The sequence below is a fragment of the Thalassophryne amazonica genome, chromosome 11, assembly GCF_902500255.1.
Source record: "Thalassophryne amazonica chromosome 11, fThaAma1.1, whole genome shotgun sequence".
Taxonomy (NCBI): domain Eukaryota; kingdom Metazoa; phylum Chordata; class Actinopteri; order Batrachoidiformes; family Batrachoididae; genus Thalassophryne; species Thalassophryne amazonica.
The window spans coordinates 39,647,034-39,791,212 of NC_047113.1; the positions used below are offsets into that span (position 1 = coordinate 39,647,034).

General features: G+C 41.6%; 4 protein-coding genes across 4 annotated transcripts in view; 2 read left to right on the forward strand and 2 right to left on the reverse strand.

Moving 5' to 3' along the window:
• Positions 1–25,499, forward strand: part of atrx (ATRX chromatin remodeler) — a 124,401-nt gene extending 98,902 nt beyond the window's left edge. Inside the window, exons 30-34 of the mRNA XM_034181272.1 lie at positions 13,227–13,376; positions 15,311–15,424; positions 19,981–20,076; positions 20,322–20,450; positions 23,972–25,499. Coding sequence (XP_034037163.1) covers positions 13,227–13,376; positions 15,311–15,424; positions 19,981–20,076; positions 20,322–20,450; positions 23,972–24,196 — 714 coding nt within the window. The 3' untranslated portion in view covers positions 24,197–25,499. The remainder of the gene's footprint in view (positions 1–13,226; positions 13,377–15,310; positions 15,425–19,980; positions 20,077–20,321; positions 20,451–23,971) is intronic.
• A 12,609-nt stretch (positions 25,500–38,108) lies between these two features.
• Positions 38,109–56,780, reverse strand: fgf16 (fibroblast growth factor 16). The gene is made up of 3 exons (XM_034182202.1): positions 55,927–56,780; positions 50,068–50,171; positions 38,109–40,132 (listed from the first exon to the last, which is right to left on the reverse strand). The coding sequence occupies exons 1-3, from the start codon at positions 56,228–56,230 to the stop codon at positions 39,887–39,889; spliced, it is 654 nt and encodes a 217-aa protein (XP_034038093.1). The 5' UTR covers positions 56,231–56,780; the 3' UTR covers positions 38,109–39,886.
• LOC117519661 (torsin-1A-interacting protein 2-like) lies at positions 56,517–76,833 on the reverse strand. Its single transcript, XM_034180932.1, has 7 exons — positions 76,693–76,833; positions 72,808–73,057; positions 70,858–70,920; positions 66,667–66,747; positions 64,403–64,498; positions 56,934–57,059; positions 56,517–56,704 (listed from the first exon to the last, which is right to left on the reverse strand). The coding sequence occupies exons 1-7, from the start codon at positions 76,831–76,833 to the stop codon at positions 56,517–56,519; spliced, it is 945 nt and encodes a 314-aa protein (XP_034036823.1).
• A 50,315-nt stretch (positions 76,834–127,148) lies between these two features.
• Positions 127,149–129,218, forward strand: LOC117519662 (retrovirus-related Pol polyprotein from transposon 17.6). The gene has a single exon (XM_034180933.1). It carries the CDS (start codon positions 127,149–127,151, stop codon positions 129,216–129,218), a length of 2,070 nt encoding a protein of 689 aa, XP_034036824.1.
• Positions 129,219–144,179: the final 14,961 nt, after the last annotated feature.

The following is a 144,179-nucleotide window of genomic DNA, read 5'->3' on the forward strand; positions in this document are numbered from 1 at the left end:
GCCGTTAAACTTTTCACCGAAAACCAGCTTCATTTCTCGAATAGTGTCCACTCGGATATTCCTCACAGGTCCAGAAAAAATTTTGATAAAGCAGCGCGCACCGTCTCGAGCAGCGTGTGAAACAAAGGAATTCAGCCGAGAGGGCGGGACCACATCTCACTCAAGGCCTGCCCACAGGGAAATGACGTCACCGACACGCGTGAAAAAACTCACGCATGCGCACGAGGGCTCAAGCATGATTGGTGTAATCGCACGTCATTCAAATCCATATAGTTAAAAAAAAATAAATAAAAGGGTTGGTTTATTATCTAATAGACCTTATATATATACACACACACACACACACTTTCTCCTGCTCATATTCCTCAACACAAAGGTAAACACTACCTTGAAGGCAAGCACTATTTCTGATGTCTGACAGTGTGCCTTATGTTAGGGCCCCTTTAATACATTACACAATTGAAGCCGAGTAGCGCACGAAGGAGGACTTGCATGCCATTTGTGAAAAATCAGAGCTGCCTCCAACGCCTCGTACACCTGTCGCTACGACCATTCGCGCACACAAGCGGCAGAAAGGAGAGTGCCCTGTGAGAGCCCATTCAATCCTTTTCGTGGCAGGTCTCAGCCAAATTCCAGGTGACACACACGAACTTCTAATACTGCTCGTGGAGCACTTGGAAATGTGTGGCCATTCGCAGAGTTACCACAAAAATAGTAAGCAGCAAACCACTTTTGAGCTGGTTGTGAAATTGTCTACAGTCTAAAGTACACGAGACATGCCAGAGTATCTGCTCCCCCCCACAACACGTGTGTGTGTTTCTCCCGTTCTCTCCCCAACACGTGGCGTGCGTGTGGTCCCCCCCCCCCTTTGCTTTGTGAGGCGCCTCATTTAATTCCAAATTGACACCTTGGTCTGTGCGCTGAACTGAGAGGGGACGTGGCTGGCTGCCAACAACAGCAGCTGTTGACATCTCTGGTCCTGGACATCACAGCTGCAGAGCACGTACCGTGTTTTGACGGACAGGACCATACAACTGTCCACCGTGACAACGTGTGTGTGTGTGCTTGCTGTTCTCATGTGGAAATTCATAAAAAGAAATATCGCTATCGCTATGGGCTGGAGAGCGCGCACATCGACAGGCTGTCCCAGCTGAAACAGACCGTCAGTTAGTGTGGACACGCAGCAGGTGATCTGAATGTCAAGTCTGTGTGACAGGACACGCGTGTCCTGTGAGTGGCACACCGCAGGACTATATGACAAGCCAACAGTGCCACTTTCAGTCACTTATCAGCAGAAATACGCCATAACAAATGTTGTTTGGTCAGTTATCACGCTTTTTTTTTATTTTTTTTTTATATATATATATATATATATATATATATATATATATAGAAATACTTTTATCTCCTTGATGATTTTAGCGATTTTATGCTCCTGTTATAAGACAGTGATTGTAACATTTCCATCTGGTAATTGGAGCTTTTATAAATTGTAGGTTCGAATCCCGTGAGTGGCATTTATTTTTATTTAACCAGGGTTATTTACCTGTGGGGTTCTGTACTGCATCCCCTTTTATTGGTTATTTATATCAACCCACTGATTTTCACTAATTATCCAGCTAGTTTTTTATTTTATTTTTCTCCACATCAGAGGCGCGATGTAGTGCAACATGTCCCAGCTGCTCGCACTGTGTTCGTGCATGCGCGCGATGGTTCCCCATTTCATGTTTGGTTTGTGGATTTTCTTCCAGTTTCTGCGTCTTTGGTGTTATGTGTGAAGGGGCCCTTAGGCATGTTCCCGTGTCACAGACCGAACGGTCCCGTCTAAAAAATGTTTCTGCCTGTTTCTCCCTTCACTGCACATGCTTAAATACGCCTCGGTCACGGATTATCACCTCATTTCTGCTTAAAACTGCACTCCAGTCATCACCTATACCAGCGACAGATATCTGAAGCTTTTGTGCAACACTCATTTCCACATAAATTCAGCATAATTTCATCACAAAAGATGGAGGAAGCCATCAGAGCTCTGCCGCTACACGAGCTGCTAGCTGATGCATTCACTGCGCGTCGGTCATTTCAGAGCATCACCCATTATCGCCTCGTTTCTGCTTAAAACTGACTTTAGATTGATTTATGAGGTTTTACCTTGTCATCTGATGGTTAATCAGAGAATCAGAATCAGAATTGCCTTTGTCATTGTAATTTGCATTGCAACGAGATTTGAGTGCAACTCCAAAAAGGTGCTTTCCATGGTGCAAATAATTTTTAGCAAAATAAAAGATAATAAAATTTAACAATAAATTATTCAGAGTATATGTACAACTAAATAAACATAAAATAAAATAAAATGTGGACCAAGTAAAATGTAAAACGAGAATTGTATATAATATACAACTGTGGAATCATATTGCACATGGTTTACAGATATTGCACAAGAAACTTGAAAAGTGCAGATTAGAGTGATTTGTTATTGTTCAGTGCAGTGATCGGTCTGGGGAGAAAGCTGCCCCTGAGTCTGTTTTTCTAGTTTTGATTGACCTATACCATTGGCTGGTATGAAGGGTCAAAGTGATCAAAATTAATTGAAATATTGAATGTGGTAAATATGAATGCAGTAAAACATAGATTGTGGTGAAAATGAAAGCAGTAAAACTTTGAATGTGGTGAAAATGAAAGCAGTAAAACAATTAATGTGGTTAAAAGTCAAAGCAGTAAATATTGAATGTGGTTAAAAAAATCAAAAGGGTAAAACTGGACCTGATAAAAATGGAAGGTGTGAAGTACTAAACATGAAAATGAGTGACGTAAAAAACATCTGATTAATATTACCCCTTTGAAAATTAGAATCAAATTTGGATGCCATTAAAATCACATTATGGTAAATATTAATCTTATAAATATTATGTCTTAAAATTATAACATTGGCTAATTTAATTCACTGCCTCAATTTTAGTACCTCTACTTTACCCACTTCAATTGTATCATTTGCTGTACTCGATTTAATGTTGAATGTTTTCATTCACTGCCTCAATTTTCGCAGGTCCGCTTTACCGACTTCAGTTTTATCATTCACCACGTCAACTGTGCAATTTTGCTCACTTCCGCTGGATCGGAATACAGCAGCAGCAGCCACTGTTGCAACAGCGGAAATTTGTAGTCCACAGCCACTGCGCATGTCACTGACCACAGGGTGGCACCATTGGGAGTCGCAGGCGAATAGCGCCCAAATCTAAAAGCGCTTTTCTACTTCACAAAAGTAGTACTACTCGGCTCGACTCTACTCGGTTTTTTGCTTTTCTATTAGGATTAGTACCTGGTACCGAGCGCTTTTTTTTAGTACCTGCTCAGGAACGGTTCCAAGCGAGCCGAGCCGATACTAAAATGTGACGTCAACAGGCTGCCGGCCACTGACTGGTCAGAGAATGTCGTCACTGGACGAGTCATCAGCGCGCCGTCCGAGATGAGAATCAAACCCGCCATTTTTAAATAGTCACAGCGGCGTCACAGAAACCGGGTTTTCTTTCGTTTCACGGCGAGGTTTTTTTTTTTTGTTGTTTTTTTTTTTTTTTACTTGCACTGGTCCGTGGATGAGTTGTGGACGTTTGTGTTTGGTGGCGGAGGAGAGAGTACAGAGAGGTGGATGAAGCGACCCGAAATGAGAAAATCTCCCGGTCTTTGGCAACACCCGGCTCACCGGACATTACAGCAACACAGAGAGCAGCTGAAAAAGCTTAAAATTGATTACAGAACCTCAACGACTGGAGTAGGTTGGACTGTAAGGGCTGGAAACAGTTCGACCGAAGGAACGCTGTTTACGGACACCGACCGACGAGCACCCGGAGGCAGGATGACCGAGACTCGGCCACAGCTTTGTTGGAAGCGACGGATGGTAAAATTGAGTACAGCAAATGATACATCTGAAGTGGGTAAAGTAACGGTACTAAAATCGAGGCAGTGAATTAAATTAGCCAATGTTATATTTTTAAGACATAATATTTATAAGATTAATATTTACCATAATGTGATTTTAATGGCATCCAAATTTAACTATTCTAATTTTCAAAGGGGCAATATTAATCAGATGTTTTTTACGTCACTCAATATTTACTGCTTTCACTTTTAACCACATTAATTGTTTTACTGCTTTCATTTTTACCACAATCTATGTTTTACTGCATTCATATTTACCACATTCATTATTTCAATTAATTTTGATCACTTTGAGCCTTCATAGGCTGGAGGGTAGTAGGTCAAACGGGTGGTTGCTGGGGTGGGATGGGTCTTTACTGATGCTGGCAGTAATAATAATCCCATTAATCCATTTGATCGCTTTGGGTGAAGACAGTCTGTCTCAGATGAGCGGCTGAGCTCCAAAATGATGCGTGCGCAGTGGAAGCAGGGCAGAGCGTCTTTTTTTTTTTTTTTTTTTTTTTTTAAGGGCAGACTGTTTGGTCTGCGACGCCCGCTAAGAAACAGCTTCCAGTTCAGCTATATGCATATATTCTAGTATTACAAATATCTGAGCTTCTGACATTCATGCTGGATAATCTCTGTGAGTCTGTTTTATTCCCATGGCAGTCACTGTCGATCAAAAAAAGTTTAGTAAACAGAACCACTTTGAACCTAGAGTGACAACACACACACAGCAGTGTAGTTGTGTAGAAACACAATTACTGCCGCTTTAAAAAGTCTGTACATCCTTTTGGTTGTTTCTGTCAGGGATGTGAAATTTTTGCAGTTCAAATGAAAATTTGAACATTGAGGGACTTGACCAGGACACCTGTGATGGCTCCAGAGATGTTATTGACTTCTGCTATTAGGTATTGTACAGGCTCTGAGGTCCATCGGGCTGGTGCTTGTCCCTGGATACAGTAAAGTGAAGTGGATGAGATTGTATGACTCCCCCTGGATGTCACCCCAGTCCATCACAGGTTACATTTGCAGCCACTGCTGGTACCCCTTTACAGTTTGATACTGGGATAACGGATAAAGTGTCTTGTACAAGGATGCAGATGGGAAGTCTGAAGCACAGGCCTCGTTAAAATTACATTGTTAAAAAAAAACACGCAGAAGCCTGTTTTTTTTTTTTTATTAAAGGCATTTGAGAAATACTGTAAATGTTTTGTTTTTTTGTGTGTGTGTGTGCATCTCAAGATCTCCACCACTGTTGCCTCTTTAATGTGCATTATCCTTTTTATTCATGTTTTTTGAACTTACTCATCATTTCATCACTTGTCTATTGCAAGTTGATGAAGTCTGTGTTAAGTGGTAAATGGACTGCATTTCAAGCCCCCCCCCCCCCCCCCCACACACACACACACACACACAAAAAGTGCGCACCAGAGGGTACCTGCCTCTGAGCGTGCGTAATAAATTGGGTGCGCTCCTAGAAAGCTCCTGTATTTAGGCTACACCATTGTAAAAGACTAAGAGTAAATAGTGATGACAGTATTTTTTTAATTATTATTTGAACGTATAGACCCTCGGTCAAGTGATCTCCTGCATACCACAAAACCAAACCAACAACTGATCTGAGAAACGACACGAGACAGTAGATTAACCCCACATAAACCTTTCATGTAGATGTACAGTGGTCCCTCGTTTATCGCGGGAGTTACGTTCTTAAAAAAAAAGCCCGCAATAGGCGAAATCCGTGAAGTAGTCAGCGTTATTTTTTACAATTACAACCCCTGGCAAAATTTATGGAATCACCGGCCTCGGAGGATGTTCATTCAGTCGTTTAATTTTGTAGAAAAAAGCAGATCACAGACATGACACAAAACTAAAGTCATTTCAAATGGCAACTTTCTGGCTTTAAGAAACACTATAAGAAATCAGGAAAAAAAATTGTGGCAGTCAGTAACGGTTACTTTTTTAGACCAAGCAGAGGGGAAAAAATATGGAATCACTCAATTCTGAGGAAAAAATTATGGAATCATGAAAAACAAAAGAACGCTCCAACACATCACTAGTATTTTGTTGCACCACCTCTGGCTTTTATAACAGCTTGCAGTCTCTGAGGCATGGACTTAATGAGTGACAAACAGTACTCTTCATCAGTCTGGCTCCAACTTTCTCTGATTGCTGTTGCCAGATCAGCTTTGCAGGTTGGAGCCTTGTCATGGACCATTTTCTTCAACTTCCACCAAAGATTTTCAATTGGATTAAGATCCGGACTATTTGCAGGCCATGACATTGACCCTATGTGTCTTTTTGCAAGGAATGTTTTCACAGTTTTTGCTCTATAGCAAAGCTATAGCAAGCTGCATTATCATCTTGAAAAATGATTTCATCATCCCCAAACATCCTTTCAATTGATGGGATAAGAAAAGTGTCCAAAATATCAACGTAAACCTGTGCATTTATTGATGATGTAATGACAGCCATCTCCCCAGTCCTTTACCTGACATGCAGCCCCATATTATCAATGACTGTGGAAATTTACATGTTCTCTTCAGGCAGTCATCTTTATAAATCTCATTGGAACGGCACCAAACAAAAGTTCCAGCATCATCACCTTGCCCAATGCAGATTCGAGATTCATCACTGAATATGACTTTCATCCAGTCATCCACAGTCCACGATTGCTTTTCCTTAGCCCATTGTAGCCCTTTGTTTTTTTTCTGTTTAGGTGTTAATGATGGCTTTCGTTTAGCTTTTCTGTATGTAAATCCCATTTCCTTTAGGCGGTTTCTTACAGTTCGGTCACAGACGTTGACTCCAGTTTCCTCCCATTCTTTCCTTATTTGTTGTGCATTTTCGATTTTTGAGTCATATTGCTTTAAGTTTTCTGTCTTGACGCTTTGATGTCTTCCTTGGTCTACCAGTATGTTTGCCTTTAACAACCTTCCCATGTTGTTTGTATTTGGTCCAGAGTTTAACACACAGCTGACTGTGAACAACCAACATCTTTTATATAGCACTTTTCCATCTGAATCAGAAGCTCAAAGTGTTTTACAATGATGCCTCGCATTCACACAGACACACTTACACACCAGTGTTAGGGTGCTGCCATGCAAGATGCTCATTACACACCGGGAGCAACTTTGGGATTAAGGAAATGCCCTAGGGCCCATAGTGATTTTCCAGTCAGGGTGGGATTTGGTGTCAAGCCCAAAGTTTAACCACTAGACTATCACCTCCACAGAGCACTTCAGAGTATCTCTTTAAATAGGATTTAAGATTCCAACAAATGGTGTTACACTTATAAAATCTTCTGAATGTGTAATTCTAATTTGTCAAACTTTGAGTATAAATGTCTGCTTGTAGAACCAGTGCCTTATCTATATTATAATAGCCAAGTGGCGTGTGTGTGTGTGTGTGTGTGTGTGTGTGTGTGTGTGTGTGTGGCTTCGATCACACAGAAACTGGGGAGAGCTGACATTTGCCGCTTGGTAGGCTTATGTATTTTGGGTCGAGGATGAATGCTGTGAAAATGGAAAGTTGTTAGGGCAAATAACTTGGGAGAAATTAGCAATTTTATCTAACCAGTAAACATTGGGTGTTGTGCTGCAATGCGTCATGGGACTTTGGGGTTTGAAATGTTATTGTGGTTCATGTTAGTTTAACAGTGGTGTCAGTGTTGTTGCTATATTGTGTTTTTATAGTTAAGTTGATTTGGTTCGTTAATGTAGTTTTGTTGCTGGTATCATAAGTGAGAAGTGTATTGCGTTTGTCTTCCACCACCGTCTCTGTTTGTCTAAAATTAGAAGCACTTGCTTGCGGCAGAATGCGGAAAAGTCAAAAAGCTCTGTGTGCGTGGGTGTGTAACTTTGATCATGGAGAAACAGAGCACAGCTGACATTTGCCGTTTGGTATGCTTATGTATTTTGGGTCAAGGATGAACCCCGCCAAAACGGAACATTGATGGGACGATTTTTTTTTTTCAGAAGCTACGAATATTAGCTAACGTTGTTAACTACATTCTGGACTCTCATACCATTTCAGAATGGGGCGGTAAATCATCTTTGTATTAAAAGCATGAGTGCATGCATGCTTTTGTTTAGTAAGTACATAATATAATTATAAAGACATTAAAAATGCATGGATGATACAAGGTGAAAACACTTATTTCCATTGTGGTCCATTTAAAAATCAAATGACAAAATGGAAGTTAAAATAATAATAGTACAGTTAATAATAGTGTGTATATGATAACAAGAACCTAAACAATTTATAAATTCATTAGCACAGTGAATTAACATTAAAAATGACATGATTAACAGGAAATAAAAGGGTTCTTCTAAAAATTGCTGAGGTCTAAGGTTCTAAAAACATTCTGGAATGGCACACCATTTCAGCTCATTATAGAAACTTTGCATAATTTATTACCAACCTTGGAAAAATGTCAGCTACCTATTTGACAAACACTACCCAATCTAGAGCCTGTGGATCCCCACGCTAGTTGTGTTTAAAAGCAAGAGGAGAAAAATTTAAAGAATGAAACCAAGGCTTCTGGTGCACAAATTTGTCTGTCCTCAAGTCTGGTTCCTTCTTAAGAATCATCCCAGAAAGATTCATGTTACCACAAGCAATCTTATATGAAAATATAGGAACATTGAACTGTATAGACTTCACATCATTGTGGAAGGAGGCCCCAATTAATGCCCAACAATTAAAGTTTTGTTGTCCAGAACCTTACAAGGCATCAGCTAGGAACGTGATATTGTCCACTTTTAAGAAAGCACGTCCTCTCCATGACCGTAAGACTCATTCAAGGACAAAGCCATGATTTGAAAATCGTCAATAAAAGGCTGAACAAGAGTTTACAGTTGATCCCCTGATAAAGATTGAGCTTTTTGATGTCAATTTGATTGTTTGAAAGTGCACTTGACAAAATTTTCAGCCTTGAGTAATTGCAGTTTTGGTAATGGCCCAGTCACACGGCACACGATGATTCCTCAACGAAGGGAAAAAGTAAAAAAAAAAAGTTACAATTCGTTGAGAAAAGGTGGACTAAAGAGGTTTTATCACCGAACAGTCTTGCGAAGCAAGAGCGCAAAAGGGACGAAAGAGGAAATTAACAAAACCGAAGCTCACGATCTCGACGAAACACGCCTGGAGCCACAGCTGGAGCAGTGTGTGTCTGCATCTCTGCATTCCAGGACTCAGCGCTGGGACGGAGCTCATAGCGCCTGAGTCCTGGAGAAACTGCAAACAGAAGCTGTGAAGATCAGTGCGCACGTCAGTGGACCACCTGCTCTGGTTCCTTATCCAGAACAAAAGAGGGATCATCTCCATCATTATCAGAATCCACACTATCTGTCGACACGCTGTGGCGCTCCGTCTTCCTCCAATTTAAAAAAAACAAAACAAAAAGTGTGCTGTGGTCACTGCTGTATCACTGTATTATGTTCTAAGCCATATTTATTTATAACAGAAAACTGTCAAAATGGAGAATAAATGTAAGTGTAAAGCTTATCGAATATATCAGAGCAATAAATTAATCAGTGCATGTGAACGCGCGCATTGACTCACGTGCGGTTATTCCACCAGCTGATCACTGATCCGCAACGTGAATTCTGTCTTCCAGAACAGCTCTTTATATCATTTTGATTCATCTACCCATTGCCACATGTACAGGACTGGATTATCATTCCTACACTCAGATTGTTATATTTAATACAAAATAAGTGCACACAGCAGCTCCTGCTGCCGCTGATGCTGCATTCAAGTACCGTCGGAAATTACACATTTTTTGTTGTTTCAAATTCAACAGTTGCTTGTGGCAAAATAATTAATTATATCCACGCAAATGATTAATTCTGGCATATGTAAGGTGCCTGAGCCCATTGAAGCTGCCCCCCACACAGATAAAAAAAAAAATTCAAGCAAGCAGGCTGAGTTTGCCCTGTAATTTCTGACGGTACATGAAGCAGCAGCAGCCTCCGCGCTCACAAATCGGCTTCTGCACTGTGTGAAAATGTTCAGCTGCTCCAACGAAGTCAAATTAAACAATAACGTGAGAAAAACTAAAATGATTAAAAAATGTCAAGAACGACAGCAAAACGAGACAGGCGAATGAGGTTTTCGTTGCCCTTCGTTCAAATTTTTCAACAGTTTAAAAATCTGACGTAGCGCCAGCTGCAGGAACGAGGCTGCGCGAAGGTTAAACGATGTCAACAAAAGTCCAGATTTCTTGTTTCATCATCAGGGCTTCGTCACCCTTCATTAAGTGCCGTGTGACTGGGCCTTAAGGAGAAAACCTGAAAGCTATACTTTTTTTTTTTTTTTTTTACTTTCCAAAATGGACTGATTAGACAAATCAAATTCCCTGGCTTATTTCTCTGGAGATGTTAATCCGTAACATCCCACAGATCATTTATGATGCACTTTATATACGGTCAACATTAGCTCATGTGCTGCTAAGTGTGATCATGGTTTGATTTTTGTTTTTTTGTTTGTTTGTTTTTTCATCAAAAGAAGAAACTGAGGAATCCTTTTTTCCATGTTAGGCCAACAAGCTGTTGTGCTTTTTTTCCCCCTCTTCTAATTAAAGAGCAAACACTGCAGTTGAGTTGCTGCATCTGCTCTAAAATGACTGGCTGTTCAGAGTGACATGAGTTTGCCCTGATTCAGCGTCAGCATGTGTCTGTGATGAATACTTTCAGCTCCAGCTGCTTGAGTGCTAGAGGGATGATCATTTTGCAGGTGTGGCGAATTGTCTTCACATGGAACGGTCGCTGCTCATCTGGAACAGATTGCGCTGCAGTGGCACATTTAACCAAGGCCTCTACAGAATGTATCTAATTATAGTAGAGTTGTGGATTTAATATAGAATGGGGTTGATTTTGTTTTTTATCATTTATTTATTTTACTATACAAAAATCCCAGGTCATAAATATTTGTTTGTTTATTTATTTATTAGGTTTGTTTCATTTATTTGCATATTATTATATGATTAAGAATGCTTTATGATTACACTTTGGTTTCATAATGCTCAAACATTGTAATGGCATAAATAGGATAGCGTAAGCAGCTTTGCTGCTAAATAGTGATAATTTAAATATTCCAGCAGCCAGAATGCATGCAAAGAGACTTCATATTTCCCAACATACATATTGTTGACACTGATGTGATAACATAGATAAATATTGAAATTAAGGTGCTGATGTTCAAAGACATTTTCCATTGTCTGCCTTTGCAGTCAAATCATAACCAATTTTGGTTGTTGAGTTATTAAAAAAAATCATCTTAAACAAGTATATACAACTACAGAAGCCGACAGAGGGCTTCATATAATCTTTTTTTAATTCACCTTGTTATCCTGAGATAACGACATAATTAAAGATCTCGAGAAAACTACACTTTTATTCCGAGATCTCGAGAAAACATAATTATTCCGTGATCTCGAAAAAACAAAACAATTATTTCATGATCTCGAGGAAACTGAGATTTCTAGCAGAGCTCTTCTACGGAGGTGCCGCGGACTAATTTTGAAATTATCCCTTATTAAAAGACTTAATGCAATCTCTGCCTGTGTCAACCCCTGATCATAATATTGCCTTATTAGGTGATCGATTATTCCAGACATTCTAAAGACCAGCTTGCATCTATACAGAATGAGATATAGCCCTGAAGTCATTATACAAGCCTCTTGGCGTAGCCTACCTGAATGACCCATTTGTCAGCTGTTTACTCGAGATCATGAAATAATTGTTTTGTTTTCTCAAGATCACGGCATAATTGTTGTGTTTTCTCGAGATCTTGAATTGTTGTTTTCTCGAGATCCTGAATTAATTGTCGTTATCTCGGGATAACAGGGTGAATTAAAGTATTACAAAAAGGGCCTCTGTCGGCTTCCGTATACAACAACATCCCACTAAAATACATAAATACCAAAATTTATGCTATGCAAAATTTAAAATTAGTACAGACGTTAGGTTGATGTGTCTAATTTTTTTTCTTCTCAAATCTTTATTTCAGCAAGTACAATAACAAGCAGTAAATAAACAAAAATGGAAATCAATACAAAAGTGTAAAAAGGGTCCTATATATATATGTGTATATGTGTGTGTGCATATAATGTGGCAAGTGATGCTTACACCTCGTCTAAATGTGTGCACAGTGGGACACACCTGTCCAAATAAAAAGGTAAGAGCAAAACAGAAGTTGTCAGGTTCTGTTGACTGGGTGTCTTTGGTACTAGAGCTTTTTGGAAAATTCATGGGTGCTTCTGGAATGACGTTGTACCAAATGAGCAATGACTTAAAGGAGACTCAGATGAGAGATACAGTGCTACTGCTTGAGATGCTTCTAGAAAGAACAGCCATTAAGGACTATCTTATAATGCACGCCGATAAAGTGTACTCACCCACAGCCGGATCCAAGCGTGTCCTCATTCTATCAGACTGTGTGTGTGTGTGTGTGTGTGTGTGTGTGTGTGTGTGTGTGTGTGTGTGTGTGTGTGTGTGTGTGTGTGTGTGTGTGTGTGTGTGTGTGTGTGTGTGTGTGTGTGTGTGTGTGTGTGTGTGTGTGTGTGTGTGTGTGTGTGTGTGTTGTGAGAGATTTTGAATGACAAATCAGCAAAAAACAAAATGCTTGTTTGCCTCAGTGTTGCAGTGGTGTTCTGCCATAGGCAGACACCATCTCTGTATATTCGGTTGCGTGACTAAGAAAGTTTGTCCACACTATGGAAATCTCTGCTGTTCAGTAGAGCTTTACAGTTTAAGAAGTGGTGGTCATTTGTCATTGTTTTGAGCCACTTGGCTTTTATCATGCTTTGTCACATTTGATAAAATCTATTGGGCATGCAATTTTACTCAATGACTTCCTGAAAAGAAAATTAATATTTAAGTGTCTTTAGGAAAACTGTAGTTTGCTCAGACCCATTAGAGTATTGCCCAGCATTGAAACTGAATTCACATCAAAGCTCTGCTCTTACTGTGCAACTTCTGCTATTTCAGGATTAAAATGCTTCTATTGTGAAGCACATTTTGGGAAAAACTGATCTCTGTAATTGCATTACAAATGAATTTTCTCATGGCCAGCCGTAATGGGAACAAAAAAACAAAAATCTGAAAGGTTTCACAACAACTCCTATTTTGCTTCCATTATTTTTCCAGTTTGAAGGTGTATTTCTTGAACATTTCATGCCTGACAGCCTCCAGGTTTTATCCAATGGCCTGCTGGATGTAAACAATGATAGGGAAACCCTGTATTCAAGCAATCTGTTTCTAATTTTTACCCATCCATGACCCTTTTTGTCACTCTACCCACCCCAGGATCCATTCCTTGCAGAGATGCTGCAGAACAACAAGGATCAGATTGTGTGTTACCATGAACATGATTCTCTACTGGACCACAAAGAGGAGGAAGCCCTGAGTGAGGAGGACCGCAAGGCTGCCTGGGCTGAGTATGAGGCAGAGAAAAAGGTAAGCGACGTTTAAACGTGGGGGTGACATGATATTCACCACTCCATCTCAATTGGCTGTCCTCTCAGTAAAGATATCACATACTTATTTTTCATCAGGTTAGACATGCTGTTCATATCAAAAGTACTCTACTTCACAAACTCAGGGAAGCTACATACTTGCTCTGTTCCCATCAGTGTTTCTTCCTTTATTCTGCTTTTATGGCTTCCATGAATTCCATCCCCACCAGTTTTATCTCCTGTTCCTTTCTTTTTTGTAGGAGAACTCTATATAAAATAGTGGAATTTATTTGGAGGGGTGTATGGGTGGGTAAGAGCAGGAGTAGGTCCCCCCCCCCCCCCCTCCTGTGTAATCCCAAATGCTAATTCACTCTGATTATTTTTCCAACACACTCTCCCTTGTATGCCCTCTGAGTTCATTAAGCAACGTTTTCCTTCAGCCCCTCTGTGGTTAAGAAAACAGAGGGTTCTAATCACAGTAGCAGTATAATTGGTTGGGAGAATTTGAAGATTACTGTTGGATTTTTCATTACAATTCTTACAATCTTTGAAATTTATATGTATTAGAAAAAGTTGTGCTCATCCAAGTAATTGTTTACTTGAGTTTCCTCTCTTAGGCTGTGTTCATGTCACAAGACATGGGTGATTTCTGAGTTGGCCAGCTCTGCTTTTATTTGGTTTGACAGTGCCACTCAACCAAACATGGAATACATGGAAAGTGCTGGTAGTAATGCTAGCTAACCTCACATATGAAGTAGTTTTATATGTTTCAAATTGGAAAGCACTGTTGCTCTGTTGTTCATTTACTGGTAGGTTTTTAGGGTTTATGCTACATGATTCGTGGAATTGTCAAACAGAGTTGTCTCATGGGTGTTAGGAGTAGGAAAGGTTATTGGCATAGAGGTCACAGTTGAATTTGGTTGAACTTTGAGCACAAAGGAAAAATGGAAAATCTGATGGTTGTGTTCAGTGGGCTTTCTCTGAGGTTGGGAAACAGTGCTCTAGTCTCACTTAATGGAAGACGCAGCGCACCACTCAGCTCGTACCATGTGAAAGCAGTCTTAACATCTTCACGACTGAAGGTTTTCGTCATTGGAAAAGCTGTGTGTGCGTATCAGATTTGCAACTCAGGAAATGGTGAGAAATGGTGAGAACTTGATCAGCCTTCCAATATGAAACTGGACCCAGGTGCCTTTCGTCTAGCTGAACTCACTTCAGCTCAAGACAGAACTTAACAGTTTTTCTCATAAATGCACATTCCAGACGATAAGGCATTCACTTCTGGAACAAAGATGTCTTTCAGATCCTTGTTTGTCTCTGTACAAATATATTGAGATTGCAGAGCATCTCTGGATGCAAATCCAAGCATGGCTGCTTGATTAATATACTGTGCCCAGAGGTGAAGTGTGTGTCCATGTGTGCGTGTGCATTTGTGGTTGTTTTGAGATTTTTAACTTCTAAGGCCTGCACACCTGTCTGACGAGGTCCACACATCCTGACAGCCCACTCCCACCAGCATGCAGACACACAAGTTACTCCGAAATGCTGGATGGTTAGATTATAGGGCATGTGAAAACCATCTGCAGCAGAGGCTTAATTACGCACAAATATTAGCATCCCGCTGTCCTTTACTGGAACAGCACTGTTAACTTCAGGCCACTACTCAAACATGTTTTGTTCCAGATGACCGGCTCAGTAATGGGCCCGTAATGTGCTGCTTCTACAGAATGAAACCCATTAGTTTTGTCACGATTGTGCCCTGAGCATGAATTACATTACAAAAATCTGCCATTGTGAATAAAAAGTGACCTGTTGATTGTTATAGCTTCATATCCATTGTGGCTCTTAACACCCACTTAACTGATGCTTACTAATCTTGTTGGCTGCTGGTTGCTCTCTGCCCCTTTGTTGCTCACTCTGTCTTTCATCTTTCAGGGTCTGTCAGTAAGATCCAATTTACCATCCGCGTACTCCCATATGGACATGAGTGGAGCAACCTACTCCTTCAACATGGCAGCTTTGGCTTCCATGACCAACCAGCAGCTGGAGGTGAGTAATGAGCTCCACATGCCCCTCTCCTGCCTTCCACTCTTCATCCACCTCCCCCCATGGCATGGAGCCCCACATTCCACAAACCCCACTGCTAATTGTGACAACAGTCTGGTAGCAAGCAAGCCCAGTCCTGCCCCACTCCTCTGTCCCCTGTATTATTTGAACTCCATGTCTGGCTTGTAGCTATTTACAAGTGCATCCGGAAACTATTCACAGCGCTTCACTGTTTACACATTTTGTTATGTTACAGCCTTATTCCAAAATGGAGTAAATTATTTTTTTTTTTCCCCTCAAAATGTTACTGGCAACACCCCATAATGACAACATGAAAGGTGTTTTGGAAGAAATTTTTGCACACACCCTCAATACTTTGTTGGTGCACCTTTCCCAGCAGTCACAGCCTCAAGTCTTCTTGAATATGATGCCACAAGCTTGGTGCCCCCATCTTTGGGCAGTATTGCCCATTCCTCTTCATAGCACCTCTCAAACTCTATTAGGTTGGATGGGGAGTGTCGACCACAGCCATTTTCAGATTTCTCCAGAGATGTTCAGTCAGATTCAGGTCTAGGCTCTGGCTGGGCCACTCCTTTGATATCTTGGCTCTGTGCTCAGGGTCATTTTCTGCTGAAAGATGAACCGTCACCCCAGTCTGAGGTCAAGAGCGCTCTGGAGCAGGTTTTCATCCAGGATGTCTCTGTACATTGCTGCATTCATCTTTCCCTCAATCCTGACTCGTCTCCCAGTTCTTGTCGCTGAAAAACATCCCCAAACATGACGCCTGGCATTCATGCCAAAGAGTTTAATCTTTATCTCATCAGACCAGAGAATTTTGTTTCTCATGGTCTGAGAGTCCTTCAGATGCCTTTTACTCCAGGTGGGCTGCCATGTACCTTTTTTACTGAAGAGTGGGTTCCACCTGGCCACTCTACCATACAGGCCTGATTGGTGGATTGCTGCAGAGATGGTTGTCCTTCTGGAAGGTTCTCCTCTCTCCACAGAGGAATGTTGGAGATCTGGCAGAGTGACCATCGGGTTCTTGGTCACCTCCCTGACTAAGGCCCCTTTCCCTCGATTGCTCAGTTTAGATGGGTGGCCAGCTCTTGCGAGTGTCCTGGTGGATCCAAATGTCTATTTATGGATGATGGAGGCCACTGTGCTCATTGGGACAGGTGTGTGCCTTTACATATCTCATCCAATCAACTGAATTTACCCCAGGCATACTCCAGTTAAGCTATAGAAACATCTGAGGATGATCAGCGGAAACAGAATGCACCTAAGCTCAATTTTGAGCGATGGTCTAGTGGTTAAACTATTGGGCTTGAGACCAGAGGATCTTTGGTTCAAATCCCAGCCTGACCGGAAAATCACTAAGGGCTCTTGGGCATGGTCCTTAATCCCCCTAGTTGCTCCCGGTGTGTAGAGAGCACCTTGTGTGGCAGCACCCTGACATCGGGGTGAATGTGAGGCAATATTGTAAAGCGCTTTGACCGTCTGATGCAGATGGAAAAGCGCTATATAAATGCAGTCCATTTACCAAAAATCTCTTTTTTTCCTCACTGCCATTATGGAGTATTGTGTGTAGAATTTTGAGGGAAAATTAATTTAATTCATTTAGGAATAGGGCTCTAACATAACAAAATGTGTAAAAAGTGAAGTGCTGTACTTTCCTGTTGCACTATATGTATGTACAGTGCTAAATCTGATGATTGGTGGAGAAAAGCCCCTCCCACAAAACATTTTCTTCGTCATTGCCATCTTCATCTTCCTTTTAAAGACTGGGGAAAATGGGTTAAGGACAAAAGCCACTCTGTAGCCTTTCAAGCATCAAATTTTTAGTTTAGTTGTTCATCCTCCTTGAAAACATTATTGGTTGAATGTAATGGGCCTTTCACACTGAATGTGTTGGAAGCGTCAAAGGTGTCAAGAATCGCTCTGAAAAGCATTATTTTCAATGAGATGCATTGCTTTTTAGAGGCGTCAGAAGCGTTGCGTCAAAAGCCAAGTTAAAGCGACGCTTGTGACGGGAGTGCGCATTGCCGCTTGTCGGCAGGCTGACGCAGTCAAAGTTCAACCCAATCCAACTTTCGTCCCTCTGAGCTGTGACGCAGCTTCGCGGTGTCCAATAGGAACGACGCATCGGGCCAAAACACGGAAGACTAGTGGCAGAAACCACTGATCTGTACAAAACAGAAACTTGTGACAGGACTGCTCATTTATAGAGCAGTTTTCTGAAGAAAAATCCTTGGAAATGTTTTTTGTTGTTGTTGTTTACCTCAAAATTTCTAATTACTGTTAAAAAAAAGTTTAGAACACTTTTTTATATAGTCATTTCAACTTCTAATTACATCAAAATATGTAATTGCCTTTAATGTTATCAGGACAGAGTCATTTCTATAATATGAATTTGAGGACAATAAGTGCAGAGCTTCTACCTGTGCAAATGTCTTTTGACTTTGATTCGTGGACATTTTTAATGATCCGTTCATTTATTGTTAAAATAGAAAATGAAACCGCTTTTTAAAAAATAATAAAATAGTTGCTGCTGAAAGAGCCTTTTATTTAGAAGCAGGTGATGTTATGCTGGATTCTTGGGACCAGATGAAGGTCTCTTCTGCAGCTTTGAACTCTGGTGGTGTTGACGACACTTTTCTCCTATTTTGAAGAGCAGAGATGTTTTCTTTTGGTTGGACGTCATGGTGTTCAGCTCATCAGTGGAAGTTTTTGAAGTGCATCTGTGTTTAGGTTGTCTGCACAGCAAATGTTCCTGATTGGGACAAATAAAAAATGTCTTAAAATATAAAGAAACACTAAACAGTTTATATATATATATATATATATATATATATATATATATATATATATATATATAGATATATAAAAAAAAAAGGGAAACAAATCGATGGGGGAAAAAAAATGCCCGAAAAAAAAAAGTTATTGAGTTGAGCTTTTGTAGTCTCCGAAAAAGCTGTAACTTTATTTGATAAAGATAAAAGACAGAACCATTTACAAATTAAAGCGTTCACTCAGATCAACTGTGCTAAAAGGCAAGCTAACATTAGCCGATCATTAAACCTTCACAGCAGTGCAGTAAACATTTTTTATTTTTACATTATTCTCACCTCAATAAAGCTGCAGAACTAAACTCTTTTGGGCAAACTGGGACTTCGCATATATCCAAAAAGTGGGAGATTTTAGACTGAGTAGGTTTGCTCCACCCCCCCAGCTGCCTGCCTCGGTCTGCCCAGGAATGATGCCTGAAGGCCGGCTTCTCCGTGCGGGTCGGCCCGCTGTCGCGGTTCAGTCGAAGTCGTCGGTCCTCTCTCGGTTGGCGTCACTCCAAAAAGTAGCTGAAAAAAGCTTCTCCCAGCAGGATGATGGGAGAATCGTTCTACTGCTGTTTTTTAAAGCTTTTTTTTTGTGGTTCAGGCGACGCAAATTCAGGATGGCGATTGCTGAACTTTTTTCAGGTTGTGGTAACAGCCAGAGTGTTATGTAGCAATCTCCACCCCCCTTGCTGCTTCCAAAGCGAAGCGTCTGATGTCATGACGCGTTGGGAAGCTTTGACGTATCGCGCTGAAGCGTTCAGTGTGAAAGGCCCATAACTATTATAGAGACTGCATGTTGAAGCAGACAACAATCATGTTTCATTTTATAGTTGATCTAACTCCTGGAGTTGCCCTCGTGTGCATTATTGTTTCAAATGAAACATAGCACTTTTTACATATTGCTAGTATCTTATTGATGTTGAATTATTTTGTCAGTAGTGTGGCCTAAGCAGTGGGTCACCCCTTTGAGTCTAGTCTGCTAGAGCAGGGGTGGCCAAGTTCGGTCCTCGAGAGCCACATTCCTGACACTCTTAGTTGTCTCCCTGCTCCAACACACCTGAATCCAATGAAAGGCTCATTAAAAGTCTGCTAACGAGTCTTTCATTGGATTCAGGTGTGTTGGAGCAGGGAGACAACTAAGAGTGTCAGGAATGTGGCTCTCGAGGACCGAACTTGGCCACCCCTGTGCTAGAGGTTTCTTCCTCAAATCATCAGAGGGAGTTTTTCTTTACCACTGTCACCTTTGTGCTTGCTCTGGGGGTTGGTAAAGTTAGACCTTACTTATGTGAAGTGCCTTGAGGCAACTTTGTTGTGATTTGGCGCTATATAAATGAAAATCAATTGAGAATTGAATTGAAATTATTCCTTTCATTAGTTCAGAATTGTGCTCCTTTAAAACACATTCTGATTTTAAAAGGATTATTGCGAAGTCTTACTGGAAATACAGAATTTGAGTTCTCAGTGTTATTGTTGGATGCAGTAAATCTGGGATTCAAAAGAGCACACAATTGTCCAAAACAATTTGAAGGATGTGGTCGCAGCCATATCCTGATCTTATGAAATAACAGCCAAATCATTTGCAAGCTTTTGCCAGTGTCATGTCCAGCTGACTCTGAGCAACATTATCACTCCTTTGGAGTCATATCTCTGTAGTGAATGTGTGAAATAAAATAAGTGACTCACTTACTTTCATCTTGTCACAAAATGTACACTTTCATTTGTGGTCAGGATCTTATAAACCAAGGACGGCAGAAAGTTCTGGAAGCCACAAATGCACTGAAGACTTTACCACGGGACTCGCTGGAAGATATTATTGCCAAAGTGGTGAGTGCAAACACAGTTTATGGAAAAAGGTGATTCAGTTAGCCTCCTGCAGTGAGCTGTGCACAGAAACTAATTTGGGTGCTCATTGTAGAGCGTTCTTTTTCCATAGTGTGTGGCATGTTGATTTTGGAAAAGGATTTAGTTCAGGTGGTTCACTCCTCTGTTACTGGAGTGGACCAGGATGGGATGTGAGTGAAGGTGGATGTGTTGTGGTGAGCATGTCCAATTGTGTCTTCTCTCTGCAGTGGGTGGAGAATCCGTCACTGACAGAGAACCAGGTGCAGTCGATGGCTTTGGGACGTCAGGCCGGTTTGGAACTGGAGCTGAAGCGCAGGGAAGCAGTTTATCGAGATGTTCTCACCCGGCAGCAAACGGTAAATATTTTGCTTTGTGCAGTTTCCACTGACAAAATCATACATTTTTAAGTGGCAAGAGTACAGAGTTGACTTATAGATCTTGATTGGTTCCTAAAAACCCTAAAGTCCAAGAATATCTCTTATCCAAATCCTTAAAGTGTAGGTGACACCAAAAAATGGGCACAAGTAATCACTAAAAATGATGAAATGTTGCTGTTTTAAAAAATACTGAACAATAGAAGTCAATAAGTGTGCAGGTGACTGATAAACAGCAGCTGTCTGAAGCCTGCGCTCTATTTCAGCTCTCAGCTGCAGCCCTATTGTTGCTACATCATCACCAGAACAGGACCTGCTGATTCAGGCCCAAATCAATTGTAAATACAGCGAAGGTCGAGCTGTTTTCAAACTTTTTTTTTTTTTTTTTTAAGTCCAGTCTGAAGGTAATTTTGAAGAAGCTGTGGGGAACACAGCCTTATGGTTTTGAGCCGTATTTAGACCACAATGAGGGAGACGAAACCTCTGAGGAGAACCTGCAGTCTCACAACAGTGACGATATTGGCAGAGTTCAAAACACAAAATGGTGATTATAAAATAAATAAATAGCCTGATGCAGACAATTTCAGCATATGGGTGGACATGATAAACTGTTTTTTTCTTTCCAGCTCTTTGGTCTAATCAACTAATTAAAAAATAGTTTTACTATCTGTGACATCAGGAAAAAAAAGTGATGAAGTGTGGATTTTTTTTTTTTTTTTTTTTTTTTTACTGAGAAACAGGTACATTAAAATCTGAAAAATGTTGAGGGACTGAAAATATTAGCTATTTTTAAAATAAATGTTTCCTTCTTGAATACCGTGTGTGTACTGTACGTTAGTAGCATAACACGTTATTATTAAATATTAAAGTCATTCACACAAGGAGTAAATAATATAGTCTTACCTGTCCGTTTCGCTGAGATCGTCTTTAGTCTGGTGAAAACGTCTGAAAATAATTTAATTCGTTGTCCTGGCTGAAGAAAAGTCCATGATGGGTCGAGTCTCTGCTGTATTGATTTGGGAGCAGCACGGTCAGCTACAGGTGTAATCCGTTAATTGTGTCTGGCTGATGGATCGAGTCTCTGCTGTGAATGGATCCTCTTGTTCTTCCGCGGGCACTGCCTTTGTGCCGCAAGTTGAAAGACTCCCAGTCCCTCATCTGCTCATAACGTCGCAGTCTGCACACAACAAAATTATCCCATGATCCACAAAACAATAAAATAAAATGTGTAAATGCTCAGTTTTGCCTCCGTGTCAAGTGGAGAAGCTGCAGACACCGTGCGTGTGTGCTCATCAATATAAGTGTTCCACCTACCAATCAAAAGGATTCTGCTGGTGAGAATTATCCGTTCTGACGCGTCTAAAAAAAAAAGCGTGCATCACCGACCCGAACCACTCGGTGGAAACGGGGTTGTCAGTAGCCTGTAAAAATCCATAAATTAATGGGACTATTAAGATAATAGCTCCAGCACTGATGTCACTTCCTCTTTCTTTTCCAATGTTGGGACTCGCTGGGAAGTTCCTGGTTTTTAGTGGTGCGCAGTTCAAAATCCAAATATTTATCTCTTCAGTAACTGCGCACCAGGAAAGGATAAATTTCGGACTGTTTAGTTTTAGTCTTAAATACTCACAAAAAAAAAAAAAACTAATTACATATCGTGTCACCTGCACTTTAAATATTGGCACATTCTTCTCAGTGCATTGTGTCCCTCAGCTTATGATGCACAAACGTGCACTAGCTACTGTTCATGCTTTAACCTCCCAAAGTTGCACACGATCATTGCAGTGGTGTACACTGAGTCGCTTCAATGCACCAAGATCTGTGCCCCTAGACGCCAGAGCTGGCCTGTCCCGCTTACACGATTTTGGCCTGATCCAGGTCAGATCTCCAACTGGGTTGTGGATAATCAGTACTGGTAACTCCTTCTGTGTACTACCGCCTCCAGTCAGCAGGTGGCGATTGAGAGTGGTTTCTGTAGCCCATCAGTGCATGAGCAAAATGTAGACTACAAGCTAACAAAGGATTAAAGTAAGAATGAATTGCAGCAGTAAGGTGACATATTCTGCCAACGCAACCAGACCGATGACCAAATTGAGACATGTTAGCAGCATCAGTGAGGAAAAATTATTTTTTCTCCCTAAATTGATGTATGAATGTCCAACACAGCAAGTCACTCAGAATTTTTTTTCTTCTTCTTGCACAAATCAACTCAGATTGACACAGACCAGCTGTGTTTGCCTTTTATGTTAACAAAATGCCAAAGCAACAGTTTTTGGTGTGATTAAAGCCCCTTTCACACTGGGCCCACTTCAAGTTGCGTTGTGCGGGGTCATGATGACGCCACGTGGATGCAACCTAGTGCTGAGACGATGTAGCTCAACGCCACAACACCGTGAAGGATGCAAAGGACGGAGTGAATCGCACGCCAAAAATTAAACAGGTTTAATTTTTTTCTGTGTCATGCACAGGACACAGAAAGGAAGTGATTTCAACGCAAGTCAGGGCAAAGCAACGGTACTCAACGTAACTGGAAGCCACACCCTCACAATACAATGTTACCCGATGCCAATTCATGATTCCTGCTGTGTTCCATTGTTCCTGAAGTACAAATCACGCAGGATTGTTTTTATACTGTGTACACAATGCTGTAAAAACTACATGCTCAGAGAGCACAGCAAAAAAAATGCTCAGCCTGGCTGCTGCTGCAGCTCCTCACTCTTAAATTCTCTCACAACTGTGTTTAAATAAAGTCCTGCTCAGAGACTGATTGCCAGAGACAGGACATGTCTACATCCAGTAAAAGGTCCGGACATCTCCAGTCCACTCAGACGATTCGTTCATGCATGCACATGTGAACACTTAAAAGGAAAAAACTGGCTGGCTGCAGGCAGTTCCTCGCTCTCCCCTCAAACTCTCTCTCATAATTGTGTTAAATAAAGGACAAAAAAAGGGCATAAGTCCTGCTCACAGACTGATTGCCTGAGACTGGACATGTCCACATCAATTATGACTCCGGACATGTCCACATCAAGTATAACTCCAGACATCTCCAGACGGTTCATTCGCGCACGCACAGTCAAATGAAGAAAGATAAACTATAACAGAAATCAGAGCGCAGCCCTGCACAATAACAAATATAAACTAGAGAGAAATCAGAGTGCACAGTCTGGCTGCAGCCATACTGCCTGTAGATCCTCCTCTGCGTTCTCACCTCCTCTCCACCCCCGTGCTGCGCGCACCTGACGCAGACATTCCTGCATCGTCATAATGCCACATGAAGCAACTCGAAGCAGGCCCGGTTTGAAAGGGGCTGAAAAGAAATCAGCCCTGGTACAGTTTGGACAACAGAAAAGTGAACTGACAGACTGGTGAATGACAGCAGTTGCTACACAGAATAGAGATACTTGGCTGCGTTGTTTAATTGGCTGTGAGAAGTAAAAAGACTATTTTTATGTAATGGATTAAGAAGTTTTCTCTAACTCTGCTCGTCTTTCTCTGCACAGCTGATGATGTATGTGCAAAAGCTGATCACCAACAGGAAGGTCCAGGAGCAGCAGCTGGCTCTGGCAAACCAGGCCGGTTATCTTAACCAGCTAGCCATGCAGAACGGCATGTTGGGAAGCTCTGGACTCAGCCAAATGGACCTGCTGGGGCTTTACCAGCAGCTCCATGGTCTGGCTCCCCATCAAATCATGGGCAAGAACCCCGGGCCCTCCAAGAGCCTGTAGGTCAGGAGGACTCTTCTCCGCACCCCAATCAGGTAGTCTGCTCCAGTGGTCCGGTCCAAGGAAGGCCCCTTTTCTCTGCAACAAGTACACCATGTAGAACCAGAGTCTGCTCTAAGCAAACTGGTTCAGATGTTCCTGGTTGGACTTGGTGCACCAGTCAGAGATGGGGGGAGTTCTAGGCTGCTGTCCAGTGGGATCGACTCAGTCCTTTATTCTTTAGTTCACTGACAGAAAGTGGAATATAAAGTATAGATGACTGTGTGACTGGGGTTTAAAAACTATTTCAACAGGAAAAATGTATATACCGCCTTAATGTTATTCAAGTTCTATATCTTCATTTTACATGTAATTAAATAGTCAACTTTTACCCCCAGTGCTTCAAAGCATTGTGTTGTTTTCCCTTAAGGAGGATTATTTAAATTCAGTTTGTATACAATTTCAAAAGCCTAACTAGAATAAAGTGAGTGGGACCAGTGATATTGAGAAAAGGATTCTTTGACGTAGGAACGTCTTGATTTTGGCATCTATAGATTCTTACACCAATGTCTAGCAAGTGGATAGCTGTTGGTGCTGCAACACCCTGTTTGTTTTTTTTTTGTTTGTTTTTTTGAGATAGAAAAATGGCTGTCAGCAAAAACATTTAACAAAAAAAAGGCCTTATATGCATTTCCTAAAAAAAAGTAAATCTCTGTAAAGTTATTAAATTCGAGGTTTGTTGAATCTTTTTGTATTATGCTTTTAAGTGTTTACAGTAGTTGTCGCAAAACATTGTAATGCGTGTGAGGTTTAAATCTGCCTGCTGGTTCCTATGACCTTTTTGTAATATTCTCATTGTCATGTGTTGTCTAGAAAATAGCACTGCACATCCTGTTCATTGGTTCTTTTTAACTTGTGTTGCACCTGGATGAAAGACTCACACAAAGCTCATCAAGTCAACCAGGGATCAGTGGACCCAAATAACTTCCCTGTACTTGTCTTTCAGAAATGCAGAATACTGTTTGGACAAAAGTAAAAAGTCATGATTGTAGTCCTCTTGTAGCTGGTTGACTTGTGGTGGCTTTGTGACCCTGCAGTCTCACCAGGTGAGACCCAAACTGACTGTAATTCTACTTTGGCACATTCACGCTTCTAGATACTGAAACTGATGTTGTTGTTTTCATGAGGAAAACATATATGTTTCTCATTAAGAGACTCCGCTTGTCTCTAGTTGGCTCCTGTGTTTGCACAATATGTATTTCATAAATGTAGATTTTTTTTTTCTTTTGCCCTTCTACAAATGTTAATAAATACAACATCACGATTTGCCATGACTCTTATCTGATATTATCTTGATAAGTATTTAATAAAACATTTAAAGAAGTGACCAAAAGGATGACAAACTTCTTTTTGTATCATTAAAGTTTTGCCTTTGAAGGTGGGGTACATAAGATCCCCTTGGTTTGTAAAAGTGGGTGGCACTTAATATTATTGTTAAACCTTTATTCATTCAGATTGTGTACTTGGAGCAATGGTTTTGTTTCATTTACAACCCCAATTCCAGTGAAGCTGGGACATTGTGTAAAATGTAAATAAAAACAGAATACAATGGATGCTTGCAACACATCAAAAAAAACTTGGACAGCGGTATGTTTACCACTGTGTTACATCACCTTTCCTTCTAACAACACTCAATAAGCGTTTGGGAACTGAGGACACTAATTGTTGAAGCTTTGTAGGTGGAATTCTTTCCCATTCTTGCTTGATGTACGACTTCAGTTGTTCAACAGTCCGAGGTCTCCGTTCTCATATTTTGCTCCATAATGCACCACACATTTTCAATGGGCAACAGGTCTGGACTGCAGGCAGGGCAGTCTAGTAACTGCACTCTTTTACTACGAAGCCACGCTGTTGTAACACGTGCAGAATGTGGCTTGGCATTATCTTGCTGAAATAAGCAGGAACGTCCCTGAAAAAGACGTCGCTTGGATGGCAGCATGTGTTGCTCCAAAACCTGGATGTACCTTTCAGCATTGATGGTGCCATCACAGATGTGTAAGTTGCCCATGCTATGGGCACTAACACTCCCATACCATCACAGATGCTGGCTTTTGAACTTTGCGCTGGTAACAATCTAGATGGTATTTTCCCTCTTTTGTCGGGAGGACACGACGCCCATGATTTCCAAAAAACAATTTGAAGAGCTTCACTCGTTCATGTATTTGACATACATATTATGTAATGAGGCTAGAATGTTAAAAAAAAAATCTACTTTCTGAAATAACACAAAAATATTGAACTTTTTAAATTACTATTTTTTTAATGATATTTTTTTGACGTGCCTGCATTGCTTCATAGTAACCGCAGGTGTATTTTAACCAATGCTTCAGAATAGCTAGTCTAAATATCCCTGATATATAAGCACTGGGCCTAACAGCATAGGTGTGGTGGTTGAGTGGTTAGTTTGCTTGCTTCCAAAACAAGGTTCCTGGTTCAAAACCACCCATATCCATTCTACATGTAATGTGAAATTGTCAGAAAGGGCATCTGACACCAAATCAGCATGCAGATCCATACTGAACTGGGTGTGGCAACTCAAATTTTGAGTGCCCCCCCATACCCATAAAATCAGTTTGGCCACCATCATTCATTCCACCAAGTTTTGCTTAAATTGAATCAAAATTGAGTTTTCTTTACACACAGTTGGATGGACACACAGGGCCAAAAACAATTTTTGATAGCGTGCAACAATAAATATGACTTGATAACACCCCTGTTTAAGTGTTTTCTGTAAGGAAGGACAGCTGGTTTTAGCTCCATGTGTTTGCACCCTACACATTCCCAGATTCATAGGTGGTCTGTTAGAGAAGCAGGCAAATCTGTGTCCTTTTGAATTAAAATCAAGGAGCAGAAAGAACTGATTCCAGTGGTATTCCTGAAAGATTCAAATTCCAAATGTATTCTTTCACTCTGAGACATTTTTGAAATGCTGTTTTTGTTTTTCTTTAAATCCAGGTTGTAACAGTTTAAAGTCAAATTTCAAAGCAGCGAGGTGTTTGTGTGGGTGTGCATGACTGAATTTATAACAATGATTTGAAGGTATTATGCAATAATGATCCTTTCATTTCACAGCACTCATTTTTTTCAGACTTGATCTATTTAACATTATCAACACTATAATTCAGATTCTATTGCTCGTGGATTTCACACCCGCAGCACTAAGTTGCCTTCTTGTTCCACTCCCTTTTCCTTTCAATCTTTCATCTCTTTTTTTCTCCTCTGCCCGTATTGTTTTCTTTTCTGTGTGCCAGGGTTTTCCCCTGCATATCTTTGACTTTTCCATTCCCTTCCTCCCCCCAGGGGGGGAGCTTGCTCTCACATCTTGCAGATATCTGCCAATGGAGAAACACTACAACGCCTGCAGATGTTGAAACGTTGATCCTGTCCCCTTTTAGCCTCAGATTAGCACACCTCCAGGTTTGCAGCACATCCATGCTGGTTCACTGTGCAGCCGGCAGCTGTTACTGTCCATTGAAGCAGGCGCAGTTCAGACTGCTCTATAGTGGGATAACCAGCCACTGCCCGAAATCCATGCTGAAGTGTAAAGCCAATTAGGAGTCGGGATCCAGTTGCATAAGGAATCTGATTTTGTACGGTGGATGTAAGCTGGCTAAGACCTCATGGAGACACAGAGGGCCTGTGTGTATTACTGAACAAAAGGGTTAGGAGGGCAAGTTACTGTGAGATTGTTTAGATGTTCAGTAGGAAAGTATCTCTTTACCCAATTTGGTGTCTGGTTAAATCATTTGGATATAGCCAAATGTTAAGGCACTTTATAGGGCAGGCCTATATGATGTCTATTTTCCCCAACAGCAAATGTGATGATTGTGAGGACAAAATTTGCTTTTAACAGGAAGGAACTTCAAGCAGAAGCAGAATGTCGAGGGGGCCATCAGCTGAAACCTGTTTGGGCTTGCTTTTAGACAGCAGACTTTTATTCTTTGTAGGACTTTGAGGTGGGTAGGTGAGATAAGATAATTTATCCTCAGCTTTACCCTCTAAAATGCAATGAGTGAAAACATAAATGAAAGAATAAATGAGTACTTCCCTTTCAGTTTAACGCAGTAACTAAACTAATTCTATCATCGTATACCTCACAAGATAAAAAAAAAAACTTTAATGCTGCAGATCAATTTAGAAAAAAAAACCTGACGACAACCAAAAAACAAAAAATCAACTTTGCATATGCACTATCCCATAGACGTTTCTGCCACCTGCTGGATGATTGTGAGTGCAGGATTGATGATAGATTGGAAACAGGAGTGGCTGTCAACGGGATGGTTTCCATTACCCTCCAAATCACACAATTTGAAGTAGCAAATTAAGAATACACTTAATGGAAATGTGTATTAAACAACACCACAAATACATTTTTGTGCTCACATTAGGTTGTTTTTCAGGAAAAACAAACTGCAAAGGAAACAGGTTTCCCACTATTACAGGTCACATGACATACAGAAGGAGACATTCTAAAATACATGGCACTACATGTGGATGGATTAAGAGACATAGAGCTTGATGAACGTTCTAACAGATGATGTCATGGCAATATTGGGTTTAGAAAAATACCAATATTCATCTAAACACGTTCGTCGCTGTGACTTATGGAATTAAAGTTCTCCTGAGAGCCTCGCTAGAATGACAGTTATCACAAGATGACAAAACCCAGCAGTGGGTCAGTCATGAATGGAAAGGCTGTCATTCCACAATATTTTATTTTTTGCTGATGTTATTTTCATGTCATTATGGGGTGTTGTGAGTAGAATTTTGAGTGGGAAAAAAAAAATTACTCCATTTTGGAATAACATGATAAAATGTGGAAAAAGTGAAGTGCTATGAATACTTACCGGATGCATGGTATTTGTATTCAAGATGGCGGGATCGGCGGAAATTACGTTAATCCAAGACTGCAGTAGACCGGAAATGGTAACTCATTGATACGACCACACGCCAACCCTTACACACACACACACAAAAGCGCTGCTCCTGGCATGTACTACAAAATCATTTCACTCTGCTGGAAACGCTTGATTTCTTTCAAAATCTTCACATATCATTTCTTCGTTATTCCTTCCACCTTGAGATTTCCAGTTCCAGATGTGCTGAAGCATCCCCACTGCATAATACTCCCACTGCCATGTTTCACTGTGATGATGGTGGTTTCTGGGTTCTTCGCCTTTTCCTTCTTTCTCCAAATACATATAAGCAAAATCTTTAGAGCCAAAGAGCTCTAGTTATGTCTCATCTGACCAAAGGACATACTTCCAGCATACGTAATCTTTCTCCAGGTTGTCCTTAGCATACTACAGTCTGACTTTAAGGTGTCTCTTCTGCAGAAGTGGAGTTTTTCTTGGCCTGCAACTTCAGAGTCCATTCCTGTCCAGGGCTCTAGTGACTGTCTTCTTTGAGATGACAATTCCTGACTTGGCCAAGTCATTCACGAGTGTCTTAGCAGTTGTTCTGGGGTCTTTACACACATCTCTCATTAGTTTTCTTTCCAGAATCTCTGAATTATTTGCTTCTTACCTCTGCCAGGCTTGTTCTTACTCCAGTTCTTAACACTTGTAAACTCTGTGATACTTTGAATGTCCTTTTCCTCTTTTGTGAGCATCAACAATTCTTATTCTCAAGTCTGAACTAATTTCTTTTGATGCTTTCTGAAGTGACATCTCAAACGCTTACTGAAGTTTTTATACTGTGTGTACATTGGATGATAACCCTCAGTTTTAACTTGATTTTACAAGCTTTGGACATTACAAACTTAAAGCACATCATTGCACAACAGTGATTTGTGCTATGGTTCAACAAAATGATCAGCTCTGAAGAAGCTAATAATTTTGACCCTCACAATTTTTGTTTTTTGTGAAAAATAAAAATTGTGTGCAAAATAAAATAATGTAAACTTCCAAATTAGAAGTAGAATGTTTAGAAATGCTGTCTTGAAAATTCCTTGATATGTTTTTTAAAAAAAGCACTGAAAATGTTTGAAGAAATCATTCAATTTCATCGAGGGCTAACAATTTTGTCCTCATCTGTATATTTTGTTTGAATCAGTATAAATCAGAAATATGCTGTTCAAGCATTTTTTTTTTTTGTTGTTGTTGCATCTGTCCCACCCTCTTATGCACCTGTTAGGTCTCCTGCTGTTGTGAATCTGCAGTAACTGAATAACACACTGCACATTTAATTACATTGTTTTCTTTTTTGTTTGTGTGTGTGATATATTGACAAAGAATTTGTGTATTAATGTGAAAGTTGTTACATAAGATCATCTCATAACAAGCTCTCAGAGAGTTTTGGCGTTGGGTGCATATACAGTGAGGAAATAAGTATTTGAACACCCTGCAATTTTGCAAGTACTCCCACTTAGAAATCATGGAGGGGTCTGAAATTTTCATCTTAGGTGCATGTCCACTGTGAGAGACATAATCTTAAAAAAAAAAAAAATCCAGAAATCACAATGTATGATTTTTTAATAATTTATTTGAATGTTACTGCTGCAAATAAGTATTTGAACACCTGTGAAAATAAATGTTAATATTTGGTACAGTAGCCTTTGTTTGCAATTACAGAGGTCAAACGTTTCCTGTAGTTTTTCACCAGATTTGCACACACTGCAGCAGGGATTTTGGTCCACTCCTCCATACAGATCTCTAGATCTTTCAGGTTTGGAGATTCAGCTCCCGCCAAAGATTTTCTATTGAGTTCAGGGCTGGAGACTGGCCAGGCCACTCCAGGACCTTGAAATGCTTCTTATGGAGCCCCTCCTTAGTTGCCCTGGCTGTGTGTTTGGGGTCATTGTCATGCTGGAAGACCCAGCCATGACCCATCTTCAATGCTCTTACTGAGGGAAGGAGGTTGTTTGCCAAAATCTTGCAATACATGACCCCATCCATCCTCCCTTCAATACGGTGCAGTCGTCCTGTCCCCTTTGCAGAAGAGCACCCCCAGAATATGATGTTTCCACCCCCATGTTTCACGGTTGGGATGGTTTTCTTGGGGTTGTTCTCATCCTCTAAACATGATAAGTGGAGTTGATTCCAAAAAGCTCTATTCTGGTCTCATCTGACCACATGACCTTCTCCCATGCCTCCTCTGGATCATCCAGATGGTCACTGGTGAACTTCAAACGGGCCTGGACATGTGCTGGCTTGAGCAGGGGGACCTTGCTGCCCTGCAGGATTTTAAACCATGACAGCATCATGTGTTACTAATGTAATCTTTGTGACTGTGGTCCCAGCTCTCTTCAGGTCATTGACCAGGTCCTCCTGTGTAATAAATAATCATAACAGTTGTTGTCTTCTACCAAGCTGCTTGCCTGTTGTTCTGTAGTCCATCCCAGCCTTGTGCAGGTCTACAGTTTTGTCCCTGGTGTCCTTAGACAGCTCTTTGGTCTTGGCTATGGTGGACAGGTTGGAGTGTGATTGATTGAGTGTGTGAACAGGTGTCTTTTATACAGGTAACAAGTTCAAACAGGTGCAATTAATACAGGTAAAGAGTGCAGAATAATAGGGCTTCTTAAAGAAAAATGAACAGGTCTGTGTGAGCCAGAATTCTTGCTGGTTGTTCAAATATTTATTTGCAGCAGTAGCATACAAATAAATTCTTAAAAAAAAAAAATCATACATTGTGATTTCCGGAATTTTTTTTTATTTTTTTTTAGATTATGTCTCTCACAGTGGACATACACCTAAGACGAAAATTTCAGACCCCTCCATGATTTCTAAGTGGGAGAACTTGCAAATCCGCAGGGTGTTCAAATACTTATTTTCCTCACTGTAGATTGTAATTTTAGAGAGAGCAGAGTCACTGAAACCTCATATATGCGAGAACTCTACAAGATCTTCATGTATTGCGATCAAACTTACAACTGTAGATTATACCTTTCTTCAATCTTACACACGCTTGAGGTTGTCCTTGGGGGTGCAGATTAGGGTCTATATCACCCTTACAGGTGCATATCAGAAAATTACTGTATCTTGAAAAAGCTCAATATATTTTATCAGGTATTTCAGACTGAAAATTTTATATATACTAGATTCATTACATAGAAACTAAAATGTTTCAACATTTTTTTTATTTTAGTTTTGATAATTATACCCTACAGCCCCCCCCCCCCCAAAAAAAAATGTTTACCTAAAAACATTAGAATATTTCATAAGATCAGTTTAAAAAAGTATAATACAGAACTGCCCAAATTCAAAAGTATGTTCATTTATGCACTCAGTCTTTTGAATGAATGTTGCATGGTATGGAGGCAATCAGCCTGTGGCATTGCTGAGGTGTTATGGAAGCCCAGGTTGTTTCCCAGAAACTTTCAGCTCATCTGTATTGTTGGATCTTGTGTTCCTTAATCTTCTTGACAATACCACACAGAGAATCTATGAGGTGTTGTCATGGGGCTGTTGTTGCACAGTGGGTAGTAGGTACGAAGTTGTGCTGGAACAGGAAATCAGCATCTCCATAAAGATGGTCAGCAAATGGAAGCATGAAGTTCTGCGCTGACTTTGGACTTGATAAAACACAGTTGACCAACACCAGCAGATGACACAAAACCCCATATCCTGACTGACTGTGGAAACATCAAACTGGGCTTCAAGCAACTTGGATTCTGTGCCTCTTCATGCTTCTCCCAGATTCTGGGACCTAGATTTCTGAAGGAGATGCAAAATTTACTTTAATTTAGACCAGTTCTTTAGACCTTTCCAGTTCTTTTTCTCCTGAGCTCAGATAAGGCAATTCTGACAGTGTCTCCAGGTCAGGAGTGACTTGACACTAGGAATGCAACACTTGTAGTCCATTTCCTGGACTGTGGCTCTTTCCGTCAACTTTTCGTGAACATGCCTTGATCCAGCACTCTGCTGTCAGTGAGTGTCTTCTGGACAACTGTCAAGTCAGTAGTCTTTCCTAGGATTGTGGTTGTGTGTACTGAACCATACTGACAGATTCATGATATTTATAGTGCATAAATAGTTACTTGAAATTAAACACTGTAGTATTTGGAGATATACATTTTATGTTTTGGGAAGCCATGGTCCATACAGTGCATCTGGAAAGTATTCACAGCACTTCACTTTTTTTCACATTTTGTTATGTTACAGCCTTATTCCAAAATGGATGAAATAAAATTTTTCTCAAACTTATACATGCAATACCCCATAATGGCAATGTGAAAAAAATGTTTGTTTTTTTGCAAATTTATTTAAAATAATATATTTTTTTAAAAAAAACCCTAAGAAATCACATGTACCTAAGTATTCACAGCCTTTGCCATGAAGCTCAGCACAATATTCATACAGTGCATCCAAAAAGTATGCACATTGCTTCACTTTTGCCATTTTTTAATGTTACAGCCTTATTCCAAAATAGATGAAATTCATTTTATTTTCCTTAACGTTTTACACACAATATCCCATAATGACAATGTGAATAAGTTTTTTGTTGTTGTTTTGAGTTTTTTGAGTATTTATTAAAAATAAAAAACTACTAAATCACATGAAAATTCAGTAAGGTATATCTTACATATTATATTCCAGTTCTAAGGTGGAACGATGCCAGTATACAAAGGTATATCTAATAAGGAAGAGTAAAATAGGAGAGTAGAAAAGAGTAGAGTAGAGCCACTTAGGTGCCTGGTCTTGAGAACCAGGGATGGAGGTTAAAAAGCATTTTTATCCCATGGGAACTCTCCCTACCCACCCAAGCAGCTCAAGAAAAAGGTATATATAACATAAGAAGGATGTACATAGTATTCACAGCCTTTGCCATGAAGCTCAAATTGAACTTAGGTGCATCCTGTTTTCACTGATCATCCTTGAGATGTTTCTGCAGCTTAATTGGAGTCCACCTGGTGTAAATTCAGTTGACTGAACATGATTTGGAAAGACATATACCTGTCTACATATAAGGTCCCAGAGTTGACAGTGCATGTCAGAGCACAAACCAAGCATGAAGTCAAAGGAATTGGCTGTAGACCTCCAAGACAGGATTGTCTTGAGGCACAAATCTGGGGAAGGGCACAAAACCATTTCTGCTGCTTTGAAGGTCCCAATGAAGAAGTTTGGATCCACCAGGACTTTTCCTAGACCTAGCCACCCCTCTAAACTGAGCGATCGGGGAGGTGACCAAGAACCCAATGGTCCCTCTTTTAGAGCTCCAGCATTCTTCTGGAGAGAGAGGAGAACCTTCCAGAAGGACAACCATCTCTGCAGCAATCCACCAATTAGGCCTGTATAGTAGTGTGGCCAGACAGAAGCCACTCCTTAGTAAAAGGCGCATGGCAGCCCATCTGGAGTTTATCAAAAGGCACCTGAAGGACTCTCAGACCATGAGGAACAAAATTCTCTGTTCTAATGAGACAAAGACTGAACTCTTTGGCATGAATGCCAGGCGCCATGTTTGGAGGAAACCAGGCACCACCTCTACAGTGAAGCATGGTTGTGGCAGCATCATGCTGTGGGGATGTTTTTCAGCAGCAGGAACTGGGAGGCTAGTCAGGATTGAGGGAAAGATGAATGCAGCAATGTTCAGAGACATCCTGGATGAAAACCTGCTCCAGAGTGCTCTTCACCTCAGACTAGGGAGATGGTTCATCTTTCAGCAGGACAGTGACCCTAAGCACACAGCCAAGATATCAAAGGAGTGGCTTCAGGACAACTCTGTGAATGTCCTTGAGTGGCCCAGCCAGAGCCCAAACCTGAATCTGATTGAACGTCTCTGGAGAGATCTGAAAATGACTGTGCACTGACTCTCCCCATCCAACCTGATGGAGCTTGAGACTTGCTGCAAAGAGGAATAGGCATAACTGCCCAAAGATAGGTGCACCATCATCATATTCAAGAAGACTTGAGGCTGTAATTGCTGCCAAAGGTGCATCAGAAAGTATTGAGCAAAGGGTGTGAATACTTAGGTACATGTGATTTCTTAGTTCTTTGTTTTTAATGTTGTTGTTGTTGTCCATTCAGCTTAAAACTTTTTTCATGTTGTCATTATGGGGCGTTGCGAGTAGAATTTTGAGAGAGAAAAAAAAATTACTCAAATTTTAGAATAAGACTGCCACATAACAAAATGTGGACAGTGAAGCAATGTGAATACTTTCCTGATGTACTGTAATTATCAAAATTGAAATTAAAAAACTGATTAAAACATTTTAGTTTGTAATGAGTGTAGAACATACAAAATTTTGACTTTCTGAAATAGTTAAGTCCCTTCAGCTGCTCCTTTCTTTGCACTTGGGGTCGCCATAGCAGATCCAAGTTGGACCTGCATGTTGATTTTGGCAGTTTTTTACACCGGATGCCTTTCCTGACGTAACTCCACATTAGATGGAGAAATGCGGCAGGGGTGGGGTGTAGTGTGAACCAGGAACCTTCCACATTGAAACCAATTACACTAACCACTTGTACACTACATCTTTTCACTTTCTGAAATACCTGACAAAAAAGATGGTTTTCCACAATATTCTATTTACCAGAGATGCACCTGTATTATCTCTAATGGTGACAGCAGACAAAATATTTATGACAAATCCAACCCAGTCTCACGGCATGTCATGAGACTTATACCTTGTAAAATGCAATCAGTAAATAAGTCCAAACTGATTAAAATTTACAAAATTTGTTGTATGTCTTGCAACCAAATTTAGAGCCACCCGTGAGTGCTATTGGTGGGGTATTTTATTAACTCTGATTAATAATAGTCTAATTGTAAGTTATTTTTTCAGCAAAGCCAAAGGAGATAGGGCTGTTTGTGATATTGCAGTGATAACTGTACATTTCATTCTTGGCAAAAATAAACACAAATGAGGTTTGACAAAATGAAACATTCACATATATTCTGTATCTGGTTTTATTGGTACATTAGATTGTTGCCCAAGCAAAAACAGTCTCTCACAATGAGTTCTCAATAGCAGGACAATTTTATTGTCATGTTCAATGCAGTTCTTTTTTGTTTGTTTTTCTGTGTAATTTCAGTAGAATCTACAGTTCAGATAACTTCAAGTTCATTACAAAATAAAGTCTTTGCAATAAATAAATATATAGATTTATATTTAGACTTTATACGTAGAAAATAAATATATTGTACATCTCATAAATAGGATCACCCATATGTACACCTCAGCTGCTTGCATTTTTATAATGTTCCTGTCACATTGAACATTACATGTCGCCACCTTTTTTAAGAACCCTTTTGCTCATTCTAATGACCACAGTCAGAGACTTGCTTTTGTGCCGTCACTCCATTTGTGTAAAACGTCTACAACATGCTGTTGAATATGTCGGTTTAAGTCTCAGAAACCTGAACTTTAGACTTTGAGGATTACAGAGGGGCCGACAGCTGGGGCCGTGCATGTGCAGTAAGTGCTCGTTAGCCACATTCATCATGGAGAGTCGATGTAATGGGCCTCATGCAAGAAACCACTCAGATGGAAGTTACAGTGTGTAGGTTTTAGGGGTGTTTACTGGAAGAAACGGCATTTAGAATTCATTAGGGATGGGACAACTAGTCATAATAGTCAACTACAACTAGCTAACACCCAACTAGTCAACTATATTTTATTAGTTGACTAGTCGAAAGCCATTTATTAAGTTCAATTAACCCTTAAAAGGATAGACCTGCTGGAGCTGCCACCATTTCCTTCACTCAGTGTAGAAAGTGTGTGAACCTTGGCAGGTGAATTAGTCAGCTCAAACGGGTCATCTATGCCTAGTAAATGAATGCAAGTATTGTCTTCATGCTAATGCTATTTTTTGTATTTGTGATTTTGTGCTTATATTTGTTAAAATAAATGTCACATTTGAGTTTTACTATGAAGATTCAAAATTGACTTAATTCATACAATGTCAAATTTAGTCACCGACTAGTCAACTAGTTGACAACTAATGGTACCAGACTAGTCAACTAATGATTTTAATTATTCGTCCCAACCTTAAAATTCATAACCATGTGTTCATTAGTGTACAGTTACCTGCAACAATAAATATGTTTTTACAAGTATTGAACGGGCTCTTCCTATCTACAGTGGGAGCGGGCCCCCTCATGGAGGTCGCCGTGTTGCACCACCATTGTGATCCATTAGCCGAAAAGCGACATTTTGCAGTTTGTTTCACATTTTTCAGTCTGGCCAGGACACTGAAGCAAAAAAGAAAAGGAATTACTGGTTGCTTCCCTGTACACTGTCTGCTGGTTCCTAGTTCAGGTTAATAAATTTGAAAGCCCTCATTTTTTAGGAAATGTAAGATCATACATATCGAACATCACAAGAAAATCGTGGGAGCATGAATTCCCATTGCTAAAGAAGGGGGAAACGTGCAGGAAAACAAAATTATGATCGCCAATGCCACAATACAATCTGCAACCTCACCACTAGATGACACTAAAACCTGATTTATGCTTCTACAACGCTGTGGCGTAGATGTGGGCGTGACCCTTTTGAAGTTCTCCATCACGTTGGTGGGTGTTACAATGCAATTTACCGCCGGAATAATAGGGGGTGTGATGTGAAGAACACGGCAGGGATTTTCTTTCCGGCTGCTCCGCTACTGTTTCTGGTTGTTTTTTTCCTTGTTCCTTTTTCTGGACCAATTTGTCCCTTAACAAGATCCACTTCTTTCTACAATCGTCAACCTCCAAACCAATGTTACATGCAGTTTTCCTCCATGAATTGCGGGCGGGCGGGCGGGCGGGCAGGCCATTTGGGGGAGGTGATGGTCTAGTGGTTAAGGTGTTGGGCTTGAGTCCAGAAGATCATGGGTTCAAATCCTCGCCTGACTGGAAAATCACTAAGGGCCCTTGGGCAAGGCCTTTAATCCCCTATTGCTCCCAGTGTGTAGTGAGCGCCTTGTATGGCAGCACCCTGACATCGGGGTGAATGTGAGGCATAATTGTAAAGCGCTTTGAGCATCTGAATCAGATGGAAAAGCGCTATATAAATGCAGTCCATTTGAGTGTCTTTGTAGATTTTCGATCCAATGTTGTAAAGTTGGTCATATTATGCAAACTTCTTCTGACAAACATTCCTCATTTGATTCATGATCAAACTGTAAGCTGTGTGTGCACTGCAAAAACATTAAATCTGACGGGAGAGGAAGGAGTGAAACCGGAAAAGTGACCAATCACAGCCCATTCGGTTTCCACTGCTTCGACGTGTAGTTTTAGTTTTTAGGAGGTGACGTAGCGATGCAGAGGGCTCTGCATCACTACAGAGCTGCAGAGATGGAGAAGCATAAATCAGGTTTAAAGCCTATACACTGTAGCTTTAAGGGAACTCCTTGCATTCACTAATTTGGTCAAATTTTGAGTTTTATGTAGAAATTAACAAAATTTATGAGTAGTCCAGATGTGTAGCAAGAATCATGCAACTAATGTGCTGTCAGCCAAGCCTAAGTTTACACTCATTTATTGCATATTTCAAAGCAACTGTAGTTTGAAAAATACCACTTAAATTATACATCATAATTAGATTTTATCCTTTTATCTCTATGAGTTAACTTGTAATATAATTCTAAAATAATTCATGTATTCTAATATAATTAATTTCAAATATTCCTTCAGTAGTCTCACACCAGAAAAATGCAAGAATCACAAAATTCACTCTGGCAATCCGTGCATAATTTCCAATACCATCAGATGGGGGGTGGAGGGAGAAGTGAGAGGGACATCCAGATAATCCTCCACCTCTGGAACATGCGTGAGGGGCCCATGCAAGGAAAAAGGTTCTGTGGTGGTTCCATACCAGTCCTTGATCACCTTCTTGTGTCATAATGTTTTTGAAAATCAAGCAGTGAAATGAAATGATATTAAAAGCACTCATTTTTTCCCAATTTGCTGGCTTTAATTCTGCTTTTATCGTTATTGCCAATATTTTTTATAAATTAATGTGATAAGATGTAACATTCCTCTTCAGAAAAAACAAAACAGTATTGGACACGTCTGATATGTATGGGCGGGGGATGTGGCCTTATTTGTTGGCTAATTCCTCTCGTGAACACTGTAGAGAGATAGGATTCAAGTGGTTTATGTGGAATTCATGGAATTCTGTGGATTTGTGGCTATTTGGCAAATCTAATGTAGCATGTTCATATGATCTCCTCGTACTAAAAAAGGTATAAGAAATTTGCGAAAATGTTCTTGCATGAGGCCATGTTTTATCTTGAAGACAAGAGGCTGGTTCTCCCTGTAATAATCCAAAGGTTTTTTTTTTTTATGTATTTTATTTATTTATTTGTTTTGCAATGTCTGGCTACTCCGTGCACACTTTGTCGTCACACTTCACTCTCTCTCTCTCTCTCTCTCTCTCTCTCTCTCTCTCCGTTCTGAACATCTCCTGATAGGCGACCACCAGCTTGTTGGGACTCAAAGCTGCTGACACGCGTGACCAAACCTCTGATGTCACACAGTTACCCACATGTGACCTCTGATAGTGGTTACTGACAAAACGAGCCACCTGATTTTTGGTAATCGCTCCACACCTGGGCAGTGATTCACACCTGAGGCCAGACTCTCAGTCACTCCAGCCTTCTCTCTCATCCTGCACACTTGCAGTGGTTTTAATAAAAAAAAAAAAGAAAAAGTTGCCCTCTGAGGTCACGGGCACGTTTGCGCCACATCTGCCGCAGCTCCCACGTATCCACAGCGCACGCATTTCAGCGCTGGTCACCTGTACTGGAAGACGTCCCTGTACGCCTGAGGAATCTTTTCGATCTCCACTGGCCTGGGTAAGAAATGGGTGAGTTTTTGGTGTTTTTTAGTCCTGCTGCCCTCCCTGGGCGAGCCGTCCTTGTTTAAGGCCACATAGTAGAACCGTCCTGTGTCCGTGTGCTTGAACAGAGTTGAAGCGTAGGTGTTATACCAGTTCTCCTCAAACTGTTCCCTGAACACACATTCTGCTGTCAGTTTCTTCTGCAATACAGGAAACAACATGTCAGTCTCAGAAAAGTCATATTACGTGGCTTCTTATAAGAACCAGTTCTGTGCCTGTTGCTTTAAATAGATTTTCTTTTAAAATGTTATTTTACTTAAACAATTAGGGCCAACAGCAATGCTGTCTTTTTCATCCTTGCAGTTTCACATTCGCACCTGAAAGACAACCAGCAAAATCACAGTGTTGGCTCCAATGGACCATTTTTAGATTGACAGCCATGCTCAAGGTCACCCCCTAGTGGTGCCCTTGAGCCGACAACTTTCTGATTACAAGGGTTCTAACATCTCTGGCATCTGCTTCTTTCTTCCTGGGGCCGTGTGGGTCTGTCTTACAGCACACATACCAGCAAAGCAAAAGCAAGTTTGATACATACGTCACAAAAGTATGAAGCAGACTGTTTTAGGCTGAGGTTTTCTTTGTCGAAGCTGTATTTCTACATGCATTGTCATGGAAACATGGGAATTTGGGACTGTTTAAAGTTAAGCATCTGTGAAAAGAAGAAATACATCATCTTTGTATCTTATGGCCTCTTTAAGTTGTAAGATTAAAACAACAAATCAGACTGCAACAGTAGGGGACAACGTACTGGTTTCACAAATCCACTTCGAAAGCTTTGCATGTCATGTTTTTGTACGTAAGCCGAAAACAAGCAGCAGAGGCCGATTTAGGCAGGTGCTCATTATTGCAAAGAAAGGGAAATAATTATAATCAGCTTTTCACTTCGTAGCCCCACACTCGCTCCTCAGACCTGCTGACCTCTCTTTGGTCGACAGAACAGTGAGTGGGCACGCACTTGTCTCTCAGGCTCATGTTGTTACGCACACAGAGCAGCGTTCAGCTGGTGACAGGGTGCTGGCTGCGTGACAAGAACAGAAGTCATCAGAGCTTTCACTGTCAAAAGCTTTTCTGCCAGAAGGCTACAAATATGAACCTGTCCTTGAGGTCGATGCAGAGTTGTGCTCCTCACAGAGCCTCACTCCCTTTGCGCTTTTCTTTGCACAACTAAGGGACTTCTAATGAGAAGATATGTGTTCATCATCAGACCATCTGTAGATTTGAAGCTTTAGCAACTTTCTGTGTTTGAGTCCCTTTTCTTTGTTTGTTTCCTGAGGTTTGGCTGAGGAGCTGTTGTGTGTAAACTCAGTCTCGGGGTCACATGACTGGGTGAGCTCCATCTGAACACACACAAACCCAAAACCTCGATACGGTCTGGTGGCTGTAGGATGGAAACACCCTTCTACCTGTTACCCTTGTTTCTTCCTTCGGGTCCCCCCCCCCCCCGATTCACTGGGCAGTCAGATTCATACAGACATCGCTCAGTCAGGTATGCAATTACCCCCTACCATCATCCACAGCCCCACCCCCAGGGTCAGAGCTCCGGGATGCCAGAGTCTGATAGCTCACAGTAACAATATCTGCACTTTCAACATAATAGGCCGTGCTTAAAAGTGGCCTCTGTTCAGACTTTGCACAGCCGGGGGGTGGAATCCACGCCCTGAGAGGCCCTCAGGTTTGGCCCCCGGGACACCTGATACAGGTAACCCTCACATACTTCCCCCTTCTTTGTCTTTGTCTCTTCCCCTCCTGTCTGTCTGTCTGTCTTCAGATGCCAACTCAATAAGAGAGAATGTCAGTTTGAATAAAAAAACAAAACAAAACTGGACAATTCTTCAAAATTTAAGAGGGTCATATTGTGCAAATTTGATTTTTCTTTTATATCGTATCATATGGCTGGGAGACTGTGTTAAACTTTTTAAAGCCCCACCCCGTTATGACTGTGCATGTAGATGCAAAATGTAAACTTAACCCCTTAACGCCCATCGTCGCATATATGCTACAATCTCTGACTCAAATATGCAACTTACCAAATTGACCTGTATGCCCGTTGTCGCAAATTTGCAACATACCATCATTATTATTATAACATTATACCCAGTATTAATATCTAGTTTTTGTGCAAAAGTGAAATTAATAATATCAACATTATTTACCATCTACTTAAAGGCAAAAACACACACAAAACATTTTTTTATATACAGCTATATAAATTCGGGCGTTAAGGGGTTAAAACAGTTTAGGATTACATTTTTCAGCACACATATCACAAAAATCCATATCTGCCACTGACCTTACTCTGACACACGCCCGATATGGAGGTCATTCTCACACATATCAAACATATGACGGGTTCTGATGCAAAACCTAGTAACTCCCTTTTGTCTACATAAAAAAACCTGCAGTTTAAATGGGAATTTAAATGCAAAAGAATTAGAAAATGCACAGATTTCCATTAATAAAATAAAAAATGTTATGTTCAAATTCTTTAATATTTTGCACACTGACATAACAGTTACCTGAACAGTGAAATGTATACTGGCATCAACTAAAAATTTGTGCTTTTTGTATTTACTGGGTTTTGCATCGGCACCTTCATATAGTCTCATTCTCACAGATATACTCTTATATAATATCACATGCACACTGTATATTATTGCTCACATACACATATTCTCACTCATACACATGGTCACACTCATAATATATTTTTATCATCACATACATATACTGTATATTCTTGCACTCACAAGCATATTCTCAATCTCACATGCATAGACATACATTCTCACTCTTACACGTACATATTCTCACTCTTTCAGCCATATTGTTACTATTGCATGAATTCTTGCGCTCATATATATTCTCACTCTCTCAGACATACATTCTTACTCAAGATGATTGCACTCACATGCATGTTCTCACTGTCTCATACATATATTCTTCCTCTCACGTGCATATATTCTCACTCTTCAAATGCATATATATATATATATATTCTTACTGTCACAGACATATCACTCTATCATACGTTCACACATATTCCCGCTCTCACATACTGTTAGCAATGTTGTCTCACAGTGAGAAGGTCCCAAGTTCCCATCCAACCTGGTCCTTTCTATGTGGAGTTTGTATGTTCTCCCCATATTTGCGTGGGTTCCCCTTGGGTTCTTCAGTTTCCTGAACTTCCAATGACATGCAGGTTAGGTGAACTGGTGACACTAAATTGATCATAGGTGTGCATGAGAAGTACAAACGAGTTTATCTGTGTGTCAGCTGTGGGATAGACTAGTAGCTTGTCTATGGTGTCCCCTGTCTTTTGCCCGATGACATCTGGGATAGGCTCCAGTCCCCCATGACCCTTAACTGGAATAAGCTGGTATAGAAAATGAACAAATGACTATATGTGTGTGTGTGTGTGTGTATATATATATATATATACTCAACAAAAATATAAACGCAACACTTTTGGTTTTGCTCCCATTTTGTATGAGATGAACTCAAAGATCTAAAACTTTTTCCACATACACAATATCACCATTTCCCTCAAATATTGTCCACAAACCAGTCTAAATCTGTGATAGTGAGCACTTCTCCTTTGCTGAGATAATCCATCCCACCTCACAGGTGTGCCATACCAAGATGCTGATTAGACACCATGATTAGTGCACAGGGTGCCTTAGACTGTCCACAATAAAAGGCCACTCTGAAAAAGGTGCAGTTTGTTTATTGGGGGGGATACCAGTCAGTATCTGGTGGGACCACCATTTGCCTCATGGAGGTGCAACACATCTCCTTCGCATCATCCCTTGAAGAGAACACCTCTCCAACGTGCCAAACGCCAGCGAATGGTGAGCATTTGCCCACTCAAGTCGGTTACGACGACGACTGGAGTCAGGTCGAGACCCCGATGGGACTACGAGCATGCAGATGAGCTTCCCTGAGACGGTTTCTGAACAGTTTGTGCAGAAATTCTTGGTTATGCAAACCGATTGTTTCAGCAGCTGTCCGAGTGGCTGGTCTCAGACGATCTTTGGAGGTGAACATGCTGGATGTGGAGGTCCCTGGGCTGGTGTGGTTACACGTGTGTCTGCGGTTGTGAGGCTGATGGGATGTACTGCCAAATTCTCTGCAAACGCCTTTGGAGACAGCTTATGGTAGAGAAATGAACATTCAATACACGAGCAACAGCTCTGGTTGACATTCCTGCTGTCAGCATGCCAATTGCACGCTCCCTCAAATCTTGCGACATCTGTGGCATTGTGCTGTGTGATAAAACTGCACCTTTCAGAGTGGCCTTTTATTGTGGGCAGTCTAAGGCACACCTGTGCACTAATCATGGTGTCTAATCAGCATCTTGGTATGGCACACCTGTGAGGTGGGATGGATTATCTCAGCAAAGGAGAAGTGCTCACTATCACAGATTTAGACTGGTTTGTGGACAATATTTGAGGGAAATGGTGATATTGTGTATGTGGAAAAAGTTTTAGATCTTTGAGTTCATCTCATACAAAATGGGAGCAAAACCAAAAGTGTTGCGTTTATATTTTTGTTGAGTGTATATACAGTAGTACTCAGAATAATAGTAGTGCTATGTGACTAAAAAGATTAATCCAGGTTTTGAGTATATTTCTTATTGTTACATGGGAAACAAGGTACCAGTAGATTCAGTAGATTCTCACAAATCCAACAAGACCAAGCATTCATGATATGCACACTCTTAAGGCTATGAAACTGGGTTATTAGTAAAAAAAAAAAAAAAAGTAGAAAAGAGGGTGTTCACAATAATAGTAGTGTGGCATTCAGTCAGTGAGTTTGTCAGTTTTGTGGAACAAACAGGTGTGAATCAGATGTCCCCTATTTAAGGATGAAGCCAGCACCTGTTGAACATGCTTTTCTCTTTGAAAGCCTGAGGAAAATGGGATGTTCAAGACATTGTTCAGAAGAACAGTGTAGTTTGATTAAAAAGTTGATTGGAGAGGGGAAAACTTATACGCAGGTGCAAAAAATTATAGGCTGTTCATCTACAATGATCTCCAATGCTTTAAAATGGACAAAAAAAAACCAGAGACACATGGAAGAAAACGGAAAACAACCATCAAAATGGATAGAAGAATAACCGGAATGGCAAAGGCTCACCCACTGATCAGCTCCATGATGATCAAAGACAGTCTGGAGTTACCTGTAAGTGCTGTGACAGTTAGAAGACACCTGTGTAAAGCTAATTTATTTGCAAGAATCCCCCACAAAGTCCCTCTGTTAAATAAAAGACGTGTGCAGAAGAGGTTTACATTTTGCCAAAGAACACATCAACTGGCCTAAAGAGAAATGGAGGAATATTTTGTGGACTGATGAGAGTAAAATTGTTCTTTTTGGGTCCAAGGACCGCAGACAGTTTGTGAGACGACCCCCAAACTCTGAATTCAAGCCACAGTTCACAGTGAAAACAGTGAAGCATGGTGGTGCAAGCATTATGATATGGGCATGTTTCTCCTACTATGGTGTTGGGCCTATATATCGCATACCAGGTATCATGGATCAGTTTGGATATGTCAAAATACTTGAAAAGGTCATGTTGCCTTATGCTGAAGAGGACATGCCCTTGAAATGGGTGTTTCAACAAGACAATGACCCCAAGCACACTAGTAACCGAGCAAAATCTTGGTTCCAAACCAACAAAATTAATGCCTCGCAGATGTGAAGAAATCATGAAAAACTGTGGTTATACAACTAAATACTAGTTTAGTGATTCACAGGATTGCTACAAAAGCAGTTTGAACATAACAGTTTTGAGTTTGTAGCGTTAACAGCAGATGCTACTATTATTGTGAACACCCCCTTTTCTACTTTTTTTTACTAATAGCCCTATTTCATAGCCTTAAGAGTGTGCATATCATGAATGCTTGGTCTTGTTGGATTTGTGAGAATCTACTGAATCTACTGGTACCTTGTTTCCCATGTAACAATAAGAAATATACTCAAAACCTGGATTAATCTTTTAAGTCACATAGCACTACTATTATTCTGAACACTACTTTATCAATCAATCAATCAATCAACTTTTTTTTTATATAGCGCCAAATCACAACAAACAGTTGCCCCAAGGCGCTTTATATTGTAAGGCAAGGCCATACAATAATTATGAAAAACCCCAACGGTCAAAACGACCCCCAGTGAGCAAGCACTTGGCAACAGTGGGAAGGAAAAACTCCCTCTTAACAGGAAGAAACCTCCAGCAGAACCAGGCTCAGGGAGGGGCAGTCTTCTGCTGAGACTGGTTGGGGCTGAGGGAAAGAACCAGGAAAAAGACATGCTGTGGAGGGGGGCAGAGATCGATCACCAATGATTAAATGCGGAGTGATGCATACAGAGCAAAAAGAGAAAGAAACAGTGCATCATGGGAACCCCCCCACAGTCTACGTCTAAAGCAGCATAACCAAGGGATAGTCCAGGGTCACCCGATCCAGCCCTAACTATAAGCCTTAGCGAAAAGGAAAGTTTTAAGCCTAATCTTAAAAGTAGAGAGGGTATCTGTCTCCCTGATCTGAATTGGGAGCTGGTTCCACAGGAGAGGAGCCTGAAAGCTGAAGGCTCTGCCTCCCATTCTACTCTTACAAACCCTAGGAACTACAAGTAAGCCTGCAGTCTGAGAGCGAAGCGCTCTATTAGGGTGATATGGTACTACGAGGTCCCTAAGATAAGATGGGACCTGATTATTCAAAACCTTATAAGTAAGAAGAAGAATTTTAAATTCTATTCTAGAATTAACAGGAAGCCAATGAAGAGAGGCCAACACGGGTGAGATATGCTCTCTCCTGCTAGTCCCCATCAGTACTCTAGCTGCAGCATTTTGAATTAACTGAAGGCTTTTTAGGGAACTTTTAGGACAACCTGATAATAAAGAATTACAATAGTCCAGCCTAGAGGAAATAAATGCATGAATTAGTTTTTCAGCATCACTCTGAGACAAGACCTTTCTGATTTTAGAGATATTGCGTAAATGCAAAAAGGCAGTCCTACATATTTGTTTAATATGCGCTTTGAATGACATATCCTGATCAAAAATGACTCCAAGATTTCTCACAGTATTACTAGAGGTCAGGGAAATGCCATCCAGAGTAAAGATCTGGTTAGACACCATGCTTCTAAGATTTGTGGGGCCAAGTACAATAACTTCAGTTTTATCTGAGTTTAAAAGCAGGAAATTAGAGGTCATCCATGTCTTTATGTCTGTAAGACAATCCTGCAGTTTAGCTAATTGGTGTGTGTCCTCTGGCTTCATGGATAGATAAAGCTGGGTATCATCTGCGTAACAATGAAAATTTAAGCAATACCGTCTAATAATACTGCCTAAGGGAAGCATGTATAAAGTGAATAAAATTGGTCCTAGCACAGAACCTTGTGGAACTCCATAATTAACTTTAGTCTGTGAAGAAGATTCCCCATTTACATGAACAAACTGTAATCTATTAGACAAATATGATTCAAACCACCGCAGCACAGTGCCTTTAATACCTATGACATGCTCTAATCTCTGTAATAAAATTTTATGGTCAACAGTATCAAAAGCAGCACTGAGGTCCAACAGAACAAGCACAGAGATAAGTCCACTGTCCGAAGCCATAAGAAGATCATTTGTAACCTTCACTAATGCTGTTTCTGTACTATGATGAATTCTAAAACCTGACTGAACCTCTTCAAATAGACCATTCCTCTGCAGGTGATCAGTTAGCTGTTTTACAACTACCCTCTCAAGAATCTTTGAGAGAAAAGGAAGGTTGGAGATTGGCCTATAATTAGCTAAAATAGCTGGGTCAAGTGATGGCTTTTTAAGTAATGGTTTAATTACTGCCACCTTAAAAGCCTGTGGTACATAGCCAACTAACAAAGATAAGTTGATCATATTTAAGATTGAAGCATTAAATAATGGTAGGACTTCCTTGAGCAGCCTGGCAGGAATGGGGTCTAATAACATGTTGATGGTTTGGATGAAGTAACTAATGAAAATAACTCAGACAGAACAATCGGAGAGAAAGAGTCTAACCAAATACCGGCATCACTGAAAGCAGCCAAAGATAACGATACATCTTTGGGATGGTTATGAGTAATTTTTTCTCTAATAGTCAAAATTTTGTTAGCAAAGAAAGTCATGAAGTCATTACTAGTTAAAGTTAATGGAATACTCAGCTCAATAGAGCTCTGACTCTTTGTCAGCCTGGCTACAGTGCTGAAAAGAAACCTGGGGTTGTTCTTATTTTCTTCAATTAGTGATGAGTAGAAAGATGTCCTAGCTTTACGGAGGGCTTTTTTATAGAGCAACAAACTCTTTTTCCAGGCTAAGTGAAGATCTTCTAAATTAGTGAGACGCCATTTCCTCTCCAACTTACGGGTTATCTGCTTTAAGCTACGAGTTTGTGAGTTATACCACGGAGTCAGACACTTCTGATTTAAAGCTCTCTTTTTCAGAGGAGCTACAGCATCCAAAGTTGTCTTCAATGAGGATGTAAAACTATTGACGAGATACTCTAACTCCCTTACAGAGTTTAGGTAGCTACTCTGCTCTGTGTTGGTATATGACAATAGGGAACATAAAGAAGGAATCATATCCTTAAACCTAGTTACAGCGCTTTCTGAAAGACTTCTAGTGTAATGAAACTTATTCCCCACTGCAGGGTAGTCCATCAGGGTAAATGTAAATGTTATTAAAAAATGATCAGACAGAAGGGAGTTTTCAGGGAATACTGTTAAGTCTTCTATTTCCATACCATAAGTCAAAACAAGATCTAAGATATGATTAAAGTGGTGGGTGGACTCATTTACTTTTTGAGCAAAGCCAATAGAGTCTAATAATAGATTAAATGATTAATCTATTAATGAATAGATTATATATATATATATATATATATATATATATTGCCGATGTGTATCGCCATGGCAGCAGACCAAGGAGCTCATCCCACACCACTATCCTCAGCCAAGTCATGTAACTTTTCCTGGAGGATTCTGAGTCATTCTCAAGCAACTTGGAGATATAATCCCTTCAGTGTGTCCTGGGTCTTCCATGCAGCCTCTTCCCAGTTGGATGTGCCTGGAAGATCTCCCTAGGGAGACACTCTCACTCAGACATTCCCACATACATAAATTCTCATATTCCACATGTCACAGAAATAAATATCTGGATTATCTGGATTCCTGCTTAGTCTCGGACACACCCAATGAGTGGGTATGACTTCAGTAAGACACGCCCACCTGGTGTGAGAATGATGGAGATCCCTTATGATGAGCAGCAGCTCTTTTCCATTTAAAGTAACAGACACAGGAACAGTTTATTCAGCAGTTGAAAGTGTTCCTTTTTCTTTTTTTTAAGAATCAATGACTTCAGCATCTGTGGAGTATTTTTGGCTACAAACAACAAGGTGACCTACAGTATATTATCTTGCTGAAAAGGTGTGTAATATGAGATCTGGTCCAGCTGTGCAGACAGAAATGAACTAAAGACTTCAGTCAGATTCACCAGCAGCACGTTTAAAGTAACTCAAGCGTTCCACTCTCTGCTCAGGGGGAAAAAATGTAAATATTTCTGCATATCTCAGAACTAAGTGAAGATGTTGCTTTGATTACTGAAACTGCAAACAAGTGCACAGGCGAGCTTCGTTTCGTCTCACATGGACCTCCAAGTATAAAAAGGTTTTTTTTCCCCATTCTTCTTTGCCGTGTTGATGCTTTTGGTCTCAACCTTCACGTCTTTAACAGAATACTGGATGCCATTTGTATTAATTTGTGAAGAAGGGCAGCAGAAGGAGGCGATAAGAGACACAGAGTGTGAGACTGAAAGACATGCACTTGTTTAGTCTTGCTGTGGCTTCCCATCTGCCACCTAACCTTGATAAGGCAAATCCCAGATGACGGGTCTCTGCGGTGAACCTCTTCTTGATGTTGCAGGATTTCACTTATAGTAGAACAACAATTTCATTGATTTTTAAAAACAGTGTGTGATCAGCGTCATGTTGCTGCAGGCTGATCATGAATGAAAGCGTGAGCTCCGCGGTGTGAAAATGAAAGAAGGGGTTCGACTCACCGACCCATAGAGCTCTCCTTTCTCATTCATGCCGAGGTAGAGTCCAGCGTCCACCCCCCTGATGCTGACCAGACCCACTGCCAGACTGATGAACTCCAGGATGCCTGAGGTCAGACACACAGACGGTCACCAAAACCCACCACCACATACTGTAAAACCCCACTGTGGAAACCACTTGTAACACAGCAGCCTTCCAGTTCGTCTGATCTCAGACCAATTTGTAGGAGTGAAATTTGATTTTTGTGCTCAAGTTAAACCTGCTGTGCAAATAATTACCTTTGCTAAGGAGGCCAGGTTTTGGCCTGTATGTGTTGGATTTTCAGGAGGATTATTTTAAAAAACAAAATCACTTGATTTTCACGAAACACTGTTAAAAAAAAAAAAAAAAAAAAAAGAATAAATAATTCTAAAATAAAAATAACTGGTGCTAACCTGAAATAGAAGTCAGAAATTTTTGGGAAGGAGCCATAATACCCTTTTTATTCTTTCTTAAATGTAATTAACAGATGGCAGACATTTGTTGTCTGCCTGGGTGGTTGCCATCCAGGACCCAAGGCGGTTCCGTAGTGTGGTGGATATATTAATGTGGAGCACCAGCATATGCCTCCAGACCTGACCTGACCTAGTTAGTCATTAGAATTTGGCATTGTCATGTTTCAGCATGTCAAACCTCTGGATCATTTTCTGAACCAATTTACTGTTTCAAGTATTTTGATACAGTGAATTATTATTGTTATTATTTCTATATTTTGAAGCAATTGGTTTGATCACTGCTTTTGGCTTTTGTCACAGGTACCAGTAATCATTTTCCTAACCAACTGTTTCATTTAATATTTAGCGTTTTGTAACTGAATTATTTTGAAAGGCAAGTGCTTTGAGAACTTTGAAACAGAACTCTTTCAACAAAACATTAAATCTAGGCTTGCATCTGAGATGTACCTTCAGGCAAATTGTAGCTGAACTTTCAGGTCGTCTTTTAATAAAACCCTTCTCTGTACCACTTCATCATGAAGCTGTATAACTGGAGATACAAAATGCAAAACATGCACTGTGCACAATTTCTCCAATCACAGCCAGAGGAACCTGTAACTTCTTCTGGGTTGTCTGGTGGTCTTGGTGGCTTTCCTCAATCTTCTCCTTCTTGCACAGTCACTCATTTTTTGAGAACTGTCTACTCCACACAGATTTACCATAGAGTGTCATACTGTTTGTATTTCTTCATAACTGATGTAAATAAAGTCCAAGACATATTCAGTGACTTGGAAATATTCATGTATCCATTCCTTGACTTGTCTGAAGAAAACTGGCAATAGAACTGATTATTTACAGGTATTATACCAAAGGGGCCCATTACTTATGTACCCCATCATCTTGACTTTTATATTTTTAATTAATTTATATTAAGTTGTAGAGATTTGCTTTCAGTTTGAGTTTAAGGAAGATAATTTTAGAATTTTGTATTTTGAGAAACCTGATTTACTTTTTGTATTTGAAATGGCATAAACAAATTAAAATGTGTGAAATACCAAGAGACCCAGTACTTGGTTGGACTGGAGGGAGGGGGGGAGAGACAACTGTATGTTCAATTCTGAACATTCCAAAACAAAGTGCCATTTTCATAATTGCTTTATAATTGTTTCATTTGCTGTTTTGAGTATTTCAAAACAACCAATATCTTCCAAAGCAACTGGTTCAATTGGTGTTATAACTACACAGAGAAATTTCTATAAGGAAATTGTATTCTTTGGTGTTTAATACAGTGATTTTTTTTTTTTTTTTTGTGAAGCAATTCATTAATTTGCATAATCTGCCTAGGTGGTTACCAGTCAAAACCCAGGTCTGTTTTGGCATCAGTGCATGCTCCCAGATCTGACATGACTGGTTTGTTTAATATTGTGTAGAGGTGGGCGGATCGATCCTAATATCAATAATATCGATACCAACGCTGGTATTGATATTGAACGATCCTCGTGTAAAAAGATTGATACTCAAGCTTTTTTCTCTCCCGCACGCACTGACTGCTGCGCACGCAGATTCATCAAAGTCTACTCTCTGTCTGTAAGAGCAGCGCTGCTCTGCGTCACACAACATGGAGCAGTGCACCCTTGTATTGTAGTTTGTCAGCCCTCTACCTCAGGAGATTTTGTTTTAAGTTGAGTGATTTTTTTTTTTAAACAAAAATGTTGATTGTGATAATAAAGTATTATGTTGTCACATACAATGTTTGGCGAAATTCTATCCTAGGTCTTTTGGATCCTTTGGATCTATGAAGCTTAAATATGAAAAAGTATTGGTATCAGTATCAATATTGGCGATACTGGGCCTGTATTTATTTGGTATCAGATCAATACCAAAATTCCTGGTATCACCCCCCTCTATTAGGAGCGTTTTAAAACAGTTATTTTCTCTAGCCATCTGTGAAGTTCATCTTTTACACCATTTTAATGAATTTTGTTCAAAGTTTTAAAAAGCCTAATTTCTGCTATCACAATGTGCAGAATCTTTCAGGAGGGGTTCAGACAGAAAACCTAACTCAGTCTCATGTGAACTTTTTTCTATTAAAGTATTAAAAAGTTTGAAACTGGCCTGGAATACAAACCATTTGATTATAGGAGGATATTAAATTGTTTAAAAATATTTTAAATATATTTGATAAACACATCTGTACAAAGGTTTTAGGCACATTTACACTACTTTTAAACACAATGAAAAGCTACGAAGTATGTTATATTTATTAACACATAGAAATAATATCATAGCAGATTGTTTCACCCTAAAGTAGTCAACTGTCAACCACATCCATAGCTCTGAGTGCTTAGTCAGTGAAAATGTCAATATTCGCAGTGCTTTTTTGCAGCCTGTGTTGACTTTCACGGAGTGTATGGTTAGTTTGTTTGGGCTGTTATGTAGGACATCCTGAGAATTTGTGGGATCCCCATTGAATTGGATATCATAGTCAGCCTAAACACAGGTTCTGTGAACATGGTGCGGAGTGAAAGTAAAGTCTCCGACTTCTTCCAGTTGAATTCTGATGTCTGTCAAGGATGTGTTCTGATTACGACTCTGTTCAGTGCCTGCATGGACTGGATGTTGGGTAAGATCACGGAGTCCAGTGATTTGGCTTTGTTTGGCGGTGACAAAACTTGTAATGATTCACTTATCTCAGCAGAGACATTCATTTTTATGGATCCTTGGCTTTTGACATTGAGAGATGCCTGGGAAGAGCTTATGGAATCATGACGTCATTGGGCAGAAGTGTTTTGAGATGATGAAACCTTTGCAGGAGACTGAAAGTCCAAGTCTTTAGTGTTCTGTTGCTTTCTGTCTCAATGTATGGTTGTGAGACTTGGACGCCAATTCTAGTATGAAATGAAGTGACACTGAGGGAGACTCAGAGGAGACATTGAAGCATGCTATTTACATTATGAAGGAATATTAGCTGTGACACAAGTGCCTCAATGTTGATGTCCACAACAATGGGAAAAGACTAATTTTGACATTCATGTATCACCTGGCTGCAGCAGATTGATGGCTACTTTCAGGAAGTTGGCTGCCTGGATGGTTGACATCTAGGACCTGAGGTGGTTCTGTAGTGTGGTGGATAAGAAAATGCAACCACCCAAATCTGACGTGACCCAATATAAATAAGTAGACTGTTCTCACAAATAATTTGTAATTAAGTGCAAAGGGGAAAACCCCACGGTTTTAGTTAAAGTTCTATCATATATATATATATATATATATATATATATATATATATATATACCCACACGTGTGTGGGTGTTTGTTCCATGAACTGACTAGCTGACCAGCTGATTCTACTTAGTTCAACTCTTCAGGCATCTTGTTGATCTTATCAGTGAAATCATCTGTTTTATGTGCACAGGTAGACGCAGCACATGGCAGGACTTTTACTCACTGAAGCCGGGATTACCCACCTCTGATTAATATTGTGTGTTTGTGTGTGTGAAATGAGTACATATCCAATGTTGGTGATGTCACCAACATCAAGATGGTGGATCATCCGAGTCAAAATAAAAAGTGGAAAGCCATCCTTTACTTGTTATTCTTATTATAACCGTAACTCCAAGTGTGAACAAAAAGCAACCATGTGTTAATGGGAAATATGCATTTGTGTGTGTGTGGGGGGGGGGGGGGGGGGGGGGGGGGGGGGGGTGTCATAAGAATATGCACAAAATATACTGCATAAGTTTTTCAAATCATTTGCTGTTTTGTACCGCTAATATTCTTGTTTTTGCAAGACAATTACTTTATTTACTTACTTACTTTTATTACTTTATGTATATTTTTTATTACTGAGTGATCGACAGCAATTGTCTTTGTGTCATCATAAAGACTACACCAACAAAGAATTTGAGAGATTTTTTTTTTTTTCAAAAGAATTTTTAACTTCAAGCTGCCCTGCCACAGACTGGCGTCCTGTCCAGGGTGTACCCCACCTCACTCCCTATTACTTGCTAGGATAACCCTTGATTGGAGTAAGCGAGTATAGAAAATGAATGAATGAATAAAATCAAGCTTGACTGTTGTTGGAATATGAATATTTGGAAATTTTACCCACTGGTGAAGAAAAAACTATTTTCTTAATCAAAATTCTAGGGTGCCTAAACCTTTGGCAGAGGTATCTGCCCTCTTATGAGTATTCCTCTAGTTAATTTTGTACCCACATCAAAGCCCTGTTACCTGTCGACTAATTGCCTTTAAAGAACATCTTTTCGAAAAGTCAGTATCTTATTTAGGCAGAACCCAACATCTAAAAGCCACTTTTAAGGCCAGATAATAAATGTTGATTATTTCAAAAGATCGGACAAATACTGTGTTGGAACAGAATTGATGAGAGGAAGAAAATATTTGGTTTGATTTCCTTGTTTTCTTTGTAGTCTAACCCGCATTACTCTATCATCATGTCTTGTGGTGTCTTTAAATGAGTCTTGGGGATTTGAAAAGTCACTTAACGTGAAGCTGAAATGTGGCTAAGTTGTTGAGTCAGAGGAAGATTGAGTAAAGCAGACCCTGACTTCAAAGCAGGAGAAACAAGTGTTCAAATTAAAAGCTGCTGCCTGGAGGATGCACAGTTAGTCAGAGAGAATCCAGCTGGCAAAGTCCGCTTTACTGCCACCTGGTCCCCATCCTGGACCTCCTCTGATGCCACGACAGAAAAGATCCCTGTCATTATTGTCAGAGTGAACACTCTGTTTCATGCTCCTTTAATCAAAACCACGTCTGCAGCTTTGACAAACTTAAGTGAACCCAGAGCCAAACACGCGCGGACCACCCATCACCGCGCACCGGCGTCATTTGGCCGAAGACTGCACATTAAAACCTTTGAATTCCCCACTGGTCACGCTTTAATTTCGAGTTATTCTAGTTTTTTTTTTTTGTTTTTCCTGCAGAGCGCGAGCGGAGCTGCACCTGCGAGATGACTCCATGGATATGGGGCGCGAGACGGCATGTGCGTATCAGCCTCGTGACCTCATGTGTTTATCGTTCTCGTGCGAGCCGCACCTCGCTCCGTAACACGAGGATGGAGGCGCGCACCCGCCAAATCTCGGCGATCTGAGCGCGCGCGGCGGCGCTGGCTAGTTTACCTGCGCCCCGCGCGCGCCGCGGGGAGTGCCAGGTGACCATGACAAACTCTTGAAAATAAATTTAGATCTAAATTCATTGTAATAATTAAAAACAAATTAAGTTATTTATTTGCCTGAAGATGATTGGAAGGTATGTTTTTACGCACATTCAGCACTCCAAAATATGCGCTTTACGCATTCCCATTGATAGAAAACCCCATAATAAGACTTTTTAAAAATCTCATAAGGAAAAAACAAAAACAACACTCACCAAATCTGCTGTGGTCCTGTCTTGTGCCGTGCACAGTCCCGTTGGGGAATATCTCCAGCTGAAAGCCGGTCCTGCAGTACAGCTGCCGCCGCCTCAGGATGCCTTTGAGGTGCCCGAAATCCGTCGGCGAACCGCGCTGCAGCCTCCCCTCAATCTGGCCCAGGCGCTCCGTCAAACCCACAGGAGACTCCGGTAGGGGCACGTTTCCCAGCGCGGGGAGGCTTTGTAAATCCAAGTCGAGCGTCCCCAAAAAAGCCCCGACCTCTCCCATCGTGTGCACAGCTGTCAAATTTAACAAAGGCATTTGGAAATGTGGGCTGAAAAAGTTTACGGCGCAAGGCACAAGTCCGGTCCATGCACGCACAAAGCGTACCCAGCGCGCACAGCTGCTCCCAGATCAGCTTACGACTCGTCCTTTACTGTAATCAGTTTGATATGTTTATCAGATGGAAAGTCTCTATTATATACATACTCCCCACGCATTCTCACATTGGACATTCCAACACAAGCCACGCCTGGCTGGCATCCTTTCTTACGCGCACGACTTTCCTCACCGAATTACAACTTTGAGCCAATTTTTTTCTTCTTCTTTATACTTCTGATGATGCCGGCGTCTGCTTGTTTCTGCTCTGCAGAGAATCTATCATCCGACCGCCCAAATCCACGTCCTGGTCGTCCTCCCAGAGCTCCTGCCGCGCTCCTGTTTGCGCTCCGAGGCTCTCGGATGAAACCACACAGCCGAACCGAAGGCAGGAAGGTCTGGCGGCAGTTTGCGGTGCTTTAAAACGCGGCCCAGACGCAGGAATAAACACTCTCAAATACAAATGACAGCTGACTCATAGTTGCAAAAAACACATTTATCATGACCCTGATAGTCAGTCCAGATATTACGCTGCCTGGTTTTTGGATGAGAGGGGGCGAAAAGAGGAGATGGTTTCCCACAGTGATATCAAAATTGTGCGTAAAATCAGAGCAATCCAACTTTATGCACAAGTGTCGCTGCCAACCGCCGCAGTTGGACTGTTTCAGAAGAGAATTTTCTCCACCTCCTGGTTGGAAGCAGGTGTTTCCTCGACCCTCTGCGGCGTTTGCAGTCTGCTTCAGCAAATCAGCGTCAGATATAACCACTTGTACTGGTACGAGAAAAAAAACAACAAAAAAAACAATACCAAGTCTGTGACGTTCTCTATCAAATCTGACTGGTGCAGAGGTTGTCTGAACATTTTGAGTCACAACAGGTGGATTAAGTCTTTAAAACTGTCCAGAATGTGTCCTCACAATGTAGGACAGACACATTAAAAACTGGGTGATAAATCATTATTTCACCTCATCATAGTGTCATTAAAAAAAGATGTAACTCCTAATACAGATCCTGTTGCTTAAAACAACACAAACATTGAAAGAAAAATCAAACACAGAGTAGCAATGTGGGTGGAGGTATCCCCCCGTAGAACAAAATGAAACCATTTTATTTTTAAAGAATCATACATAAGAAGTTGACATACTGTACCGGGCAATGAGATTTGCTGGTATTCCTCAAAATAATCACATGATGAGGGTTTTGTTTCATGCTTAGTAAACTGTTTTACCAAAATTACTGATTAAATATTGCAGTGCTAAATAAAAATATATAATATACTACATGTTAAAGCCACTTCACACATAACATGAAGTTGGGCGAAACAGACCGAATGAGCACCAACCGATAAATTCGAGCCGCAGGCAGAAGGGATAGACATTCAGGCAGGTGCGAACAAATGATGCCCGACTTCCGCCCCATACCCAGAATGTGGCACAAAGCAGCCCAAATGAACCAGGCAAAGTTGGGACGCCATTTTGTGTGGCATTCAATGGCATTCGGCCAAATGAGTCGTCATTCGTGACGCTCGGGTATCCCACACGACACCTTGGACACCATGCGTGTTTCACTCAGGCCCATTTGGGAGAGGGGCTGGTGTCACACAGGTGCGATCCACCTCATCCGTACCCAACATGCCATTCGGGCCTAGTCTGTGGTGGCTGCCCATTGCAGTATGTCACCCAGCCCTCGTCCGGACTTTTTCGGACTGCCGTCAGGTGTGCGTTCTGGCGGCCTTGGCTGCAGTTAGAACGCTCTTCGCCTCGCACTGACGAGCTTTCAGCACCTCAACTGCACCACAATTGTGACGTCATGTGCACTACATTTGAGCTGGCGGTGCGAATGGGCCTGGTGTCAACCGACCGAAACGGTCCCCCTTAAAAAATCGGTCCGCCCTGCCTCCACTGCACATGCGTCATTAGCCGCGGTTCACCGATTATCACCTCGTTTCTGCTTAAAGCTGCACACCAGTCATCATCTATCTCAGCGACAGATATCTGAAGCTTTTGTACAACAATCACTTCCACATAAATTCAGCATTTTATCTTAAAAGACGGAGGAAGCGATCAGAGCACCGCAGCTACACAAGCTGCTAGCTGCTGCATTCACTGCACGCTGGTCATCACAGATTATCGCCTTGTTTCTGTTTAAAACGGCCTAATTTCTGCTTAAAACTGACTTTAGAATGATTTAAGAGGGTTTACCTTGTCATCTGATGGTTAATAATCACATTAATCCATTTGATCACTTTGGGTGAAGAGACTGTCTCAGATGAGCGGCTGTGCTCTGAAATGATGCATGCACAGTGGAGGCAGGGCGGGCCGTTTGGTCTACGACACCTGCTCTTGTACATGCAATGCGACTGCTGTTGGAGGACTTTGGATGGCACGTGGACTTTGGCCGGGTGTGGGTCAATTGGCCATTCCGGCACCAATCGGCCTGTGAAGGCTGTCTCAACTGCGACTTTCAGCCAGGATTCAACGTGGCCAAACATTTCGTACAGCCCCTCGACTGCATTCCTAAAGGTCCAACTTGCAATGTGGTACAACCTCATCTCAACTGCTATTCGATTGGGTTTCCAGTGCGAGTGCGCCACCACTGTGGTGTGCATGTGCTGTGGCCGAACGGTTGTGCGGATGGCTGTACGAGGCGTTCGAATGCTGCTCAACTTTTCACGAATGTCTACCGAATCCCCCTTCATGCGCCATTCGGCCTCATTTGCGCCATGTGTGAAGGGGCCTTTAATACCAGGAAAAAATTATTATTAAACTAGACACTGCTGGGTCTAAGAGACCCATACTCATCAACCACCCATGTCTAACAGGATTTGGTAATTATGGCTGAGGTATATTACTTTGGAATCAAATACTTGTCTGTAGCATTGCATGCAGCACATGTTGCTTGAATGCATCTTCTGTTGGAGGGAGCATGGCAGCCTTTGTCTGTTGTAGTGGCCCGCGTTTATCTGAAATCATCAAGATCTCTGGATTTTTTCTCTTTCTGTCCATACAACAGCAGCAAAAAAAATGGTGAGTAACTTGCAGGCAAGCAGCAACTGAGAGCCCAACGTCAAATTTCGAAAGTTCCTTGAGATCTGTAATATTCTGTGACAGTTTTGTGAGGGCAGTGCGTTTACCAATCCTGAACAATGCACTGTTAGTGTCACAACCTGTAAGAGCATGTACAGATGGCAAGCAAGAACATACCATTTCACACAACTTTGCAGTGATTGCATGTACAGGAATGTACCGTTCATGAGTCGTCGTTCTTCCAGAATGACCATTATACATGTAAACCTCTGGAGCAAGACTTTTGCTGAAGATGTACAGCAGAATGAATGACAATTCTAGAGTGTGTCTGAGATAGATTGATGGCATGCAATAACATCCGCTTCCTCTTGGGATGAGAGAAGTTCGGGAAAGCACAGAAATTTCTGCGCCCCCCCCCACAAGCTTAACAGTATTCCCACTGACAAAACCTCCAGCTAGAACAATTGTCTGGTTTTCTTTCTGGGCAGCAGGGTGGCTTAGTGGTTAGCACTGTTGCCTCACAGCAAAAAGGTCATGGGTTTTGATTTCCTCCTGTGGCCTTTCTGCGTGGAGTTTGCATGTACTCCCTGTGTTTGCGTGGGTTTCCTCCAGGTCCTCCAGTTTCAACCCACATTTAAAGACATACAGGTTAAGTGAATTGGAAACCCAGCTCTCCCTTGCAAAAGAGGTCTCGATCTCAACAGGACTAACCTGGTTGAATAAAATAAATAAACAAAATTCTTGCAGTCATGCTAGTGCTTTAGTAACCAGAGCATCACTTACAGAGGCAGCAAGTGCAGCCTTGTTTGCCATTCCTTTCAAGAACTGTCAGTAGTTTGGTACTTCAGGAACACCAGTTACTTGGTGGCTTGGAGTAACATCAACTGCACATCTTTGTTCTCAATCCATCTGCTTAATAGATTGTAATCTGTCAAAAACAACGGTGATGTTTATTCTGAGGTCTCCATTTTCAGTCTAAACAGCTTCTTCATGACTTGTTCAAAAAGATCATGAAATGTTTGAGGAGTAACTCATTGGAAGACTGAAGCATTGACATTCCACCAATGATATAAGTTCTTCATACCTGTGCATGGTAGCAGGCTGTAGGTTTCTTCACATACAGACTCAATCTTTTTTGACAACTCAGCCTTACATGTCTTTCGTAAGGAACCATCATCATTGAACAAAGCAGGTGGCACAGCTGCAAGCTCATGCTGTAGCACTGTTTTGAGGTCAATATGTCACTTGCGGGAAACAGAGCAAATGGTGAAAAAGAACTTCTGAACAACACATCAACTTGTGCTTCTTATCTGATGACACCATACATCCCAAAAACCTTTCTTCACAAGACTTTTCTTTGCGAACTTTGTCATCTTCTGTTTACTAGTGTCTTTCAATTTTGTTCATGAATTTTCCACATATTTAGCAGCTATCTGACCAGTGACAATGTTGACCGGAGCAGCTGGTACAGCTTCCAGGCGAAATGGATTCTGGGTACTGACTTAAAATAGTATTAACTATTTTTTTCTGTATCTGACACATCCCTTGCCAACCTTGAAACACAGAGCTCCTCGTGGAGTTCTTACTCTTTAAAATACATATTTTGTTTAAAATAGCTGTTTTATTATCAACAGCACTTTTATTTGCATAGACATTAATTATTTTGTGCAGCAATAAGTTACATTTAAACTAAAAAAATTCAAAAACAGTGACTTTTTGATATTTTCTGGTAACCATGGAAATGCCTCTTAAAAACACCCCTGCCACCAAAATAAACTACCATAACTATTCTTTTCCCACATCTCAAGCAATAATCTTCAGAAAAAAATATATATTTAATTTTGTTCTCCTGAGGGGAGGGGTACCACTGCAGTACACCCCCCAACACACACACACACATTCAATCATATTCCATACCCACTTACTCCAATGAAGGGTTATGGGGGGCAGGAGCCTATCAGTACCAACAGAACCAGTCAGTTCCATAGGTGAAATGTTTTTTGCAATTTTATTTTATTGCATAATTTTTGCCATTTTAATTTTTTATTCTTATTTTGCATTTTGAAAACAGAATTACAATGTTGAGAATAAATTTGAAATGTCAAGAATAAAATGAACTTTTGAGAATAAATCAAAGTGTTTAGTGACAAGAAATGATTACATCATTAGAATAATACTTTATTATTAATTACGATATACATCGATCTAATACATACAAGGAATATGAAGAGACTGTGGTGAAAACCGGTTGTGTTGTGTGAGAAAAAATAAAATAAGGGAGAAAATGAGAGGAAGTTTTTTATATATTTTCTGAATTTATTGTACAATTGACTTTTTATTATTTTATTATTAAGTTATGCTGTCACGCTTCATGGAGGGAATTCGTCAAGATACTCCAGCCAGTTATTCACTGTGTAGCAGTTTTCCTGTGCATGCAGATTTTTAAGAATGTTTATGACCTTAAGTTCTTCTGGAATCTTGAACTTCCATAAGTCGATGTACTCCACTCAGTTGTTTGCCCTGGAAGATTTTATCGTTGCACTACAATGAACACACGGCCCTTCACAGAGCCTTTGTCGAGTCAGATGGCTGGGAAATCCCAGACGATCTTACGCTGAGGACCTGTTACAGGCTTCATCTGCCTTAACAGTCGTTGGGTTACAAGCCATCACCTCCTCCACCTGTTCCTCCATTGAAGAGTTCTTTTTTCACCAGATTCCCATTAGGCATCTCATTTTCATGGTTTCTGTTGGACCTTCATGGTTACCGTAGTTGCCACGGGCTGCACAAAGTCCCCTCTGTATTTTACCCCAACAGGCAATCTCCTACATGATCTTTTATGCAGGTGTCATAATGAGGACTAGAGGTTGGATTTTGGTGTATGCCGTAGAGTCTCCATAGGCATAATTATTTCTAGGATCTTCTTTAACCATTTTGTGCATCACTTCTGTGGCTTCACAGAAGTCGATGTACTCCACTCAGTTGTTCGCCCTGGAGGATTTTCTTGTGCAGATTTTTAAGAAGGTTTATGACTTTTTTGTCTGCATCATGGTCTTCTGGAATGTTGAACCTCCATACAACTTCATATCAGAGTAAAGGGTTTTTTTACACTGTTCTATGTGCCGTGGGCCTGTACAAAAGTCCACACAATCTGAATGGTACATGAAGGTTCTTGACTCAAGGCTCCTTACAGATCCCCATCTCATCAACATTGTTATCCTTATTTGATGGATGACCGTTTCTGCAAAATATGGCCCTGGCCACACTGGAGAAGAGATTTTTGATTTGTGTATAAGCTTGGACGAATTTGTTGCACACATAGGAGAAAATTTTTTTCAATTGTCATCCAAGGCTTGATTTTATCTCCATCTGTGGTCTCAGGAGAAAGACATTCTTGAAGTATGAGATCATCATCAGGGTCGACAATTGATGGATCACCTCGAACAGCTCCATCATTTTCACTCGGGGTTAGACTACAGCCCTGAACAATTCTTGAGGGTAAAATGAGAAGTTATTTGTTGTTAGTATTAAAAGAAGGCCAAAACTTCAAAGAGAAAAAAATTACTCTTGCAGCTCAGATTAAGCCTCCAAATTCTTAATCTTGATCTTTGTAGCTACAGCTCCCTTTACACAGAAATAACCAGAGCAGAACATGTACGAGGTCTGTCCAAAAAGTATCGTACCTTTTTATTTTTTTCAAAAACTATATGGATTTGAATCACGTGTGATTACATCAGCCACGCTTGAACATTGGTGCGCATGTGTGAGTTTTTCCACGCCTGTCGGTTGCGTCATTCACCTGTGGACAGGCTTTGAATGAGCACTGGTCCACCCCTCTCGTCGTCGTTTCATTGCGAGGAAACGGCGGAATGATTTGGGCTTTTTTTTTTCCCCATCAGAATTTTTTCATAAACTGTGAGAGACAGGCAGCTGGAAACCATTTGAAAAATTTTAATGGCTTTCGGTGAAAATGTTACGGGCTTGGCGGAGGCTTCGCGCATCACGACAGCAAGAGAGTCAAAGAACACCTCCGTTTCGGCATGTCAGAGGACAAGTTGGACAATTTCTCTTATACTCACTCGACTGGTAAGCACTGAAAGCCAAGATAGGCATGTCCCAACTTGTCCTCTGACACGCCGAAACGGAGGTGTTCCTTTGTCTCGCTTGCCGTCGTGACGCGCGAAGCCTACGCGCAGCTTTCCATGACAAAATCTCTTGTTAAAAGTGAAATCTGCTGGAAAATGGCTGATGTCCAGCTCTTGTGATAACCAGAGAAATTGCACATGACAGTCACGGATCCACACAGCCATCCGTTTAGAAATGATCTGGTGGTTTCTGCCTGTCGTCGCAGCTCGGAGCGCGGTGCGCCATTGTGGGCCGTCCTTAAAGCGATAGTAACACTCCTTAATCTCTGCCAAGCCCTTAACATTTTCACCGAAAGCCATCAAACTTTTTCGAATGGTTTCCAGCTGCCTGTCTCTAACAGTTTCTGAAAAAATTCTGATGGAACAAAAGCCCAAATCATTCCGCCATTTCCTCAATAAAACAATGACGAGAGGGGTGGACCAGTGCTCACTCAAAGCCTGCCCACAGGCGAATGACGCAACCGACAGGCGTGAAAAAACTCACGCATGCGCACGAGGGTTCAAGCTTGGCTGATGTAATCACACGTGATTCAAATCCATATAGTTTTTTGAAAAAAATAAAACGGTCCGATACTTTTTGGACAGACCTCGTACAGGTGTTCTCTTTTATCCAAGAGCTAAATGAGGGCCACACCTTGTGTGTCAATGTACAATAAAATTCCTTAAATGTGATACAAAAAGGTTTTGAAATAGAGGTTTCTTTTTTCATGGAATAGTGGTTGCAGCCCTGCTGTAGAGAAGATAGTGTCCAGACAAACATGGAACTTTATTAACTTGTGCATTCCTCTACAAAAAAAAACTGATGGCTCTGTGATGCCCACGTACACTTGTAGAATACTTTTGGCTTTTGATAAACTTCTGGTTCCTGGAGAGGATAATCTACTTGGGTTCTTAAACACATCTAGGTCCGATGCTTAAGAGACTTAAATGTTTCATCATCTCACCATCAGAGATCTTGTTGGTGCGTCTCTTTCCAGATGGTTTACGCCCAGCAGCCCGGAGCAGGGAAAGCGCATCCTCTCCATCACTTGGCTCAGACTCTGAAGACGAATCACTTTAGTTCTCAGAGGGCAAAAGGTTTGAGATCCCTAATCAATTTTAAATGAATAATTTCAAATAATATGTATAATAACTTATTTCACTTTCCTCTGGTTTATATAAAAATTTAGTTCATGTGTCCCTTATCTAACAGTTGTGTTAAAGGCCAGACTTGATGGCCTTTAACACAACTGTACATCACTGTAAATCAGTTCCTGTACTGGGAGTTATAAGGCTGCATCACAAAATAAATTACTGAAATATTAGACTTTACTTTTGGACATTAAATGGACATTATGGGACAGACTTTGTGAAGTGCATTATACATAGTGCTTTTATGAAGACTTTTATCACAAAAAAATGGAATGAATGGGGGACAAAGACCTGCAATATACAACCCCTGGCAAAAATTATGGAATCACCGGCCTCAGAGGATGTTCATTCAGTTGTTTAATTTTGTAGAAAAAAAAGTAGATCACAGACATGACACAAAACTAAAGCCATTTCAAATGGCAACTTTCTGGCTTTAAGAAACACTATAAGAAATCAGGAAAAAAAAAATGTGGCAGTCAGTAACGGTTATTTTTTTAGACCAAGCAGAGGGAAAAAAAATATGGAATCACTCAATTCTGAGAAATAAATTATGGAATCACCCTGTAAATTTTCATCCCCAAAACTAACACCTGCATCAAATCAGATCTGCTCGTTGACATTGACCCTATGTGTCTTTTTGCAAGGAATGTTTTCAGTTTTTGCTCTATGGCAAGATGCATTATCATCTTGAAAAATGATATCATCCCCAAACATCCTTTCAATTGATGGGATAAGAAAAGTGTCCAAAATATCAACGTAAACTTGTGCATTTATTGATGATGTAATGACAGCCATCTCCCCAGTGCCTTTACCTGACATGCAGCCCCATATCATCAATGACTGTGGAAATTTACATGTTCTCTTCAGGCAGTCATCTTTAGAAATCTCATTGGAACGGCACCAAACAAAAGTTCCAGCATCATCACCTTGCCCAATGCAGATTCGAGATTCATCACTGAATATGACTTTCATCCAGTCATCCACAGTCCACGATTGCTTTTCCTTAACCCATTGTAACCTTGTTTTTTCTGTTAAGGTGTTAATGATGGCTTTCATCTAGCTTTTCTATATGTAAATCCCATTTCCTTTAGGCGGTTTCTTACAGTTCGGTCACAGACGTTGACTCCAGTTTCCTCCCATTCGTTCATTTGTTTTGTTGTGCATTTTCGATTTTTGATACATATTGCTTTAAGTTTTCTGTCTTGACGCTTTGATGTTTTCCTTGGTCTACCAGTATGTTTGCCTTTAACAACCTTCCCATGTTTGTATTTGGTCCAGAGTTTAGACACAGCTGACTGTGAACAACCAACATCTTTTGCAACATTGCGTGATGATTTATCCTCTTTTAAGAGTTTGATAATCCTCTCCTTTGTTTCAATTTACATTTCTCGTGTTGGAGCCATGATTCATGTCAGTCCACTTTGTGCAACACCTCTGCAAGGTGTGATCACTCCTTTTTAGATGCAGACTAATGAGCAGATCTGATTTGATGCAGGTGTTAGTTTTGGGGATGAAAATTTACAGGGTGATTCCATAATTTATTCTTCAGAATTGAGTGATTCCATATTTTTTCCCTCTGCTTGGTCTAAAAAAGTAACCTTTACTGACTGCCACAATTTTTTTTTCCTGATTTCTTATAGTGTTTCTTAAAGCCAGAAAGTTGCCATTTGAAATGACTTTAGTTTTGTGTCATGTCTGTGATCTGCTTTTTTTCTACAAAATTAAACAACTGAATGAACATCCTCCGAGGCCGGTGATTCCATCATTATTGCCAGGGGTTGTATACAGTGCATCTTAGGACATCTGACTAATTACAGGGAAGCAGAGGTAATGCACAACTGTATCTTCTTTCAACTTCAATTGTGTGAAGCAAGGTTGGGTAGGATTACTTTGAAATGTAATCCAAAAGTAATCAGATTACAAGTAATCCAAATGTATGTACATACATACAATCCATATGTATTCTTTCAAAGTAATCCTACCCAACCTTGGTGTGAAGTCTGCATCTAATAAGTACATAAATATACATCATAATGTTTAATAAATTCCCAAAATTGAGTTCTATTTGTGTGTTTACGATGCCCAGGCTCACCTCTTTCTTCATCATCATCATCATCATCGTGCCTAGTGACTCCAGTTGAGTGTGGCTCTTGTTTGTCTGCAAAAAGATTAGAATCATTAAAGTAGATCTGCATTGAAATAAATGCAGTCAGATCTTTGGACCAAAAAATGACATATTTACACATAAGCTCCTTCTGAACATAGTAAAGTAAATCTGCAAGCCCAGATCTGTCATTCAACAGAGAAATCTTCATTTAAAAATGACAAAATTACAGCTAAAGTTTAGCCCTCCGCAAAACTGTCAGCACATACAGGACGCTGCCAAGACGTCAAAGACACTATCCCAGCATGCATTGCGCGCGCCAACTGTAATTTGTGGATTTACATCAGTTTGCATCTCTTACAAAAGCACCTTTTTTAAAACTTCATATCATCTTGCGGTACGTTTGGTGAGTACACATTTCTTTTATTTTTGCCTGAAAATTATTTTTGGGGACTTTTTCCATACGCCCATTTGATTGAGTGTTGTCGCATTGAAAATCTACTGTCTTTAGCCTCCGGTGTTACCGTTGCGGGGTATAGTCCATGAGCCAGTCATCAATTTTGGCCTAATCGGTACCACTGATAGTGGCTAAACGACACTTAGAATCCAGCCTCAGTGTACCATGACCTACACAAAAATGTATGATAGCAATCTCAGGGTGGTAGCTGTAGCCAGGTAGGGGTCAGTGAAGAATTACAGAGGTCAAAATTTTAAAATGCTCCAATCACGTTGAAAACTATATATTATGGTGCCTGCTCCCAGACCACCAATAACCAGCAAAAATCAATTTAAGCATAAAAATTCAAAAAGAAAAAATATAGCACCTTCAACTGCACCACAGACTAAAACAGTTAAATGTGGTCTATTAAACATTAGGTCTCTCTCTTCTAAGTCCCTGTTAGTAAATGATATAATAATTGATCAACATATTGATTTATTCTGCCTTACAGAAACCTGGTTACAGCAGGATGAATATGTTAGTTTAAATGAGTCAACACCCCCGAGTCACACTAACTGCCAGAATGCTCGTAGCACGGGCCGAGGCGGAGGATTAGCAGCAATCTTCCATTCCAGCTTATTAATTAATCAAAAACCCAGACAGAGCTTTAATTCATTTGAAAGCTTGACTCTTAGTCTTGTCCATCCAAATTGGAAGTCCCAAAAAACAGTTTTATTTGTTATTATCTATCGTCCACCTGGTCGTTACTGTGAGTTTCTCTGTGAATTTTCAGACCTTTTGTCTGACTTAGTGCTTAGCTCAGATAAGATATTTATAGTGGGTGATTTTAACATCCACACAGATGCTGAAAATGACAGCCTCAACACTGCATTTAATCTATTATTAGACTCAATTGGCTTTGCTCAAAATGTAAATGAGTCCACCCACCACTTTAATCATATCTTAGATCTTGTTCTGACTTATGGTATGGAAATTGAAGACTTAACAGTATTCCCTGAAAACTCCCTTCTGTCTGATCATTTCTTAATAACATTTACATTTACTCTGATGGACTACCCAGCAGTGGGGAATAAGTTTCATTACACTAGAAGTCTCTCAGAAAGCGCTGTAACTAGGTTTAAGGATATGATTCCTTCTTTATGTTCTCCAATGCCATATACCAACACAGGGCAGAGTAGCTACCTAAACTCTGTGAGTGAAATAGATTATCTCGTCAATAGCTTTACATCCTCATTGAAGACAACTTTGGATGCTGTAGCTCCTCTGAAAAAGAGCGCTTTAAATCATGTGCCTGACTCCGTGGTATAACTCACAAACTCGCAGCTTAAAGCAGATAACCCGTAAGTTGGAGAGGAAATGGTGTCTCACTAATTTAGAAGATCTTCACTTAGCCTGGAAAAAGAGTCTGTTGCTCTATAAAAAAAAGCCCTCCGTAAAGCTAGGACATCTTACTACTCATCACTAATTGAAGAAAATAAGAACAACCCCAGGTTTCTTTTCAGCACTGTAGCCAGGCTGACAAAGAGTCAGAGTTCTATTGAGCCGAGTATTCCATTAACTTTAACTAGTAATGACTTTGACTTTCTTTGCTAATAAAATTTTAACTATTAGAGAAAAAATTACTCATAACCATCCCAAAGACGTATCGTTATCTTTGGCTGCTTTCAGTGATGCCGGTATTTGGTTAGACTCTTTCTCTCAGATTGTTCTGTCTGAGTTATTTTCATTAGTTACTTCATCCAAACCATCAACATGTCTATTAGACCCCATTCCTACCAGGCTGCTCAAGGAAGCCCTACCATTATTTAATGCTTCAATCTTAAATATAATCAATCTATCTTTATAATTAGTTGGCTATGTACCACAGGCTTTTAAGGTGGCAGTAATTAAACCATTACTTAAAAAGCCATCACTTGACCCAGCTATCTTAGCTAATTATAGGCCAATCTCCAACCTTCCTTTTCTCTCAAAAATTCTTGAAAGGGTAGTTGTAAAACAGCTAACTGATCATCTGCAGAGGAATGGTCTATTTGAAGAGTTTCAGTCAGGTTTTAGAATTCATCATAGTACAGAAACAGCATTAGTGAAGGTTACAAATGATCTTCTTATGGCCTCAGACAGTGGACTCATCTCTGTGCTTGTTCTGTTAGACCTCAGTGCTGCTTTTGATACTGTTGACCATAAAATTTTATTACAGAGATTAGAGCATGCCATAGGTATTAAAGGCACTGCGCTGCGGTGGTTTGAATTATATTTATCTAAGATTACAATTTGTTCATGTAAATGGGGAATCTTCTTCACAGACTAAGGTTAATTATGGAGTTCCACAAGGTTCTGTGCTAGGACCAATTTTATTCACTTTATACATGCTTCCCTTAGGCAGTATTATTAGACGGCATTGCTTAAATTTTCATTGTTACGCAGATGATACCCAGCTTTATCTATCCATGAAGCCAGAGGACACACACCAATTAGCTAAACTGCAGGATTGTCTTACAGACATAAAGACATGGATGACCTCTAATTTCCTGCTTTTAAACTCAGATAAAACTGAAGTTATTGTACTTGGCCCCACAAATCTTAGAAACATGGTGTCTAACCAGATCCTTACTCTGGATGGCATTACCCTGACCTCTAGTAATACTGTGAGAAATCTTGGAGTCATTTTTGATCAGGATATGTCATTCAAAGCGCATATTAAACAAATATGTAGGACTGTTTGCATTTACGCAATATCTCTAAAATTAGAAAGGTCTTGTCTCAGAGTGATGCTGAAAAACTAATTCATGCATTTATTTCCTCTAGGCTGGACTATTGTAATTCATTATTATCAGGTTGTCCTAAAAGTTCCCTGAAAAGCCTTCAGTTAATTCAAAATGTTGCAGCTAGAGTACTGACAGGGACTAGAAGGAGAGAGCATATCTCACCCATATTGGCTTCTCTTCACTGGCTTCCTGTCAATTCTAAAATAGAATTTAAAATTCTTCTTCTTACTTATAAGGTTTTGAATAATCAGGTCCAATCTTATCTTAGGGACCTCTTAGTACCATATCACCCCAATAGAGCGCTTCGCTCTCAGACTGCAGGCTTACTTGTAGTTCCTAGGGTTTGTAAGAGTAGAATGGGAGGCAGAGCCTTCAGCTTTCAGGCTCCTCTCCTGTGGAACCAGCTCCCAATTCGGATCAGGGAGACAGACACCCTCTCTACTTTTAAGATTAGGCTTAAAACTTTCCTTTTTGCTAAAGCTTATAGTTAGGGCTGGATCAGGTGACCCTGAACCATACCTTAGTTATGCTGCTATAGACTTAGACTGCTGGGGGGTTCCCATGATGCACTGAGTGTTTCTTTCTCTTTTTGCTCTGTATGCACCACTCTGCATTTAATCATTAGTGACTGATCTCTGCTCCCCTCCACAGCATGTCTTTTTCCTGGTTCTCTCCCTCAGCCCCAACCAGTCCCAGCAGAAGACTCACAAATTCAAGTGGATCCTATTCTTATTTAAATGAGGTTTGTGTTAAAAGACCACCACTTATGGTCAATATGGTCTTTTAGTTTTTACATTCAACTCCTGGACAATCAGGAGTTGCTCGGTTCACGGGACATAATATTAGTAAAATTACTATTAATATAGAGTCCATTGTGACTTTTATCTGCAGACTAACAAACGTTACAAGTGGCCAAGACCTGGAAGCTTCTTTTCTCACCATCATGAGCCTCCACTTGTGCATGGCTGCCTGTGAGACTTCTGCTGGCTCCAGGTCCTGTTCCTGTGAAAAGATCACAATTGAAATCTGCGCTACAACAAGTCTAAATGTACTCATAAACATGTAGATAGTTATGGAAATGACATTCATAGCAGACAGCATGAAATATTAGAAACAAAGAGACACAAATCTACTGTTACGTTACATACCACTGATCACAGAATCCAAGGTCTTCAGAGTCTTCCCCTTCAGCGACTCCACTCCTTGCTCCATCGCAAAAAGAAGCTTCCCGATCTTGGCCACTTGAAACGTTTTGTCAGTCTGCCGATAAAAGTCACAATGGACTCTAATATCGTGTCCCATGAACCGAGCAACTTGTTCCAGCTCTTGATTGTCCAGGTCCAGGAGCTGACATAAAGTAGCCACGTGTTTTCTTAACTTTGTGGACCTCAGCAGCTCTGGCTGTTTTTTGCTTTACTTTCCTCTGCAAACTTTCTGAGACAGTCACAGCCGCGGATGTTAGTCATTGTCCCAGGCCTTGCAAACACATATGGATTTTCATCAAGTATTCCAGCTTGGTTTCGCCTCTCAACCAGGAAGTCCAGTGATGCTTTGGTGCGCTCCAGCAGTAGTATGGGGACTTTTTTTCCCCCTCTTTTGCCACGTGTCACCAAGCGTGTCAATCTATGGCTAAGTTGCTGCTCCACTGGTGACAAGGTATCATAGATGTCCTTATTCAAAGGGCCAGTATCTACCTTCTGATATGTCTCTAAGGTTAAACGTGAGGCTTCTCCTTCCCGCTTTTTATTGAAAACGATTATCTGTGCCAGAAGGCTTTCACTCAGCTTCTTGTACGCTGTAGTACTCACACATAGCTTCAGTTCCTTCTTCGCTTCATCCTCCATTCTTCTTAAGTAGTTCTGCAAGGTCACTACATCTTCTGTCAAAGGTATGCCATCCTCTTTACCTCACTTTCTTTGCTCTATTGTGCTGTGAGCATTGGATGACACATACATGGACCAGGAGGAATCCAGCAGCTCCTTGAATTTTTTGGCCTTGTTTTCATTTAAAGCATCACAGGACATCAAGCAGTGGCCAATCCAGGCCTCTGTTGCAGCTTTAAGTGAAAAGCCTATCTTAACTGCGGTAGATGGTTTTCCATATTCACTACTGTCTGGGTTATAGTTTGACACTCTTCGGGCTGCTTTAATAGCCAGGTGAAACTGTGCTGGATCAACAATATGACACAGATATTTTCTTGTCAATTTCTTTGGCAGCCAACACAAATCGTCCTAATTTCCTCAGTTTTTGTGCAATATATCTGTGTTGAGACTGTTCACGGCCCTTTTTGGCAAACAATGCATCTCCATATGTGCAAATCATCTCATCACTTCTAATCTGGGAGGTCACATGGTCTTGTTGCATAGAGTGAATAATTTTATGGAGTCCCTCTGAGGACACAGCAACTGTCATTAGTTGGGAGGAGGATTTTTGTATTCTGGCTCTGTTTTTTTTACTTTTACCTGTTTCCCCTTGCTTTTCTTTGCAAGTCTTTTCATGTCTCCAGAGTTCAGTCCTAACAAACATGGCCAAACAATGTTGACATGGGAGGTATCTCTTAACATCCATCTTTTTAGTGGGCTGTCGCCATGTAACTATTTCACCACTTCCTTTTTCCAAGACTGCAAGGTTGTGCTGCCAGTCTCCTTTATTGCGCAGAGCTTCCAAACATTTTTTCCGATCTTTCGACCGTGGTGGAAAGCTGAAAGCATGGGCAACCTCCTTTTCATCCCCATGTTTTCTTTCAAGATGCCTGGCTATTTTTAAATTTGTTTTTTTTTTTACAAAATATGCAATAATGCGCTTTGTCCCAGGCCCTCCTCCCACCCTTATTTTTACTTGTCTTTACGGTAATGTCTGTTATCTTTTCTTCACAATTCTTGATCTCACCTTCTGAACCCCTTTTATGCGTCTCCTTAACTTTGTGTCTGGCTGATTTCTCAGGGAGCAGCTCGTCTCCACTGGCGGATGGTGACAGTGACGATGATGATGGTGGTGGAGGATGGTACTCTTCACCTGATCCACTGTCGCTGGATAATTCTGACAAATCTTCACTTGAGGCTAGTGGTGACAAGGAGGGCTGATCATTGGATGATTTAGCTTTGAGATCTTCTGCATCTTTGGATTGGTCCATGTTGGCCTGAACAACAGAGGAATAAACAGTTAAACACAAATTAAATGAGTCTTCACAATAATGGTGTCTCACTGCAATTCTACAATAATGAGTGATGACATTTTCTCCTGTGAAAAATACAAACAAGCAAAATATGCACATTTCTACACTCTGATTACATCTGTACAAGTCTTGAACTCAGAGGGATTTTGTTTGGGGAAGACTAAACAGAAAATAAAGTCACAGTAGCCAGTAAACAGTTAAACAAAAGGAGCACTCATTTGTATCACTGACAGGCTTAGGATCATAGATTGTTTCTGTACACAATAGTTATCATATAAAACAAACAGAAACTCTGGACAAATATTAAGTCAAAAAAAAAAAAATCACATATAGGGTCTCATCTATCAAGTGTTTTGCTCAAATTCCAAACAGAAACAACAGTTTCTATTTGCCCTATTAATGTTTCAAATCCCGCAAAAACCTCGTAGAGGTCGCCGCGCTGTGAGATCTCAGTAACATTGAGAACTGCATTGATACACTCTGATCACGCTGCACTTTAATCGCTGCACACGAACAACACCATTAACGTCACAACATAAAACTATTTTTATATTGTGCCTAAAACTCTCGTGAATATATTCTCTGGGTTTATAGACGTTGTTATTGTGTTTGTTTCATGTAAACGTGAGAATCACAGTCTGTCTCTCCGTTATTTTCAATGGGAGCTGCTGTGAGCTACAATCGCTTCCTGATCATGTCGTTCTGGGGGAAAGTGAAGTTTGCTCTTTAACATCTTGATTATTATTCTTTACAACACTGTTTGTCCTCTTTGTTCCAGACTAATATATATGTCTGAAATTCAGTTTGTGTTTATTAAATTCCACACAGATTAAACGTAACAGACACGGATTATTTGTTATAATTGTTTTAACAAGTTTTCAGGGTATCATGCAGCAGTCTCTTATTAACGTGATGAAAAGCATAAAAAAAAAATACTTTTTTGCAGTATAATATTCGTTTACCATTGTCATCATGTGGATTCTCTGTTGTTTTGACTGCAGCAACTCTCTGGCGCGCAAGGGATTATGGGATACGTCAATAGGGCGAATGCACAGTTTGACATTGATGTTGCAGTACAGTCAGTTGTAATTAGGGATGGGTATTGACAAGATTTTAATCGATATCGATGCCATTATCGAGTCTGCTTATTGAGCTGATTCCTTATCGATACCTCTTGTGAATTTTGTACTAAAAGTAGGCTTTACAGGTTTTCTATGTATTTCATTGAGTCTTAAAGTAAATAAATATGAAATCGGTCACTGTATTCTTGATCTCTGGACATAAATAAAAATAAACAAAATGGTGTTTCACTTTGAAGTTATTAATTCAGACTGGACTCTATCATTCTAACTTGACTCAGAGAGCCGCGCAACGTTTGGAGCTGTGTGAACAGAACGGAGGACAATTCTCGTTTCTTTCTCGCAACAAGACAGGAGTCCCAGTTAGTAACTTTAATCTGCACAAACATGACTCACGATTGACATATTCAGGGATGAAAGTGGTGAAAAACAAAAAAAGCTGAAACCCAAAATTACCCCCCAACACCACCTGCATGAAAATGTTTGAATTCTAGAAGCTCTGAAATGCAATCTGGGACTATTCCAGACAATAAACTGGAGTGAGTGCAGCATCCATTTAGTGAGGAAAAAACCCAACCTTCCTTATTCGGATTCATTCCAGTAGTATTCTGCTCTTACTAGGATGCAGCAGTTTTCTAGTTTGTCATAGTTCTGGAGGAAATCAGTGAAGAAATTAATAAACTGAAAATATGGTTTGACCGAAACAAACTGTCATTAAACTTAAATAAGAGGGATGAAATGGAGGTGTAAGAGTCACTAGGTGTTCACAGGAAACATTTATTTCTGTATGTATGTATTTATTTATGTTCATTGTTAGTTGCTTTTATATTTTCTGTTGTGTTTCTATTCAGGTTCTTTTTGCCTCTTTCTCTAACATTGTATATAATAATCATTAGATTATTAATATATAAACAAAAATAAATTTAAGAAATATTACAATTTGAAAACAAATGCACCCGAACGTGATGAGAGCTGGAACTGCATAATGCTAAGTTTTAACATTGAAAATGCCATAGACATGCCAACGCGTTAGTATCGCTCCCATTTTTAAGTTATAAAATACATCAACTGTTTCAGAAGACCTTAACAGGTCAGTTTAACATAGAAAAGGTAAATAATACACAGACTTATGCTCTTTTGGGATTTAGCGGGGGAAAATTAAGCGAAAGTATAAACGAAGCAACAGATCGAACCACTGCTTCAATCTGCGAACTACTGCTTCGATTGGTTCAAGGTTCAGAGCAAAGCCGCGCTGCAGAAAAGTTGATCACGGACCCGCTGTAGGGTCTGTAATCAATGTGGAGAAATGATCATTTTCCTGACAAACACCCCCCAAAACAACGGCCACTCTGAAGGACCGATAACAGAATTGTTAAGCACAAAGCTTATTGATGTTGGTGGATCGAATCATTTCTTAACGATATCCGAAAGGAACCGGTTCTCGATACCCATCCCTAGTTGTAATGTGCATTGTTTAGCCCACAGACTTAGGTTTGGTCAAATGTGTGTGGGTCAGTTTTAATTTTGTCGAATAAAATATTAAGTCATAATTTTAGTCATAGTAATATTTTTCTAGACTAAAATTGTTACAAAAACTGAATTAAAATCAGTTATTTAGACTAAAATCCACATATTTTGTCAACTAAAATAAGACTAAATTAAAATTAAAAACTAGGACTAAAACACCAGAGCCACTCAGACACAGTTTTAAAAAGCCTCATATCATTTAAATCCTCAACTAGAGGAATAAGTTTAGAGCTTTGTTCCTGTGAGAAGCTCCATGACACTGTGGGACTTCATTTAATATGATTATTGTCAATAATATTAATTTTAAGTTGACTAAATTGATTTAAATTTCAGTTGACTACATTTACAGAGCATTGTAGTTCACTAAAACTAGACTATAAATAAAAAGAATGATTTGACAAAATCTTGACTAAAAACTAAGACTAAAACATGTTAAGTTTACCACTGGTGTGGCTCTGCAAATCATGCACCCTACAGAGGGATGCTGACATCTGAGAATGCAAAAGATCCAAAATTACCTAGCTGATAAACTATAATATTTGATTATCTAGTTAACCTTAGTTGAATAGAAAAAATATATAGGATAATGCTTTTTAGTTTTAGCATGGCAAATGACAAATGGCTAAAGTTCCATGCTCTGATAGGAGCTAACCTGATGATACTGAGGAAAGTGTAAACTCATATGGTTTGCTCCTCTCATCTCCTCTCTGTCTGCTCACGAGGGCACTGAGGGAACGATAAGCAGAGCGGGGGATGGGCGCCGCTGCTGCATTATGGGAGTTGTAGTTTGACCCTGTTTTACATCATATTTTGTTGATAAATTATACACATTTGGCTTTAGAGCGCTCACCTTTCACAACACAAGCATGCACTAGAAAGTAACTTCTTTTATGTTTAAATATATCACTTGCACTACTAACATGTGGTCAGAAAACTAGCTAACTAGCCTGGTAGCATGCAGACACAAGTAAAGTTAAAAGTCAAAGTTCTTACCTGCAGGAGCTGTAGAGTTTTCTTTTGCTCTCTCTGGTTTATGTTGGACATGTTAAATCTGCGCTCACATTTATCGTGGTGCTCTCTAAGTCTCTGAAGTCTGAGAAGGCTCCGTCTCTCACACAGACCACGCAGGTGCATCTCCCCTCCCCCACGCTGCTCCTGGGTCAGTGACGTGACAACTCAAAATTTTGTCTGACTTTATTTATAGTAGTTAAAATGCATATTCATGTGCAAAAAGATAAAATATATGTAGTACCTGCTGAAGATGCATTTCATTATCATAAAAAAACATTACTCATCTGTTATTTTTAGTCATTTAAAGGGTCATTAAAACTGTTTTGAATCCATTCAAATTTATTATCTACCCTATTTGGACTGATTTCGTGTGTGTTTTGTAGTCATATTTAAAATTTCAAGTGTTTCAATTTTCACTGCCTTTGTAATATTTATGCAACTTTTGTCCCATAATGCAAAAGTTTTAAAATAGCATATATGATGCAACCATTAAAAAAAATGACATTTTGCAGACTTTTATTTTGAAATATGTTCAATGACAGGCTGTAATATCATTTACAGGATTGTCATAAATCTACTGAAGCAATTTGTAAGTCTTTTTCTCTCTCGTGAGTTTAGAGGAAAACAAAAACAATTTTAAAAGGTAGTGTGCAGTCTCCATATGTGAGTATCATGTGGCGCAACCTTAAAAAAAATAAATACTATGTTTTTTCCACAAATATTGTATTTCATCATATATTTCACTTTATCCTTTTGAATTTTAAGCACACCCCCAAACCCACCCAAATATGCACATTTTCACCAATCAAACTATTTTAACCTTGTGGAGGCTCCTCCCACTTCATCATTATGCAAAAAAAATCACACTGTGATACACATGGTAAATATTTAGACCTGTGGCTTTTCAGATATTTGAATAAGGCCCAAAAAGACACTGCATATGCTCTGCCCATCCCCCACCCTCAGCTCCTGCTCGGGGCCTGTGAGGAGGCTCAGAAACACTGCAGAGGTGCAACCAATTAAGGCCTGTATCTTGGTCAAATATGAACCAGTTCACTCCAAAATCACTGCGGCGAGATTAGACAAGGTGTTTGACTAGTCATAAAAAGCTGGGCTCGCAAATCCTTAAGGGAAGCTACTTCCTTTATTAAAAGTCTTAATGAGATGGAACAAAGATATTCATATATAAGACAGTCAGGACAATGACATAGTCGAATTTCAGCCCAAAATTCCATTGGTAAGCTTTAAAAAGGTTAAAAAAGCATTTAAAGGCCTAAAAAGTGCTTTTTAATTTTCATTGCATGACCTTTGACCCTGGAACCTTGGAAATAAGTAGAGACAATACTGAGGTGGTCCCAAACTGCATACTATTTATTCAGATTTTTTTGTCAAAGCAAATTTGAATTATGAAGAAAAAGATATAATCAAAGGCCTGACCAAAGGCCTAATTTTGCTCCTTTTTTTATTTACTCCATAACCTTTGACCTTGGACCTTTCAAAATTTGTACACACAATCTACCTATACAAACAATCAACATACTACATTTTCAGCATTTTACCTTGTGCCAAATTTGAATAAGGCCCAAAAAGACGCTCCGTCACAGGAAAAACACCTCCGTTGGAAGCCTTAAGGACAAGTTGGAACATCTCCAGCTGATAAACAATTTCTCATATACTCACTCCACTGAAAGCCATCAAAAGCCAACTGGATTTTAACAAATGGTTATCAACACGGAGGTGTTTTTCCTGTGCTGCCGCACCGCGCCGGCTGTGTCCCAACGCGCGGACCCGTCCGCACGTCTTTCATTAAAAAATCTCCTTTAACAGTGGAATATCCGGATAAAATGCTGAAACCGACTTCTTCTGAAACGTCTCTGTTCTCTCACAACGTCCTGGATCAACAGAGCCTGAAATGTGGAGGTTTTAAGCTTGAAACAGGCTGATGACGCCGCCTGAGAGCGCTGCGCGATGTCTCGCACCGTAAAAAGTCCTTAAAGCGACAGAATCACCTCAAAATCTCTCATCAGCTGTTAAAATTTTCACTGAAAACCAGCTTAATTTTTCGAACCATGTCCACTTCGATGTGTCTCACAGGTTTAGAAAAAATTTTGATCAAACAAAGCGCCAGTCTCTCAGCAACTTCTCAGACAAAGGAATTCCGACGAGGGGCTGGACGACTCCTCCCACAAGGAGTGCTCACAGGCGAATGACGTCACCGACAGGCGTGGAAAAACTCACGCATGCGCACGAGGGTTCAAGCATGTCTGACGTAAAAACATATGAATGAAATCCATATAGTTTTTGAAAAAAATAAAAAGGACCTATACTTTACGGACAGACCTCGTATGTCGTATAAGAGTGCTTGAGGCATGTATTTTTATTTTTGCTCCTTTTTGTTTTTTACATAAAATCTAAATATTTGTCAGAAGAGGTCAGTGAAAAGTCTGGTGACCTGCAGTACTTGAATTGTCCACTGTGGCGCAATTGAGTCATTTTCCTGCAGTACCAGAGTTCTGCCAGAGAGGGCGCTCCAGAGCAAAATGTGTGTGAAAATCCGGTGAAAAATTCTCGACATTGACTCAAACTGAGGACCTTCTGTGAAAATCACAGAGGAGCTTCTGGGAGGCCTTTGGTGGTGATTTAGCTCATGACAAAGTGAGGACCGGCCAAAATGTCCTCACTTCCCAGAAATGTCCTCACTTTGTTGGTTAAAAACTTTGATCGGTCCTCACAACATAGCAAGTACAAACACACACACACACACACACACACACACACACACACACACACACACACACACACACACACACACACACACACACACACACACACTAATTTCACTATAGATGGGGAACAAACAAAGCTTTTCAATATTTTTGACTGAATCACAAAATCACTCCCAATGCACTGTTTTGAAATTAATGAAAGTAAATAAATAAATAGATAATTGAAACAATTGCTTCAGCAAATGACTCTCAAAATGATAAATGAAACAATTTCTTTAGAAAATTATGCACTGCTTCAAAATGTTTCAAAGCTTCAAAAATGATTAACCATTTTGAAATCTTCCAATCAACACTTTAACACATTTAGCAATTTCAGAAAATCATTTACTGTTTTAAATGTCAAGACACACTAAATTAATGATTGCTCCAGAAAACAATCCACAGTTTCAGAATTTTAAACAATTAGTTTAGAAAAATATGTTGAAATTATTTATTTTAAAAGTTATTTACTGTTTTTAAAATGCTTGAAACACTGCAGTAGTGTCATCTAGTGTACAGTAGAATTTGTTTGGTCCAGAAAATAATAAAATATCTAAAAACACTCAAAATCTAAGTGAAATAACTTCTTTGATAATGATGGTCTGTTTTGAAACACTACAAAGGAAGCAAGTGCTAAAGAAAACAATTCATGCTTTTGAAACACACAGATTACTGAATGGATTAATTGCTTCAGAACAATTCACTGTTTTTAATAATTCAAACACTATGATGGTATGATTGCAACAAAAAAAAAAAATAAATAAAAATCCTGGTTACACACCTGATATACAGTGACATATTAAAGTACTTGCTTGTCGCATTCCCTAAAAAAGTCCTTTGTCTCGCAAAATTAACACATTCACACCTGCACCCTGTCACTCAGCTGGGGCACATTTTGAACTGTCAGGTGCTCAGTGAGTTGTGAAATCACAGTCAACAGTGTGCACATGAAAGTGCACGCTCAGCAACTGATTTATCTTGTGCTTATGTTTTTTGTCTGCACAACAGTTCATGGGCAGCACAGTGGCTTAGTGGTTAGCACTGTTGCCTCATAGCAAGAAGGTCATGTGATCGATTCCCACCTGTGGCCTTTCTGTGTGGAGTTTGCAAGTTCTCCCTGTGTTTGCGCAGGTTCCCTCCAGGTGCTCCGGTTTCCACCCACATCTGAAGACATGTAGGTTAGGTGGATTGGAAACTTGTCCATAGGTTTGTGTGTACAAGTGTAAATGGGTTTGTTTGTCTATATGTGGCCTTACAACAGACTGGCATCCTGTCCAGGGTGTACCCCGCCTCACGCCCTGTGACTGCTAGGATAGCCTCCATCCCCCCTGTGACCCTTAACTGAAGTAAGTCGGTATAGAAAATAAGTGGGTGGACAACAGTGAAACCTTACAGCTGTTTAGTGAAGTCTTTATTCCCGATGATCCAAATGAAACCAATTCTAGCAGTGGTATAATTAGTTCACTGTTCTTGAGACATCAGTGACAGCAGGGCAGGTAGAGGAGGAAAACATTATGACATTATTAACAGTTTAACTGTGGGGTGTGTTATTTATACTTCTCCCAAACTGCTTTGGGAAACCCTCATCCTGGGGGGTGGCGGGGTGTTTGTCTCCTCTTCCCTTTAGAGAAATAGTAATGTAACAATGCTTTGAATGGGGACAAATACATGGAGAGGGTTCGAGAACATGAAAATGGGACCTTCTGGTTGGTCGGTACTCTCAAATTGAACTCTATAATTTGATACTGGTGAAAATAAAGATTACCTATCAATGAAGTTTACTACTGGGTGCAGAATAAAATGTCATGAGGAAGTTCAAGTTGTATCACCATCAAGAAATTATATAATGTGTGATTTGTTTTGAAGTATTTAAATATTTGTTTAACTGTCTTAAAACTCAGCAATGGTACAAACGTATCTGGTGCACATAATGTAGGTCATGATGTACAGCTGAGTGTTTGGACAGACATAATTTTTCTAATTTTGCCTCTATACACCACCACAATGGAATGAAATTGAAACAATCAAGATGTGTTTGTCACATAGATTTTTACCTTTCACAAAAATATCACATTAAGGATTTTTTAAAAAAATTGAAGCCACTTTTACACACAGTTCCTCCATTTTTTTCCCCTCACATCTTTTTATTGGCTTTTGCACAGAACAGTGCTGAACAAAAGTTTTCCAGAAAAGTAAAATTCTCCTGGGAGTTTATCCCAACACCGTATAAGCCCTCTCCATAAAACTCCAATATACACCACCTACATGTCACATCTACACAGATACACACATGCACTTACACACAGGGATGAGGGGGCTGGATAAAGCAAAACCATATTGACTGACAAGCAGTTTTATGGCCAGGTGTGACCTGTTCCCTTGTCATTTCATGGAAATTAAGCAGATAAAAGGTCTGGAGTTGATTCCAAGTGATGAATTTGCAGTTGGTGGCTGTTCACAGGAATTATCAAGACAAGGTCAAAACATGAGTTGATGCAAGTGAAGGAGGCCATAGCCAGGTTGGGGGGGGGGCAGAATAAACCTATCAGAGAGACAGTGGAAACTTTAGGAGTGGATATAGCAACAATTTCGTACATTCTTAAAAATGAGCACTGGTGTTACATTGGAGAGCTGTGCAACATCAAAAAACCTGGTAGACCACAGAAGACAACTAAAGTGCATGATGGCTTAATTCTTTATTTGGTGAAGAAAAACTAATTCACAACATCTCATCAACTCAAGAACACTCTGGATGAAGGTAGACTTAGCACTGTCAAATCTACAATCAAGAGATGCCTTCATGAATGGAAATCCAGCCTACAACAAAGTGCAAACCACCGGTAACTCAAGAACAGGAATGCCAAATTTGACTTTACCAGAAAATATCTAAAAAAGAATAGCTTAACCAGTTAAATTCAGTTTATTTATTTAGTGCCAAATCACAACAGAGCTGCCTCACGGCACTTCACATTTGGAGGGTCTAACCTTACCAACACTCCTGAGTAAGCACACAGTGGGTTTTTGAGGAAGAAACCTCAAGTCATTCTAATAAATAAGTGAGACAAGAAAAAGAAACAAGGAAAAAAATGAATAGGGTTCTCACTTAGGATTGCCACAGCAGATCGGCAGTGGATCTACATGTTATATGAAAGCCAATAATTATATTGTCCAAACGAATTTGAAGTCTTCCAGTGATACTAGTCTGTTTTGCTCTGATTCGTAATATCGTCTGCATGGTGCAGGTATCACTCCATCCATGTGGCTCTGTACAGTCCAAGGCAGGCCCAGTCACAGCCATGAGGCCTCAAACACAGAGAGAAAGAGAACAGAATCAATCGGGTGGAACTACCAGCAAATAAGGCATTAGTTTCACTAACAGTAAATCAACAGAGAATCAGAAAGGGTACTAATGTAATCACCGGCATCTAACCCTATGCTTCACTAACAAACCCAGAATTTAAATATATTGAGGCTGAGGCCTGTTCTGCAGTTAATAACACAAATTAAAACAACAGGAAATACCGTTGAATGTTTGAGTTCAATGGTTATGAATATTTTCCATTCCATCTTTCACTGAATGAATTATTCATTCCATTGAATAAATGACAATAACATTCATTATTTATTTTATATGACAGCTAAAATATATCCTTGCCATTTGATATTCAGACAACAGAAAAGGGACTTACATTTTGGTGTGCATCACTGGTCCTTTGATGTCAAGAGATTCAAAACAATCCAACAATCCAAAATTGTTCTCAGTCAACTTGTAAAAACAGTCAGATAGTTCAAAAACAATCCTGATGGTGTAGTCTGTGATGCCGTGCATTGACTTTGTGTACAGACTGCTGACTGCTTTCGTCAGTACAGCAAAAAAATTGTCAGAAATTTGTCCACCTCTTCATCCTAACAGCTCTTCATGTCTCCAGATGGGTTACAGCGTAGTGGATTTTTGTAGGTGTGCGTGTGTGTGTTAGAAGAATTAGCATTGTCAACTAGCTTGTTCAAATCATTGTCCGTCAGCAAAACAAACTCCACCATGTTTCTCCTCAAACTCCCCAAATTTAAAGACATGCGGGTTAGGTGAATTGGAAACTTCCTTGCAAAAGAGATCTTGAGCTCAATGGGACTAACCTGGTTAAATAAAGGTTAAATTAAAAATAATAGCTATAACTGGTGTAATACAAAATATTTACTGTAGACATCAACACGTGGTGGTATTGATTGGGGAAACTGTTTTGGTATTCTTGTTTGTGTCATACTGTGATATGTCAAAGTTGGTATTCCACTGCATTTTCTTGGAGCCCTTAATGTTGTTCTACATGCTGTGACATCATCAGGAGGTTTTTGTAAAGTTTCAAGGTTGAGATAAATTTATACAACTGGTATGTTCTGGTTGTTTGCTCAAACATAACATGGTTGAAGTCCAGCACATTACATCATCAAACATCTCACCAGATCACATTCGGGGGTATTTTACATTGTCATCCACCTCATCAAAGTAACTTTGACTTATCTTGAATTTGCTTCTTGTGAATATTTCTTCACACTGCTGTGTTATGCTCAGAGTGTTTCTCTTTTGCCTTGTTTGTGAAGGTGGAGAATATCAGAAGATATAGGGCCTCATGTACAAAGACTTGCATGAATTTCCTACTGAAACATGGCGTACGTTAAAACCTAGAAACTGTTGTATGCAGAAAAGTCAGATGTATCAAAGTGTGCGTACGCATGGATCAAAGCATGTTCCTTTTGTACATCTCAATCAATGTGGAATTGGGTGCACATGCAGAAGTACCAAACTCCTCCCTGTCCAAGCCATTTAAATATGCAAATTTATTTAAATATGCCCCGGAACCTGGGGTTCCCCTCAGTCCGATCATCCCGCATGAACAAAGACAAGAAATTAGACAGAGTGTGAGCTACAGATGAATGGAAATGAAGTGGAGACACACCAGGATATTTCATTTGGTACCCTGTCAAACGGGATAAATATGAAATGGAAAAGAATTGTGTAGGATCGTGTGTGTGAGGCCGTAAATGCTGTGGGTTTAGAGCGGGGCACACACACTGAAGTTAAAAAATGAGGTGTGCTGTGGCTGACAGTGTGTGACATCCACATCTTTACACATGGGGTTATTGACAAATACTGAATACAGGGAGACAATCGGGGGCCTATTAAGAAGCTCTGCAGCTCTAGTTTCACCATCAAGAAACAAACAAAAAAATAATAACAAAAAGCATATTTGAATGTGCAGATGCCCAAATGTGCCCGTGCTGGTTTTCATTCAGAACAATTACATGAATAAACTATTTACTCACCAAGCAGCCACCCATTACACACCGTGCCAGCCTCTAGCCTGTTCCCAACCCAACACATTTGCTCATCACATATGATTTCAACATTGATGGAATGAAAATGTTTCCTATTAACAAAAACAAATTCATCATGTGTTGGCACCTTTATAGAAATATGTGTCCAGTCAAAAGCTCTGATTACATTAGGGAAACCGCCTCTCACTGCAAATTGTGTTGGGAAGGTGTCGTAGCACGGACCCACAACAGGGGGCGCAAATGAACGGACAATGAATAAGCCAAAAAGTAACAATTTAATGTTGTGATAATACACAACTAAATACACAGAAATTTGCAAAGTCAACTGACACCAGGTGACGTGTGGGCAGGCTCGAAGATAGAAGACCCCTGACGAGAGAGAAGCCGCGTCCCACACGGCTTCCACCACCAACGGTCTGAAGAACACCGGAGCCGCCAAGTCCCGAGTCCCCAGGTGGCCTCTGTCTTCGGCTGTCGACCCTGGTACTGTTGGCAGAAAGCAGAGATAAGATGAATGAGTGTGAGTCCGCACACTCAGTAATCCACAGTCTGTACACAGTTAGGAGGGAGCACCTCCACCTCCAATCACACACTCGTGCAGCTCCTGGTTAACCACTTATCTGGTTTGGAGTGTGAGGCGAAGCCATCGCTGTCACACTAAACGCCAATCCCACAGACAAGGAAAACCACCAGGAAAACGGCTGCAACAGAAGTTCAGATTATTACACAACGTATGTGTCAGCAGAGAAATGACCTCTTCAGTAGTTGCGATTTCTCGGCGAGGAGGTGGAGTTGCAGTCCGGCCTTTATGGTGGTGATGATGATGATGAACGAGTGACAGCTGGTGCAGAGGATGAATGACAGCTGTCACTTCTTCTGGGTCTGGCGCCCTCTCGTGCTTGGAGCCTGCACTCCAAGCAGGGCGCCCTCTGGTGGTGGTGGGCCAGCAGTACCTCCTCTTCAGCGGCCCACATAACAGGACCCCCCCCTCAACGGGCGCCTCCTGGCGTCCGACCAGGCTTGTCCGGATGTCTCGCGTAGAAATCATCCAGGAGGACCGGGTCCAGGATGAAGCTCCTCTTCACCCAGGAGCGTTCTTCAGGTCCATACCTCTCCCAGTCCACCAGATATTGGAACCCCCGGCCCTTACGACGGACGTCCAGGAGCCTGCGGACTGTCCAAGCAGGCTCCCCGTCAATGAGCCGGGCAGGAGGCGGCGTAGGTCCTGGAGCACAGAGGGGCGAGGTGTGGTGTGGCTTCAGACGGGAAACATGAAAAACAGGGTGAATCCGCAGTGAAGCCAGGAGTTGGAGCTTCACTGCGGCCGGGTTGATGATCTTGAGGACACGAAATGGACCAATGAACCTGTCTTTCAGTTTCGGGGAGTCAACACAAAGAGGGATGTCCTTGGTCGAGAGCCACACCTCCTGCCCGGGCTGGTATGTGGGGGCCGGGGAACGCCGGCGGTCCGCATGGGCCTTGGCCCTCGTCCGGGGCTTTAACAGGGCAGAGCGGGCGGTCCGCCACACCCGGCGGCACCTCCTGAGGTGGGCCTGGACCGAGGGCACACCGACCTCTCCCTCCACCAGCGGGAACAATGGGGGCTGGTACCCCAAACATGCCTCAAAAGGGGAGAGGCCGGTAGCAGACGAGATTTGGCTGTTATGGGCATACTCAATCCAGGCCAGATGGTGACTCCAGGCCGCCGGGTGCGCGGAGGTGACGCAGCGAAGGGCCTGCTCCAGCTCCTGGTTAGCCCGCTCTGCCTGGCCGTTTGTCTGGGGGTGGTACCCGGACGAGAGACTCACGGTGGCCCCCAGCTCCTTACAGAAACTCTTCCACACCTGCGAAGAGAACTGGGGACCATGATCTGAAACAATGTCCGATGGTATCCCATGCAGCCGCATGACGTGGTGGACCAGGAGGTCTGCTGTCTCCTGGGCCGTCGGGAGCTTCGGGAGGGCCATGAAGTGGGCCGCCTTGGAGAACCGGTCCACTATCGTGAGAATAACGGTGTTGCCCTGGGACGGCGGGAGGCCCGTGATGAAGTCCAGGCCGATGTGAGACCAGGGGCGATGAGGCACCGGCAGGGGTTGGAGGAGTCCCGAGGTCCTTCGATGGTCTGCCTTGCCCCTGGCGCAGATGGTACAGGCCTGGACGTAGTCCCGGACGTCGGTTTCCAGGGACGCCCACCAGAAGTGCTGCTGGACTACTGCCACGGTCCTACGCACTCCGGGATGACAGGACAGCTTGGACCCGTGACAGAAGTCCAATACGGCAGCTCTTGCCTCTGGTGGGACGTACTTTCTGTTCTTGGGGCCGGTCCCCGGGTCCGGGCTCCTTGCCAGGGCCTCCCGGACGGTCTTCTCCACGTCCCAGGTGAGGGAGGCCATGACAGTGGACTCGGGGATGATGGTCTCGGTGGGGTTCGACAGCCCCGCTTTGGCTTCTTCTTCGTGCACCCGGGACAATGCATCTGATTTTTGGTTTTTGGTCCCGGGGCGGTACGTGATCCGGAAGTCAAAGCGCCCGAAGAACAGATACCAGCGGGCTTGCCTGGGGTTCAGCCGCTTGGCGGTCCGGATGTACTCCAGGTTCCGATGGTCAGTGAAAACCGTGAAAGGCAACGATGCCCCCTCCAGCAGGTGTCTCCACTCTTCAAGAGCCTCCTTCACCGCGAGGAGCTCCCGATTGCTGACGTCATAGTTCCGTTCAGCTGGGGTCAACCTGCGGGAAAAATAGGCACAAGGATGGAGAACCTTATCAGCCTCCACGCTCTGGGACAGCACGGCTCCTATCCCTGAGTCAGAGGCGTCCACTTCCACTATGTACTGGCGATCAGGATCAGGCTGCACCAGAACTGGTGCAGTCGAGAACCGGCGTTTCAACTCCTGGAACGCGGCTTCGCACCGATCCGACCAGGTGAAGGGGACCTTGGTGGAGGTCAGGGCAGTCAGGGGGCTAACTACCTGACTGTAACCTTTAATGAACCTCCTGTAGAAATTTGCAAAGCCGAGGAACTGCTGCAATTTCCTGCGGCTTGTTGGTTGGGGCCAATCTCTCACCGCCGCAACCTTGGCCGGATCAGGGGCGACGGAGTTGGAGGAGATGATGAACCCCAGGAAGGACAAAGAAGGGCGGTGGAACTCGCACTTCTCGCCCTTCACAAACAGCCGGTTCTCCAACAACCGCTGTAGGACCTGACGTACATGCTGGACATGGGTCTCAGGGTCTGGGGAAAAGATGAGTATATCGTCCAGATATACGAAGACGAACCGATGCAGGAAGTCCCGCAAGACGTCATTTACCAAAGCTTGGAACATCGCGGGGGCGTTAGTGAGGCCGAACGGCATGACCAGGTACTCAAAGTGACCTAACGGGGTGTTGAATGCCGTCTTCCATTCGTCTCCCTTCCGGATCCGAACCAGGTGGTACGCGTTTCTAAGATCCAATTTAGTGAAAATTTGGGCTCCATGCAGGGGCGTGAACACTGAATCCAACAGAGGTAACAGGTATCGGTTGCGAACCGTGATCTCGTTCAGCCCTCTGTAATCAATGCATGGACGGAGTCCGCCGTCCTTTTTACCCACAAAAAAGAAACCAGCACCCATCGGGGAGGTGGAGTTCCGGATCAGCCCGGCAGCTAAAGAGTCCCGGATGTAGGTCTCCATTGATTCGCGTTCCGGACGTGAGAGGTACAACCTACTGGACGGGTACTCAGCGCCCGGGACCAAATCGATGGCACAATCCTACGGTCAGTGCGGGGGAAGAGTGAGCGGCAGATCTTTGCTGAAAACGTCAGCAAGATCATGGTACTCCTTTGGCACCGCCGATAGATTGGAGGGGACTTTAACCTCCTCATTAGCCGTCGTGCCGGGAGGAACCGAGGATCCTAAACACTCCCGGTGGCAGGTTTCGCTCCACTGCGTCACAACCCCGGACGGCCAATCTATCCGGGGATTGTGCTTCACCATCCATGGAAATCCCAAAATCACTCGGGAGGTAGAAGGTGTTACATGGAACACGATCTCCTCCCTGTGATTCCCAGACACAACCAAGGTCGCTGGCTGTGTCTGATGTGTGATTAATGGAAGCAGGGTGCCATCTAGTGCTCGCACCTGCAATGGTGCCGGCAGAGCCACCAGGGGGAGCCCTACTTCCTTTGCCCATCTGCTATCTAGCAGATTCCCTTCCGACCCCGTGTCTACCAGTGCTGGGTCGTGAAGGGTTAAATCCCCACAAAGGATCGTTACTGGGATTTGTGCAGATTTGCGGGGTTTCCCCGCGTGCGTGTTATGGCCCACCCTTAGCCCAGTTTCTAAGGACGGGCGTTGTAGTTTGACCGTTTGGGGCAGTCCTTCTGCCGGTGCTCACAAGAGCCGCAGATAAAACACTCCCCGCGGGCCAGCCTCCTTTGTCTGATGTTTGTTTTCACTTTGGCCCTGCTCGTGTCCAAAGCCTCCTCAGCAGGGGGAGCTGTAGCCACACGGTGCTCTCTGGCTGTGAAGCGTGGGGACGACGTCACCTTTTCATGCCCGGTCACGCCCCCCGGCCTGCTCCCGACGATGCTCGTTTAAATGGTTGTCTAAGTGTATAACTAAATCGACAAGCCCGTCAAAATCCCGCGGTTCCTCCTTAGCCAGCAGGTGCTCCTTCAGGACCGGAGACAGTCCATTTACGAAGGCGGCGTGGAGCGCAACATTATTCCAGCCGGACCTCGCTGCCGCGATGCGGAAGTCGACTGCATACTCGGCTGCGCTACGGCGCCCCTGTCTCATTGACAGCAGCACGCTCAAAGCGGTCTCGCCTCTGTTGGGATGGTCAAACACTTGTTTGAACTCCCGTACAAACCCAGTATAAGATGTTAGGAGCCGTGAATTCTGCTCCCAAAGCGCCGTAGCCCAGGCGCGTGCCTCTCCTCGAAGCAGATTAATAACATAAGCCACCCGGCTGGCGTCTGACGCGTACATGACAGGGCGCTGTGAAAAAACGAGCGAACACTGCATGAGGAAGTCTGCGCACGTCTCAACACAGCCCCTGTATGGTTCCGGAGGGCTTTTGTATGCTTCAGGGGACGGTGGGGGGGGGTCGTTGAACGACCAGTGGAACGTCTGTTACAGGCCCAGGACCAGCCAGAGGAGTGGCTGCAGCAGCGCCCTGATCGCGCGCTTCCACCCTGGCGGTGAGAGCCTCCACCCTCCAGTTAAGGAGAACATTCTGCTCGGTCACTAAATCTAACCGAGCCGTGAAGGTGGTTAAGATCTGCTGCAGCTCACTCAACACGCCTCCCGCTGACGCCTGTGCTCCTGGCTCTTCCATTGGCCATTCAAGCTCGGGTTGACGCCCCTCGGAATCCATGACGATGGCCGAGAAATCCTGTTGGGAAGGTGTCGTAGCACGGACCCACAACAGGGGGCGCAAATGAACGGACAATGAATAAGCCAAAAAGTAACAATTTAATGTTGTGATAATACACAACTAAATACACAGAAATTTGCAAAGTCAATTGACACCAGGTGACGTTTGGGCAGGCTCGAAGATAGAAGACCCCCGACGAGAGAGAAGCCGCGTCCCACACGGCTTCCACCACCAACGGTCTGAAGAACACCGGAGCCGCCGAGTCCCCAGGTGGCCTCTGTCTTCGGCTGTCGACCCTGGTACTGCTGGCAGAAAGCAGAGATAAGATGAATGAGTGTGAGTCCGCACACTCAGTAATCCACAGTCTGTACACAGTTAGGAGGGAGCACCTCCACCTCCAATCACACACTCGTGCAGCTCCTGGTTAACCACTTATCTGGTTTGGAGTGTGAGGCGAAGCCGTCGCTGTCACACCAAACGCCAATCCCACAGACAAGGAAAACCACCAGGAAAACGGCTGCAACAGAAGTTCAGATTATTACACAACGTATGTGTCAGCAGAGAAATTACCTCTTCAGTAGTTGCGATTTCTCGGCGAGGAGGTGGAGTTGCAGTCCGGCCTTTATGGTGGTGATGATGATGATGAATGAGTGACAGCTGGTGCAGAGGATGAATGACAGCTGTCACTTCTTCTGGGTCTGGTGCCCTCTCATGCTTGGAGCCCGCACTCCAAGCAGGGCGCCCTCTGGTGGTGGTGGGCCAGCAGTACCTCCTCTTCAGCGGCCCACATAACAAATTGCGCTTTAATGTGGGAATGTGATGTACCTGGATGACATTCGGATGATTCCGTCCCACACAGCTGGCATGGCTCGGCTCAGGGTTGACAGGCACACTCCTGACCGATCAGCCAGCTCCTGCTGGAATGCCCCTGCTGTCAGGAAGCCCAGCGTGGTCGGCATCGGTGTGGGCACAGACACCTTCTGGCTCCTCATGGTATTGTGTTCTAGGGCCGGTCACAGTTCTGTGCACAACTCCAGTGACAGTGACAAGTAATTTGCAAGTAAATCCTTGCATTCCCTGAATACACACTCACGTTGGATTGCACCATTTGCAAGATCCTCTAACAAAACTAACGCAGGGATTGTTAGTGCCATTTTCCTCATCACTTTGCGCATGCTTTTATATCCATCCATATAATTGCAAACACCCTGGGTGTGTTAATTGTTCATAATTATGTCTCTGTTGTGCCATTACTCTGACTTTTTGTTTTCACATTATTAACAGTTTCCCAGCATCACGTCTATGTGTCGCCAGCAGAACAATAGCTGTAGAAACGTGCATACACCAGCAATGAACTTGGTGTGATGCACCGCACATTTCCACGTTCATTTTCCTTTTGATTATCTGAACGTTGGCGTGTAGATCGACGTGCACCACGTTTTTGTGTGTATGTAACCTTTGCACATGAGGCCCGTGGTGCCCCCAAAACTGACCGCTATGTCTGGAAGGGTGCTAAACTGATATCTCAGCTACTTAGTAAACTTACATGACCTTCACTAAAACGTTTTCAATTAGCATTAGAAAAGCAGTTAAAGTTTAAATTCTCTGAAGTGCACACAAGATCTGGAGCTTTCAACAATCCTTCTGGATATGTGCAACAACTTTGTGCACTTCTGGAATCCTTATGCAGTGGCAGAATTCTGATCTAGTGTGGGCCCACTTTCAGGATTTTTCAGCTTTGCAAACTGTGCATAACATTTCAAAGGATTCTTCACCAAGACTGTTACTCACATGTTGCCAGCACCAGGTGATGTCGCGCCCCACTCATGAATAAGAAATGAGCTGACATGGTGCTCGTTATTTTAAATGGAAAAGAAGTACTGCGGTCAAAGACTCAGTTCTGGCAGCATGTGCTGCTATCACAATCATCACACCATGGAACCGCCTTGGGTCCTGGATGGCAACCACCCACCCCATTCCCATCTCTTGAAAATGCAAACCCAAACACATAGACCCCTCACTCGGCATCTCAAGTGGAGTAACCAGGTATCCACTGATTCCATAAAGACCACAACATCATCCATGAAGTCAAGATCAGTAAACCTTTCCTCTGCAACGAAGGCACCTAAGATGTTGGTTTCCGCAACCCTTCCCAACACTCCCACCATTGAACAGTGTAGGAGCCCGAACATATCCCTGAGGAACAACTGTCTCCACTGGGAAAAACTTTGTTTCAGCCTCCGCTCCCTGCAGCACTCTCAGTATCTGTGTGCAGGCACAGTTAGCCATACAACATTAGCTTAAAAACAAATTTTGCACAGTGAGCCTCTTTTAATAACTGATGTTACATTTGCACAAACTCTTGATTGTGCGATGCTGACTGATGGCTCTATGATTGGTACATTTCTGTGCTATGATACTCTACGGCCTCTTGTTTTTTGCGCTAATTTATCAACGCTAATGAAGCAAAAACAATCTATTTTGAAGCAGATGAGACGGTCTTTGCAAGCTCCTCTAAATGATTGACCTTCTAAAAAAGCGCGCTGCCTACCGAGGCCGTGCTTTTTTGCTGCTACTAATTATGCCACTATAAATCTTATGGGTGTGTCACGGCTGCATTGAAGTCGGAGGAGGGACGGTGGCTTTCAGCTAGTGCTGGATATGAAAGGTGGTGGGGGTGATGAATGCCCGTGGGCCTCCACTTGATGAATTAGGCAAGGGGTTGACGAGGAGTCAGGGATGGTCAGGCTTTGTGTGAACAGACACCAGGGCCCTCGCTGCAAAAAGAGGATGAAAGGATTCATCTCGGCCAAAAGAGTGGAAGGACAGAGATTAAAGAAAAGAGTTGAAATAGTGAATTCAAGGAAATACCCAACCCCCTTTCTTGCTTTTTATCACATGTGCATGTTCAAACATTTCCTCATTGTTTACCTCTGCAGTAGTATTAATCTTTTATGAATATCTATGGCAAATTTTTATTTTTATTATTTATTTTGTTTTAATGTTACATCTGTTGCTGGTCAGCCATATTTTATAATTGACATGGCAGATTTATGGACACACACACACACACACACACACACACACACACACACACACACACACACACACACACACACACATGCATACGCAAGAAAAAAAAAAAATCAGAGTTAAAATGTTCCCATATGCTGAGAACCTACAGAGGATACAGAGATGAAGATAATGACCTCGTGCACTGCCGCAGCTTTGAAGCTCTTTTCCCGTGAGTCAGAGTCAAAATTGAAAATTGAAGTTACACATGCAGCACATCTCGGGGCTAATATGTAGCTCGCTCACCCATTTATTTAGAGAAGACAAAATGTGTCATCTTCATCGGCATGAGCAGTGGTCTGCTTGGACACGTTAAGCTGTTCTGTTTGTTGTTGGAGGTGTTTGTCTTATTTAAAGACGCCTTATTCTCTGCATGATTTTTACCAGGCTAATACATATACAGAAAGTTCTGTTTTGGAATCTTGCATAATCTGTGACATACCGATGAAGCTAGTCTATCTTTTTGTGGAAAACAACAGGGAGAGAGGTGAAGGGACAGGTGAGGAGGTACTGTGGTTCACCTCCTTTCTATTTACGTGTCAGATCATCTTTTTGAGATCTCAAAGTAAGGTTTTTGGGTAGAGCATGCCACATCCAACCCGGTCTCACGGCAAGTCGTGATTCAGCAGCACAAAATATACATTAATCTACTGGTTTGTGATATTGTGGCGAAAAGCGCCTCATTTTCGTGACGGCACCACAAATTCATTCTAATTCATTCCATTGATGGCTGCAAGAAGTTGAAAGTGAAGTGGAGGGGTTGGGGGTGCTTATGGTTAGGGTGGGGGGAAGAAGTAGGATTAAGTTATGGTTAAGGTTAAGGTTGAGGGTAGGAATAGGGTTTGTAATAGTGAGTTTAAAAAAAAACCCATCACAAAAATTTGACTCTTTTCGTGACGGGGAACGAAAAAGAAACGTGAGGCTGGGCTGGCCACATCATGCTTATGGGGTATTTTTTTATAGAAACTTCAATTTTGTGGGGAGGTGACGGTCTAGTGGTTAAGCATTGGGCTTGGGACGAGAGGATCCTTGGTTCAAATCCCAGCCTGACGGAAATTCACTAAGGGCTCTTGGGCAGGTCCTTAATCCCCTAGTTGCTCCCAGTGTATAGTGAGCGCCTTGTATGGCAGCAGCCTGACATCGCAGTGAATATGAGGCATTATTTTAAAGCGCTTTGGGCGTCTGAAGCAGATGGAAAAGCGCTATATGAATGCAGTCCATTTTGTGTTTGGTGGGTCGGTGTTGGAAGCATGTGGGCTGTAACAACCTCATGTGCAATCCGTGATAGATCCAGGTTTTCACGTGTGTAAAATCTCCACTAAGAGATTGCATGTTTGTACATTTTTGTTGTTTTGTTTGGAGTTTTCCTCCTCCTGAAAATCAGCAACCAGAGCAGCCTCTTCAGACACAGACTGCTCCTTCCCAAGTGCAGGACCAACAGACTGAAAAACGTCTTTGTCCCTCAGGCCATCAGACTGTACAACTCCTCACTCGGGTGGAGGAGGAGTAACAGGAAGACAGAGGACGGGAAGGAGAGGAATAGTAGTAGCCATTAAACCATAGCGAGCAGTATTTCTGGTATTTAAATTTGTGTATTTATATTTATATTTGCAAACTGTTTTTTACATTCACTTTTGATACTGTGTGTGCTTCTTACCCTGTGTGCTGCTATGCAATGCTGCTGGAACCTTAATTTTCCTGATCTTCCTAATCTGAAAAGTATTTGGGGATTGGTGACACACTTTCACCACTGTGTTGATTGCCTGTTTGGGCTGAAGCAGTGGTTTCTAGGGTAGGTCATGTGACACTGAGATCATAGATCATTTCAGCAATGGCGACCAATTGTTGCTGTGCAGTGCATTGTGGTCTACCTTGTATTCAAACACAATTCTTATGCCACTGGAGTTTGACGAGGATAGTTTTGCACAGAAGTATTCGCTCAACTGTTGTTCTGGTGATTGTGCAGTTATAGTTGCAATATGTATGCAGCAACAGGAAAAAAAATTAAATATTCTTGAAGGAAATAAACATGGAACACGACTTTGGCCTCCTGCAATGTTTGGATACATTTCTACCCATAATTCAACACGTGCATGCATGACACTCAGAAGCCCATGTTTCTGAAATGGTCCACAGTGTTACAAGACTATTTATACATGAACTTCTGTGACATGTGTAATCGAAGTATAAAACAAGCTATTTCAGGCCAGAATTTCACTTCTGACGGGGAAGATTCAATATGCAAGGGTGTAAATTTGTGCAACTTTAAGGTTCTTTAATGTGAAATTTAACTATAAAAGGCAGATTTAAAAAAATCATTTTGCACAACATGACCCCTTTAAACAGAGATCTCAGTATATTTAAACACAGGTTGCAACGTCCTCAAACAGCTGTTATTTGACCAGCACTCTGATTCAGGTGGAGCCCTCTACTGTCATTGATATCCAGTTTAGGAGGAGGCCAGAAGGCCTCACGGTCCTCCTGATGTAGTCATCAAATCTACGAGTAAAATCAAGTTCCTCAAAGTCTTCCTAACCTCAGCCCAGTTGAAGGAATTGAAAAAATATCATCTGACAGTGTCAGCGACTGTGAGGACTGAAAGTTTATATCTCAAATCACGCAGTTAACGGGCCGCCGAAAGGCTCAGACCTTCAGCCTCTGGCTAAATCAGGGCACACAACGGTGCAGTGACATGTTGAGCGTAACTGCAGAGCTCCAAACTCCCAGCGAGAGAAAGCACATCATCTGTTCTTATTTTACCTTTTGTCAGGCAGCATGTGGAAAATGATCTTCACTGTGAGTTATTTGCAGAGCTGGATTCCGTGTTATTTCATTCCCGAGCAGAGACATAACAGAGAGGGTCTCCTCTTTCACGCAGGTGGTCCTCCGGCCTTGTTCAAGGGCGCTGTGTGAGCCGAGGCAGGGGCACGAGGGGGCGGACGGGTGGAAGACATGGACAGATGCATGCGAATTTAGGTAATGGTGTAACATTTCAGCGCCTGCTTTGCTTGGCCACACCATGTAAAGATAGTGTTAATTAATTTGTTTGCTTTGCTTTCAAGCACTAATGAATGAAGCCCTGCAGGTTTTTGAGAAGCCACCAGTATGCAAGGAACACAGTCTAAAACCAACATTTGTTGTACAAATTGCTTGCATATGTTCTTTGGAGAGGAAAAACGCTCCATGTAGTGACACTCCAAAAGAGATGTCCACCCGCCGTTGCCACCCCCACCCTTTTTTTTTTTTTTTTATTTTTTTTTTATTACTGCAATAGGAAAACCTTGGCAGGAATTTTTTGTCTCCAACATTTTGGTTTAGCGCTTAATTATCCTTAGTCCAAACTTGTGGTTTTGGTGTTTCCTCGGATGAATTATTGAACTGTAAACTGGAACGCTAGACGTTGTGTTGTATGGTGCCTCACCAAACCAAAATATGAGCAGAGGCTTCATATTTTCTTTTAATCTTTCATATGATCTGGCGCAATCTTCTCAAATTCTCACCCAGACTAATCGGAGAACATCTTCAACATTACAAGGTAGCGATACTAGCTAACTGTACAACCAGCTTACAATAAAACATTTGTAGGTATTGTGCAATATTCCACAGGTCCATCCATCACATCTATCCTCCCATGAATGCATTAATGTTACTAGGACTCTGCTGCCATTTCATATTTGGTGCACAGGTTTTGACTCAAGAATGAGATTGTTGAAAAATCGACAATAGAACAACATTTCAACATGTTCACACCCCGTCAACAAATGTCCAGAATGTTTTCCGTATTTCACATGCCCCCCCCCCCCCACCCTCTCCCACATGAGTTTGAATATTCACCCAATTGCATCTTGTCACCTACAACATCCACAACAATAGTTCAATTTATCAAGTTGAGATAAGGCCCCCATAGGTGCACATTTCTATAGGCTGTAATGGAACATATTGCCAGGCGCTGAAGCATTAGGAATCAGAGCATCTGGCTTTGTTTTTGTCTTGGATCAAAACTAAAAATCCAGGATTTCAGTGACTTCTTGGACTCAGCCATCAGACATGTATCTTTATGCAGTGAAAGTGTTCAGCTTGTCAGGACACTCACTTATCTTGGCAACAACAATCATGTCTCTGGATTCTTGGCATCTGAGATCAGGAGACACATGTGAACAGATTGTGGTGTCATGAGGCTGTTAGTCAGAGGTGTCTGGCAATGCCATTGTCTGGATGAAGGTCCGGGTTTTAGGGTCCTGGTGCTGCCTGTCTTACTGTATGGTTGTGGGTCTTGGACTCTGTCCAGTAACCTAAGGAGACAACTGGATGTCTGTGCCACTAGATCTCTTTGGTGGACCACTGGAATGACTTTGTGTCAAATGTGTGGTTACTTTGGAAGACTAAGATGAGAGTTATGGCTTCATGGGGGATCATTAGCTTCCACATTTTGGACATGTGATGCATTTCTCTGGACTTGATCCAGCATTGAGGTGTGTCAGTATTAAGGTCCCCAGGAGGTAGAGAAAGCCAAGGAGACACAGTGTTTCACCTGACTGCTGCATATCGATGTCACTTTCGAGAGATGGGGATGGATGCCATCAAGGACTCGGGCAGTTCCTTGGTGTGGTGGATGCAGTGATGTGTGGTACCAGTGCATGCTCCCAGACTTGACTTGACTGAAGTGTTACCACTATAGCTGTCCAAAATAACAAAATTCCCCTATTATTCAGTTCTCATGCCCACTGAGATTTGAGGCTTAAACTCCTTTAAGGTTTTACTTTGTACAACTAAACATTATCCTAAAAAAATACCAGAAGTTTTCGTTGTGACTTTTGACCAAAGTGAAATGATGTCTTGCTGAATTTCAGTAACTACTGAGGCTCAAGAGCAGATTTTTATCTTAAAATACTCAGTGAAACTGTTGGACATTATGTCTCATGACCCTGTCCGAGGAGGTGCCATGATGCATACTGTTCTTTGCTTACCACGCTACACAGACAAAACACAGTTCTGACATGACACGTACCGTTATAGATAAACAACGCGAGCAGTCACCTCATATAAATGTCAAAAGCAGCATTGTTCAACCAGTCACATAGCTCTACTGATCCATGCACAGGGCGAAGGCCCACCCATCTGGGTGCGGGTCAAGTGCGGGCTTAAGACAAGGTGTTGTAGCAACTCTCTGTTCAGTGAAGGCATCATCTTTTAATACGACATCTGAATTTGAAGTCCGTTTCCTGTCAGTCTTTGAGTCTTCTGAGTTCGCTCCCATCATTAAACTACCAGGAAGGGATCAGCCAGCGGGAAAATCCCCAACAAGACCAAGAGCCTTGTCTTGGTAATCCATGGTGCACGGTCTAAATTGTGCAAGTGCATGTGAGTGGGTGTATCTCCACGTTGTAATTTACATGATGCAAAATCTGACCACGAAGTAACTATACATAGTCACCCATTGACTTTGGCATTTGTGCCAAAGAGTTCAATCTTTGTCTCATCAGACCAGAGAATTTTGTTTCTCATTGTCTGAGATTCCTTCAGGTGCCTTTTGGCAAACTCCAGCTGGGCTGCCATGTGCCTTTTACTAAGGAGTGGCTATCGTCTGGCCACTCTACCATACAGGCCTGACTGGTGGATTGCTGCAGAGATGGTTGTCCTTCTGGAAGGTCCTCCTCCCTCCACAGAAGAATGCTGGAGTTCTGACAGAGTGACCATCGGATTCTTGGTCACCTCCCTGTCTAAAGCCCTTTTCCACTGATTGCTCAGTTTAGACGGGCGACCAGCTCTAGAAAGAGTCCTGGTGGATCTGAGCTTCTTCTATTTGCAGATGATGGAGGCCACTGTGTTCATTGGGACCTTCAAAGCAGCAGAAATATTTCTGTACTCTTTTCCAGATTTGTGCGTCGAACCAATCCTGTCTCAGAGGTCTACAGACAATTCCTTTGACTTCATGCTTGGTTTGTGCTCTGACATGCACTGTCAACTGTGGAACCTTATATGTAGACAGGTGTGTGTCTTTCCAAATCATGTCCAGTCAACTAAATGTATGCCAGGTGGACTCCATTTAAGCTGTAGAAACACATCAAAAATGATCAGTGGAAACAGGATGCATCTGAGCTCAGTTTTGAGCTTCATGGCAAATGCTGTGAATACTTATGTCCACATGATTTCTTAGTTTTTATTTCTAAAAATTTCAAAAAAATCAAATTTTTTTCATATTGTCATTATGGGGGTTGTGTGTAGAATTTTGAAGAAGAAAATTAATTTCATCCATTTGTAATAAGGCTGTACCATAACAAAATGTGGAAAAAGTGAAGCGATGTGAAAACTTTCTGGATGAACTGTATGAATAATGCACCGTATAAATCCCAAAACAGGTCTGCTCTCCACTTTAGACCAAGTTGTTGTTGGTCCATGTTGCAGTTACTTTGTGCCTTCTCATGATAGCAGTGCAACATCACTGCACCTGCACTTCATTTTAATGCCAACATACCTGTGGGTGAGTGCAAGTGCACTTGTGATTTAAAGAAGGTGGGTGCTGGGTATGAATATGACAACTGCATTTTTTAGAAATGGGCAAAAATATCCTTTGAGCCTGATGAATTCTTGTTTACCAGTAATAATGCATTCATTCATTTCCTGAACCTACTTACACGAGGGGCTGAAGCCTATGCCAGTGTTTACTGGGCATGAGAGTAACAGTGCAGTAATTCAATATATTTATTTTGATTATATCCCCTGAAAAAAAAAATTGGAGTGAAGGAGTTCAAGTACCCCAGGTCTTGTTCACAAATGAGAGGATAATGGAGCGTGAGATTGGCCGGAGAATCGACGCAGCAGGGGCAGTGTTGCATTCGCTCTACTGTACTGTTGTGATGAAAAGGGAGTTGAGCCGAAAGGGGAAGCTCTCAATCTACTGGTCAATCTTTGTTCCTGCTCTCACCTATGGTCATGAGAGTTGGGTCATGACCAAAAGAATTAGTTCACGGGTGCAAGCAGCTGAAATGGGCTTCTTTAGGAGGGTGGCGGGTGTTTCCCTTAGAAACAGGGTGAGAAGTTCGGTCATCTGTGAGTAGCTCGGATCAGAGCTGCTGTTCCTTTGCATTGAAAGGAGCCAGCTGAGCTGGTTCGGGCATCTGGTAAGGATGGCCCCTGGGCGCCTCTATAGGAAGGTTCTCCTGGCACGTCCAGCTGGGAGGAAGCCCCACAGAAGATCCAGGACTAGGTGGATAGATTATATCTCCACAATGCCCTGGGAACGCCTTGGGATCCCCCATTCAGAGGTGGTCAATGTGGCCCGGGAAAGGGAAGTCTGACATCCCCCTGCTGGAGCAGTTGAAGATGAGATGAGACATGAAAACAAAAAACAATTGTGGGGTTATGTAGAAATCACCCTGTCCATCTATCTAGAGTTTCAGTTAACCTGTTGCAAGCAGGTACTGATGAGTGTTGTGGGTTATAATGATATTTACTGCTAATTCTGCACAGTACTACTGTATTCATGGACAAGACCAGACCAAGACAAGACCTACACCAATCACATTGTGACCACCTGCCTAATATGGTGTATGACCCCCTTTTACCACCAAAACAGCCCTGACCCGTTAAGGCATGGACTCCACCTGACCTCTGATGGTGTGCTGTGGTATCTGACACCAAGATGTCAGTAGTCGATCCTTTAAATCCTGTAGGTTGTAAGGTGGAGCCTCCATGGATCGGACTTGTTTGTCCAGCACATCCCACATGACTCTGGTGCTAGTTCACTGGATTTCCTTCCTTGGACCACTTTTGGTACGTGGGACAATTGAGAAGTTTTGCGCCTGACCAAGAAAAAGTAGGGCATGGTTCTCCATCTCTTGCATTCTGAGAAACCAACATTTCTCAACATTGCACCCAGTGAGTCAAAACTTCACATATTCTTGAGAAATGAGTTCTAGAATGCAAATGTTGAAGAACAAGGCCGTACTTTTTCTGGGTCAGGCTTAAAACTTCTCAGTTGCCCCTTGTAGGTTCTGACCACTACAGATTGTGAGCATCCCACAAGCGCTACAGTTTTGGAGATGTTCTGGCCCAGTTGACTAGCCACCTCAATTTGACCCATGCAAAAGTCACTCAAATCTTTATGCATCCCCATTTTTCCCGCTTCCAGCATATCAACTATGAGGACACAATGTGAAGTTGCTGCCTAATAAGCCTAAAGCGTTTGACACACTTAATCACTCAATTCTACTCAATAAATTGGAAAGATATGGTATCAGGGGAGTGGCTTGGAACTGGATTCAAAGCTATTTAACGGAGAGACATCAGTTTGTGCAGATGGGTTCTTGGGCATCCTTTGTGGGGTCCCACAGGGATCCATACTGGGTCCACATTTTTTTTAATCTTTATATAAATGACATATTTAATGTGTCACGATTATTAAAATTATTATTATTTGTAGATGATACCAATATATTCTATTCCAGTGATAATTATAGCAAACTTATTAATGTGGTAAATAGTGAAGTAATTAAGCTGAAAACTTGGTTGAATATTAATAAATTATCCCTAAATATAAATAAGACTGAAGTCATGTTTTTTGGAAATCATAATGTCAATTCTAATTTACCAATAAATATAGACGGAATAGATAAAGTGTCAGAAGTCAAATTTTTAGGGATAACCATCGATAGTAAATTAAGATGGAAGTCTCATATCAGCCACATACATAAAAAAGTTTACAAGAATGTCTCTATTATGTACAAAGCAAAATATTTTCTGGATCATAATGCATTATATTTATTGTATTGTTCTTTAATCTCTCCTTACTTAACATATTGTATAGAAATCTGGGGTAACAATTACAAAAGTTTGCTACATCCCCTCTGTATAATCCAAAAGCGGGCAATAAGAATCATCTATAAGGTAGGATATCTTGATCACACAAACATTTTATTTTTGCAATCCAAATTGTTGAAAATGCCAGATCTGGTTAATTTTCACACTGCACAATTATTATATAAAGCCAGTAAAAACTCATTACCCAGTAATATTCTGAGTCTCTTCACCCAGAGAGAAGGAAGCTATAACTTGAGGGGATGTGGTAACTTTAAAGTCAAGGCAGTGAGAACTACCAGGAAAAGTTTCTGTGTGTCCGTGTGTGGCATTAAGCTGTGGAATAGTTTGGCACCTCAGCTCAAGCGATGTCCTAACATCCATCAATTCAAAAAAAGATACAAAGAAATGGTTCTGTTGAAATACATTAATGAGGAGAGAGGTGCGTGATCGTCACGTCTTTTTAATTTATTTCTAGTTAATTTACCTTTGCTTTTTTGCCTTGTCAGCAATAGAAGGGGTCTCGCTAGGACACACAAACTTTCATAAAATACCTGGAATTATCCTGTACATCAATTTAATTATATATATCATAGCCATAATTGTAAACTATATTATAAATAATAATAATAATAATAATAATAATGATAATAAAATCTTACTATATGTTTGTTAATATAATAGATGTTAACATATTTGCATAATACCTGTTATTGCCGGTGTCGTAACCATGGTCAAAAGTATTATTTTTATACATCATGATCCTGTAGTTGAAATGCTAGTCAAATAGAAGTATGGTGATGATGGTAATAACTTAGAGAGAGGGGGAAACATGTATATGTATGTATGTATATATGTATGCATATATATGTGTATGTGTGTGTATGCGTGTGTGTATGTATGTATGTGTGTATATGTATGTATGTACGTATATATATATATATATATATATATATTTATGTGGGTGTGTGTGTGTATGTGTGTATGTATATATGTGTATGTATAATATGTATGTATATGTGGGTGTGTATGTATGTATATATACATATATGTATATTTATGTTTACATTTATATAAATATGTACATATGTAAGTTTATTGATACATCAAAATACTTTTCCTTTTCTTTCCTCCTTGTTTCCCCCTCTTACATCACTTACATCATTATCACCAGATCAGGGTCGGCAAGTGGGGGTCTGTTGCTCAAGGGTCTCCCCCTTCTGCCAGCAGACTCCAAAACCTTGTCTTTTAATGCAGAGCCTAGGACATTCAGCAAAGGGTGGACCTGTGTCAGGGGGCGACCCCTCTCTGGCAGCAGGTTTACAAAATACTTTGCATCTTTTAATGCACCACACACATGACAAATGGGGAAGGAGGGGAAGGGGGAAAAATAATAATAATGATAATGATAAATTAATAAAAAAGTTAAGGTAATTAAATTAATAAAATAATAAAATGAATGTAGCATAATTGTATATATGTATATGTATTATGTGTATACATGTGTGTATAGGTGATGTATGTGTGTATTTTGTGTATGTATGTATGTTCGCATGTATGATGTGTATGTATGTGTATATATATATATATATATATATATATATATATATATATATATATATATTGAGACAGAATTACCATCGACACACAAGAATAGTTCTTTTAAATAGTCATTTTTTTCTGAGTAAATGAGGGGAATTTATTGACATATGAAAATGGCTTAAGGAATGACACCAGCAATATCAATAGCAATTAAAAAAAATGGTAATAATAATAATAATAGAAATAAAAAAAAATTTTTTTTTGATTGACAATAATTATTGTCATTATTACTGTCTATTATGGTGGGAATTGTTTTTATTATTATTATTATTATTATTATTATAGATACTCATCACTAATATATGATATCAATTACATAGTAATAAAAAAGGAATATTGGTCACACTCGGTAGTCGTAATAATGTATGGGTATTTGGGGGTGGGATTAAATAAGTTCTTCTTCATCCCACCCCTTTTCGGGTTAAGTGCGCGGGTATGTATGCGTGTATGTTTGTATCTCCTGTTCTTTTCAACCCAATGTGGGTAAATGTAGATGTCAAAGAAATGCTTATTTTGTAAAACTCAAAATAAATGATCAATCAGTCAATATGTATGTATATGTACGTGTATATGTGTGTGTATATATGTATATGTAGTATGTATGTGTATATGTATGTATATGTGTGCATGTATATATATGTGTATATGTGTAGGGGTATGTATATGTATGTGTATATATATGTATTGTATATTTATTTATGTGTTAGTGGCTATGTATATAGGTATATATGTGAGTGTGTATATGTGTGTGTATATATGTATATAATGTGTGTGTATGTATGTACGTATACAGGTATATATGCACGGCCCAAGCAGAGGGTCACCCCCTAGAGCCTGGTCTGCTTGAGGTTTCTTCCTAAGAGGGAGTTTTTCCTCACCACAGTTGCCTAGTGCTTGCTCTGGGGGTCGGCAGGGTTAATATGGAGTGATTTGGGCCAAGTTTGTTGTGATTTGGCGCTTTATACATAACATACTTATACATGAATTGAAATGTAATTGAATATTGAAGTGTATGTCTGTGTTGATATGTAGTGTGTTGTGAATTTGTGTATATGTTGTTATGACTGTTATAATTGTTGGACTCATTCTAGCAGGGGTGGGCGTTGATAAGCTTTGCTTCTGCCCACACCCTTTCGGACTCACAGGCTTGTTTATATAACATTCATATTATTGGTATGTTTCTGTTCTTTCGGATTTGTGTGTGTGCCGAATAAATCCATTCACTCATTCATAATATATCCGGCACACTAACAGGTGCACCTGTAATGAGATAATCAATATTCTTCACTTCACCTGTTAGTGGTCACAATGCTATGGTTGAATGGTGTAAGTACTACCACTTAGAGAAATACATTTCCAAGACCTCTGTCTGCCCATGAATACTGTAAGCATAACTCTTCCTGAAACCATTTGGTGGATTTCACTGCACCCCTCACAATGGTAGCACACCATACAAACATGTGCATGAAGAAAAATAACTCTGGTCAAACATTTTCAAAGGGAGCTCATTGGAATATTGTGTTTAATGAATGCATCATGTGACACGACTCCTCCTAAACTGCTTTATGGATTTCAATGGCATTTCACATAATGACAGCGCACCATATGAAGACATGCATGAAGGAAAGAAATTCAAGTATAACATCATCAAGAGGAGATAATTGGATTATTGTGTTTAACTGATGCATGATATGATATTGTCTTTGTAAGCATGACTCCTCTTAAACTGCTTGATGGATTTCGATGAAATGCCACACAGTGGCAGCACGCTATGTGAAGATGTGCATGACTAAGGTTGTTTTGTAAAACACATCATATTTACCATTCAATTTACAGATATTTACTAATTCCAGCATTTCATTTCAAAAGATTTACTACCATTGACATGTAACATACAGCAGCATGGCAGAGCGGGGGTGGTATTGTCAGCTTGAGCAGAGATCTCTAGTTCTCACATGCATAGGAGTCTTTTTGATGAAGCTTCTCAGTCATCCAAGAATATAAGTTTAAAACATTTCCCTAATTGTCCAAGTGACTTCTTGAAGTTGTTGTAGAGAAAAACTGAATAACTATCTTTTTTACTTATAGTGTTTTGACATTAAAAACCCAGAGGATATAATGGGTCCAAAAATGTACCCAGGGCAACTTGAAACATAGAGCGTATTATCGTGTAGCATTTGTTTCCGGCGTGAATTCGGCAGAATTTGCCTGCTCATCGTTTATTAACGACTAGTCAGACGGAGACGGCGTAAAGCCCTCGTTATTTGAGCGATGTTCCACCTGTCCATCCGCGCTGACGCCTGAGCTGCTTCATGCAACAACAGCAATAACAGCTCGACTTGTGTTTCTCAGCCCAGAAGGGCCTCGGTCTAATGTTAGAGCTCGGGCCAGAGGGTGGATATGCACGATCATGATCCTGTCTGATGAGGGAACAGCTCTCAGAGCGAGACTGTTATTCTTACTGCAACACAGAGCAGGAATCTGCCCTCAAACAGATGTTCGGAGGCCTTTGTAGAACCTCCTGGCAACAAGCCCAACTCTACCTATCTGCACAGCTATTTACACGGCAATCCAGCTGCTCTGCCGCTCTCCCTTCTCCTCATCCCCCCCCACCCCTTTGCTTTTGTCCTCTCACTCCGTCTGGCTTTGTGCGTTCCCCCGCTCTCACCTCCTCCCTTCGTCTCCCTCATCCCTCGCTGTTTGAAATCAAATACCCACTCTTCTATAAACTTTGATCAATCAAACGTACTAATTTGTTTAGCTAAGACGACAGTGACATACTGGTGCAGGTTCTGTTACAACAAGATGAAAAAGGCCAGCCGCCCCATATCTCAGAATATCTCTGTGTTGATGCAAGCCGTTACCCCACACGTTATATTTAGTCATTCCCCTTCACGGAACCACCAAATATATCCCCAAAAACCTTCTACCTGCTGTAATGACTAATTGCCTCCTGTAGTCAAAGCAGATGTCGGCGGGAAAGATTTAGAACGTTAAGTATTTTTGGAATCAGAGTTTGATGTTTTCTCACGAATCTGAGAGGCAGCACAAAAAGTGTTTTATTTCTATTTTAGCCAGAATTAGTTTTGGTACAAATGTGGCTACAGTGAAGGTGTTGATGATGTTTAAGCAAGCTGACATTTTTTTATTATTATTTTGTGGTTGGAAGTCTGCAGGGGTGTAGCAAGGAAATTATTGGTGCATGTGTTGTATGGTGGTGGTGGTGGTGGGGGGTCTCCCTATTGTGCACGAGATGCCACCATCAAAGTGTTTTGAATTGTTTTCTGAAGCATTTTTTTTTTATTGCTTTGAGCATTAAATAAAAGAGCATCCATTAATGTTTTGAAACGTAAGACATTTTCTGCAGCAACGTGTTCATTTACTGTTTTTGAGATATCACAATTTATTCATGTAGGGTTTAAAGCAGTGAATCATTCATTCCCCAATGACCAAAATATGGCCACTGGGTATTGCGAAGGCCTTGCATCCATCCATCCGTCCGTCTGTCCTCAGCATAAGTCCAGTCCTATTACTGCCAGAGTCTTCAAATTCACAGGGAACATTCTTGGGACACAGACCTTGGACAAGTTCAACGAGGGCTAACCTTGACCTATTTTAAGAGGCCAAAAGGTCACATTCTGTTTCCTATTTTTATGCTCATATGGCCGAGAGTAATTTTCGCATTGTGTCATATATTTTTTTTCTATACCCGCTTGCTCCAATCAAGGGTCATCGGGGGGTTCTGGAGCCTATCCTAGCAGTCACAGGGCATGAGGCCCATTACACCCTGGACAGATTGCCAGTCTGTCACAGGGCTACATATAGACGGACAAACACATACACACACGCACTCAAACCTACAGTCAATTTAGAGTCCCCAAATCAACTTACATGTCTTCGGAAGTGGGAAGAAGCTGGAGTACCTGGAGGAAACATGCAAACTCCACACAGAAAGGCCCAGGTGGGAAGCACTCCAATGACCTTCTTGCTGTGAGGCAACTGTGCTAACCACTAATTCACTGTGCTGCCTGCAGTGAATCATTTTCTGAAAAAATAATAATTTGGTATTCGTGCATTTTAATACACTGACGTCTTTCCTGGGGTAATTGGTTTGTGTGGTATTTTTAATATTTCAAAGCAATGCATCATTTTCTGAAGCAGTTGCTTCATTTAGTTTCAGACCTCCCTTCTTACAGAACTATTCAGCTGTTGTTATTTGGTGTAAGAACAGAACATGGGCTTGCTGTAGGTGAGAGGATGATCCTCATTAGCAGGCGGCTCAGTGCCAGCATTATCATAGGAGGATAACTAGACAGCCGACCTTCATGGAAAGGAAATGAAATCATTGTGCGCCAGGGTCCTGATGCTGGCCGGCTCGTCAGTAGAGGGTGCTGATGTTTTCCACTTTCAGAACTGAGCCAACATCTCAGATTGCCTCAGAATCATGCAATGTCACGCTATGACAAATGGAGATACATTAGTTAATTAAAGTGGGTAGTTCAGACGGGGGTGACGCAGGTTAGACTCTCATTCTTACAAATTCCACCGTGTCACGAGAACCGAGTCCAATTGACTTACTCTGCTGGCGTGATTGGAAATTTTTTTTTTTTTCTCAGTTTTTGTAATCAGGGCCGTTTCAGCTCCTGACGTAATGTTGGTGTTCTTCTCCCCTTTGTTGCTGATTGAAGTGAAAACTTAGATCTGGTATATTAGTGTAGCTAATTTACTACCCAGTGTGATTTACAGTATGGGGTGCATGAGAATGGTGATGGTTTGTTTACCACGGAAGGCACCGATTTTATGTGCTTATTGACATTTAACAGTTCTTCTCAATGACGTCAGCTTAAGGTGAAAGTCCAAATGCATTAATGGGAGCAGTGGATTTCTTGTTGATGGTTTGGGGGAGGCTCAAACGGAGGAGAGATCGCAAAAAGTCCCTTTTTTCATCTTCAGCTTCTCGCTCTTTGATGTTACGGGACAAACAGTTGTTAGGATGAAGCAGATTCTCGCCTGCCAAAAACAAGGCTGGAGGCTGAGACAGGTGCACCGTGTTCATCACATCCTCATGGAGGACTCAGGGCCAAAATGTTTTCAACATACTGAACGAGTTTATTAGCAGATGTAGACATGTTCTGGCAAATGTTACCTCACTTTGTCCAGAGAGGGGAGAGGCAGAGGTGGGGGTGGAAAAGCAACATTTAATTTCCAATGGCACGAAGGACATCAAGACAAAAAGAGACAGATAGACAGAGACTAAAAATAAGAGCCATGAATCAAGATTTAAATGCAATATTTGTGCATCTAAGCACAGGCAGGGAAACCCATCAGAATGCATACATGAAGGGCAGGTAGTAAGTTTGAACATCAGTCTGGCCTCAGCTTTGTTTATTCCAACGTTTCAGCTACAATATCCAGCTGCAAATTGTGCAAAACCACAAGCAGGTTAAGGACCTTCCCTCGGGATTTTTTTTTAAACCTGTCATAGTTTTTGTGTATGTCTCAGCCACATGTGTTCCTCCGAGTCCACAACTCTATCTGTGTTTGTATCACGGCTTTATTTCTCTTGTAAGGTCAGGCAGCTACAGCTGGCATCAATATGGCAGGACTTTTTTCTGTCTGAGTCCAGTGCTGGAAAGTTATATTCATAGGGCTAATCAGTTTAAAAGATAATGAAAACAGAGATTGTTTACAGAGATTAGGCCCTTGGAAATGGAGTAATCAGTGCTTTGAAAGGGCACTGACAGCGGTGGGCTGGATTAGTGCGTGTGCAGAGAGCTGAGCAACGCCGTTCTAACTCTTCATCTCTAACAAGCTCTCTGAGCCCTGATGTCATCACAGATAGACGATAGAGTACCTTATCCTTCATTCCTCTCCATTTGCTCCTCTTTGCTGGAATGAAATTACTCAGTGTTCAACAGACGGGGCACCTGTCAGCCAGATGTGTTTGAGTAATGAACAAAGTAGATGGTGAAGTAAGTTCTTTCACAAAAAGTGTCCAGGGGAAAATTAATCCTGGTCTTAATTTCTTCACAACCTTATTGTTTAAAAAAATGCTCTCTGATTTATGCTGCAATAGCTTGATTTAGTTGAGTGCAGAGATGCTCCATCAAAATCTCCAAAGCACAATTTAAGTTCTTGAAATATTTGACGCCTTTTCCAAAGCATTGTGTTATATTCTCCCCAGGAGAAACCGGTGGTAGGTATGAGCTCAGTCTGAGGCGAATCTGTGTGGCAATTTTAGAGGAGGCCCATCTTGTGTGTGTGTTTAAATCCCCAATAATTTTTAGGGTTGCGGTAGGTTTGCAATGAAAATTAAGTATGCACTGACTCAGGCGAAGGTGGGATATACATCAAAGAGGAGCACAGAGGGACACCAAATCCAGTATATTAGGGATCGAACAGGGTTACAAAACCCAAAAACTGTTAGGGTTCTGTACAATTGCAATAAATATTACTGATGCACTGGCCAACAATGAGGTGACGTGTGCCAATTCAATATCATGGAAATGTGTCATACAAGCATGAACCGGGACTTCAAAACCCTCTATGTCCAGTAGGGTAAAAGTGGAATTTGTTGAAGATCAGTAACTCTGTTGGATCCCTAATAAACTGGTTTCTGGAATCTCACTTTGTTCTTGTTTAATGGATATCCTTCACCAGCCCAGCGGTCTTATTTATTTATTTACCTCAATGACTTTTCAGGTTCTGGTAGAATTGCAACCAGGATATGCATGAAACAGGAACAAAGTGAGACTCCAGAAACACCGTAAAACTCAATGAGTTAGTTGAACTTGAGTTTGCCAACTTAAATAAAATAATTTTCAAAAATTTAATTGTTAAACTTTAAGTAACTTAATTTATAGTTAATTCAACTAAAGTAAATTTAGTTTATGTTTTTCATTAAAAAAGTGACAAATACATTTCTGCCTAAAAAATTTGCATTACATTTTGGATTAGATTTTTTGATGCATTCTTTGTTTTACTTGTTGACTCTGCGTTGTGTTGTTATGACTCATTCACTCCCCTCGGGACGCAAACTCACGATCTCCGGCATGGAAGACGGACTCTCTAACTAGAAGGCTAAAACCCAGGGCTCTGGCCTTGTGACCAAAGAATTCTTTTGAGCTGTCTGGAGTGAGGTTTACTAACTACATATGCACAGTGACACGTGCTGGCCTCCTTTACATAAACTCAATTAAAATGAGTGAATGGAATGCACTGGAAATACATCACCAACACTTAAATGCCCCAAAACTTTAAATGCATTTAAAGGAATTGAGTTGTTATGACAATTCATTTTTGAGTTAGTTTAATTAATGGAAATGAGTGACTATAACTTTTTTCAAAGTTTGAGTTACATTCACTTAATTATTTTATTTAAATGGAGTGTTCTGTTTAACAGTGAACCACTCTGTTAGGTTATCCAAAAGGGTAAAACTATTTAGGTTCTGGTAGAATTGCAATGAAAAATTAAGGATTCACTGATCGACACGGAGATGAAGTGTGCCAGATTTGGAACTTGGATTTCAGAAACCAGTAGGGTAAAAGTGGGATTCGATGAATTTAAGGATCCGGTAGGAATGTGTGGAACATCCCATTGGTGTAGGATGATAAATGATCAAGCAGGAGTAAAGTAGGCTCCAGAAACCAGTCCATTCAGGACCATTTAGGTCATTTTTTAGGTTCCTGTTCAGTGTAGACAACGTGCACTGGCAGAGCCTGTAAAGGGCTGCTGTTGCCAACTTGAATTAGCTCTGTTGAAAGACAGCTCCTCAGACCAAAGTGTCACAAACGTACAAAAATACAAAACTGCATGACTGTTACCACATAGATACCAGGAACACACATGTGAACCCTTATTATCCTGTTAATACACTGTTCTGACATAATTATTCTTGCTCTGGGTATCTGTCTTTGTCCAAATGATCAACAAGAATATATGTACTCTTATGCTGTTTTTCATCCTTTTCCAAGAATACACTGAATGCTGAGTGCAGCATCATCTTCAGGACATTTGTCAGGATATAACTTATAATTGCTGTAGTTTAAAGCTTAAGCTAATTTATTCATTTTTAAGTTGATGTTGTTTAAATACACCGTTACAGTTAAACTTCAGCTAAAATGCTGCATTTGTTGCATAACAGCTCAGTTTTATTATAAGATCCACCCAGATGGGGATCCTTGTGGGAGTGACTTTGTGTCTATCAGCTATGACATTTTGGCCATGTTGCGCATTTCTCTGGGCATGATACAGCATACAGGTGCCTCAGTGTTAAAGGCACCAGCCGCTAGAGAAGGTCATGGGCGATACTCACTTTACACCTGCCTGTGGAAGGTAGATGGTTACTTTTGAGAGGTGGGGATGGACTTCTTGTCTGCCTGTGTGATTGCCATCCAGGAGCCAAGAGGATTCCATGATGTGGTTGATGTGGAAACACATGTCAATAAACGCATGCTTGCAGACCTGACCTGACCTAACGACCTGATGAGGTAGTGTCCTGGAGTTTGGAGAAGCAGTCTTGTGACCAGACTCTTGGTTCAATTCCCCAAACAGACAAGAAAATCATTTAAGTGCCTGTGAGCAAGGTCCAAACTGGTCCTGGTGTGAAGTTGAGCACTTTGCTTTGCAGCATGCTGACACTGGTGTGTGTGTGTGTGTGTGTCAGAGAGAGTGAATGTGAGGTAGCATTGTAAAACACTCTGAGGCCTTGTCCACACATAAACGCGACTTTCCCGATACAATCTTTATCTTTGTCATTTTCAAAAGGTGTTCCGTAAAAACGGCACTGTTCCAATAAATATCTGTGTGCACACTAAACCACTGAATATGACTGGAAACACTGTAGTATATATGCCAGGCCTGTATGTGGCGCTGTAACACTCCCACAAAAAAAGAAGGCGAAGAAGCTGTGGAGCATGCACATATGAAGCTGGACTTCTGCTTCGAGTCATACTGTCAACTAGGTCAACTAAACTAATAAACACCACAACAAGAGAATGTTGAGAATCATGTCAATCGGCGATATAATGGATGCGTTTGAGGCGCATTATCCGAAACACCTGATAGAGAAAGACGTAACATCTTGTGGCCAGGGTCAAGACTGAGGTCAGAAGGTGGGTCTACGACAGTGGTGTCCATAGAATTCCAGAAAAAGCCAAGAGGGTGCAGGTTTTCTTTGCAGCCACTGACTCCAGCAGGTGATTTCACAGATTAACATCAGTTTGAGCAGATGGGTTGAGGTCATCAGTGAAATCACCTGCTGAAGACAGCGGTTGCAAAGAAAACCTGCACCCTCTTGGCTCTTTCTGGAATACTTTGGATACCACTGGTTGACGACATCATCGTTTCACAAAACCTGCATATTGGTTTTACACATGAAAACGCAAAGGCAGCGTTTTTAGATATATCCACTCTGGGGCCAGTTTTCAAAAAGTAATGTTTTCAGACTCTGAAAACGCGGTTCAGTGAAATGCCGATATGATACAAAACGTTTGTGGATACGCTTAATCTCATCTCCATGTGGACGGGCCCCAAATGTCTGCATTAGATGGAAATGCAGTCCATTTATTGACCCTTTTTTCTGTGTTTTTTTTTTTTTTTTTTTTGCCATCACAGGAGAAAATTATTTTTGTGGCTCATTTAGGTTTAATTAATTGGAAGGACACTTGGGCTCCCAGTTTATTAAATAAATAATAAATAAATAAACAAACAAATCTGTTGTTTTATGGAAAAATAGCTTTCAGCTGTGGTTGCTAGAATAATTCTTTTAAAATAATACAGTAAAAAAAGTAAATGCCATAGTTTCATTAGTTTCATAGTTTTATTCCTCTCCATAAAAAAATCTCTTTTCCTTTAAAAAAAAAAAAATCCAATCCAATCTCATCGAACAAATGGAATGTGTGTTTAGGATTTGGACCTACTCGTTGCCCTCTTTGCCATCCAAACAGAACTTGTATCTTTTCCCAAAGTGGGCACAGAGTATACAAATCTGTATTTAACAGCATGCGTTCTGACAGGAAAAAGATCTGGGAGAAAGATTGAGGGTTTGTGTCCTTATGTGAGAAGACAGAATGTTTGATGTGCCAGGACAAAAAGTAGAGCAGCACTTTTTTAGTACTCTATTTTAGTGTTCTTTGGCATTTTTCCTGCACCAGAATAACATCTTGAAATGAATTGGAAAATATGCTGGACACTGATGATTAAATTCCCTCTTCTTGATATTTTCTGAGAGAGTATTTCTGTTATGTGAGTATTTTTTTGTAAATATGTTAAAATTAGAGGTAATTTAGGAATGAGCAGAACAGTGCATATAGATAAAAGAATGTGGTGGTTTATGTTTCTCTGTAAATGATGGAAGGACTACAGAGGAAGGATACTTTTGGAGAGGAGAAGATGGGTGTGATGCTTTTGTCTCTATCTGAGGACACTTTTGGCTACAAAGTACTGTCAGTTGAGCAGCCCAGCAAGAATAAGCCTTCCTTCTCTGACCAATAGCTTTGGCATCCTAGGCTCTGGCACTGTGACCTCCCGGGGGAATCTTTATACTGATCAGAATATAAGGCAGAAATCTCCTATAAAGGCAGAAAATAAAGGGAAACAGAAAAAAACTGGGCGCTCATTACCATAAAAATGTCATTTATTTCTGTGATTGCACATTTTTCCAATCCCATTGTCTGAGAGAATTTGTTTGTCCTCATTGCTGCATTAAACAGAATTGAAGCCAACATCTTAAGAGACTTCAAAACCTACTTGGTATATTAAGACCTTTTACTGGTTAACCTCTAATGTGGAAAACATAAGCTATAACTCTGTTAAAAGTAAAATTCAACAAAGGGGTTCCACACGGGTGAACTCTTAGACCATGCGCTTTAATTTGTACAGTCTCACACTTTAAACTTTCATAATTAATTATTGGACACCAAGAAACCTCTTAAAAATAAAATGGAGTTAAGGGTCTCACAAGTATCAGTTCTTTGATCCATGCATTTTAGTGTATATAAGTTTCTTCTTGATACCTTAATTAAAAAGCTAAACTAAAAAACAATGTTGTAATTTATCACTTTATGCTGACGATACTCAACTCTACTTCTCACTCACCTCCAATGATCTTAGACTTCAGAATCAGAATCAGAATCAAAAGAAGTTTATTGCCATTGCCAATGAACAGGATTCACAGACTAGGAATTTGCTTCGATATAATGGTGCAACATTAAACAGAGAGAAATATAAAATGCTAAGATAAAATATACAATATGTGCCAAAATAAGACAAAATATAAGATAAAAAAATGACATATGAAATATGAAAGGCTGTGTGCAACAGAAAAACAGAAAGAAAGAGGAACAGAAAAAAAAACAGTGCAGTGGGAGGAGTGCAATTAAAACCAAAGTACATTGTCTAAAGTGACCCGTGATAAAATGATAAAGTGACAGAGTTAAGGTTAAGGTGACTGAGTTATGAGGAGTTCATGAGTCTAACGGCAGAGGGGAAGAAACTGTTCTTATGGCGGGAGGTTCTGGTCCGGATGGACCGTAGCCTCCTGCCCGAGGGGAGTGGTTTGAATAGACTGTGTGCAGGGTGAGAAGGGTCAGCTGTGATCCGACCTGCTCAGCCCAGAGTCCTGGAGACGTGCAGGTCGTGGAGAGATGGAAGGCTACTGCTGATCACCTTCTCAGCAGAGGTCACAATGCGCTGCAGTCTGTGTCTGTCCCTGGCTGTGGCCCCGACGTACCACACCGTGATGGAGGAGCAGAGGATGGACTCGATGATGGCCGTGTAGAACTGCACCATCAGCTGGACAGGCAGCTTGGCCTTCTTCAGCTGCCGCAGGAAGTACATCCTCTGCTGGGCCTTCTTGAAGAGGGAGCTGATGGTTGACTCCCACTTGAGGTTCTGGGTGATGGTGGTGCCAAGGAAGTGGTGACAGTCCACAGTGGTGATGGGGCTGTTGGTGAGGGCGAGGGAGGGCGGGGGGGCTGTGGCTTTCCTGAAGTCCATGATCATCTCCACTGTTTTCTGGGCGTGAGCTCCAAGTTGTTGCTGCTACACCAGGTCACCAGCCGGTCCACCTCCCTCCTGTAGGCAGACTCATCCCCATCCGAAATGAGTCAGATGAGGGTGGTGTCATCCGCAAACTTGATGAGCTTTACAGAGTTGTGGCTGGAGGTGCAGCAGTTAGTGTACAGGGAGAAGATCAGAGGGGAAAGGACACAGCCCTGTGGAGATCCTGTGCTGAGAGCCTGAGTGTTCGAGACATTCTTTCCCAGCCTCACGTGCTGACTCCGGTCCGTCAGGAAGTCTCTGACTTGTAATCAAACAGGTGAAATTTAAAGATGACATCAATTACTGGATCTCTATAAATTTCTTAAAAATAAAATGCACCCAGTAGTACCTCAGCGGTCAGTTTGGACAGCTGTGCTTTCATTTTTCTATGTTTTTAACTTGACAATTTAATACAACCTGTTGTGATTGGGATGTGTGAGATATTGTGGTTTGATGTTTTTTGGTGTCTCTTTGTTATTATTTTTGCTTGGGTTTTGGTGGTGGGATTTTTCTTGTCTGGTGCTTTTTGCTTGGTATTGAGCGTTGCCCCTTCTGTCCTCTTTCTCAGCCTGCCACGCCCTGTTCCTGTTCTCTCCTCCACACCTGTTTGGTTTTTCCTCCTAATCACTTCCTCTTTATAAGCTGCACTGTTCCCTTTACCTGTTGTGAGATTGTTGTGCCTTGTGCTGTTTTCAAGCCTTTTTGTCTTCAGAGTATTTCCACAGTTTTTGCTATCCTGTGTACTGACCTGTTTGCTTGTTTTTTTGGGGGGTTTTTTCGGATCCTGTATCAGCCTAATGTTAAAGACACTGTTGCTTATTTCGAAGTGTCTTTTAGTGTACCGAACCCTGCTGAAGCCATTATGTCTGACACAACCCGTCTCCAAAAAAACAACCAAACAAACATGTTATACCATATCACTTTATGCTGATGATACTCAACTCTACTTCTCACTCTCCTTTCATGATATGAGTCTCATAATCAGGCTGGTAGACTTTAATGATTACATTGATATTGGATGCCTATAATGGTCTTACACTTTACCTCTAAAACTCAGAGACAGAGATCTAGTCTCACCTTTTTCTGTAATACATTGGGCTGGTTAGCTTTCCTTAATCAACATGCCATACTGGATTCTAAAAAAAAAAACATAACATAACAGCTGTCCTATTTTCAACCATTTGACGACTGCTGTAGGGGATTGGTTTTGTAAAGCACTGCATGTATTCCAGTGGTATCCATTAGTGTAATGCCATTGTTTAGGAAATCTGGCCGTTTGATTGTGAGGGAGATCCTGACAGTGCACTTGACAAACAGTTGGGTGATCCATTTCCTTCCCAAAGGAGAATGACAGGGGGCTGCCTTTGCTGCAAGTGGCCCCACTGTGTGCGTATAAGAGCTAAGAGTTGGGTGGTCTGTCCATCAACAGCAGATTTGGGGTTAGGCCTGAGAAAAGCAGCTCACCCATATCGGTTTCAAAGGCTGAAACCCTAAGCGCTGTCCGCTTTCTGCCGACTGCAGCCTTATATGTACAAAGACACTGGTTGTTCAGCTCCCATACGAAGGCTTAATCAGTATAGGTGTTTACAGCCAAACAAACATACATGCCATCTTGGATTCCGTTTAAGTTTCAGGTGATTAAAAACTGTGTCACAGTACATAATGTTTGAGCTATTTAAAGTGCTATTGGTTAACTATTGCCAAACCACTGATTACACACAATTTTGAACATGGGTATTTGGGACTCGTGGTGTTGCAAACATTTTTGGCTTTTCCATGAGATACTGGAGCAGTGCTAAGCGGTCATCGCTTGGAAGGTCATAAATTTCCTGAGCAAGAGGAAATTTCACTGCTGCAGGACACCAGTACTCACTGTCTTCACATTCTTAGGAACTTGATGTAACTCCCACAGAAAATGGCTTTTCCAAAAAGCATCTGGGTGCTCCCTCCCTGACAGGGGTGTGACAATATAAAATATATCATGATATAAAAATTTCCCTTTGCATTATGGACCTGCAGAATGGCTAAATTGTAAGGGTCATGGTCCCTTTAAAAAGTGTGTGTGTGTGTGTATATATATATATATATATATATATATATATATATAGAGCTCTTTTTAATGTAAAAGATTCATGTTTGCATTTTTTTTTCAAGTTTTGACTATGTGCAACAGGCATACAATTTTTTTAAATAGAAATCAAACTAGGAGATATTCATAATAAGCATCAACTGTGGCTGAGGTGAATGTATTTCACAAATTTGGAAGAAGTCAGTATTTACAGTGGGGGTGGGGGGGTGGGGAGGTTTAGGTCTTAAGGTAGGGCGGCAATGAAAATTATGCATGCTTTCACAAAGGCTGTGGTGAAGATGTGTCGCAAATTTTAAGTATCATATGAGAGTAAAGTGGGACTTTGGAAACCTTTTAATTCCAAAAGGGAAGAAGTATCATCTCCAGCCATGTTCAGTCCTGTGGTAGAAAAAGGGGACAGTAGGGTAATTCTACAGTAATGGGATTATAATTCAAGCAAATTTTTTAATGGGAAGCTAAAATCTGGCCAGATTTTGCTGCCATTCTAATTCCATTACTGTAGAACTCCCCAAAAGTGTCTGCAAAAGTAGAATGAGATGCATCACACATGAGTGAATTGGAACTGCAGAAAGATATACATAGCCAGTAGGAGGAAAAATAGATCTGATCTGAACCCCAAAAACTTTTAGGGTTCTAGGCAAATTTTAATAAGCTTTATGGTTCATCCAGAAAGTATTCACAGCGCTGCACTTTTTCCACATTTTTTATGTTAAAGCCTGATTCTAAAATGGATGAAATTCCTTTTTTTTTTCTCAAAACTCTACACACAATACCTCCATAATGACTATGTGAAAAATGCTTTATTTATTTGCAAATTTATTTAAAAAAAACCCTAAGAAATCACGTATACATAAGTATTCACAGCCTTTGCCATGAAGCTCAAAATTGAGCTCAGGTGCATCCCGTTTCCACTGATCATCCTTGAGATGTTTCTACAGCTTAATTGGAGTCCACCTGGGGTAAATTCAGTTGACTGGACATGATTTGGAAAGACACACACCTGTCTACATATAAGGTCCCACAGTTGACAGTGCATGTCAGAGCACAAACCAAGTATGAAGTCAAAGTAATTGTCTGTAGACCTCAGAGACAGGATTGTCTCGAGACACAATTCTGAAGAAGGGTACAGAAACATTTCTGCTGCTTTGAAGATCCCAATGAGCACAGTGGGCTCCATCATCCATAAATGGAAGATGTTCAGCTCCACCGGGACTCTTCCTAGAGCTGGCCGCCTGTCTAAACTGAGCAATCGGTGGAAAAGGCCTTTAGACAGGGAGGTGACCAAGAATCCAATGGTCACTCTGTCAGAACTCCAGCATTCTTCTGTAGAGGGAGGAGAACCTTCCAGAAGGACAACCATCTCTGCAGTAATCCACTAATCAGGCCTGTATGGTAGAGTGGCCAGACAGAAACCACACCTTAGCAAAAGGCGCATGGCAGGCCACCTGAAGTTTGCCAAAAGCCATGTGAAGGAATCTCAGACCATGAGAAACAAAATTCTCTGGTCTGCTGAGACAAAGATTGAACTCTTTGGCGAGAATGCCAAGCCTCATGTTTGGAGGAAACCAGGCACCATCCCTACAGCATCATGCTGTGGGGATGTTTTTCAGCGGCAGGAACTGGCAGACTAGTCAGGATTGAGGGAAAGATGAAAACTTGCTCCAGAGCGCTTCTGACCTCAGACTGAGTTGACGGTTCATCCATCATCAGGACAATGACCCTAAGCACACGGCCAAGATATCAAAGGAGTGGCTTCAGGACAACTCTGTGAATGTTCTTGAGTGGCCCAGACCTGAATCCGATTGAACATCTCTGAGAAGATCTGAAAATGGCTGTGCACCGACACTCCCCATCCAACCTAATAGAGCTTGAGAGGTGATGCAAAGAAGAATGGACAAAACTGCCCAAAGATAGGTGCGAGGGATGCTGTGAAGTATATGGTGACAGCCAATCAGAATAGGGAGGCACAGTGACATCTGCTGGCTGGTCTCTCTCTGGCTGCTGATCCAACATGGCGGAAAATGCTCCAAAACGGCTGAGTTTCTGTGTAAATCTTACGTTTCTCAAATATTATGAACACTTGAGAGAAATGAACACTTCTAAATCTAAAATCACTGTTTTTGTAACCACAAAAACACCTATGAAGTTATTTACAAGACATCGCTGTGTATGCACCTCAACCACAGTCAAAGTTAACTTCCAGTCTTTTCAAAAGCTCATGGATGCGTAAATGCATGAACTCCTGCAGACAGCGTAAGAAGAAAAATAAAATATTTGCTATGGAATTCCCCCAGATGAATATGTCCACTTGATTAAAAAGAGGGCGCTGCGACAGACTGGCGTCCTGTCCTGGGTGTACCCTGCCTCGCGCTCTATGACTGCTGGGATAGGCTCCAGCCCCCCGTGACTCTTAATTGGACTAAGCAGTAGAAAATGAATGAATGAATGAAAAGAGCTGTAATTTTGAAACACATTTAAAAAATAAGCCAACATTATAATGCTTGGATTTCAGTAAAAAGTAACATCACCATTTTGCACAAAATGTAAAATGTTGTTATATGTAGCTGATGTTCTTGCTAACTGCTGTTTTTTTTGTTGTAGAGCCCTGCGGACTTCTGGATGTTGACTGTACACGCAACCCAGAAGTTCCCCCCTCATTGGCTAGCCATGGCACAGACGCTGAAAACAAACCGCTTAGGATAAATCCTATTTATTGCAGTCATGTTGCTTTATTAAAAACTAATTTTTATTTATTTGTTTATTTTTTCCCCCTCAAAAACCCATAAAAACTAACCTAAAGAGGTTCCCAAAAAGTTTATCATTCCAATATCAGATGATAATCAAGATACACACAAATACAGTTGTGCTGAAAAGTTTACATACATTGGAATAATTTTATTTATTTGATGATAACACAAACTTTTTCTTTTTTTACTCATAGCTAGTGGTTGTGGGAAGCCATTTATTGTCAAACAACTGTGTTTACTCTTTTTAAATCATAATGACAACAGAAACTAACCAAATAACCCTGATCAAAGGTTTACATACCCTGGTGATTTTGCCCTGATAACATGCACGCAAGTTGACACAAACGGGATTGAATGGCTACAACAGGTAACTATCCTCACCTGTAATCTGTTGTCTTGTAATCAGTGTGTATGTGTATAAAAGATCAGTAAGTTTCTGGGCTCCTGACAGATCCTTGCATCTTTCATCCAGTGGTGTATTGACGTTTAGTTTCTGAGTCATATGGAAAGCAAAAAAAATTGTCAAAGAAAAGGTACTTGAACTGTATAAAACAGGAAGGGAATATAAAAACATATACAATACAAGGTACTGAGAACACCAATCAGCAGTGTTCAAAGTCTTATTAAGAAGTGGAAAATGAGGGATTCTATTGGAACCAAACCACGGTCAAGTAGACCAACAAAAATGTCAGCAACAACAACCAGGAAAATTGTTCAGGATGTAAAAAACCCCACAAATAACTTCAGCTGAAATACAGGACTCTGGAAAATAGTGGTGTGGCTGTTTCAAGATGCACAATAAGGAGGAACTTGAAGAAAAATGGGCTGCATGGTCGAGTCACCCTTCCTACTATGAAGCACGGAGGAGGATTGCTGATGTTTTGGGGATGTGTGCGCTACAACGGCACAGGAAACCTGGTCAAAATTGATGGCAGGATGAATGCAGAATGTTATTAGAAAATATTGTAGGAAAATTTGCACTCATCAACCCGGAACCTGCACATGGGACATACAACCCCAATTCCAATGAAGTTGGGACATTGTGTGAAATGTAAATAAAAACAGAATACAATGATTTGCAAAACCTCCTCAACCTATATTCAAGTGAATACACCACAAAGACAAGATATTTAATGTTCAAACTGATAGACTTTATTGTTTTTGTGCAAATATTTGCTCATTTTGAAATGGATGCCTGCAACACGTTTCAAAAAAGATGGGATAGTGATATGTTTGCCACGGTGTTACATCACCATTCCTTCTAACAACACTCAATAAGTGTTTGGGAACTGAGGGCACTAATTGTTGAAGCTTTGTAGGTGGAATTCTTGCTTGATGTACGACTTCAGTTCAACAGTCTGAGGTCTACATTGTCGTATTTTGTGCTTCATAATGTGCCACACATTTTCAATGGGCGACAGGTCTGGACTGCAGGCAGGGCAGTCTAGTAACTGCACTCTTTTACTACGAAGCCATGCTGTTGTAACACGTGCAGAATGTGGCTTGGCATTGTCTTGCTGAAATAAGCAGGGATGTCCCTGAAAAAGACGTTACTTGGATGGCAGCATGTGTTGCTCCAAAACCTGGATGTATCTTTCAGCGTTGATGGTGCCATCACAGATGTATAAGTTGCCCATGCCATGGGCACTAACACGCCCCCCATCCCATCACAGATGCTGGCTTTAGAACTTTGTGTTGGTAACAGTTTGGATGGTCTTTTTCTTCTTTTGTCCAGAGGACATGACATCCATGATTTCCAAAAACAATGTGAAATGTGGACTCATCAGACCACAGCACACTTTTCCACTTTGCGTCTGTCCATTTCAGATGAGCTTGGGCTCAGAGAAGGCAGCGGCATTTCTGGATGTTGTTGATGTGTGGCTTTTGCTTTGTATGGTAAAGTTTTAACTTGTAGATATAGTAGCGAACTGTGTTACCTGACAATGGTTTTCTGAAATGCTCCTGAGCCCACGCGGTAAGATCCTTTACACAGTGATGTCAGTTTTTAATGCAGTGCTGCCTGAGGAATCGAAGGTCACGGGCATTCTGTGTTGGTTCTCGACCTTGCCACTTGTGTGTAGAAAGTTCTCCAGATTCTCTGAATGTTCTTATTATATTGTGGACTGTAGATGATGGAATCCCTAAATTCCTTGCAATTGAATGTTTAGAAACATTGTTCTTAAAATGTTGGACTATTTTTTTTTTCATGCAGTTGTTCACAAAGTGGTGATCCTCACCCCATCTTTGCTTGTGAACGGCTGAGCCTTTTGGGGATGCTTCTTTTATACCCAGTCATGACACTGGCCTGTTTCCAGTTAACCTGTTCACCTGTGGAATGTTCCAAACAGGTGTTCTTTGAGCATTCATCAACTTTCTCAGTCTTTTGTTGCCTCTGTCCCAGCTTCTTTGAAATGTGCTGCAGCCATCCATTTCAAAATGAGCAAATATTTGCACAAAAACAATAAAGTCTATCAGTTTGAACATTAAATATCTTGTCTTTGTGGTATATTCAATTGAATATAGGTTGAAGAGGATTTGCAAATCGTATTCTGTTTTTATTTACATTTCACACAACGTTCCAACTTCATTGGAATTGGGGTTGTAGTAAGTTCCTTTCTGAATGTGTAAGTAAAGTGGGGCTGAGCAGAGTTTGTTTGCTGTTGCCATTGCAGAGACGTTGCTGCAGAGGGTGGTTCACGGGTACTTGTTCCTCTTACTTCAAACTTGTTATACGAGCTGACGTGCACAGTAATTTCACTGATTGTGTATCTGCTCGGGGGAGCAGTGATTAACTGCTGTCAGCTCATGCAGGCCAGCAATGGAATTTTTTATTCAAGTCAAGCAATTCAAACTCAAAATCAGCCGTAGTAATAATAGAGAAAATAAATTATGCGTGCTACCATCAGTTAAATTAGCAGATACTTTTTTTCTTTCTGCCGTAAGAAGTACTCCACAGTTATACTTTGTGCCCTGAGGTCTTATATATTTTTAAGTTTACATTAACAGAGCTTTGATCTGTAATCTTCCTCCCACTAGCTGCGTGTCTGATCATATTTAATCCAAACTGCAGAGGAAAGATGGGATTGTGTTCTGCTTAAAGCATTCCAGTGGAGGAGAAGCAGATATGAACAGTTGCGGTAATTCGATGAGGCGCTGCCTCTATTTGGGATTGCACACTGAGAGGAGGCTTTTGTTTACATGCCAAATGGATTTATGGAATCAAATAGAAGTTTCAGTTTCCTTGTTTGACTTGATGTGTGGGGGACTTGGGGGGGGGGGGGGGGGGGGGCAAAGATAAAAGTACTTATCAGACAAAGACTCTTTGATTTACCTGTTGGTGGTGCTTTAGATTTCCTTCAGTTAGCTCATTTAAAAAAAATGGATTGGTTCATTCTTCTTTCCGAATCCTCTCCTCTGTGCAAAATCAAATGATTTGTAAGTGCAATGAATGAAGTTTGCAGCAATATTTCTGTGGTTGATTTCACAATCACTGCCCTAAATGTTTAGTCACTTTTTAAACTGTACTTCATACATATGTTTACATTCAATATATCAGTATACAGTACATATTTCAACATTTGTTTTGTTTTTCTTTTTGTGGTGTACAATAGCTCTGCGGGAGCACCAATTTCGCTGCTCCCCCCCCCCACAGTGACAATAAAGACTATTCTATTAAATTAATTGTGGTAAGCAACATCCTGGACCCGCTGCAGTTCGCCTACAGAGCCAACACTGGGGTAGATGACACTGTCATCTACCTGCTGCAGCGAGTGCTCACCCACCTGGAGACCGGCAGGAGTGCTGTGAGAGTCATGTTCTTTGATTTCTCCAGCGCTTTCAGCACCATCAGACCGGCGCTGCTGCGGGGGAAGCTGGAGGACGCAGGAGTGGATGGACATCTCTACCTCACTGACCGCCCGTAGTATGTGCGGCTGTCAGTCTGAGGTGGTAACGTGCAGCACCGGGGCCCCCAGGGCACCGTCCTCTCGCCTTTCCTCCTCACCCTTTACACCTTTAACACGGACAGCTGCCATCTCCAAAAGGTCTCTGATGACTCAGCCATTGTGGGTCATGTGTCTGAGGGGAACGAGCTGGAGTACCGGTCGGTCATCATGGACTTTTGTGGACTAGTGTGAGTGCAACCACTTTTGTCTCAACACCAGTAAGATGAAGGAGATGGTGATCGACATCAGGAGGAAACCACCACCTCACTCACTGGTGAACATCCAGGGGGAGGACATAGAGACTGTGGACAGTTTTAAATATCTGGGTGTTCACTTCAACAACAAACTGGACTGGACTCACAACACTGACGCCCTGTACAAAAAAGGCCAGAGTTGCCTCCACCTCCTGAGGAGACTGAGATCCTTTGGAGTGAGCAGGCCTCTGCTCAAGACTTTCTATGACTCTGTTGTAGCCTCTGCTCTCCTCTATGCTGTCGTCTGGTGGGCCCCGGGCAGCACAGAGTGGGAGAGAAAGAGACTGAACAAGCTAGTCAGGAAGTCCAGCTCTGTCCTCTGGAGTCTCTGGAGGAGGTGGCTGAGAGGAGGGTGTTAGCCAAGTTCACATCCATCATGGACAACTCCTCTCACCCTCTGCACCGGACTGTAGTGGAGCTGAACAGCTCGTTCAGTGACAGACTGAGGCACCCTCAGTGCAAGAAGGAACAATACCGCAGGTCATTCATCCCTGCTGCTATCATACTGTACAATAACACTGTGAAATAACCACATGCAATGATATGTCCACAAATCACGTGCAATATTATGTCCACAAATCATGTGCAATATTAATCTGTCTACAAATCATATGCAATAACAACTTGTTTATAAATTCCAACACTAGTGTCACCTTATCACATCTAAACATTATTTCACATATTGTAAATAAGATGCTCCTATTTTTCATTCCAATCATGTATATACAGTATATGCATATATATTTATAAATATGTATGTGTGTATGTATATATATATGTGTGTGTGTATGTATGTATGTATGTATATATATATTGTAGTGTGGCTGCAACAGCAACTCTGTTCTCTTTTGTGTGTTAAATAAAAGTTCTGGAAGAGAACCATGGTCTTTGGCTGACCTCCCTGCAGCTAGGGGTATTACATTGGTGTCAGAAGCTCGGAATTTGCCCACTGCATGAGCCGCTGCTTTAAGCGGGGGGAGAAGATGTCCTCCAGCTCGAGTGCCCGGCTGCAGGTAAAGAAGGAGGCCGATGAGTGCGCAATAGACATTCCAGAAAACACCATGATTGCCTTGGAGTGCTGGAATTCACAGCGGCTGGACAGCACTGTTACCCGCTGTCGGGATGCCATGCAGCCCACTCTTGAATGCAGCGCAGGCTCAGAGACTAACAAAGATGGCGGCGCCCAGCAGCTCTTTGTCACCCGCTCCACGACACCGCTGTTCTCTGGCAGAGGGAGCTGGGAAGCTTACCGGGCACAGTTCGAACTGTTAGCAGCCACTGCAGGCTGGTCTGAGAAGATTAAAGCTGTGCAGCTGGCACTTTCATTGACAGAGGAAGCTGCAGACTGCCTCCTGCTCCTGAGCCCGGAGGAGAGAGGGGACTACTCTATGATGGTCGGAGCTCTGCAGAGACGCTTTGGACTTTTTAATCTGAAAGACTCCCTGCGGTGTGAGTTTAAACACCATGTCAGGCGGCCAGATGAGCCCCTGCGATCCCTGGCACATGAGATTGAGAGCATGGGCAGACGCGTATATGAAGGAATGCCAAGCACAATCCTGAATGAGCTAGTCTGTGACCAGTTCATCCATGCACTGACACCTGTGGAGCTGCGCTTACACGTACAGCTCGCCCACCCCGTGACACTGAGGCGCTTGAACTGGCCCTAGAGAGGGAGATCGCCACCTGTGCCATAAAGCCGCCAACACCTACACCAGTGATGGCTACCACTGTGAAAGAGCTGCCAGAACAGAGACTGGTGTGAGCAGAGGAGCTGGTACCTGCTGTGAAAAATCTGTCAGTGGGACCTAGTGTGAGCGGAGTGCAACACAACCTGCCTGCTGTCTGCTGGGGGTGTGGCCAGCCAGGACACATGCTCCGTCGCTGTCCAGAAGCTAAAGGTCAGCAGGGAAACGGGAAAGGGTCCGTGTAGCCTGGATGACACAGACCCCGTCAACCATTCACCAGGATCCGCATGCTGATGCGGTAGAGACTGTGGGCTGGACAGAGGTGGGTGACCGCTGCCATGTTCCTGTGCTGGTTGGAAATGTTTCCTGCCCAGCCCTCGTGGATACGGGATCTACTGCCACATTGATGAGACCTGATGTCGTCCCAGAAGGGACCGTTCTAGAGCCGACGTCAGTGAGGCTGCGGACAGTGACTGGTCAGACGGCTGAAATGAAGGGCAGAGGAACTTTTGTTTTCACAGTAGGGAGTTTGACAGTGACTTTTCTGGCATGGGTGGCTGAGGTGAAAGACCCATGTGTCTTGGGCCTGGACTTTCTCAGAAGCACAGGGTGTGTAGTGGACCTCGGGGCAGGTGTGCTCATCTTGCCGGGAGGGCAGACTATCCAACTGATCCCGCACTGCAATCAGGTTCTCCCGGTGGCGCCCATCTCATGCACTGCTGCACATTCAGAGCTAGCCAGTCCTCATCTGGATGAGATCCAGCCCGCCCACGCCACTCACCCCAGCTGTGCTGTCTGCAGATGTTTTAGCCCCGCTGGGTGCCCCAGTAGATCGGATGGAGGCTATCCGGGGTATCTGGCAAGGAAGCTGCGTTGGTCTGGATGAACAGCAGCAAGTGGAACTGTGGCAGGTTCTGTGGGAATTTAAGGACATTTTTGCACTCAGTGAAAATGAAGTGGGCCTCACACACCTGGCGGAGCACTACATTGACACTGGGGATGCACGGCCCATCAAAGTGCGACCCCGTCGCTTGCCTATGATTCGACAGGAGGCTGCTGATCGTGAGGTTCAAGCCATGCTGGAGGCGGGCATAATCGAGCCCTCAGACAGCCCATGGTCTTCGGCTGTGGTCATGGTCCCTAAAAAGAATAGCTCAAGGTGGAGGTTTTGCGTGGATTATAGGCCCCTAAACAAGGTGACAAAAAAAGACTGTTACCCCCTCCCCCGAGTGGATGAGACCCTGGATTTGGTGTCCGGCTCCTCATGGTTCTCATCACTGGACCTGCGCAGTGGGTATTGGCAGGTGCCCATCACCCAGGAATCCAGGCTAAAGACAGCATTCAGCACCACCAGGGGACATTGGCAGTTCAAGGTTCTCAGCTTTGGACTGTGTAATGCGCCTGGGACCTTCGAGAGGCTTATGGACAATGTTCTGGCCAAGGTTCCTCGACAGGAGTGCTTGGTGTACTTGGACGATGTCCTCGTCCATGGGAGGTCCTTCGAGGCTGCGCTGGACTCCCTGAGGCTGGTGCTGGGAAGGATTGCTGCTGCCGGATTGAAGTTGCACCCGGAAAAGTGTCACTTTATGCAGCGGGAGGTGGAGTTCCTTGGCCACAAAGTGAGCAGCGAAGGCATCAGCACGCTCCAGGTGAAAATTCAGGCTATCAGGGACTGGCCAGTCCCAGATAACCAGAAGCAGCTCAAGAGTTTTCTCGGACTGGCCTCCTACTATCGGAGGTTCGTGAAGGGTTTTTCCTGCATTGGAGCCCCTCTTTTCTGTCTCCTCCAGAACAACCAGCCTTTCATGTGGACACCAAACTGCCAAGAGGCATTTTCTACCCTTAAGCAGGCTCTCACAAATGCCCCTGTTCTCACCACACCGGACCCCACTTTGCCATTCTTGCTGGATACGGATGCCAGTGATGTGGGAATGGGAGCAGTGTTGGCGCAGGTGGGTCCTGAAGGGGAGCGGGTGGTGGCATATTTCAGCCGCGTTTTCAATAAGAGTGAGAGACGCTACTGTGTGACCAGACGTGAGCTTCTGGCTGTTATTTTGGCTGCCCGGCACTTCAAGTATTATTTATGTGGTGTGCCCTTCACAATCAGGACTGATCATGCAGCCCTTCAGTGGCTGGTATCTTTCAGGGAGCCGGAAGGCCAGGTTGCAAGATGGCTGGAGGAGCTGCAGTCTTTTCACTTCAGTGTCGTGCATCAACCAGGGGCCCAGCACGCCAATGCTGATGCCCTGTCCTGGCGTCCATGTGCAGTGGACGGCTGTAGCTACTGCAACCGCAGGGATGCCAGGGAAATGGAACTCAGGGGGGAGGGGTTGGCTGCTGAACAAACATGCTGCTCTCTAGAGGCTGTTGGGGCTGCAGATTGGGCCTCTCAGCAGGAAGACAATAAAGAGTTGAAATCTGTGCGGCAGTGGGTCCAAAGCGGAGTCAGACCGTCCTGGGAGGGGGTGATGGGCCTGTCAGGGACTGTTAAGGGCCTGTGGAGTAAGTTTAGCATGTTACACATGCTAGATGGGGTGCTCCAGCGGGCATGGAAGGAGCCTGCCACCGGGGAAGAGAGATGGCAGGTAGTGGTCCCCAAAACCCTTAGACAGACAGTGCTGAAGGCGTGCCATGGGGGTACAGGCTCAGGACATTTCGGGAGTACTAAGACCCTTCGTTGGCTGCGCCGGGGGGTCAGCATCGCCGTGATGTTGAGGATTTCTGTCAGCGCTGCGATGATTGTGCAGCCTATAAAGGACCCCTTGATCAGTCCCGGGCCCCTCTACAGCAGCAAGCAGTTGGGGAGCCCATGGAAAGGGTAGCGGTGGACATCATGGGCCCCTTTCCAGTGTCTGACCGAGGAAATAAGTATGTGCTCTGTGCGATGGACTACTTTCCAAAATGGCCAGAAGCTTATGCTCTGCTGGTTCAAGAAGCAGAAACAGTGGCAGACGCCCTGTTGGAGGGCATGTTCAGCCGGTTTGGAACACCTGACATAATCCACAGTGACCAGGGCCAGAACTTCGAGTCCAAGGTTTTCACAGCTCTGTGTGACCGGTTGAATGTGCAGAAAACACGCACCACACCATTACATCCACAGAGTGACGGGTTAGTTGAGCATTTTAACTGCACAATGCAGCAGCAGCTAGCAATCCTTACTGCCACCCACCAGCGCGACTGGGACAGACACATTCCCCTGGTCTTGATGGCCTACCGCTCTGCTGTCCAGAGCTCTACAAACTGCACCCCTGCCATGCTGATGCTGGCTAGGGAAATCCGGACCCCAGCTGAGCTGGTTTTTGGGTGGCCACCAGACACAACACGGGACCCACCAGGACCGGAGTATGCAAGGAAGCTGCAGGATCGTCTCGAGATAGCCCACTGGTTTGGGTCTATACACCCAAACGTAAGAAGGGGCGTTGTCCAAAACTGGACAGTCACTGGGATGGCCCATGCAGGGTGCTAGAGCGTGTCGGGGAGGTGGTTTATAGGGTCCAAGTGCCCCCAAAGGGCAGGAAAGTAGCCCTCCACCAGGATAGATTGGCACCCTATAGGGGAGGGGCTCTCCCTTCATTTGAACAAAGTTCTACCCCACTCCGTAGCCCAGAACGCTCAGCAGGACCAGATTCCCCAGTCTCATTTCCAGTGACATCCACTATGCCTCTGCTGCCATCTGGGAATGAGCGTGGGCCAGCCCCACGCAGGCCACAGAGACAGAGACGGAGACCTCCATGGTTTGGGGATTATTTGTTGACCCCTTGAGGGCGAGGGGCTTCATAAAGGGGGAGGGCAGTGTAATGATCATAGTTCTAATGTTCACGTTGTCACGCAAGGGTTAACTGTTCACGAGTTGGGAGGGGGAGTGAGAGAGTGGGGAAAAAAGGAAGGGGAGTGACAGGAAGCAGCTCGTTTTTGAGTGAGGAGGTGTCGTCAGCGTGAGTTGTGGCTGCAACAGCAACTCTGTTCTCTTTTGTGTGTTAAATAAAAGTTCTGGAAGAGAACCATGGTCTTTGGCTGACCTCCCTGCAGCTAGGGGTATTACAATATTATTTCTACTTCATTTTCTTATTTTATTGTATTGTTACAAGTATTATTATTATTGCTTTATCTTTGCACACACTGTTTGATGCACATTTTTTTCTACTCGCACTCATCTTGTATGTTTATTAAGAGCTGGCGTAATGTGAATTTCTCCATTGTGAGATCAATAAAGTCTTATCTTATGTTAGCAGAAGTAAATTCTATACTTTGTCCTTTCACACATAACATGAAGTTGGGCGAATGACGCCAAAAAATGCTGGGAAAAAAAACAAATTGGCGAACCTCAAAAAAATCCAGCCGCTGTCAGGAGGAACAGACGGTCAGACAGCCATGTACGGATGCCATACGATCCTGCGGCATGCTCGTGTGCACGTGCACAAACACAGTGTGACCACGTGAGAGGTGTGATACCACATTGTGCTCACACAGCAGCAGCAGCAATTAAATGTTGGACAAATGTACATAAATCAATGAAATGTGTAAGGACAAAGTAATGAGAGAGCACAGAACATTATAAGAAGAATGAATGTACTGTTTAAATGTGAGACAATGTCACTGGGAATGATGTACTTGATGCTTGATGACTTGACGGTCTGTGTTGGAAATGACGAAACAAATGGATTTCGTTTTGTCCGTTAAAAAATTAATTCCTGTTATAAAGAGCAGACAATACAAGAATTATCGTCCTTCTGTTCCTTCATTTTCATGAACCGTGGTCATGGACATAAAGAAGAAATTAATGAAATGACATGAATGAATTGATGTGCTCATATCATGAACACATCGGTCGGCCCCACGCCGTGTCATGTGGACTATAACTCACGTGGTGGACGTGACATTTGGATCGCTGGCTGCTCACATGACAGATATTTACACATAGGGCAGCCTGGCTAATGGTGTCCAGTGTGCACTGAGGCACTGCTGAATGCATTAGAAAGGTAATATGTGTTTTTATTTTTTACCATGTCAGGAAAGCATGCCAACACATGTGCATCGTGGTGGCATGTTGTGAGGTGATGTTCTTCATGGCACGATATGTGTTCTCCAGCTGTGAGTGCTTATGACACATCGGTCAGCTGCAGCGGCTCACGGGTGACACACCCACCTGTCCAGAGCAGCATCTTTTTTTTATCTCGGTCGTGGGAATGCTGCTGGCCGGTGATTCCACTTCCAGCTGGACACGCTGGATATGCCATAATGGGTGTTCCTCAGCTGTTCCAACATGGACATGACAGCCGCCCAGATGTGCACACTGTGCTGAGAGTGATGGCACTGCACTGCGCCCACCATTCAAGCCTTCCCCACCTCAGCTGCACCATGACAATGTTGGCTCATAGTGTGAGTGTGGGGGGGACGACACACTCACACGCCATTTGTGTTGCTCGGGGGACACTGCACACTCACACACTAGTTGTGTTGCTCCTGGAAAAATGGCACACTCTCAGGGCAGTTAGAAAATGTGGGGCCATTGGCACAGCCAGCTCGAAAGTGATCACCTGAACTCTACTTTTGTGCTGGTTGCGCAAATGGCCCCACATTTTCTAAATGCCCTGTGAGTGGTGTTGGATGTGGGTGGCACCTGGACTCCAGCCGAGAGTGGGTTGAATGGGCACTCATATGCCATTCAGCGTCATTCAGGCTGCTGGTGTGAAGGCTGCCTCGATCACACCATTCGTCCACGGTTCAACGTGGCTGATGATTTACTGTAGCCCCTCGGCCGTGGCACGATATGTTAGACATGCTGTGCAAATGATGCGAGCATGATCAGATGGCAGTGCAACTTCATCTTGCCTGCCGTTCAAATGGGTTTCTGGCATAAGTGACACGCGAAAGTAGATTGCATGTGCTGTGCCCGAATGGATGTGGCATTTGCTGTATGAGGCATTCGAGGTGGCTCTGATTTTTCACAAGTGGCATTTGAATACTTTGTGCGCCATTCGGCCTCAATTGTGTTATGTGTGAAGGTGCCATAAGAATTTACATTTTTTTGTGTGCATACATGTGCACAAACAAATTAGCTTCAACGTGAGTTTAAATATCAGCAGAAATCATTTAGGGCCCGATCTTACATCCAGCGAAAAGCCCAGCACAAGGGTCATTGCTCTGTGTAAATTGTTTTTGCATCGACCATCAGAATAGGTTCCTAAACTGCTTTTTGCATCAAGTAAAAAGTGAGAAACTGAAAATCGTCTACACTGTAAACCTGTGTTATTTCTACTTTGATAATGACTGTATGTGCTGAATTACTGTTACTCATATCTTTAGCTAACTTTACAACAAAGATTTGGAACCAAAGCTTCACTCTTTGCTTTTGTTGCGCAGGAAAACACAAGAGTCATTTTCTTTGGTCAGCCAAACACACACGAAGTCATAGCAACGTGTGTGTGTGTTTGTGTGTGTGTGTGTGTGTGTGAGTGTGTGAGTTGCTCTGTGTATATTTGTGAAGTCCACCAGTGGTTTGGATCTCTCCACCCATTTCACGTTCTGAAAGCCTGACAGCATTGCACTTAAATCATCCTCTGATATCATCGGCTTCATTCAGTGTTTCCAAAAAGTTAGAACAAATCAATATCACACTCCAAGGCCTCACTGCTGGCCATGCCAGTTTGGACATAAAGCTCTGAAGACAAAAGCAGTGACTTTATGGATAAGCTTTGTAGCCATTTGACACAGAATCGTGTGTTATTTTGGCATTTAACATGTTATTTTCATTTTGTGTGTAAGGCAAAAGTGAGGTTGTTAATTGTGTCAATCTCGCAGCTCCAGGAACAATAGAAACTTAATTTCATTGGGAATTTGCAAGTGCTATTGTATAGAAAATAGGTTAGAAATAGACATTTGTGTTTTACTTTACAGCAGCTGGAGAAGTCCAAGTGCACACCCATGCTTCATCTGGCTGTGGCACAGAGATGGTTACTGACGTGATGTTGGGATAGGCCAGGTGTCTGCCTGAGTGGTTCCCATCTGGGATCTAAGGTGGTTTTGTGGTGTGGAGATGCAGCAGTGAGTAGTCCCGGTGTATGTTCCCAGACCTGGCCTGAACTGTTTCCCAGTGAGAAATGACATTGGAATTTACTGTAAGGATACCAGTTGTGGATGACTAGCATGCCTTGTTTCTGTGGAAATATTGAAATTTCTTGCTTTGTGATTCAGTTTCACATGCATTGCCCGTGGGGACCCAATGGCTCTAGATTGGGTCGTGTTTATAAAATAGGTAGCTGACATTTTTCAAGTGTGGTAACAAACTCTGCAAAGTTTCTGTAATGAGATGGAATGGTGTGTGAGTACAGAAACTTTTTAGGCCCTTAGACATCAACAGTTTTTAGAAGAACTCAACCCTTTTATTTCCTGTCAATTATGTAATTTTGTAATGTTAGTTTAATGTCTTAATGTAGTTACACATTATTTAGGTTATTAACATTTACATGCTGTTATTATTTTATTATTACTTCTACTTTGTCGTTTGATTTTTAAATGGACCACAATGCAAATAAATGTTTTCACTTTCTTGTGTCATCCATGTATTTACAATTATATTATGTACTTCACTGACCTTACTAAATAAAATCATGCATGCATGCACACACTGCTTTTCATATATAGATGATTTACCACCCCTTGCTGGAATGGTGTGTGAATCCAGAATGTAATTATCAGTGTCCATTGTTCAGTGTTGTTAGCTATTATCTGTAGTTTCTCCAAAAATATCAACGTTCTATTTTGGCAGCGTTCATCCTTGAACCTAAATACCTAGGTATACCAAATGTAAACGTCAGCTCTCTCCAGTTTATCCGCACTAGAGTTCTCACTCATCGTGACGGCAACATGACACTTAACTAAACTGACTAAACCAAATGAACTACAAAAACACAATGAATCAATACCACTAATAACACTGTTAAACTAACATGAACCACAATAACATTTAAAACCCCAAACTCCCATGGTGCACTGCAGCACAAGCATTGTTCACTGTTGTTAGCTATTATTGTTAATTTCTCAAAAAGACATTAGCCCTATCAACTTTCTGTTGTCACAGTGTTCATCCTTGACCCAAAGTACTTAAACATACCGAACGGCAAATGCCAGCTCTCTCCAGTTTCTCCATGATCAAAACATACACACGTGCGCATCCATGCACACAGAGTTCACTTTGCTATTATAATATGTGTGTGTGTGTGTGTATATATAATATATAAACCCATGGCGTTCTGCATGATATTATGGAGTGGGCAAACATGGGCAATATTATGCTCATCAAAACGTCCATGTCAATAAAATATCTGATTTCATCACAAATAAAAAATAAAGTATAAACAACCCGTTTATGTTCATTTTTGCCCTGTACAAATCCTTTATGAATGTGTTTCTTGTCAGCTGATGTCTGCCGAGTTGGGTACATGCTCAAAGCTTTGAGTGGACATCAGACAGAGAACTTTCACTGTTTGTTTTGCCCTTTACTTGTTCTTAGCTTGCCAGTGGGCATCTAGTCAATGTTAAGCTGCTTTCTCATGTCAACAACAGAAAAACCATCATAGTAGAATTATATCTGCAGATTAAAATGCTAGAACGTCTTGTGTGTTAACCTTCACAAAGCTAGTCCCGGAACACTTCCTGTTTTCTTGCACAAATGTCTTTCAAAATAAGAGCACATTACAACTAAAAACTTTGATTCTGCTACAACTACTACCAGCGCACACTGATGACATAATCACAGGTAAGATGTGGAAAACACGAGAAAAACATTGTGAAAACTCGTTATTTTTTGCTTGTTTATGTGTGGGCATTTAACCAATTTTCTTCAAAAAAAGGGGTGGGCTGATGTTTGGCCCCCTGACACCCCAATGTGCAGATATGTAAATATATATTGGGTAGCTCCAAATATCACATCTTGCCAGTGTTTAACTCTCAGCCAACCCATAAATGGTTAAAGAGGTGAAATGCTGGCAAGACTGATGTGATCTGGGTGGGACTATGAAGCCTGAACACACCCCCGTCTGGAGGTTATCAAACAAGTTAAAACTAACAGGCTAACCCTGGTTCATATTTTTGTGAGCTGGGCATTGGCTTTCATGTCCAGTGGCTTGAGTGCAGGTATTAAAAAGTATGGCAGGTATATCACCCCAGTAACTGTGGAGCAACAGAGATCATACCAAGTTTCCAGTACCTGCTAATTAGTGCTAACAGTGATAATGTATGAATTAAATAATACTAAAATATCATTCGATGGAAATACTGGAGTACAGACTTCTTAAATAGTCTGTTTGTGCAATTAACCACACAGAAGCCATATTATCTTAGATATTTGTAATAAAATGCTCAGAAAGGACAAACACGACTACATCCATACCTGCCAACAACTAATAAATTTATGAGTTAAAGTATCTTAAACTGATGAATTATATAAACATTCACCCTGCTGTACGGTTGTCATGAACAGGGAAACTAGCTGTAAAATCATGACCGTTTTTCTACATGTCTGTAAATATGCTTATTTCTGCTTTAAATTCAGAAATTTTAACTTGGGCATCTATGGGGAGTGACTCACTTTTAGGTCCAGTCTCAAGTGGTCATTCACAGAACTGTAAGTTTTGGTGCTTATGCATAGGCTTCATTTTTCAGCACTGGAGGATGTTGCTTGCTTTTAACCCGAGGTCAAAATATGGCCATTGGATATTATGAAGGCCTTGTGTCCATCTGTCTATGCTCAGCATAAGTCCAGTCTTATTTCTGCCAGGGTCTTCAAATTAACAAGGAACATTTTTGGGACACAGACCTTGGACAAGTTCAAAGATGGTTAACCTTGACCTCTTTTCAGAGGTCAAAAGGTCACATTCTGTTTCCTGTTTTTATGCTCATAAGGTCAATGGTATTTTAGCATTGTGTTATATTTAAGCTTTTATCAGCAAGATAAAAACTTGCATGCCATTGTGCATTGCTGCAAAATTTACATTAATTTATTAAAGCAAAACCTACTCATTGAGGGAATTCTAGTTTGTTGTCTGCACCATGTGATGTAGTTTATTTAAGTCATTTTGTGGAACTCGCTGTTGCACAATGTGCAGACTTTTTCCTGCGGCGTTGCAGTGAGGGACACGTATCAGTTCATATGCGTGTCATTTCCATCTATATATAACTCTACGGTAGTGCATGTACAGTATCTTCTGATGGTTTTGTCAGGTGGATACCCGTCCACAAACACATTCCACAGATTCAGACACATTTTCCAGACAAGGTGGAGAGTAGTGATGTTAAAATCACAGCCGTGTTTAGGATTTTGCCAAGTGGTCACCGCGTTATGAAACTTCACATCTCCGACCTGAGGGTCTGGAAATGCCCACACGGACACATGGATTTTTCATCGTCCTCACAAAGGCTGCCTATTGTCTGCGTCTCAATCAGAGACTGTGACTCTGCTGTGCGGATGCACCTGGCCCATAAGGTTTCACTCACGCACTATGCCTCACAATATTAAAAGACTGACAAAAAGTTAAAGAAAGCGATGCTGTCCTCTTTTTGCAGACCTTTCTGCCGTGTCATATTAGGTGCGACTGTCTGGACAAATGGATTAAGGACGCCAGCCAGGAGGATTTTAAAACAACATGGCCCATACGGGATGATAATATGTCTCTTTTGGAAATAAATGCATAAATGTATGAGGTTTCCCTACATTGGGTTGATAGGTTGAGGTGCATAAGAGGTTCTGGGGTTGACTATGACCTGCGTGTCGGCAGTCCTGGGGCACGGATTCACCGTTGACGGGCCTAACAGATGTGATCTTGTCTGTTCCTTGTCCAGGGTTGCCATGGCAGATGTTCAGTTTTTCTCTGTTGAAGGTTCAACTCAGGGAGTGCAGGTTCAGCCCTCGCGTGAGCCCTCTGCTGTGTTTACCCTTCATGCTGTCAGCAAAGCGCGATCCTGGCTAAAAACAGCCAACAGCTGATGATGTCCAGGACTGATAGAGGTATCTGTTTTCATTAAGAAAGACTCTATTAGCCAATGGTGTGAATTTAAAGTTTGCTCTTCGAAGCCAAGCCTCAGATAAATGGTTATCTATAGTCCTTTAATTGGAACCATGTTGACTCTTATTCTCTCGCTCTCTCTGTCTGTGTAGTGATTTCATGACTTTTGTCCGTTGCCGTCACAAGAACCAGATGTGAGCGAGATTCCTGCTGGTTTCTGTTTTTGATCGAGAGCCTCGTAGCCAGTTGGACTGATGACATTTTGTTTGCCTGTGAACATGTTCTTCATTGGATTTATGGAGTGACTCTCGTTTTCAGAAACACCTGCTGCGCTGAGGCAAACGTCAAATCAAAGTCGATACTCTCACATGTCACACAACAACGCAGAAGGTCAAGCTGGAAAAAACATATAATGGAAGACGTGCAAAATAAAAAAAATTCCATCATTTGTGAAATGTTAATGCTCATAAAATAGAAAAACCTGCACCAGATTTAACACGACACGTGAAGGAAGAGCTGGCCTGAGATTATGTCTTTGGCAGTGGTAGTTAACCTAAATGTTAGCTTCGCTGCTAATCAACTGAAAAGTTAACTCAGATAATGCTAAACCAATAAACCACTAAAATATTTAGCTGAAATATTTAGCTTCATATTTGTGATAGACACCGTCTTACATATTTATGTTTTTTTTTTTTTTACTGACCAACAAACCTTGTCTGTATGATTATATTTAAAAATCCTATTTATTAAGTTTACTCACTTATTTTGATAGTGATTTTTTTTTTTTTGATCAACTTAATAATAATTTTCCATCACCGATACTACGTTTGTAACATTCTCAATTGTATGTGGTGATGCAGTGGTGGGCACAGCTAACCTAAAAGTTAGCTTAGATAACTGCTAATCCGCTCACTGAAAAGTTAACTGTGATAATGCTAAACTGCTAAATCACTGGCTTAGTCTCAGATCCAGCAGGAGCAAACGTACAATTTTAGCTATTATTAACAAACATTTTTGACCATTTAAAAATTATTTAAAACATTATTAGCTTCCTTAAAGTTAGTGGAACTAAATTTATTGGAAGCTAATTGGTCCACTTATGGTTTTTAGTGTTAGCTGACAGGCTAATTTGCTAGCTTTGCTAATTAGCTATTAGCCAATTAGTTGAGCTGTGCCCACTGCTGATCGTAGGTGTTCTCTCAAATAATTACACGGTCTTCACTGGAATACTCTGTGATGAAACATATTACTTTTGCTTTATTATGGCGCCGTTATTCCAACATTTGTGCTTTTTCACCACACGTTTCAACACTGTGGCACAAGGGTTAAATCTGCAAAAGCTAACATTGCAGTTGAAGCTGCACAGCAATAAGATTATTTGCCCTCAGTGTGAGAACAGCAACTCCAACGATGTAATTACCGTTAAGTGAATAACCCAGAAAAAAGCACCGCCTTGTAATCAATTACGTTTGAACTTTTCATGTCAGAAAGCAATTAGTGTTGGATGTAAGTGTTTTCTTCAATTTGTCTTTAACCTGTGGTTAACCTGCTAACTCGTGGATTGGCTCTAGAGAGTCCATTTCTCTCGTCTTTCCCCGGCTTTGGAGGCCCTGTCACTTCCCATTAGCACTAATCGTCAGCTGCACCCCGGCTCGCTCTGTCTGGTAATCAGCTACAGAGTCTGAAACACCTGCTCATGCTAGGCGGTTTCCATGGAATAATGCAGTAATTCCATCAGGAACTGACTGGGAGAAAAAGGGAAAACAAATATATGCCTGCACATACAGTAGATTCGCCTGGAATGCCACTGTTTGTTTTTTTTTGGAGCTCAGGAAAACCTCTACATTTTTACCCATTCAAAGACATTTAGTAAAATGAAATGATCTCCATGCACTCCTTTGATAGAGTTTGGAACAGTGACAAATATATAAAGCGTAATATCCGCTTTACCATATAATCAGGTGCATTTATGTAAAATAACTTAAAGCTCAGAAGCTGGCATATTTTACACCTTCAACCTAATAAAAAGTTACCTGGGGCCATATGCTTAAACGCTGTGCTCACACAAAATCCTTTTTTCCTCACACACAAGTTTGCTCACCTCACCCATTTTTCAGACCATGCCTCTGCACCTTTTTCAGAGTAAGTTCAGCCTCATACCAGGAAATGTAAATGAAAAACCATGTGAAAAACAGAATTTCACATCAAATAAAGCATCCAGTATCAGAGTTTGCATTTTCCTTAATATAAATATTATTTTTGTTCATGCAAAAAGCCATATTAATATACAGCACTCCGGAATGTGCTGAGGACTTCTGGAGCACAGACATCTTAGATGGTCTGTTAGGACAATTAACCGTGCAGCAAGACATATTATCACAGATATTTGTAATAAAATGCTCTGAAAAGACAGACATGGTCTGTCCACAACAGCCAACAGACTCTGCTCACAGGGTTCCGGACTTGGCTCAGCCACACATGCTAACTGTCACTCAAAGTGACCACACTCCTAATTATACATTTCCATACAACCTTATGGTTTAAAATATGTTAAACTGATGAGTTTAGTGACAGACATATGAACTAGTGTCTGTGCTTTCAATGGAAAGGAGCTGCTGATTTTAAAGATAGATAAAAAATGATTCTGCACAATATTGCTCCTTTACACCCCCCATTTAAACATAATATTCACAAATTAAAAATTTATAAAAGGTGGAATGGTAACAACAGGTAGACTGGGTTATACATATCAGCTCCTCACATGTCCTCGGAGAACTCTTATTTTAACATCCAACAGGATGAATTCAGAATTCTGCTAAGCCGCTGATTGTTTTTTCATCAGTGGTATCGGTATTGGCACCCATTTATACAAGTCCAACGTTCAAATTTGACAGTACAGACAGCTCCAACTTGTAGTGTGCAAGAGTAAAAAGTGTGTCAAAGCTACTTGTCTCGGTGGGAATCTTTCTTCCCCTGGCTGCCAAGTTTCAACCATTCTGATAAATGGAAGTATTTGCATTATGCATGCACACACACACACACATTCATGCATGCGTAACACGTTTAATATATACATGATTTACCACCCCTGCTGGAATGGCGTGTGAATCCAGAATGTAACTATCAATGTCTATTGTTCAGTGTTGTTAGCTGATATCTGTAGTTTCTCCAAAAATATCAACGTTCCGTTTTGGCAGCATTCATCCTTGAACCAAAATACATAAGTATACCCAGTGGTGGGCACAACTAACCAAAAGGTTAGCTTCGTTAACCATTAATCAGATAACTGAAAAGTTGTCTTTTATAAAGCTAAACCGATAAACTGCAAAAAAAAAAAAAAAAGATCTTTATTACAGATAACCGATAACTATTAGTATTGATTTGGACGCGGCCACATCAGATTACACTGTCAGCATACCAGTTTCACTTTAAGCGCCTGCAGGGGCTGCTGGATAAATTCAAGGATCACAAACACAAAGAACATATGAAAAATGAATAAATAAATAAAAAACCCAAACACTGTTGTCATCTTTCAAAAGCAGTAAAACACAGTATTAGAAGTCACAGTTTATGTCTGTGTAGCGGGATGAACGTCCCGGGTCCCAATTGAAAAGACGTTCCCGCTAGCTTGGCTAACGGGGAGTTCCCCTTTGGCTGACCTGGTAGAGGAACAGTCTTATGTGCGAGCCGCGTGGGTTCAATCCCCACCGTCATCCCGGCCACGAAGGTCCTGCTGCTTCAATCAGTATTAGATACACCGTCATTTATGAGCTAAAAGCTGCCACTTTTTTCACACGCGTTGAATCCTGCAGCTTAAACAACCGAAATACATCCATTAATGCATTGATTGGCAGAGTAAAAGACACGTAGTAAATATAAATTCTTACCTGTTAGTTTCAGTGGGATTCATCTGAATAAATAATCCATATAAAGTCCTCTTTAAAAAAAAATCCAAAACTGTGTCTAAACGTGAAGAAAAATGCCTCCCTCTGCTCACATAGCTGCAATGTGAGAGCTCCTCTCCCCCACCGAGTCTTGGCAATTAAATTACAGCCACAATGAAATAAAATAATGTTAAAATTAGTCTGTTTTGTTTTTGTGTCGAGTGGACGAGTCACTGTAACGTCCAAAGTGAACCTGAACTACATTACCCACAATGCTCCCTGTGTTGAGCGACCAATCACATTTTACACTTGATGATGTCATCAGCAAGCAAAAGGCAGCCAGTCTGCTAAAAACACAACCAGCGGACTAAAATGTTTGAGTTTAGGGTTTACAAATGTTTTTGACTGTTAAACTTTGCCAGCAAAAAAAATGTTATCTGATTGAAAGTTATCGGAACTAAATTTATTGGAAGATAATTGGTCCGATGATGGTTTTAAAATTTATCTGAAAAGCTAACCCAATAGCAAAAACATTAGCTTCGATAATTATCTGCTATCGCATTAGCTGAACTGTGCCCACCACTGAGTATACCAAACGGCAAACATCAGCTCTCTCCAGTTTATCTGTGACTGAAGTTATATGCACGCATGCACAGCCTTTGGTTTTTTCTGCCCCAAGCAGGTGGTTTTAAATTTTACACACCCACAAACAGAGACTGTGGCGGAAGACATTAAACGCACTAAAGTTCACCTTCATCGTGACGTCAACATGATATTTAACTCACTCATGGTAACCGCAACATCACACTTAACTCATTCATGGTAATGGCAACATGACACTTCACTAAACTGACTAAACCAATTGAACTACAAAAACACAAGAAATCAATACCACTAACAACACTTTTAAACTAACATGCACCACAATAACATTTAAAACCCCAAACTCCCATGGTACACTGCAACACAAGCATTGTTCACTGTTGTTAGCTAATATTGCTAATTTCTCCAAAAAATATTAATCTTATCAACTTTCCATTTTCGCAGCGTTCATCTTTGACCCAAAATACATAAGCATACCAAAAGGCAAATGCCAGCTCTCCGCAGTTTCTCCATAATCGAACATACGCACGTATCCATGCACACAGAGGCCACTTGACTATTTTAATATGTGTGTGTGTGTATACATATATATATATATATATATATATGAGTACCCATGGTGTTCTGCCTGATATTATGGAGTGGGCCTATGCACAAACATGGACAATATTATGCTTGTCTGAACTTCCATCTCAATAAAATATCTGATTTAATCACAAAGAAAAATAAATTACAAACAATGCACCGGTTTGTGTTAATTTTTGCCCTGTACAAATCCTTTCTGAATGTGTTCCTTTTCAGCTGATGTTTGCCGAGTTGGGTACATGCTCAAAGCTTTGAGCGGATATCAGGCAGACAACTTTTACTGTTTGTTTTGCCCTTTACTTGTTCATATTTTGCCAGTGGGCATCTAGTCGACGTTAAACTGCTTTCTCATGTCAACAGCAGAAAAAACATCACTGTAGAATTGCATCTGCAGATTAAAATGCTAGAACTTCTAGTGTCTTAACCTTCACAAATTAAAAATTTATAGAAAGTGGAATGGTAACAACAAGTAGACTGGGTTATACGTTATCAGCTCCTCACATGTCCTCAGAGAATTCTTTTCTTTAACCATCCAACAGGATGAATTCGGAATTCTGCTAAGACGCTGATCGTTTTTCATCAGTGGTATCGGTATTGATACCCATTTATATAAGTCCAACGTTCAAATTTCACAGTTCAGACAGCTCCGACTTGTAGTGTGCAAGAGTAAAAAGTGTATCAAAGCTCTTTGTCTCGGTGGGAATCTTTCTTCCCCTGGCTGCCAAGTTTCAGCCATTTTGATAAATGGAAGTATTCCCACACTGTCAATGCGGGAAGATAAATGTTGGTGTTCTTGCCAGGGGCAAAAAAGCTGCAGGGAAGTCGGGATGTCAAAGGGCTGGAGAGAATTCATGGAGAGCTTCAGGGAGGCAGTGCACCTGCCATGCTTCACAACTTTACAAATATCCATCATCCAGCAGAGAACATCATTAACTGTCCATCCATTAACCAAGAGGTTGGGAAACCCGATACTTTTTACATTCGCACGTGGCAGCACATGTGGTGCTACTGTGTCCATCTGTGTGAGAACAAATTTACTCAGTGTTAATCCAACTTGCACCACATTAGTTGTAATGAATGAAGGTCATCCAAGGATAAGATGATTAATTAAAAGTCAAGGTCACAAGCCAAGATTTCAATTCCACAAGTTTCCAATTCCACAAAATTTTAATTTCTCAAGACCAAAGTCCTGTTAGAAGTGCTTTTGCATAACAACATAACACAACAAATAGATCAAAAAGGGCTTTTCAATGTTGAAATCAAATATCTGCAAAATCTGCAATACAGATCAGATGCGGATCAAATTTAGTCTGTTCACTGAGAGTGCCAGTTTGCACCTAATTGTCACAAATGAGTGATTGAGGCACTTTTGATTGAGATATAATGCAAAATGTACATCAAGTGAGCTTTTCAATATTAAATTCAAATGTCCACAAAACCCATAATCTGGATTAGATCTGGATCAAACTTTGTCAGGTGACAGTCAGTGACAGTCTGCACCTCACTTCAAATATGAGAGTGATTGGGGCACATTTGATTAAGTTATAATGTAAAATATACATTAAATGGGGTTTTCAATGTTATTTAAATGGCCACAAAATCTGTAATCTGGATCAGATCCAGATCAAACTTTGTCAGTCAATAAATGATACCATCCTACATACGGCTGTCAAATATGAAAGAAATTTTATCTTTTTGGACAGAGTTG

Excerpts from the sequence above, each read along its gene's own strand:
- fgf16 (XM_034182202.1), bottom strand. The coding sequence starts at position 56,230 with ATGCCTTTGTTAAATTTGACAGCTGTGCACACGATGGGAGAGGTCGGG. Across the intron at positions 50,172-55,926 it reads ACAGGACCACAGCAGATTTG|GCATCCTGGAGTTCATCAGT; the intron begins GTGAGTGTTGTT and ends GTCTGACCTCAG. Across the intron at positions 40,133-50,067 it reads AAGGAGAGCTCTATGGGTCG|AAGAAACTGACAGCAGAATG; the intron begins GTGAGTCGAACC and ends CCTGTATTGCAG.
- LOC117519661 (XM_034180932.1), bottom strand. The coding sequence starts at position 76,833 with ATGCACCTGCGTGGTCTGTGTGAGAGACGGAGCCTTCTCAGACTTCAG. Across the intron at positions 66,748-70,857 it reads ACAAGTGGAGGCTCATGATG|ACAAACAAGAGCCACACTCA; the intron begins GTGAGAAAAGAA and ends ATCTTTTTGCAG. Across the intron at positions 57,060-64,402 it reads CACCAACAAGATCTCTGATG|TACAAGTGGTTATATCTGAC; the intron begins GTGAGATGATGA and ends TTCTCGTACCAG.
- LOC117519662 (XM_034180933.1), top strand. The coding sequence starts at position 127,149 with ATGAGATCCAGCCCGCCCACGCCACTCACCCCAGCTGTGCTGTCTGCA.